The sequence below is a fragment of the Trifolium pratense genome, linkage group LG1 (genome assembly GCF_020283565.1).
Source record: "Trifolium pratense cultivar HEN17-A07 linkage group LG1, ARS_RC_1.1, whole genome shotgun sequence".
NCBI lineage: Eukaryota > Viridiplantae > Streptophyta > Magnoliopsida > Fabales > Fabaceae > Trifolium > Trifolium pratense.
The window spans coordinates 25,621,354-25,735,565 of NC_060059.1; the positions used below are offsets into that span (position 1 = coordinate 25,621,354).

Here is a 114,212-nt window from a genome sequence, read left to right on the forward strand (position 1 = left end):
AATTAGAAAAATTATAGAGCTCGGACAAAATTTTACAAGTGACATGATATATAATTAATCCAACAAAAAATCTCAGTTTTGCCTAAACAAACCCAAAAAAATTCAGTTTTGAACAAAAAATCTCTCTTTTACTCTAAACTAACCCCTAAAAATTAAATTCTTTTTGGCCAGAACCCAGACAACTGCCCAGACTTACTAGGCCTTGGCTCCGCCAGTGAACATGAGAGAGTAGATAGGAGAAGCGTACATTCTTTAATTTATTGGGAATTGTTAAACGATACCTCGAACACTAATAAACATAATAAGAAAGAACTTTCATCTTAAAGTTATACATTTAATATCTTAACAACTATGTTGAAAACATAGTTTATCATGACCTTACTTTGTTTCATATACTCATTCCGTCCATAATTATAAGCAAAACTATATATTTTATATTCATTAAATAATTGATGCATTTAATCTATAATACACACTAGATTGATTAATTTTAGGCTTAATTACTTAAATGGTCCCTTAAAGACATTTTAGGTTTCACAATGGTCCCTTAAAGAAAAAAAAGGTCTGTTTTGGTCCCTTAAAGATATCTCCGTTAGTCACAATAGTCCTCTCCGTTAATTTTTAACACCAAATGTATTATATGGATTAACATTACATGTGGTCCACCATAAGTCTCAATAAATCTTTAATTTAAACCGTTCGATCTTGTTGAAATAAAAATAACCATTGAATTTTGAATGTACACTATATCCAACCATACACCATTATCAACTAATTTTTTCTCTATTTCTTCATCTTCTTCTTCACTATGTTCTTCATCTTCATCATCATGTTCATAAAATTCATCAAATAAACCCAGAAAAATTAAGATTTGCAACTTCAATATTTTCATATTTACAACAAAATTAAAGTTTGAAACCAAATCAGATCTGGATTTTTTTTTCTTACTTTTTTTTTTTTTTGGAAACAGCAAAAATATAGATCTCATATGAGAGAAACTCAAGGTCACTAACAAAAAGCATCGCCCCACTACTAGTAACGATGATGAGTCCTAACCAATTTGAACTGCATAATTCAAATGACATGCTCACTCTGTGTTTTTCATTGCTGCCTGATTCATCTTTTACACACAAGTACCACTCCACCTAGAAGGAAAATAACTATCCCTCAACCAAAAAACCACTAAACCTTAGAAACACGACAGCAAACCAGAGACCAAACAAAATGAAGACATCACAGTCTTGAAAACTCCTAAAAACAGAATCGCAGTCAGGTCCCAAACTAAAAACGAGATCCAGCAATTGGCGACCTGTTTCTCTTAGTTGCGATTTAGGGATTTCAGTTTTTAATTTGGGGATTTAGTTTTTGGTTTGTTTGATGAATTTGGTGATGAAGATGAAGAACAAAAGAGGGAAGAAGATGAAGAACAAGAGAAATATTTATTTGATGATGGTTCACCATTACATTCAGTAGACATGCAAATCCCACCGTTGCATTTTTAACAAAATGATCAAACGGTTCATATAGAAAGAAATTAACGGAGAGGACTATTTTGACTAACGGAGATATCTTTAAGGGACCAAAACGGACCATTTTTTCTTTAAGGGACTATTGTGAAACCTAAAGGGTCTGTTTGGTAAAAATAAGCTATAAGCTAGCTGATAGCTGATAAGCTAGCTGATAGCTGAAAAGCTAGCTTATAGCTGATAGCTGAAAAGCTAGCTTATTGAAATTAAAGTGTTTGGTAAAATTAGCTTTTAAAGTGGTTATTAAATATAAAATTACATAATTGATAGTGGGTAGTTTATTTTTTAGAGTGGGTAGTTATTAAATTAAAGAGTAAAAATGGAATAAAGTGTAAAAAGCTATAAGCTATAAGCTCAAATGCTACTTGAAATAGCATCTGAAAAAAAGCTATAAGCTAGTACAAAAAGCTTGTTACCAAACACCTCTAATTTTTTGAAACAAGCTTATAAGCTCATATAATAAGTTATAAGCTAGCTTATTTGTGTTACCAAACAGAGCCAAAATGTCTTTAAGGAACCATTTAAGTAATTAAGCCTTAATTTTATAATGAATCTAAAAATATCATTTTAGTTATATTTATTTATGCTATGAGGCAGGAGAGTACTCCACCACCGTCCATAACTGAAAGGATATACACGTAGCATAAAAGTTAACATGAAAAAGTTACAAGTTGAGATTGAAATGAGGTTTATAACGCACCACGTTGCATACAAATCTAACTCTACTCCTCATCCACTACCTCACCTGAGACATGCTATTCATAATAGTATATGAAATTGCATTGATTTGATTTGATGTACATGTCTTCTATGGATCTTGTTTTCTTTTATTGTTTTTTATTATACGGTAATGGATCTTGTGTTTTCTTATAGCTCGCTTTTTCGGGAGTGGACTGTCTCTCGTGAGTGTTCCTCTAGTGAGATTATGATCCTTTAATAAAATAATTAAAAAATATAAAAAGAAGAGACAGAAAAATTGGACGACCTTGATTGAAACTGGAGAAAATTCAGTGAATAATACACTGGAGACAATCCACTTCCCGCTTTTCCTCTTAAAGGATGATTGTATTTCGCACATTTTTGGCGGAAAAGGATTTGATGCTGTAGTGTTTTCACGCAGTTCAATGCGGTTATTGATTTCGAACGCCGATTAAAAATTAATGGTCAAGATTAAATATTGAGTTCAACTATTGAATAAATATAAATCGTATAATGAAATTTTTACGGTCGAGATTAATAACCGCATGAAACTGTGTGAAAACAGTATAATATCAAATCCTATTCTCATTTTGGCTATGTTTGGAAATATGGAGTATAAATAAGCTAGCTTATTATTCATAACTTATAACTTAAACGTTATGTTTGATAACAGTTTTAAAAAAAAGAGTTTATAGTTTATTTTATTAGGTTCAAGATTATTTTTCGAACACTATAACTTTAACATTTTTTCTTTTAATTTTACGTCTTTTATCTTACTTGAAAAAAATTAAATATTAATTAAACATATTTTTTTTAAGTTATTTCATACTTATAAACTAGTTGAACCGCTAATTTTACCAAACACTACAAATTCAATTGGTTAACTTATTTGCTATAAGCTAAAAACTAACTTATAAGTTATCTGATATAAGTTCATCCACTATAACTAGCTTTTAAGCTAGCTTATAGTTTACCAGCTATCTGCTATTTTTTACCGAACAAATGTATTTATTTTAAAATTTATAAAAGTCATTTTTTTCCAAATAACCTAATGGCTAGACTCACACATTTAAATGTGAAAAAATCTGAAATTCGAAATTCTAACCACGACAACTCTAATAATATTCATGCTAACTAACATTTCAGCTTACATTTATGTAACAAATTAATTTTATTAGTAGTAAAGTAACTTCAACATTGACATAAAAAGATGCCATTTCAACTTTGTCAAAAATAGTAAATGCAATTGTGTGCAATAAGACCATTTTCTCTCTCTAAATCTAAATTAAATCCAATAGTTCCAGCTACTGGTGGACCGTGTAACAACGTTAAAATATCCAAATCTAGTCTAACTAAATATCTTTCAATGTATAGGGAAAATACTATTGAAGTTATCTAGTTGCATTGAATTATTATTATTAACAACGTTAAAATATCTAAATCTAATCTAAATACTGTATCTTGCAATGTAGGGAAAATAATGAAGTTATCTACTATTTGCATTGAATTATTATTAACAACGTTAAAATATTCAAATCTAATCTAAATATCTTACAATGGAAGGAAAATAATGAAGTTATCTATTTGCATTTAATTAGTATTAACAACGTTAAAATATCCAAATCTAATTTAAATATCTTGCAATGTAGGAAAAATAATGAAGTTATCTAGTTTCATTGAATTATTAGTTATTATTATCAGTAAAAGCAAATACTAATACCTCGTTTTTTTTTTAACATCAAATACCTCCTGAAAAATAGGGATGGCAACGAGCGTCCATGGGTGTGGGTTTGACATTTACCAAACCCACACCCGAAATCATCACCCAAACTCAAATCCAAACCCAAAGGCTGTTCGGGTGGCAAAACAACACCCACACCCACACCCATTGGGTTCAGGTTTTTTCCACTCAAACCCAAACCCGCAGCACATTTGAAAATAATTTGCAAATTTAAGAAATTAAATTCCAACATAGACTTTGAATTGAATTACAACTAAAATTAAGGTCTTCCAAGGAAATTCAAACATAGACTTTCAAGAAATTACAACATAGACTTTCAAGAAATTAAATTACAACTAAAATTTAAGGTCTTCCAAGGAAATTGAGGGAGACTATGAGGGTAATTAGATAATTATAAAATATTTCGGGTGGGTGTATGTGTTTCGGGTGTGGGTTTGACTGATACCAAACCCACACCCATATTATCGGGTGTCACTCGAACCCAAACTCAAACCCAGTCAAATCGGGTTTCGCCCGTTGACTTGGATTTGGGTTCGGGTGGGTCTCTCGGGTTTGAGTTTTTTTGCCATGTCATCCCTACTGAAAAAGGGCTAATTATAATATGGTTGTAGGGGCTTGACCAAAAAAAAAATGGTTATAGGGGTTAAGTGAGGATAATATATGAGCAAAAAACCGTAGGAATAGTGTTGAGGATATTACTTATATGTTGCAATCAGCAGTAGAAGGAGAAGGTGGTATAGTCCGTCTATAATTTATTTAGTTTTTATTCGATCCTTTCAAATTAGATTTTATTGAACAACGTTAACGTGTAACATTAGTGATTAAAAATAACAGTTTTTGAATTTATAAATATTGAATATAAAGAAAAAAAACTACATAGATTAGACTCTCTTTGGTAAAACTAACTAACGACCTATAAATTAGATGATAATTTATAGTTTATAGTTGATCGTTAATGGCTGATATCTTGGTGATTATAGCTGATAAGTTAATTAAAATATTTGGTAAAATTAGTGGTTAATTGAACTAGCTGATAAATATAGAATAATATAAAAATACATTTTTAATTAATAATCAAATTTATCTGTAAAAAAAAATTAATAATCAAATTTATATTTAGTTTCTAAGTCAATAAAATAAAGGCTTAATTGCATATTTAGTTTGTTATGTTTATTTTATGTTTTAATTTAGTCTCTTGCGTTTAAAATGTTTCAAATTGATGTCAACATAACTTCGTCCTTTTCGTTAAATTTTGAGCTAAGTAATTTCGTCTAACTTTCCTTTAAATTTTGAATTAATTTTGTCTAAAACTTTCACGTTGTATCCTCTTAAGTTGTCTGTGTATGCAAATCTGTTAGCCACGCGAACGATTTAAATATAAATTTAACAAAAGAACTAACTTAAAAACTTTTTTAATGTAATTAAGCCTAAAATAAACTATAAACTCATGATAAAAAAAGTTATTACCAAACATATCTTTTAACTTTACGCTATAAGAAACCCATTTGGGTTGGTCTGGTGGTATTGACTTGAAATCTGAGAGTGTGCTCCTCCTTAAGGTCTTAAGTTCAATTCTCTCTAATACCAATTTGGATGAATTAATTTACCTTCTTAAAACATAAACTATATATCAATTTTTTATCTCGTCAAAAACACCCAACATTATAGTTAGATGAATACTCACCACCATCATAGTTATATGAAACCATCACCACTTATCAAGATATGGTCAACCGAAACACTCACTTTAAAATCATATTTAAAAATATATTTTAAGGGAAATTTTATTTGGAAAACAACACAAGGTGTGAACTAACCGTCCATGAATTGTAGAACATGATGATCCAAGCCTGACAAGTTTCCACTAAAATAGTCAAAAAAAGAAGTAGTATAAACAAAGAACACAAGCTTGACCCTCCCACGGCCAGCAGTTCCTAGGAAACACCTGCGTTATACATGTTACTATGTTCAGTGTATGTTATCATATACTGTACTAGTATAGTCTTATTTCATACTCTTTTTAATCAATATTATAAGGAAAAATAATAATTTTCCTAACCCAATAGAAAACATATATATAATTAAATAAACATAAAAGATACGGAGATCGGGACATTAAACCTAACTCAATTACAATCCCAACGAAATCAGATAGAACAACCCTAATCAATTTAAATTTAGCTGATGAATCAACCGCCAACATGATATCAGATCAACGTGCCAACAACCCCCCTGAACAAAGCAAGAGGCATAAAAGCTCTTTCGAACAAAATAGTCTAAACACAGTCACAAGAACTAAGACGGATAAGAAGACAAAGTGGAGGTAACCCAAACGCCTTAAAACATGCGTACCGCAACATAGAATCAAAGTGTTTGATTACACCATGAATATATCATTTTTTCATAAATCTAAAAAGTTTTTTTTTCGCTTATAATAATAACTGTATATGAGTAATAATAAACTATAGTTTTCATTTTTTTAAAGGTGATATCATTTTCAGCTAGCTACAGAGGAACATGTTTTATCATTCAACAAAAACCGCCTGAGAAAATAAATTAAATACATATATTACGCGACCATGTCTTAATTAGATTACTGAGATAAAGAACAGAACAGATTCTCTGTTTCTGCTAGCCAAAACAGTACCCAACATTATCATGCGCATTTCACTGACGAGTTTATATTATTCTTCTTTGATGAGTCATCAGTTACAATATTATTACTGAGACATTTTAAATTAAAAATTGGATTGCATCTTTAGATAGAAAAATTTGGATGTTAAACTTGGGTCCTAATTAAATTATTTAATGGATTAGATACTCTTCTTGTTAAAAAAAAAGAAGAGCACATTCTATTCACAGAATGAATCATCTCATGTGATCACCGCATCCAATGCAATTCTGAACATCTGATATCCCCATTAAATTATACTATCCAATTGAAAATTGACGAATGAGATTAAAAATTGTGTACAGTATTAGTAAATACACTAATTATTACATCAAAATGTGAAAAACCCTACCAACTAGAACTTTTAATGAAAGTTTTCAAGTTGACGACCACGTTTTTATCGTGTATAGTACACGAACTCAAGACCTTAGATCGGATTATAATTCCACGTACTCTCCGACTAATACTTGATCTCATATAGCCTAAGGGTATGTTTGGTAAAAATAAACTATAAGCTAGCTGATAGCTGAAAAGCTAGCTTATAGCTGATAGCTGAAAAACTAGCTTATTAAAATTAAAGTGATTGGTAAAATTAGCTTTTAAAGTGGTTATTAAATATAAAATTACATAATTGACAGTGGGTAGTTTATTTTTTAGAGTGAGTAGTTATTAAATTAAAGGGTAAAAATGGAATAAAGTGTAAAAAGCTATAAGCTATAAGCTCAAATGCTACTTGAAATAGCATCTGAAAAAAAGCTATAAACTAGTACAAAAAACTTGTTACCAAACACCTCTAATTTTTTGAAACAAGCTTATAAGCTCATACAATAAGCTATAAGATAGTTTATTTGTGTTACCAAACACACCCTAAAAAATATTACAAGTTGAATATGGAAAAACACCATAAAGTACTTTGGTTACTAATAAGGGTTAAAGTTTAAGATCTCATATTCGACTCGCTCTGGTGTCAATTTGGATTGACTAATTTAACTTATTCATAAAAGGGTTAAAGTTTAAATTAAAATTTTTTATTTATTATTTTAAAAGATGAAATTCCGACCATCAAATTATTTAATCTTGAAAAATTACAAATAAGAAATTTGACTCATATATTTTAGTGGAATTTGTCATTCCAAGTGTAATTTTAGTTTACCCCGTAGATTTATAGCTTTTGTAAAATTATGGTGCTTAGCCTTAACTTTACAAATGTTTTTTTTTCCCAAGTGCTCTATTAGTTAGAAATTCCACCCTTAATACAGATACATTGAGTGTCTGAAGTTTGAACCTCAAATCCTATATATAATACAATGTCTAAATATATCAATTCAGCTAAATACATATGTACTTAACTTTACAAATGTTATGGAGGGTAACTGCTCCGATCCGAGCTCAAGTTCACATTTTCGAGAGATTGTCCGCTTTGGGGGTTAACCCGTCACAGTTTTGTCCTTTGTAGTAAATGCGACTCGGTGGTTTGAAAGGTGTGAGTGTTGTATATAAACTACTCTTATCCTCAATTACCAAGCGATGTGAGACTATTTTGGTGTATCCAGAACAGTAGCCCCCAGTCGAGGCTAAGGGGCTAAAAGTTGTCGATTTGCGAGCATGTGCAGTTTCATTCCCACAGACGGTGCCAATATTCCGATCCGACCTTAAGTCCATATTTCCGAGAGATTGTCCGCTTAGGGTTAACCCGTCACAATTTTATCCTTTATAGAAAAGGCGTCTCAATGGTTTAAAAGGTGAGTCTTGAATATAAATTACTCTTAGCCTCGATTATCAAGTATGTAAGACTATTTTGATGTATCTGAACGATAACTTTTACAAAATAAGCGACTTATTGTGGTCTATGTTGACCAAGTGATATTTTTTTTGGGTTTTTCACCACCAGTTTAATCTGGTTCGGGGGTCTGTTCTGACATCAAGTGGTTCCAGCCTCCTCCCGATCGCAGTTGTGAGGGATCGAACCGTGGTCCTTCCTACCAAGTTCAGTGTCAATCACCACTGAACCAAGTGATATTAAAGGTGCACTTAAAGTTGAAAGATTCTAAAAACTTCTACATAGTTCCATTCCAATAATGGCAATGTCGGTATCAAATAGTGGTTCTAACTTCTAACTGAAAATATTAAAAAAACTATAATAGAAAAAAACCACGCAGAGCTGTAAAGTACACAATCTTACACTGAACTAAGTCAAACATTAATTTTCAAAGTTTAAACAGTCAACTTATACTCGTAACTTACACTGAGATAGGTGCATCAAATTTGAAGGTGCAAATAGCAACTTATTTTCATTTAGAAAAAAAAGACCACACGGTTCTTTAAATAGGGTGGTAGTTGGTACACCAATTAAGAGCAGACAGCCATTACCAGTTGGTTCCAAAGTCTCTCAAATTTCATTCACTCACCTAAACCTAATAATATTCTAGCCACTTCCTACCTTAAAAACTTACTCCTTAAACAATTTGTAATAATTCAAATCAAATGTAACATAAGTACTATGTTGTAGTGACAGAAATCATTCCTTTGGTTACACAAGTTCTTCTCAGTTAGTTACTATATTACATTATAATATTGCATATTTGACTCACTTTAGTAAGTGTTTTGATAGTATTTGAATTCAGTGCAGTCATTGCATTCAGACCGTCCGATCAACATCATAAGGACATATTTTATAATTAAATTTAAATTGTTTATAAATAGAAAATTTGAGCTTAAATTCTGGATCATCCGATCTAAATCTAACAGTGGTTATTAGGTCGACTGCACTGCAGTCACTATTGTCCCGACTGCATAGAACCTCAATATGTTCTTGTACACCTAAAAATCTCAAATCATTTGATAACGGAGGTTTAGGGTTTTATATATAACATTCATAGTCACACTCCTTAATCTACCAACACACATTTTATAATAAATAAAATCGTGAAGACTCATACACAGCTCAAACACAAACAATATCTCAAAACATGGTGGAGTGAATTCAAACCAACAATAAGGGTGGACTAAAATTAATAAGCAAGTCTTTCAAGATGGTTGGATTTCAATTACACTTGACTAATTGAGATTTATTTCTTCAATCAATTCATACACACACGTAATTGACACAAATATTTCAATTCCTCTTTCAATTTCATTTCCTTTTCACCCATCTTCCCCTGTCTTGTCTACAAAAGTCCACGCCTTCTTAAATAAACATAAGAATATACTAGTATATATATATATATTATAAATTATTATTATTTTTTAATCACCATACCCCATCTTGGTCGTTCACATAATAAATAAATATATATATTTAAATAAAAAATATTAAAATTTATTCATTACCCTCTTTCAAACCAACAATAAGGGTGGACTAAAATTAATAAGCAAGTCTTTCAAGATGGTTGGATTTCAATTACACTTGACTAATTGAGATTTATTTCTTCAATCAATTCATACACACACGTAATTGACACAAATATTTCAATTCCTCTTTCAATTTCATTTCCTTTTCACCCATCTTCCCCTGTCTTGTCTACAAAAGTCCACGCCTTCTTAAATAAACATAAGAATATACTAGTATATATATATATATTATAAATTATTATTATTTTTTAATCACCATACCCCATCTTGGTCGTTCACATAATAAATAAATATATATATTTAAATAAAAAATATTAAAATTTATTCATTACCCTCTTTCCTTCTCCTTATATATAGATTATACACGATGCCACTTTCCTACAACTACAACCAAATAATCTATATTCTCTCTAGAACTACTCTTTCTACATTTTCATCATTCTTATATCTACTAGAATATATACTTATAAGTTATAGCAATAGCAATGGTAGCACCTTCTCCAACTTCAATGATGCCAAGAACCAAAAAAACTAAGGCAGTTGGAATTCCGACAATCGACCTTTCCATGGAAAGGTCAGAGTTGTCGGAATTAGTAGTGAAAGCATGTGAGGAATATGGTTTTTTTAAGGTTGTGAATCATAGTGTACCAAAAGAGGTTATTTCAAGGTTAGAAGAAGAAGGAACAGAGTTTTTCTCAAAAACCTCTTCAGAGAAACATCAAGCTGGTACTTCTACTCCTTTTGGTTATGGTTGCAAAAATATTGGTCCCAATGGTGATATGGGTGACCTTGAATATCTTCTCCTTCATACCAATCCTAATTCAATCTCTGAAAGATCCAAAACCATAGCAAAAGATCATCCTATCAAGTTCAGGTATTAATTCATTCATTCACATAATTATTATACACGTGGTGTCAACCTGGTTGAAATGTCTTAAGCTATATCAACTGAGCTTTCGCTTTCAACTTAAAAAAAAATATTGATTAATTATTAGATAGTAATATTTGTAAGAAAATGTTTATTTCTCAACAACTTCAATATGACCAATTTAATTCCAAATTGCTTTACAACTTTATGATAAAAAGTGAGGGAAAAATATATAAACATATGGTATAATACTAAATTCCTAATGAGTGGAACTTTAGAATAACGCAGATTGAGGGGACTTTAGGATTAATTAATGTATTGATAATGAAAAATAAGAATAGGGTAGGGAACAAGCTGTTATTATCAGTTTGTGTTTCTTAAGTGTCAAGCAGGCTGGTGGGGGCAATAGCCAGAGAGTTTGACAAAACATTGATATTCTATTTTAGGGTAGTTGGTTTCAATTCTTTATTTCCATATTGCAGTAACATTTCAAAAGGTTGTAATGAAAAGGGCTTATAACAAAAAGAACCGTTTAGGACATTGTCACATAAGTATTTAATATTATTGGTGCATGTGTATCCTTGGACAGGGACATCTTTCCTTTATATTTGAAATCATAACAAATTTTAAGATTTTTTTTAATTAAAATTATTTGGTATCTTCAGAGTTAGATTAGATATCGGTAAACTTCATTCAAAATTTGAATTTATTTAAATATAAATTGTTATGAAATATGACATGATATTGAATTTCACTAGTAGAATATGAGAACGTTCACATTTTTTAATACTATCGAATAGTTTAACGGGGGTTAGATATATCAACTAATTTGAGCGTAGAGTTAACAAAATTAAAATGTAAAAAAAAAACTAATATTAACAACTGATTTTAATTTTTTTTTGTTTGTAAGAAACTATTTTTTTTACTAATTTTTAAAAAACTATTATATAGTGTAACAAGTGTATTTTGCCTCACCTTACCATACATTTTCTATGTAGAGTTGTTTTCTCGTAGTCAATTGGGCTACGTGACTATGACTTCTTGAGACCATTCTGATGGTCACAGATTGGATCCATTTGGGCTTATCTATTCATGTCGATGAGCCCTGTCTAGTACTCTGTTTCTAACACTACATAACCATTACATTATCATGGCTTATTTTATGACTTTTTTATATCTAATAAAAATGGATACTATATGCTAACAAAAATTGATCTAGAAGTTGATTTATATCTCGTTAAAATGTGAGTTCAACTTTCAATATTATTGAGTGGATAATCCTCCAAGTACTTTGATCACTATCTGAGACTCATAATCAAACTCACCTATATTTTTGTATTTCTAAAAAGTTAAATACCCTCGTCAGCTGGCGGACGATATTTTTCTAAAAATTCTTATCTTTATAACGACTGACACTTACGTAGCGGAATGGCAAAACGGAAAATATGTAGGACGCGTAAGTAACCGATAGGGTGACAAAAGAAAATCAATTTATGAATAGTTGAATATATACCGTTTTTTTTTATAAGCAATGTTAGTTGTTAGTATTACAATGTTATGTTAGTTTTTTCTCCTTTGCCAGAACTTGACCCCGAACCTTCTGCTCATTAACCCTTAGCTCAATTAACTTAACCAATTGAGCTACTAATCCCACCCGGTTGCATATATATACAGTTGAAAAGACATACATCAAAACAAGTAACAATGTGTTGAAATAATTCAAATACCCTAAATTGATCACTAGGTTATCAAATCATTTTTCTTTGTTAATTAGAGGATTAAGACAGAATATTAATAATGATAAATTTTCAATCTAATCCGGAGGAGGTAACGGGGAGTGGCATTCGGTCATAAACTTAATTGAATATATGGAGCCTACTTATTGGTGGGCCAATCCAGCAAAACATAGTAATATAGTTCATAATGATGTTTAATCTTTGGTTTAACATCAGCCCCTAAAACTATCTTATGACAATATGCTCTTTGATGTAAGTGCTTGAAGCTTATCTTCATCAAGAATTAAAAATTATAATGCCTAACCATTACTAGGCATCACAGTTTTCAAATCCAATAGGCAAAATTATATTGTACTTGTCCAATAATAAGTGATCCCAAAAATATCAAAGGTATTAAAATTTTACAATTTAACGAATTAAAGTTTAAATCTCGTTTGATAAAAATATACATATTTAACTTACAAGTACAAATTAATCATGTAACAGTTGAAGATATTGATTTGCAGATGTCTGAATTTAAACTTAAAATTTTACAATTTTTCTATATATGAGTCTAATCATTAAACTATTTAACAAAAAGAAAAAGTATACGCGTTTATAATTTATCACGTTTCAAATAACATTATCTTCAAATAACATTATCTTCAAGAAAAATTGACACAACATTACATTATCTTCAATTGGAAACGAGAGAACTTGATTTTTTTTGGCATAATATTTGGCATAAGGATATTTCTTGTGGCAACATCTTCATTTAGCTTTGACCCCATAGAAATTAGACCATTCAAAAAACTTATTGCGTGTCACACTCGTGTTCGAATAAATTCAATAGTACTATTCTTCACACAATCAAATCAAATTATAAAGACAAATATATTTATATGATATGACCCGCCACGTCTCTTTGCCGGCTAATTTTTGGCAAAGTTGATGTAAGAAAAGACGCATTGGTTTCACATGACACAAATATAGTAACCCTATGAATATGTGTAACATTTGTGACCTTCCAAAATTGTATTTGCAGTTGCATCATCAATGATTATGTAGAAGCCGTTAAAGAATTAACATGTGAGATTCTTGAGCTAGCAGCAGAAGGATTGTGGGTCCCTGACAAGTCCTCATTCAGTAATATTATCAAAGATGTTCATAGTGACTCACTCCTTAGAATCAATCACTACCCTCCAGTTAAGAAAGGCAAAGATAATTGGGACCCATCAAAACTACAAAGTAATAATACTATTGGATTTGGAGAGCATTCTGACCCTCAGATCTTAACCATCTTACGGTCTAACAATGTTGGTGGCCTTCAGATTTCAACTCAGCACGGTCTTTGGCTCCCTGTCCCTCCTGACCCCAATGAATTCTATGTCATGGTTGGAGATGCCCTTCAGGTTACTTGCTTTCTAATCAACTCAGTCTATTATTACATTCACAGTGAATTTGACAGAATTATAGCGTGTCACTGTGTCAATGTGATATATTTTTTTATAAGCAAACATGTCAAGTTTTGATCAGATGACATTGTTAATGTAATTTTGTCAAAATCACTCTGATTCCAATTACGTTCTCAATATATAAGTATAGCAACTAAAGTCAATTTTTCAAAATCAACTTGTGTATATGTTTCACAATTTCTTTGCATAATAATGGGAATTTTTAAAAATAGTACTAACTATGTTGTGTTTTTTGATTATGAAGGTTTTGACAAATGGAAGGTTTGTGAGTGTGAGACATAGAGTTTTGACAAACACAACAAAGCCTAGAATGTCAATGATGTACTTTGCAGCACCACCATTGAATTGGTGGATCAGCCCATTATCAAAGATGGTTACAGCCCATAATCCAAGTCTATATAAGCCCTTTACATGGGCCCAATATAAACAAGCAGCATATGCTCTTAGATTGGGAGATACAAGACTAGATCAATTCACAAGGTTCCAAAAACAAGAAGCTAGTAAAAATGAAACTGATTCTCACTCTCCCTAAAACTTGAATCAAATTCATTGTTCATAGCCACTTATTTTGTTTTCATTATTGTCTCTTGTTGTATACTAGTAGTATATAGTTTTGATATTTATGTTGATTTGAAAAGTTAGTTTGAGTGATTTAGTGATCTATGTTAGTCCACCTAGCTAGTTGGTATTGTAAAATATAATATAGGCAATCTTCCAAGTCCTCCTATAAGGAAATTTTGATCACATGAATGATGTTCAATGTATTTAGCAGCACTATTATTTCTTTTTCCTTTCTATTTTTTGCTTTTGTGGTTCAACTTTCAAGCAATTAGCCCTAATTGAAAATATTATTAAAGACCTTTTTTACTTAACAAAATAAAAGTACACAGCAATGTAGTTATTGAATGACTGAAATTTGCTGCAGTTAAAAAAACACACAGTTTAACACAATAATTAATATCAGCCACTCATTTCACATCGAACGGTTTAGATCATATGTATACTAAAATGATCTCAACCATCCATTCAGATCGAACAATTCATACTGTAACTACGTCAACGCAGTTACAATAGCAAATATGTTTATGTTATTGGATTAAGGGCTAATAAGCCAAGTGTCCCCTTCGATGAAATGGATTCCAATAAAAGGTTGGGCCTCTTCGTCCGTTAGTAACCGTGCCCATGGAACTCTTCCAGTGAAATTGGATCCAGGCCCACTACACTTGTATTCTCCATAATATACATTCCTACATTAAACACAAATCAAACACACTCAATACAACTTTAATCGCGCTTGCATAATAAACAAGATATGTTCTTTTTCACCCTTCATGATTCTTAAAAACCGACATCGTATGGATAGATATATCCAGACGAAGAAAAAAAACATTGTTTTTTGTCTGTTTTGTGAATTAACTAATTTGAATGCGAGAAAAATAATATTTACCTCTTTTCATGGTCAGGATTGATTAATGTAAGTCTTTAAAATAATAATAATTTTTATAAAGACATAATCTAAGTGTATGATTTGTTTAAAATGTACTAACAAGTAGTGCTTTTGGTCTTCCCAATCCTTCCATCCTTTGGGTAGAACAATTTTGTCCATAAAAGTGTAAGAGAAAACGACTCTTGAATAATCTCCCCATGGTCTTCCAAGGTAAACTCGTCCACTACCTGTTACTGTGCTATTTTTAAAGGAGAATCCACTATCTAATGACGAACTCGAACGCTTTTGAGCTGTGATGGAGGTCATGTTCTTGGTTATGGAGTTTATAGTGCAACCCTGCATGCCAATTGAATAAAAACCTAAACAATGGTTGATTAAGCAACAAGCTATTAGTGGTGGCACAAGCATGAAAATTGTCTTTTTATTTATATGATCAAAATCTTTAAAAAAAGAAAAAATATCATTAAAATGATGAAATATGTCAATTATCATTTTAATTTTCTACTTGGTACCTCTACCTACACCATATACCCCTCCAAACCTAGTGAATTTACCAAATAGTTCTTTTACTATATTAAACCAAATTTCCTATTTATGGGGTATATAATTTAGGCGAGGGGTGCAAGTAGAAAATTCTCTTCATTAACCATTAACAACCCACTTGTCCAGGAAAAGCCCATTACATAAGTATTAATTGGGCTAAGAATGTTGCTATTACCGAAGGTTTCTCTTCCTCCCTCCATCATTTTCTTATTTGAAATTTCGTTTTTGCCTCGATAATAAAATTTGGCGTAGATTTTGAACTTTTTTTAATTTAAAAAAATGTGTCCATAACAACATGTTCAGTTAAAACACTAAAAAAAAGTTTGAAATCTACGTTTCAAACTTTTTTTCCAGAAACAAAAATCGAATTTTAGGAGGATAAGAGAATGATGGGTGGACGAAGAGAAACATTCTTGGATCATGGTAAAGTTCGTTATTCATTCAATATAAGTAGGAATGCTACACCAATATAATGTGGCATAAGTGGTAGATACTTGGGTCCCTTAACCATTTGGTCCTCGGTTCAATCCTCGGACGGTGCGTATGGAGAAACATTTGTTGGGAGAGATCAACCCCTTAAATGAATCTCAGTTACCTTGAGAGGATTAGTCTTCGCAGTTGCACGCGGAGGATACCTTTGGTTTACCAAAAAAAAAAAAAAAAAAGTAGGAGTGCTACTCTCCCTTGCTCTCGCTACTAAAGAGAACTTTCGAAATAATTGAAAGTGCATGTTTGAACAACACAAAATTTAATTGTCCATTAGTTCACTTCGTAATCAAATATGTACATTTGAACTCGTGAAGGCAGAAAAATGAATGGAAAGATTACCTCATAAAGAGACCTCCCATAACCAAAGATAAAATCAACAGACCCTTGAATGAAACAATTTTTGAAGTAGTGAAGGCCTTTGTGATCATATAGAGTGTCTTGAACCCCATAGAAGGAGCAATTGTAAAAAGCTGCTTTGGTTCCGCTGATGCGAAGCGCAACGGCTTGGTCTACTTCCGATCCAATAGGAACATAAGCAGTGTTCTGCTTAATCAAAAATTGAGTTTTATGAGTACCACAAAATTCCATTTTAGCCTTTTAGTTAGGAATTTAATTTGCCTTTTTATTTTAAGTACCTCAAATTTAATGTTGATGGCTACAAAATAGCTAGCATTCACAGCAACAGTCGCACTATTGAACGTCCTCAACAAAGCCCCATCATTTCCTGCAACAGAAGCTGTATCATTTCCAGTAATAGTTGGTCGATCCCTTGAATCTCCTAAGAATGTTATGAAAGGCAATGTTTTAGGGATCACAATTTTCTCCCTGCAAGCAATTCATCAACACAGAAAGTTAGAGAAGAACCGCCACAATATATATTTTTTCAATTCAATATATGATGATCATTTTGGTACCTATAAACACCGGGCGCGATCAACAAAATAACTCTTCTAGTGTTGTATGGTGGAATGCTATTAATAGCTTCTGTAATGCTCTTAAAATCAGCAGCACCATTTTGGCTAACTGTTAAACTAATTTTCTTACTCTCAGCTTGCCTCAGCTTCAAATCAAGACCCTGCCCAATGGCACTCACATTTCGATATTTCTTTTCCATTATGGACTTTTTCTGGTAACTCTTCATGTTCCATGATATCCAATTTTCAAAATCAGACTCCATATTTGATCTGCAACTGAGGTATAACAATGAAAGAAGAAATAAAAGGAGCTGAAAATAGGTTCTTGGAACCATGGTAATACTATAGTATATAATATTACGATACAAAGCACTTGATTATACTTTAACATATTCCAAATGGAGTGACCATACACATATATATAGTCACATACTCCTATGTATTATTATTAAGTTATTAGTAAATGATATTAGTGCTCATAGTCCACATTCTGTTATTCTGTTAGTAGTTGTGGGGACACTGATATGCAGTGGCTTCGGTTCGATTATGTGATTTTACATTTTTTCACATTTAAAATGTGAGACTTAAACAGGAGAGAAAGCTGAATTTTAACAAGGTGAAATCGTGTGTCGATTCTTTGATTGTTGTGAGGCACATCACCTCTAATGAGAGAAGTAGTCATATGGGACTCTCACTTGTAGAACATATGGGAAGACCTTATTGCTTTTGAGGGGGAAGTTGTTGTTCATCATTTGTACCGTGAAGCAAATTTTAGGGCGGATGAGTTGACAAATCATTGGTGTTTGATGGATCATGAGATAGTTTTCTTTGTGTCTTGTCCGACAAAGTTTAGTCAATTCTTTCTTAGTGATGTAATGAGGATCTCTACCCCTTCATTAGTTTCTGTATAACTTTTCTCTCTTTGGCTCAGTCCCTTTATGATATAAAAAAGAAAAATGTGTGTGAGTAACTACCAGACTACTAAATAAAAAAAATAAAAATGATAGTGCTCATAGGCATTTACAAAATTATCCCTCATTTACAAGTAAATGACAAGTACTACAGCAGAGTATATTGTTCTAACACAACATTAATTATGTGAAGGATTGGCTCATTTTAAAATTTTCATACCCCTTGAACAAAATTAGTAGACCTAACTAAATATAGAATGGGCACTAAAAAGATTGTAGAACTAAATCGGGAACTGGTAGCTGTAGTCTGGGACCCTAATTCCAAACTACTATGATCAAATAATGTGTAATCAAATAATAATATGCATATATTGGATTGAAGCTAATCTATCCGTTGGCATTGGGGATCATGGATTGTGGCACATGACATAAGGGAGAAACTTGATGAAGTTGATAGCTGTAATCCATTTTCAAAATGCTCAATTTGGTAGTGGTCTGCCAGGTCTGTGATATATATTTGGGATTTGGGAATTGAGATACACATTCTATGTATATCTAAAGCAACAAATATAGTTTGTGGGGTATGTATAACATTATTTTTTCTTTTCTTTTCTGGAGTTTAGGTTTTTAAATTTTTAATTTATTGCATCAGGCTTATCAAACACATTGGTCACACAAAATAGATTAATAAAGAAGTGAAAAATAAAGAAGTAAGAAGAAAGGAGGTACATGGAGCTAGAATCGTGGCTGGCACACCCAAAACTAGATTTTTGCGAAGAAGAATAGCAGGGATCAGAGATTCAGTGGCGCAACCATGGGTTAGCATGGGGTGGCCAAAGCAACCCAATTTTTTATTTTTTATGTATATAAGTAATGTATCTTTTTTTGACAAAATATAAGTAATGTATCTTATGTTAATACACATTTGCTCAAATCTTAATCGTTTTCATGTAGGTTTTTTTGTTTGTGAACTGTTGATGGTGCTCGAATTCACTACAAGAAATTCAAGTATTGCCGGTCAAAGTTACCGGCGGTTTTGAACCCACGAAAAATTTCCGGTGATCTTAGACATTTGCGGTAAAAAAAACGCCACTAGAAAAGTATTTGAAGTATTTAATTTTAAATAAAATAATTTCGGCGGTTTTTATATAGTTAACGGTGGTTTTTAGGTGGTTTTTTTTTTTTTAAATTCAAAAAAAATCGTCGGCAATTGAAATAAAACTGCCGGAAACAGTTACACATTTTTAGTGACATTTATAGACTGCCGAAAACGGGGTGAATTTAGGAAGCTTTAGCGACGGTTTAAAATTACCGATAATACCAACAATATATTTAACTTCAATTCTCATATTACTCATTTCTTCTGATTTCCCCCTTCTCTCTACAATTTCTCATTTTTGTTTGACGAAGTATCTTCTTCAACACTTGATATAATGTTCTATGTTATATTTTTTATTCTTAATTTTAATTTGTTTTTAATATTTTATCTAATTATTTATTTATTCTTTGAAAATATATTATTTTTAAAATGTTTTTTTTTTTGACATAGTTATTTTTAAAATGTTGATTATAATATTATTTGTGAAAATCAAATATTTGAAATTTAAAAAGAAAAAAAAATAACAAAACTTAAAAAAAATAGTGTTGTTGTTGTGATGGTTTCAAACGCCGCAAACGTTTTTTAAATCCGCAAGTTGTTCTGGCGATTCCAAGCTGTCACTAATTTGTGACGGGATTTTTGGCGGTTTTTAGCTTTCGCTAATCCACCTCAGCTCAAAAAATTGATTTTCTGGCGGATCAAAACAACTGCAACCGTTTTCAACCATCAATTATCCAGCGGATAAAAAACTGCAGTAATTGTCTTTTATGGCCGTTTTCTTGAGCTTTCCTGGAGCTTTTGGCCGCCACTAGTTCAAGAATTTCTTGTATCTAGAATTTTAAATTTGTTATTCATTTTTTCAAATTTTAGACTTTGAAGTGAGTGTTCTTGGAGAGCTTTTTTTTCACCCTATGAACTTCTCGCGTGTCCTTATTTTTATGGGATGTTTTTTTCTCAAATTTCTCATTTGTATAACGTGTAGCGGACGTGTAAAATTTTGAAAATTTATGTTATAAAAATGAGAAGAAAAAACACACCCCTAATATGAAATTTTCAAGATTTTACACGTCCGCTACACATTATAAAAATGAGAAATTTGAGAAGAAAAACCCCATAACATAAAAATTTTAAGATTTTACACGTCTGCTATTTACATACGGGACAATAGTATTTTAGTAATTTTACGGGGCGCATGAAAATATTGATAAGGTGTCAAAAGAAATTATCGTATTTTTACTATGATTTCTAAACATATGACATGGTATTGAGTTTCCATTAGGCCCATTTTTGTAAACCCGTGTAGCCTTATAATAGGTCCATTTTAGAAAATTTCATTTTCATTTCAAATTACTTTTTGTTGTTTTATATTTTATCCATTCTAAAATAATTGATTTAGTTGATGAACTTATACATATTAAGAAAAATGTTTTACTAAAATAGATGATAGCACTTTCCAACGTACATGATTTAGCTCGAAGAAAAGAATAACTCATTTTCAAGTGGAGAGTGATTCAAAGGTGGTAGTTGACATGGTCATGAAAAATTGCAAGGTTAACGGAAGGATTTCGACTTTGATCAGACGCATTCAAGATCTCAAGAATATGAGGGCAAGTTCAGATTAATTATATCTGGAGAGAATGAAATAGATCAGCTGATTGGTTAGCTAATTTCAGCCTAACCTTGAACTCTTTGGATTTACATATTTTTGAGACTCCTCCTGAAGAACTTCAAAATCTTATTTTTGATGATATTTCCGGTGCTTGCATGCCTCAAAACGTTCGTTGAATTTCCTTTTTTTTTTTCGTGGGACTTTGCCCCCTTTATGTACCAAAAAGAAAAGAGATAAATAGCACTATACTAAAGTACATTTTTCAATTTTTAAAAAAGTACATTTATCTTTGTTAACAAAAAAAGGTACATTTATCATGTATTACTGTGTTTACTATTACAATAAATGCAAAATAAAAAATTTAAATTAAAGTTTGCCGACTTGTGAGATTGAAGACCGATGATTTTACTATGAGACAGCGGTCCTTAAAGATGTGTCAAGTAAAATGGTCAAATATGAAAAAATGTCATCCAAAAATCAATAAGTTTTTATACCATTTGCATTTGATATTTTTGACTTCCTGACAATATATGTTGTGGATCTTTTGAAAAGAATCCAAAGAGTCAAACATAACAATGTTGTGTCTCGTATGTCTTTAGACGTAGTTTTTACGAGAATTGATTATTCCATCTAAAAAAGTTAGCGATGCAGCTTTTTGTTGATTTTTCTTTCGTTCATGTGTGATTATGATGAATGATAAAAAATTATTAAAAGAATATTTTTGAAGGTGATACAAGTAACATTAATTAGAGAAGGGAATGCTACTACTTATGAGAAGGGAATGCTACTACTTATGTGCTGCTTTTGCTGTGATGTCTCTTGGAAGATCAAGCCAATTCGAAACAGTTTTGATCCTCTCACTTTCGGTTTTTTTTTTTTTTTTTGTCTTAGATGAAATGATAATCCACTAAAAATAAATTCACATATAATTATGAGATCACGGGTTCGAACCTGAGTCACAACATCCGGCCTAACAATTTTAATATTTTTTGTCAGTTGAACTAGAACTGACAACATGCCATCACAATATATCAACTATGCGAGAAGGTGATATATATTTTTTCATTGTTCAGTAGTCTTAAAATGCTAATATTCTTCTAATGACAGATGTGATGATAACGATATTTTTTCATTGTTCAGAGGATGAATGCATTTAACGATTTTTTATTTTTTAATTGCTTTGGTGAGTATGTGACTCATACCTTGTATGGTATCTTGAGACTGTGCCAACGAACAGTTGAATATGTAGTTGTGTTGTTGGAGTTTGTCTGAAGTCCTGCATTGCTTAGGTTTACAGGACGTTGAATGTATAAATATATGAGGACAACATCACCATATGAGATAGCTTTTGAGAATGAGATCCAAACATATTTAACATGATATAGAGCCGAGTTAAGGACTAAAATGTGGACATTTGACCCAGTACCACACTAGGCGTGCACAAATACAATCATGTGGGATTTTAAGTGAATGAGCGGATTTAATCTGATGCGTCAATTAAATCTAATGGTTATTATTAATAGTTCTCGTTTCTCACAATAAAAAAATCATAAAAAACAGCATGCCACTATGTGCGCTTTTACACGGCAAATCCAATTTGGTGTTATTACTTATTTTATCGGTGTGAACACCATTTCATATCCTCCGGCCTAGGCTCTGTTGCGAGACTTTTAGTCCCCACAAAGTGAGATGAAACCTCCCTAAAGTCAAATGAAACCTAGTACCCAAAAAAAATTGGCACACAACAAAAGAAAGAGAAATAGAAAAAGAAAGAAACAAATAGAGAATGTTGTGTTGTGTTGTGTTGTGTTTAAACTGGGATATGAGGTAAGCTATGACCATATACATGTGACATAGACTCAAAGACATGTTGACTGCCCAATCACGTGTGTGAATGACTCAAGACTAAGAAACGTGTTTGTTTCAATTCTTGCGGCACTTAGTGCTCTACTCATGAGAAACCCATTGAATTTTTTTTTATTACTATTATCATATGTCAATTTTCCTTTCACATTTTCTAAAATTCTATGCTTCTAGAGGATTCATTATAACGTAAAACACAAGACCAAGGTTGAACAATTCATTCATAACACAAACAGTTCACAAGTCAACTCATAACACATACACACACAAGTCTTTCCATAGAACCAAATCAAATTTCTTTCTTTATTAATTTTTAATTAGAAAAATTAATGAACTACAATTACATGTCTTTTATAATTGTATCATGTAAGAGTAGGACAATTACAAACAATCAATAACATTATTAAATTTAATAATGTCACTTAAACTAAACTCGCATGTATTAAATTTAGAACAATTGTTAACTAATGCTTAATTAGTGTGTAAAAAAAACTAGATCATAAATCATCTGCAAGTTGCTGCTGCAAGAACCATATGTTTTCATCTGTCCATAATTCAGAACCACCAAAAAAACCATTGTTCTGTTCAAATCCTTGTATGTTTGAGTCTAAGCAATTCCACTCCTGCCACGTGGAACCGAATTCCGCACTATCCATTAAATTGTAATTAGATATGTTTGATTCTACTAAAACATCAACCTCTGAGGAGTACGATGAAACATCAGACGACAACATGAGAGGATTTGCATTTGCGCCACAGGTGTCACTATGAGCTTTAGTATTATTGCAATTGGTGGTTTGCGTCTGACTATAGGAATTAGTATCTGCAGTTGTACAAGTAGATTGGATCCTCTCGATGAGGCGTGGAATCCATTCGTAACGCAACATGTCTCTAAATTGTTTGCTGTTTACATCACATTTGAGTTGCCTAGCTTGCTTCACCACTCTTGTCCTCCAATAGTTCTTTATCTCATTGTCTGTTCTTCCTGGCAATTGTTCCGCTATTTTAGACCACCTTCATTAAATAACACAATTTTCATGTTAGTTTAATCAACTTAGTTATTTCACTATAAAACTAAACAAGTTTTGTTTAAAGGAACATTAAATAAAAGGTAAGTTCATATTACGACTGCAATTGCAGTTGCAGACTGCAATTTAAAATTATATTTTCTAACACGATCATAATGCGACCTTAATAAATTAATCAAATACATAGTTTACATGTATATATTATACATACCGGTTGCCCCAACGCGAATGGAGATCAAGAATCAAAATCTGTTCTTGTAAAGTGATATTCCCACGTCGAACATTCGGACGTAAGTAGTTCAACCATCTTAATCTACAACTTTTCCCAGTTCGCTTTAGTCCGGAACAGCGAGCGACAGAGTTCCAATGACCTTCGCCGTGAACAGCCACATAGTTCATCAGAACAGCATCTTCATCCTCTGTCCATGGACCTTTCTTTATCACCATAATATCTTCTTCACTTACATTTGCTTCTGATGAACCACAATCTGATAAACTCCTCATTACATGAACATTGGTTTTGTAATTGGTATCCATGTTATGTTACACTCAATCAACTAAAATATATGTATCAAGTTTTTTGTTTTGGCTTTGTAGTAAGAAATGGTTCTGAAAATGTATATTTTAGGATCTAAGATGATTCTGTTATATGGATATATGTAAGAGAATGTGATTATATATAGATAGAGTTTAGTGAAGTTGACATTAAATTTAGGAGGAATTGCACTTTAAGGATTGAGAATTTGTCAAAACTAAGAATAAAGTTAGGGGCTGCTTGTAGTATAGCTGAATTGTTAATTAATTATTTGACTAAAGGACAATATTTTAGTTATTGCTATTTGCTAGTTAAATATTGGTGTTTTTTTATTTTTATTTTGACCATGCTATTTCGTGTTGACCCTTTGACTTATTGCATGTATATTCAACTGAGTTTACTGAAATAATAGTAGTTAATGTCAAATAGTCAGAATTTAGAAGGCTTTAACAGTTTCCTGAACCAAAATGGTTTCTGTATCTAATTGTGTTCAGGTCAAACTTACTCCCTAGTTGACATTAATCAAATCAAATTGTTACAATTTAAGTCCATAGTATACAGGATCTATTTGAGACAAAATATAGATACTTGATAAATTGGTTTATGTATTTATAGCGGATAAGTTTAATGCCAATACCTGATAGCTTATAGTAATAAGTTAGTTGCTTTTATTTGCAGTATTTACAAAACAACATCTTTAGTTACTAATTAATTTTAAAAAATAAGATGATTGAGATAAAATTGAGAGAAAAAAATATTATGCTTTAAATAATAAGTTAAATGGATTAACTATCATGATAAGTTATAAGCTAGTAAAAGTAAGTTATAAGCTCATGAGAAAATAATATGTTATCTAACCCGTATATTAGTAGGTTTACATAAAAAATTGATGATTATATTTTACGGTGAAAAAAGTTACACTATTTTTCAAGAAAATAAAATGGTTGAGTTATATTTATGAAAAATTTTGATGAATCGTCATTTATATATTTAGTATTAAAAAAATAAAAATTTGGGTAATCCATTAACTCAAACCAATCAAATTCAGAAATTAGTGGATTTATTCAACTCATCCAATGTTATAACGGGTGGTTATTTTACTAGATTCAATCTAGAGTACCATGTGTGGATCGGATTTTAGTTTTGGCCAATCCAACCCAATCCGGCTCACGTACATTCCTAGTTTGTCATGCTTAATTCATTGGAAAATAGGGCTAAAAGTGGTTCGCCGGATCATTTAATTTATTTTTTTTGCTATATAGGCCCCGTTTGTTTCATATTTTCCAACAAAAAAATCGTTTTTTTCTTCAAAATGAAAAGCTTTTTCAACAGCTTTCTTCAAAATCTATTTTTTTGAAAACTATTTTCTAAAAAAATAAATTTTTATGATTGTAAACAAATAGAAAATAGCTTTAGATTTTTATCAAAATCTCTACAAAAAAATCTCTATTAATTTTTTAAAAAAAAATCACTTTTTTTTAAAGCTTAAACAAACAAGCCCGTAATTTGTAATTTATTTAACTGGTTGATTTGTTTTGTTTGTCGAAGTATTAAATCTAGATGTATCTCAACGAGAGTATTTTGAAAGTAGGCAAGGGGCGGCAGCCAGGGGAGCCGAGCTTAGTTCTATACATATATGGTTTCTAACATTGAAAACTCTAATTTATTTATTTATTTTGGTAGAGAAAACTCTAATTTTATTCGAGTAATAATACTGGAACTACAGCTACTCTGTAGTTGCAGACATAGTCACAAATGTGTAACCAAATGATTTTTTTTTACTCGTGCGTAATCAAATGATTGTATTCATTGTTTGGATGTTTCCTATTTCTCTTTAATATAAGAAGAAATTTACTTTTTAGATACATTGAAAAATTAATATATCTAAACAATATTATAGACTAGATACATTCATTTTTCAATATATTTAAAAAAGTCAATTTCTTATACTATTAAGGACTAGAGGGGTACGGTAAAAAAAAAAGACTAGAGGGAGTAACTATTTATTGTTCTAACATTAACTAAATTTGTATCTAAATAGACTAAATTTGTCCCAATTTAACAACTACAGATATTTCAAATCCGTAAATTTATGATTCAACGAAGTAGGGCAGCAGTCCCTTCCCTTATTCTTTCTGGTTTTTTTAGTCCAAAGCTCTCACAACCCCTTTCTCGCCATCTCGTTTTAGCCACTCTCCTTCATTTTCTTGTAAATGAATTAGACCTCACATTCATATTTAGGCATGACAATGGGGCGGGGACGGGTTTTGCCCTCTCCAAATCCAAACCCATAAAGTTCGGGTTTCTCCAAGCTCATCCCAAATTCGAGCGGGGATAAAAATGATAACTCCAAACCCATACCCAACGGGGATCGGGTATCCCCATCGGGTTTCGGGTATCCCCATTACGTCTTTTTTCACATGAATTTATATTATATTTTGGTATTTTTTTATTAAAGAAAAGTTAAATGTCCAAAATTATTTTCTCTCAACAATACTTTTTTAAATAAAGAAAAAAAAATTGAGAAAATGGTTTGTTTAATACTCAAATTAAAATAAAAAATAAATATATGAACGTAATTTAAGAGATTGTTTAAGCGTTTCTAATTTAAAAGCGATGAAATCTAATTTTTAGTATAAGCTGGACGGGTTCGGGGACGAGTTCGGGGTGGGTATCAATGTACTCATTACCCGCCCCAAACCCATCTTTTGAAATCGGGGAAAACTCAAACCCGAACTCAAACCCAATCAACTCGAATTTTCCCCGTCAAAGCAGGTATGGTTTGAGTAGGTACCCGCAGATATGAGTTTTATTGTCATGCCTATTCATATTCCTGCATTTAAAAGGGTTCATATGAATTTGAAATCGTTGTTTTATTTTGATGCAATGTTTTAATTATTTTGGAAATAGTAAAGTATTGCATAATTTGTGCAAGGCATTCTTGACAAGTTTTTTTAATCTATTTGACACTCTTATTAACTAACTCGTTAAATGAGATGCTCAGAAAGTTTATTCAAGCATAATATTTTTCATAATAAAAAATAATATTAGGAAACATATTATTTTTTTTTCATTTTCTTTGAAACTCCTTTTTTTTTTCCTTCTTTGCTTGAACACACTTTAGACACATCTGCAACTATAATCGGTATTAATGCGTCAACGGTATTAAGTGTGTAGTGTGCATGTTATACCGACAAACATGGATAAATTAACGAGCACCTTAAATTATAGTGAACTTATTTTACTCAATATAAAGAGAAACATTATTGTTTGAAAATAACAAGAGAGATTTCACAACATGATCCTCTTGGATCACACGTTATGATTTAATAGTTGAAACCATAATATTACGTTGGAGGTGATTATATTGGATCTGGACCGTCTGAAATACGTCTATCGATCTCGTAGTGGAAACCAAACTTCAGTGTTGGAGGCTTATTTGGTGTTGGAGGTGATTGTATTGGATCTGGACCCTTTGGAACAAGTCTGTCAATCTCGTAGTGGAAACCAAACATCTGTGTTGGAGGTGATTAGATCTGGACCCTTTGGAACAAGTTTGTCGACCTCGTAGTGGGAACCAAACTTTTGTGTTGGAGGCTTATCTGGTGTTGGGGGTGATTGTATTGGGTCTGGACCATCTGGAACACGTCTGTCGATCTCGTAGTGGAAACCAAACTTCTGTGTTGGAGGCTTATCTGGTGATGGGGGTGATTGTATTGGATCTGGACCATCTGGAACACGTCTGTCGATCTCGTAGTTGAAACCAAAATTTTGTCTTGGGGGCTTATCTGGTGTTGGAGGTGATTGTATTGGATCTGGACCCTTTGGAACAAGTCTGTCGACCTCGTTGTGGGAACCAAACTTTTGTGTTGGAGGCTTATCTAGTGTTGGGGGTGATTGTATTGGGTCTGGACCATCTGGAACACGTCTGTCGATCTCGTAGTGGAAACCAAACTTCTGTGTTGGAGGCTTATCTGGTGATGGGGGTGATTGTATTGGATCTGGACCATCTGGAACACGTCTGTCGATCTCGTAGTTGAAACCAAAATTTTGTCTTGGGGGCTTATCTGGTGTTGGAGGTGATTGTATTGGATCTGGACCCTTTGGAACAAGTCTGTCGACCTCGTTGTGGGAACCAAACTTTTGTGTTGGAGGCTTATCTGGTGTTGGGGGTGATTGTATTGGGTCTGGACCATCTGGAACACGCCTGTCGATCTTGTAGTGAAAACCAAACTTCTGTGTTTGAGGCTTATCTGGTGATGGGGGTGATTGTATTGGATCTGGACCGTCTGGAACACGTCTGTCGATCTCGTAGTTGAAACCAAAATTCTGTCTTGGGGGCTTATGTGGTATTTGGAGGTGATTGTATTGGATCAGGACCCTTTGGAACAAGTTTGTCGACCTCGTAGTGGGAGCCAAACTTTTGTGTTGGAGGCTTATCTGGTGTTGGGAGTGATTGTATTGGGTCTGGACCATCTGGAACACGTCTGTCGATCTCGTAGTGGAAACCAAACTTATGTGTTGGAGGCTTATCTGGTGTTGGGGGTGATTGTATTGGATCTGGACCGTCTGGAACACGTCTATCGATCACGTAGTGGAAATCAAACTTATGTGTTGGAGGCTTATTTGGTGTTGGAGGTGATTGTATTGGATCTGGACCCTTTGGAACACGTCTGTCGATCTGGTAGTGGAAACCAAACTTATGTGTTGAAGGCTTATTTGGTGTTGGGGGTGATTGTATTGGATCTGGACCGTCTGAAATATGTTTGTCGATCTCGTAGTTGAAACCAAAATTCTGTCTTGGGGGCTTGTTGGGTGTGTGGGGTGATTGTCTTGGGTTTGGACCCTTTGGAACAGGTCTTTTGATTTCATGATTGAAATCATAATCTTGTTTTTGAGGTATATTTAGTGTCGCGAGTGATTCTACTGAGTCTCGACCATTTGGAACATGTCCTTTCATGTCATATTTAATGAGACTATCACCAATGACAAAAGAAATAAATAAGAATGATATAACACCAACAAAATAAAGTTTTGAAACTTCCATCTCACTTAGCTTGGATTTTGGTGTGACAAAATTGTGTATAAATATCAAACTTCTTATGTGTTTATTTGTTAACAAATTATTTTTTTTTAACAAGATTTGTTAACAAATTATGATCTTTCTTTTATTATTTGACTAAGAGATTTTGACCATTCTTTTTTTCTTTTGAATAATCTTTTTTCTTTTTTGAATAAAATTTTGACCAATCTTTATTATTTTTTCGAATAAAATTTTGACCATTCTTAAATGAAATGAACAGTATAACTTTTTTATTTTTGTATATTTTTTATGATGCATTTTTAAAGAGAAAAAAGTCTGATTTTAAATTTATAACAACGATATAATTTTGTGATAATTGTTTTTTGAAGCATAATTTAGTGATAATGTTTAAGTGTAACTGTAAATGTGATACCTTAAAATTGTTGTGGTAATGATTTTATTTATTATTATTTTTGTTTTCGTTGTGAAATGACTTTGAAACCGAAAGAGTATACTCCCTCAGTCCCAAATTATAAGGGAAAAAACCCTATTTTTTTGTCCCAAATTATAAGGGAAAAACTATTTTCAAGAATGTTTTTTTCCTTAAGCTCATCAAATTAAATGTAAATTGCATTTAATTTTCTCTCTCTTCCCTTTTCTCAATAAACAACAACCAATAAAAATTGGTTTTATATCTTCTCATGCAACTTATTCCAAGAAAAACCCACAAAAACGTATTTTAAATTTTCATGTTTTATTTTTTGCTTAATAAATGTGATTTTTATTTTTTCCCTTATAATTTGGGATGGATGAAGTATTTTATAACCCAAAATAAAATAAAAAAAAAAGTTGATCTCTTGATAAGATCAAAATGATGGTCCAATAAAAAAAACTCTCACAACACATAAAGTGTAATTTTTTTAAAAAAAATATTATATTATCTCATTGATAAATTTCCCCTACATATAAGAAAGAGTATCAAGATTTATTTTCTAGTGGTTGCAAAAAGGCTAGTAGTTGCAATATGTAACAAACGGCTAGTAGTTTAAATATCACGTTATTCAGACATGTAGAAATTCAAATATAGCCAAAACAATAAAATGTGTTATCACCTACGAAAAATGTTGAAGCCGAATATTAAGTTACACATTGCATAATCTCATCTCATAAAGAAGTTAAAAATTAGCTATCGAAGTCCCATATATTTTAGTGTGGCGAATTGGGAGACTAAAGCTATATATTGGAGTATTGGACCTATGTTTTATATTGTTAGATGCATCAGTCAGTAACATTTAAGTTTATATCTGACTTAGTTTAAATATTTTCTTTGTGAAAGTGTGATTGTATTGGGGTATTAGGGTGAGAGTGAGAGAAGTCTGTAAAAAATTTGACATAGTAATAATTTTCTGGTTGTCTGTTTAGTCGTGGTTTTTTATCTTCTCTAGTTTTTGAGTTTCCACATTATATTATTGTGTTGTAATTGTGTTTATTTTTCCTTTTTAGCTCTGTTATTTACTAAGATGGTATCAAGAGCTTCGGCTCGATGAGATATCACAATTTTTAGTAAACTTTTTGGTTGCAACATTGTCTGGTCTTCCACATCAGAAAATAAGTGTGATATTGTGAATAGAGGTGTGAATAGGCCAAGCCGACCGACATGGCCTTAAGTTCTAGCCTGCATAGGCTCAGACCAAACCAACCTATTTATTTGAATAGAGCAGGCCAAGACTTTTTTATAAGTCAATTTAGTCAAATAGGTCAGATTTTTTTGTAAGCCTACTAGGCCGGCCTATTTAAGTTAATATAAATAATATTTTTATTACTACATTAGTTTTTCACATATATAAATGTATTATTATAAACTAGAATTGAAATATGATGACATATATAGTCAAAGTCTCTAAAATATCATGTTAAATATCAAAAGGACATTGGTTTATTAGTTCATAAGTATATTTTAAAATAAATATAATTAATTATTTAAATATGTTCATGCAAAATAGGTTTTTAAACAGGCTAACAGACCATATAGACTTTCAAAATGTCAGGCTTGGGCCTAAAAGATAAGCCTACGATAGGTCACAAGTCAGGCTCATGCCTTTGATTTTTTGATAGGGCAGGCTCAGACTTGGTAAAGCCTAGCTCAGCCTAGCCTATTCTCACCTCTAATTGTGAAGTTGCTGAAGAAGAGGATGTACTGTGAAAGTGATATTTAGGGACGTTCTGGTTAAGGATATTGTAACACCCAAACCCATTAATTCCTTTATTATGGCTTAAAAATTTCTTTTCTCAAAAACGACGCAGCAGATAAAATAAAGTTCTCAACTTAAATTAATTGATTGATAAAATGTTGGTTCGAGATATTACACTCCTCTTTACAAAAATAATACTAATTTAATTAATTAGTAAAACTCGCTTTATACAAAATAAATATTCTTTATAAAGATACATTTTCCAAAGTAAATACAAATAGTCATTAAAGACCCTATATACTAAATACAACCATTTTTCCCGTGTTACAATCAGAGCGGAGCTTCACCGACGACTCGACATCGATAACCACAAAGCCTGTGAATCTGGACCTCCAACGGTCCAACACATAACACATAAAAGAGAGTTAGATAACATACTCAAAAATATACAAGTGTAAGTAAACTATACTTAAACACTTCATCACAATTCATGCATATTCATAAATCATAAATATACATAATCATTCATACCAATCATAATATTCAAGAGATTGAAGCCAATTACATTTATAATCATCGGACAATCAACACATACAACAAGTTTAACACACATAGACAATTATCACAAATTCCAAACATATGTGTCACATATCAAATATCAAATAATGTACACATATCCTAATGCAATATAATGCCACAATCTTCATGCTATGTCCCCTAGACATATCTAATGAATGTGGTACCATCGTCTTTATTAGAGTATCTCACCTCAAATATTCGTCTTTATCGGATAAATATAATCTGATACCCGTCTTTATTGGAATATCCAATATACATCAACAATTCATGAATGCATGTATGTAATTCATGAATTCACACTCACACAATTAGCATTTTGCTCGTCATTTATAATGTGGAACACTATCCAACATTTCGTCTTTATTAAGATCTTTATTAAGATAACACTATACCTTAATATCCTTCTTTATTTTAAAATCAGTTTTCCAAGTCCTACTATCAATGATTTTAAAAAAGGCCATCATGCGTGATTTCCAATAATCATAATTGATACCATCTAGAAGAGATGGTCTGGTGACAAATCCTCCTTCCTTGTCCATATTGCGAGAAAGTATCTTCCCCGGAGCTCACCCAAAACAGAACAGAGTGTCTGTTCTAATGCCAATTGAAATCTGGCACGCAGTGGACAAATGCTATGCAAGATGCTACAACAACTGTCATAACAATATAAACGTTGAGAATAATAAAACGATAAACTGCAGTAAAGTAAATAGGACAGATCGTTTGTTAACCCAGTTCAGTGCAATGTCACCTACTCTAGGGGATACCAATCCAGGAATGAATCCACTATAATAGTTCTAGTTCAAAGCCTTCGACCAACACCACGGTTCACGACTTATCGCCTAGATACTACCCGTGCAAATCCTACCTAGGAACTCCTAGATATGAGACTCCGTCCTAATTCCTTCTAACAACACAACCAGTGTTGATGTCAACTTAATAACGATCAAAGATGAAGACACCCTCCTAAGAAACTAGACTTCACTCTTGCTTAAAAGCTCTCGAGTGAATAATACCAACTAACTCCGTACTTCAAAGCTTAGGAGTAGTTAACAATTACAAGCCAAGACACAGTCCTAAGCTTGTATCAAAGTGACACAAGAAAGACTCACAATTAACAAAAACTATAAACCCTAAAACTCACACTTTTAGTAAAACACGGTTTAGATTACATGAGTAAAATAGGTCTGAGTCTTCATGTATTTATAGCCCTGAATTGTCTTGATGCGCAAGCTAGGTTTTCAGACACACAGCTGGAAAAATTGCGGCCAACTCACAAGATTTACTTCAAAATAATTCTTCAATAAAGATTTACTCCAAAAAAAATATTTGATGCATTCCAAAAATATTGAGTCATATTTTTGGAGTAAATAAAATAAACAAACTGCCTTTAGAGACTTGTGGGACAAGGCACGTCTTGGCTTGTTAGATAAGCACGAAATTATATCTGAAACAAATCTTCCAAAGATATGATATAAAAATTAGCGCGCTTCAGGTTAGCATTAATGTTGTACTTACATGCTACAACATCCTTGTGTAGCATTTTGGCTAGAACTTGTTTTTGCAAAATGTAACCAACATACAAAAATCCAACACTACCAAGCCTTTAAACTAGGGCTGATAATGAACCGAACCAACTCGAACAAAGTTCGAGACTCGATTCAACAATTGATTCGTTGAACTTGATTTATGAACCAAATGAGCCGAACTTAAGCTAAAAGTTAAGTTCGTTAATTATATAAGTTGAACTTGTGCTATATATAGTTTGGTTCGTTTGGTTCACGATCTGACTCAATTATATATATAACACTTCAAAATATATTTTTAAATAACAATTCAAAAATAATTTTAAATTTATATATTTGATTTTATACATTTATATTTATATAATTGATTTTATACATTTAGATAATTGATAATATATATAATACTTTAAATAAACTAAGACAAATACTTAACAATAATAGAAAATAAATGAGTAAAATTAAAATGATAGACAACAGCATGCACAATGATGTATTTTCGGATTAGAAAAATAAACACTCTCACATTGGAGTGTATGTAAAAATTGAGAATAAAAAGAAAAAAATTCATGTCGAACTTTTAAGTTGAGTTTCGAGTTGAAAACTAACTGAACCTAACGATGCGAACCGAACTGCTCGAGAACTCTAAGCAAGCCGAACTCGAGCTGAAAAAAGAGTTCGTGTCAAACTCGAGCAAAACCAATTCTTATCTAGTCGGGCTCAGACAGGTTCAACTCGGCTCGACTCATTTCTGACCCTAATTTAAACAACATGGATTCAAGTAAATGACATGACATGACAAAATCATATTTACGTTAAAACTTAAAATAAAGAAAAAATATGTATTTTTTTTACGGAAAAGGAAAAATATATGTTAAGAAGCCTCAGACTCTCAGATATTTGGATACGTCATTTTGTATATGAACCATAAATCAGCCGATGTCAGCAATATCTCAACACATCATCACTGGCTTCAGTCACAATAGATTTTATAAATATTTAACTCCACATTGCATCATCACGATATAAACCTGGAGGACTGAAATAAGATTAAGCTATTTTATAAAAAAAAAATTTATCTTTTAAGAATTTATTAAAGTATTTATTGATCATAAATAAAAATATTAAAGGACTATTTATTTTTTGAAAATAAAGTAAGTTTTTGTTTTGACAGAAAAATAAATAAGTTTTAATAATATATTTATAGTTTGATAATAATATATTAACAATAATATAATTACAAATTTTCAATCATATTTTATCATCTTAACACAATGTAAACTATTTTGTCAAAAAAAAAAAACACAATGTAAATTTTAAAAAATATTATTGTATGCTCGCTAATCATACGATGAAATGGATGAAATGAAATATTAGAGATTTTGTGTAAGACATAGGTATATTAAAACATAGGTATGTTAGTGTCATAAGTCCTAGCTCAACCCACAAAAATGTCGAAATTGTTAGGTCGAACGTCGTGACCTGTATTCAAATCCGAGATCTCACAATTATATGTGAGTTTAATTTTAGTGGATTACCACTTCTTCTAATACAAAAAAAAAAATAGGTATATTAATTATCACTCTTATTATAATTAAAATTAATTGGTCCATAAATCATATACCTCAACCGACAAAAAATACCGATATTGCTAATGTCAGAAGCCATGATCGAGATTCGAACTTCGTCCCTCCACTTCATGTCTGTGAGTTTTCAATAACTTGTGGTTTCGTTTATCTACCAAAACAAAAAAATTGTATTCATCACAACGTTTATTTTTAAAAAATAAATAGTGTTATTTTTGTGTCAAGCCAACAAGTGTTCCTCGTTCATCTCAACTTTATTTGTATTTCAAAAGTACTACAAGCTACAATTAATGGTTAGTTCATATTCAATGATTCATATATCCATGTATTTTTATAATATTTGACAAATCAACATATTGTAATTGTAGATCCAATAATTATAAGCATACTTGTTTATTTATTTGATTTCCGCACTAAAATAAGATTATAGTTTTAATATTTGTTATTGAGCATTGTGATTAATTTTTGAATTAATTCCAACATTTAGAAGTGATTGGAACATAATATTATGACACAAAATGTGATTGCACACGGGAAGAAAGTCAAACGTGCAATTATTTAAATTGCTTACCAAAAAGAGAAAAATAGTTCTTTTTGATTAAAAGATACACAAAACTTGATATTTATTTTATATATACGAATGGATAATGGTAATGATTATGTAGTTTTTCATTATAAATATAAAAATCAGATTATGGAGAGATCATCCCATACAAGAGTTCAGGTATTGAGATGACAATTTAGGTCATCCCACACATTTTGGATATTCACATAAATTTGTGGGTAATTAGAATTTAACATAAAAAACGTGGATGCCTTACGTTTTTTAAAAAATAAACATTCAATAGTGGATGTCTTACTTTTTTATGTCGGATCTTATCTATCTTGCGGTCGAACTTTAAATTATCAAAGTCTCTTTTTCCTGAAAATCATAGAATTAAAAACAAAACAAAAAATTAATTAGTTGAGTGTTCAACTCACAAATATCAATTTATTCCCTCAAAAAAAAAAAATCAATTTATATTTTAAATATGTTTTCTTGAATCAATTTGTATTTTAAATATTGTTTGAGTATAGTGTGAAGCACATTTTAATTTGTTGTTCAAACATTTTATCAATAATAAATTAGTCTAAGTGTCTTTCTAAAAAAATAATAAATTAGTCTAAGTGTCTTTCTAAAAAAAAAATGAGTCTAAAAAAAATTAGTCATGTGACCAAAGAAATTATATTTAGTCATACTCATGATAATATATCATTTAATATTTTGAAAAGTAACTAGACCCTTACCCATGCGATGCACGGGTGTGATGCACAGGTGTGATGCGCTGTTTTATATTATAACATAGAAAAATTGAAACAATAAGTATCATCAAAATAATAAATAATAATAATAATAATAATAATAATAATAATAATAATAATAATAAAAGAAAAAGAGTCAATAATAAAAAAAGCAAAGGGAGGAAACAAAATTGGTTAAGTATTGGAACATTATTATAATAATGGAAAAAGAGTCAATAATAAAAAAAACTAAAAATGTTTACTATAATAATGGAAAAAGTAAGGTAAATATTTCTAAATTGATATAGTATATATACACTTGCCTCTATATGTGTCTTGAGGAATTGATTTGTGGAGATAAAAACCATCACAATATTTCACCGAAAAAATATGAATATCTATGCACCGTATATATAGCATATATGTATTGAGTGCACATGAATAATTTAAAAATTAAACTGATCAATTTAATAAAATATAAATGATTGTTAATGCATTAACTATGGAACATGCATGATGTAAATGGATGGATTTTTTTTGCAACCGATGGAATATATGGTGAGTAAGTAGTAAAGTGTGGCTCTTTAGTATAAGTTTCTCATGGTTTAATGTGGAGAATATGAAAAGTCATCTATATAAAAGTGGATAGAGTCTAGAGATGATAATGATGTAAAGAGAAGTGATATGACATTATAAGTGGCTGACGTGGCTAAATGAAAAAAATTCATTGGTTTAAGTGAATTAGGATTTACATAGATAGTAGGAGAGCTATCTAGGAATTATATATATAGATGTACCAAAAAAAAGTATTTTGAAAAGTAGATATTATTTAATTAAGTATTTATTTCACTTGTAACAAAAAAAAAATATTTATTTCACTTTTTATGAGTGTGATCAAATGTAATTTCTTTGTCACATTACCATTTAAGAATATATCCTTAAATAAATAGTCAAAAATTCGATTATTAACATTTATGTATAAAAGTTTCAATTGAAAGAAAAGAGTTCACTTTATATACCTTATATATTCCGCGACGGAGATTTACCACAATAAAAAAAACTTGATATCTATTTTTCTAGGACAATGAACATACTCTTTCCTTGTGGTCTACTTGACTACTAGCGATGTCTTTGAGAAATGAGAATAATAGGTCAAATTAAGGAAATAAATCAAAAAGCAAAATTTGTGGTAAGAGAAGCAGATGATGTATCACTCAACATCGTTGCTTCATTTATAAACCGCACACACTGAATTTATAACAAGTTATTTCAAGGTGTCATCCAATTAAGTTCCAAGCTGGACAACAACTACAAGTACACGTTGCTTGACAGACAAGCAAAGCAAGAAAGTGATTCAACGATGGCTGAGACTTTTCAACATATAAATCTTCCGGACCACGATATATAGATTATTTTAATCGATTTTTTTAACAGCTAAAATTATGTTAGGCTGCTTTTATTATGCACATGTACATCAAGTGGTGCACGGTGCACCACTTATCAATAACCCGATAACGAATACGAATTTTATAAAATTTATCGTTGGATAGAAAGTTTATATCATATAGATCATCCATATAAATTTTTAAAAAAATTGAAAATCATTTGATGTGTTATTGAGACCTATCAAAATTAACGGTATTTAATAAAATTCATAAACCGTTAATTTTGATGAGTCTCAATAACATATCAAATTATTTTCAATTTTTTTAAAAATTTATATGGATGATCTATACGATATAAATTTTCTATCCAATGGTGAATTTTATAAAATTCCTATTCGTTATAGAGTTATTGACAACTGGTGCACCGTGCACCACTTATGATACTCTTTCATTTTAGCCAAAGTCATTATGCTAATGAAGAAACAAATACAAATATGGTACTATATCAAAAAAATTGAAATTATGGACAAGAGATACTTGATCCATCACTAAAACAAAGATCAAATATCACTCTCGAAAATAAAACGAATATTTAAGGAATCAAATGTAATCAATTGGTTTGGTTTATATATTTGAAATGTGCGAACCTTCGATCTCTTTATCACTTTACTCATTAACTTTCGTATTTTAACACCAAGTCACCCTTATATCTCTCATTTATTTATATAATGTAACTAAAAATTTATGATGAGAGTGAACATTTTTAGGTGTGGTAGGGAATCTCCTAAACCAACTCCGAACGCTCTTTTGGTAGGTGATGGTACTAGAAACTCTGGTGGTTGTAAGGGTGTCAGAGGAAGGTCTTTTGAACATTTTTTTTATGTGCAATTAGGTTGTGCTCACTTGCACTCCTACTCCTTTTTAGGTCTCTCCCTCCGGTTCGGCCGATGGCGATTGAAGCACCTGGGGAGAGGTTGTCTGAACTTTCTACATGTTAGGTGGGGCATCTCAAAGAACCTTTGGATGTTTTTATCTTTTCAGCATAATATGGTGTTAGCAGGGATGAATTCAAGGGGTGGCAAGGGTGGGCTTTGGCCCCTCCCTCCCATTCCTAATGTTGTATATATTATATATTTAAAGTTGTTATTTTATACGTAATTATTATTAGGCTTAATTAATAAAATGGTCCCTTAAAGATATTTTTGGTTTCATATTGGTCCCTTAAAGAAAAAAAGGTCTAAATAGGTCCCTTAAAGAAAAAAAGGTCTGAATAGGTCCCTTAAAGACATATCCGTTAATCAGTTTGGTCCTATTTAGACCTCTTTTTAGGGATCAAACTGATTAACGGAGATGTCTTTAAGTGACCTATTCGGACTTTTTTTCTTTAAGGGACCTATTTGGACCTTTTTTTCTTTAAGGGACCAATCTGAAACCAAAAATATCTTTAAGGGACCATTTTATTAATTAAGCCTTATTATTAATAGATTATAATTTATATGTATAATCATAGTATAAATTAATTCTGATAAATAAATTAATGTAAAATAGTTTTATATCGGTATAATTTGATCCCTATTTATATAAAAAAAAATGGTCAATCTCCGTTTGGTTAGTTTCTGGATCCGTCCCTAGATGTTAGGAGGGTTTCGATGGTGGAACTTATTAAATATGGTGGAGCTATTCTCACTAGAATGTCAGAATGTCGAGCTACATTTAAAGATATTTGGTAGGTGTTAGAGTGCACCATTGCAAATTTGGGAGGCAAGAAGATTGGGAACTCCTTTGGAGAAGTGCAAATAGAAGATCTAACTATCAACGAGCCAAGGTTTGCTAGAGGAAGGGGAGTGTCTGGCTCATAGTGGTGTTTTTTTTTTTTTAGTTTTGGTCCCCCAATCTATTTTGGAGTCAATTTCGTTGACAACGCTGAGTAAAAATTTATTTTAGTTTAAATAATTTATTTTAAAAAATAATAAACATTTTGTACAAAAAAAATTAAAAAAATAAACATTTAATGTGTTGATCGATCTCATTATATTCATCATCTTTTGTCAATAAACCCAAATTTTAAAAAACACCATCATCAAAATCAATCAACTCAAACAAATCAAAATCATCATCAATAAACCTAAAACATCTTCATCATCTTAAAAAAACAAAACCTCAAATTTTCAATATACCATCGAACATACAATTGATCTTTGAAAAAAAAAAAAAATAGTAGTAAGCAACAGGATAGTAGATCACCCAAATTAAGGTACATACAATTGAATTTTTTTCACCGTCAGTATCCAGCTTACTAGACCATTTAATTTGGTTTTGGATCAGTTCTGACATCAAGTAGTTTCAATCCCCTCTCGATCGCAGTTGTGGGAATCGTACAGTGATCCTCCCTATCAAGTTTAGCGTCAATCACCACCGAATCAACTAATAATCGAGTACAATTGATTTTTTTTAGATACTCATTTTACAATTCCTTTAGATATACCCAAGTGTTTTGGGGGTTAATTAAAAAGTCACCGTGTAAAAAGCAGAGCAGTTACGTGCTTAAACAAACGTAGAAGCAAGCACAGTAGTAGCTAGCTACCCCTTGCATCACGTAAGAGAGCACTACATTAACTAATGTCAAAGTAATTAAAAGGTATTGAAATACCAATTAAAGTAATTAATAACAAGATTTTAGTGCGTGCTATTTTAATGTATTTGTAGCAACACGTCAAATTGTATCCCATTTTTTTCAATGTTTCATACTACTACTGTTAATTAAACTAATTAAAGTAATTAACTCTACAAAGTTAGCGTCACGCAAAGTAATTGTATTTTATTTCAAGATCATCAGAAAGTTGTTGCAAAAACCACATGTTCTCATCGTTCCACAAATTCTCCAATGAGTCACAATCACCACTATTCCCCTGTTCTGATACCTGGTTATTGAAATTTGACCATAGTTTCGAGCCATCATGATTCAACAGCTCCGAATTCGAAGGAACTTGAAATTCAACTGATGACGAGTTCGAGGAAATAGGACTAGCAATTGAAGAGTTGTTTGATTTTGGCCACTCTATTTCCGAAACTGAACTGTTCAATGTGTTTTGGTTAAGAATGAAATTTGGTCGGTTCAAGTTATTCGAGTCAGGGATTTGGGGTACAGGTTGAACCTGTTCGAGCAAACGAGGCATCCAAACATGACGCAAGACGTCTCTGAACTGTTTGCTGTTGACATCACATTTGAGTTGCTTTGCCTGCTTGACCACTCTTGTCCTCCAATAGTTTTTTATTTCATTGTCCGTTCTTCCTGGTAGATGTTGGGCAATTTTCGACCACCTTTGAAAAAACAAACATATATAAGTCTATGCATTATAATTTCGTGTTATTTGAATATTAAAATACTCTACCATACCAAAAAAAAAAAACTAAAATACTCAATCATATATTATGGATTATAGAGTAGGTTTATTGTACCTATTGCCCCAGCGAGAGTGGAGGTCAAGAATCAAAATCTGTTCTTGGAGTGTGATATTTCCTCGGCGTACATCAGGACGCAAGTAGTTTAACCACCGTAATCTACAACTTTTCCCACTTCTCCGAAGACCTGTATTAGTTTAATTAGATTTAGATTATTAAAATCAATACTAGCTAGTCGGTCAGACTAGAATAGATGATCTCCTGAAAAGTTCTTATGTTGCACCTCTTTAACAAATTCGCATAAGAAAACTAGTCAGCCAGACTATACTATATGTCCTAATTTAATTAAGCTAAATATATACTATATAACTAATAGTGTAAAAAAAAACTAATAGAGTTAGAAGAAAACATATAGACATACCTGCAGAACATGCAACAGTGTTCCAGTGACCTTCACCATGGGTTGAAATGTAATTAACCAAAATGGTGTCTTCTTCTAATGTCCATGGACCTTTTCTTAATTCGTTGAGCTTTGCAGACTCATCACTTTTCTTAATCTTAATATCCATATCTATCATATATGTAAGTGAAATTAAAAGTGGTTTAGTTTTTGTGAAGGAAGAAGCAACAGTTTGATATATATATATGAGGAAACGTGTTAGATTTGGCTTTGTGAATTGATGGTTTCACTTATTGGAGGCATGTGGAGTTATATATAATAGAGTAGGATAAGAATAAGCATACTAGTCCAAAATGTTTAAAATCCACAAAATAAAATAAAAATATAAGTGTACGGAAAAGTGACGACTTGGTACACACATAATGCACCAGTTTCATTCATTCTACTAGTGTTTTAGTAAATATAATTTAATACTACTAGGATTAAGATGGAACTAAGCTTGCAGTTTGGAGTTTGACTGGTTGACTCTTTGGTCATCCCTGAGTCACTCCCGCACATGAATGGAAAGATTAGTGCAGCTTCCTTGTGGAACATCTCCAATTGGGGTGTCATTTTGGAGATTCCCGGTACGGTCATTTGGGAAGTTCCTCCGAGGACGACTCCCATACAATTGTTGCGAGAGCTGGAGAAGCGTCTACGGGTAAAACATCATATCCATATAACAGTTTGCCACCTATGATCCGCCATCCATTCCAAGTTTACGATGTTGGAGCTGCAGAGCTTCCTTACGTTACCAATGAAGCCCGATCCTCTCAAGTGGGGGAGCTCAATGCTATATATAAAGACCTCAAATTCCTTGTTTCAACACACCAAACAGTAGCACCAGCTGGAAACACTTTAAACTTACATCTTACTTTTTGTTTTTCTCGTGAACTCTTTTGTTAGAGTGTTGTGAGATGTAATTAGATATTTGCTTTGGAGAGTGTGATTGTATTGGGGATGGTGGGATGATTGTAGTCTAGGTGTTTTCACGTGGTATTTATTCTCTGGTTGTCGGTTTTGACAATGACCGTAGTTTTTTTCTCCGGTTTTGAAATTTCCACGTTATATTCTTGTGTTTTTGATTGCACTCATGTTCTTTTATTTTTTCTATGCCGGACTCCCCAACATTGTTTACATTTTTAAGATATTGAATCCACAAATTTCAAGATAAATATTCCTTATCAATAAGCTTAACTAGTGTCCCAAAAAGATGGTATAGCATTTCCCTTATTTTTAAAACATCTCTACAAATACAAATACTTGCAAACAATTGTGAGATGTGACCATGATGTGTCCATTTTTTGCTACCAATCAAGAATGGTATTGACAGTGAAATGGGAAGCAAGCAACACTAACATAGCAGCCATCACCTTTTCGCACAAGTGCAAAAATTTATATTCATCCATATGATATGATTCAATATGTTCGTTTGGTGTTGCATTCTGAGAATTAAATTTTATGCACAATTTAAAAAACTGAGTGGAAGAGTGAGACTTTCATGAGTTCATGTGATTAACGAATTAAAGTGAGTGATCAACGCAGCACTAAAAGGAAGAAAAATTGGTTGTGATTATTTTTTTGGACGTTGGCAATAGTAAAATACCAAGAAGCAGCCATAAAATTGGAAATTAAATTAATTTAGCTGAAGTCTTTTGAATATTCTTTGAGAAATTTCCATTGCGTGATCACGGGGTTTGGTTAAAATAGAAAATTTGAAAGTGTCACGCGCAGGCGCACAAGGATAATTATAGTAAGGGTCTGGGCACATATTAAGATATACTAAAATAGAAATTCAACATTTAATGATACAAGAAATTTAATGCTTCAAAAGTCAAAATGCACAAATTAGCATTTAATAATTTCTATTTTTGCTTTCTTAACATGTGCCTTAAGGGAACATGTTAACATTCTCCTTATAGTAATATACTACTACATCAGAATTAATCAACTAATCACACACACAAAGCTGTTGATTTTGATTGGTTGGAGGTTTTCAATTTATTTTTTTTCAAATTGTCTAGTATCTAGAAATTTCATATTTAAGGTGGATAAGTAGAATGACAGAGGTTTGAACGCCGACTCCTACATATATAATACAATGTTCTATCAATTGAGTTAAGTTCACGAGACGAAACAAAAGCAATTCTAATGATATGATTATCTTGTTTGAATACCAAATTTTTTTGTACATGAATACCATTTGTTTAGTTTGTCCAAATATTAAAAATCTTAATGCTCAAAAAAAAATATTAAAAATCTTAGGACCGACTCTAATAAATAATACTTAAATATTTTATTAAGAATTTTTAAATTTTAAAAACAGAGTATTCAAACATTTTTTAATTGTTAAAGTATTTAAATATTTTTTTTTGAGAAAAAAGTTTTTAAATATTTATTTAAAATAGAGTTTTAGTGTATAAAAAATCATGTTTGCTCAATCTTTTGTTAATTTTTTATAAAAAAAAAAAATTGTTGGAGAGATTCATAAAATATTATAAACATAAATACAAGAACTAATTAAAAAGTATGAAGTTTACACATGAATTGATATAAAATATATTTCATAATATATTTTTAAAATATATTTATTAAAAATGTTAATAGTTCTACCTTTTGACAACCTTAATAAGATTATTTTTTTGAATAATATTTTTTTAGTATTCGATTTATATTTAATTATTTATAGCGATCATTCCAATTTTTTGGGCAACTCCGCCACTACACAAATGCACGCACGCATGCGTGAGTGCACGCACATTATCCACAATTAGTTATATAATTTCTTTTTTTGATAACTAATAATTCAATTAATACACATCATCTACTGTTGAAATGTAAAACAAAACAAAAATTACATATGCCAAATAGTTAAGTTCACGCCAAGCCATGATCGTAGGGAATGCCAGTGGCCAGCAACCAAATCCTAACTTTAATGAATTGTTCAGTCGTGAATATAGCGGCTGTTTTCTTGCTAATAAGGCCTTTTTGTCCATTTTACCCATGTTGTAGTATTGGCACCAGGTCCAATATTTCCAAACTCAACAAAATAAGAGTGTTCTGTGTTAGGTTGAGTCTTGTTCCATATCATATACCCATCTCGTTGACCAAAATCATCGATGTAGTTGTTTAGCTACTATTGAAAATGGCATCCATGGTCTTGCCAAATATGTCTTCACTGTTTGCAAATAAGGCTTCAACTCAACATCGGGTACGATAGAGCAATTTTGGAGGACAATTAATTCCAGTATTGAACATGCTGTATCAGAAATTGTCGTCTGCCACAACAACATTGTTTTGTCTGTGCATTGGGTTTCTCACCAAAATTGCAGAGTTTTGGATTAAGACCATCGATTGACCATAAATGAAATCAATAATGGTTCCAAAGATCTCACAGTTGCGGTAGAACTGATGTCCCTTGTCTACATACAATGTGTCTTGATAACCACAAAATTTGCGGTTAAAGAATGCTGAGTGATCACCTGCAACAGAGAGTGCTACTGCTTGTTTACCTTTTAGACCAGCAATATTCCCAAAAGTTATTAACCTTGCAATGAAATTTTGACACATGGTGGCTGCATGCACATTTTCATCAATATCAAAAATTTATTTAAACCAATATTAATTACCTAATTGATCTTAACTGTTGATCAGAACAGGTAGAAGGCCAGCTGGAAGTCCGTTGAGCAGGTGGTAGGCAGTAATCCGAGCAGATGATCCACGGAGGGGGGGGTTGTACCTGCAGGTGCTCCGATGCCTAAGTCAGTAAGGGTAGAGAGCAAAAGAGATACTAGAGAGAAGTTAGAGAGAGAGAGTAATTGCAATAATGAATCGTGTCTACCTTGCTCTCCCATGAGGGAGAGTATTTATAGCCCCCAGCTCTGGGCCAAAGGTCCTCTTAGTGGGCTGGATTAGCCAAGGCCCATTAAGAGGGACTGCCAAGATATTACCCTTAGATAGTGGGTAGAGTAGTAATTTTACCCTATCTTGGTTGAGAGGTTGTGCCATGCTGACATGGCGGTGATTGGGCAAGCCATGTGGACTTTGTGAGGGTCTAGGTGGACTAGCATTAGTCTAGTCCAGAACAGGAGCCCCCCAAGTCGTTGCTCCTAGGCATAGGGGTAATGACTTTAGATGTGTGCCCAAGTGTAAAAGGAAGTTTCCTTGCAACCTCTCTTGAACGAATGTGGACGAGGAACGTGCTCGTCAATGCCTTGCTCGTTGCAAGTATCTGCAATGTTTTGCACGAATCGATTTTTTGAGGGTGTTTAATATCCTGCTCGTAATTATGGTTACGAGGAAGTATGCGTTGCTCGTATCTCCTGCGAGGAGATATTGCACAAGATGGAACAGTTGCTCGTTGCTATAGCGAAGAGATAACAACGAGAAGTATTGTTGCGCGTAATGATGACGAGGAGATGATTTTTCAAGAAAGAATTGTTGCTCGTTGCTTATGACGAGGAAGTTAGCAACGAGGGGGTTTAATTGCTCGTCACTATGACGAGGAGGTTTTGTTACTGGGAATGCGAAAGGGCGCATTTACTGCTTTGATTTTTACGAGGGAGTGTAAGGACCATTGGATCAAAGCGTCTCTTCACTCCCCTGGCTTGATCTATATAATAGAGGAGAGTGAACTTCATTCTTACTTTTCACTCTCTCTCTTCAATTGTGAATTCTCTGAAGTTTCAACTTACTAGTCAAATCGTTCTCCAGATCTCATTCATATTCAAGGTAATTCTTTCAAATTTTGCTCTTTAGATTCATTTTTTGTTGTTTCTGCCCAGTTTTGGGCGTTTTTACATGAAGATTGCATGAATTTATGAACAATAGGATGAATGTGCCGGGCACCATATGAACTTGGTGCCAGGGAGGTTTCCTCCCTTCTGAAACTCTAAATTAGACGACTAGTGGCGGGGAGCCTATCTCCCCGTTTCAAACTTTGGATAGTTTATTAAGAGCCGGGGAGCCTATCTCCCCGTTTGAAACTTTGGATAGTTTGTTTCGGAGCCGGGGAGCCTATCTCCCCGTTTGAAACTTTGGATAGTTTGTTTAGGTGACGAGGAGCCTATCTCCCCGTTTTTTAACTTAGAAAATTTTGCATGAATTTTGTTGTCAAAATTTCATGCCGACGAGCGTATCTCCCCGTCTTTATTTGCCTTATCCTCCTCGGAAACGATCTTGATTGCCATTTGAAAAGGGCTTTGGTCGGGGACAGCGTCCTCGTCCTATCCTGCGCCCTTTCACTTGAATTGCGGTGAAAGGGTGGATTTGATCATCGAATTCACTTTGTTTTTGCTGCATTTCAGGTTGTAAAATGTCAGAGTCCGAGGAGGTTGTGGAAAGCCAAGGTGCGGAGAAGTATACATTGGTCGACTGCATAACCGATCCTGCGCTGGATTGGGTTGCTCCAGAACCCCGGGGAATAGCCTCGGCGCTTAGTTCCCAGGATCCAAGATTATATATGACCGTCGAGCAGCAGAGAGTAGACGGGCTTCAAAATTGGTCGACCCGTATACCCGGGGAGGGTGAACGGGTATGCTCGTCTTTTGACGGGCATGGTTTCGCTATGTACGAATTTGTTTTTAAGGAGATGGGGCTCAGGCTGCCGTTCAGCCCCTTTGCGGCCAGCGTGCTTAAAGCCTTGCAGGTGGCTCCGTCGCAGCTGCATCCGAACTCGTGGTCTTTTATTATGGGATTCGAGCACCTCTGTACGTATAAAGGCGTTCTTCCCACTCTTCCCCTTTTCTTTAGAATCTTCAAGATTCAGCGTAAGCCGACGAGGGAGGTTGGGCGAGCACCTCGTCAGAATTGGGTTTCATTAAAGCATCACGAGGATGTTAAATTATTCAAGATGTTCGTAGATTCCGTTAAGGATTTCAAGGAGAGGTACTTCGTCGTCCGGCCAGAGTCTTCATCTGCCCGGGAGAGTTTATTGGAGCTGGAGGAAGATCGGGACGAGCAAGGTGTTGCCCGTAAGGATGCCAGCGGGCAAGTTATAGTCCGGGCAGTCCCTAAGTTCCCGTTAAGCTGGTCGTACACCCATTTCTTGAAGGAGCCTAAGGAATATACGACCGGGGACGCAGACTTGTCTCCCGAGGACATGGCTGCCTTCGAAAGTTTGAAGGCTTTTGTGGACGGTTTTACTCCCGGGGTCTGGACGACTCGTAAGGGAGTTACCATAAGAGATGAACACGGGGAGCCTAAGGCTTCTCCCCGCTTTATTAATACTAGGACCCTCCTCAAGTGCAAAAATGCCGGGGAGGTTAAACTTTGTTTGGGTATTTCTTCCTTTCTTTTTAACTTAGAAAAATTTCTGCTATTATTTTGTGCATTCCTCGTCTTTTACTAACGTGCTCGTCTTTTATTTGCAGACGAAATGGAAACCATTGCCGAGCGCATGTTGAAGGCCAAGCAGGATGAGAAGGCGAGCAGGTCTGGCCGAGGAAAAAAGAAGGTTGTTGCCAGGGCTTCCCAGGAAGTGAGGCCGGGGACCCCTTCCGTGCAGGTTATTGGGACCTCGGGTGTTGGTTCGGGCACCCCTACCTCAGCTCCCCGACCTCCTCCAGCGAAGAGGACAAGAGAGGAAGATCCCCCGGTTGAAGATGCGGGCATGGGAGGATGCAGCAAGTTTCCAGTTCCTCGGTGCTTTACCGTGGACAAATTTTTTGAGAAGTATCCTCCGGAGGTCTTTGAAACTGAAAGGGCTGCTATTCTTGATCAGGAACCGGAGGTCCGTAGGCAGCAGCATGCTCGTGACATGGCTGCTATGGTGCGGATGGTCTCGAGCTCCCTTGTCCTTGGTGACGAGCGGGAGTCCTTAGTCGAGCAGCTGAACACTGCCCAGGCCAGGCACGAGCGGTCCAAAGGTCGGATCAACCGGCTCAAAATTGCTGTGGAAGATCTAAAGGAGAAGCAAAAGCATTGGGGTGACCAGCTGGACGAGCACCGTAAAAGGGGAGAAGATTTGGATGCTGCTCGGGCTGAGATTGAAAGGCTCACCGCTGCTATGGCACCGGGCGAGGACGAGCATAAGGCTGCTGAGGGGTTGACCACCCGGGCAGACTTGGTCAAGGTGATTGCCCAACTGTCCCATGATTTTGTAGAGGGCACTGAGTACGCCTTTGAAAATGCCGTGCAGCAAATCAAGTGCCTTAATCCTGACGTGGAGCTGGTGACCCGAGGAATACATGTGAACGGGCAGGTCAAAGATGGCCAGATTGTTATCCCGGCCGGCCTGGCTGACTCTGACGAGGAGGAAGAAGATGCTGAGGAGGAGGGTCGTGAGGGCGAACAGGGTGACGAGCAGGAAGATGGATGCGAGGAGTAGATGTCCCCATCCTTTCTATTGTAATTTATTTTTGTCTCTGGATTTTTGGGGCCTTTGAGCCATGATTTGTAATATTGGAACAAGTGGGCTTTTGTCCCCGTCTTTTTATTTTTATGACAATTCCGGGCAGGTGCCCGTTTATCTATTTATGCTTGTTTATAACTGCTCGTATGTACGTTTATATTTTTTGCTCGCGTGTATGTTTCCTCCTTTTTTAACTTAGAAAATTTTGGGGAAATTTCGTTGTTTAAAATTTCAACCGGGGAGCCTCCCCGTCTTTTTAACTTAGAAAATTATGGGGAAATTTCGTTGTTTAAAATTTCAACCGGGGAGCCTCCCCGTCTTAGAAAATTTTATGAAATTTAGTTATCAATCTTGAGCCGGGGAGGTTCTCCTCCCCGTTTCTAACTTGGATAAAATTTCGCCTGAGATATGAGCCGGGGAGTTTTATTCCCCATTTTTAACTTAGCGAAATTTTATGCTAATTTGTTTGCCAACGTTGGGCCGGGGAGGTTTTCTTCCCCGTTATTGGCCTGACTGAAATTTCGTTGTTCGAACTGGAACCGGGGAGTATCCCCTCCCTGTTTTGATCGTTCGAGCACGTCATGTGTTCGTTTGATGTGTTCGTACGAGCACGTCGGTGTGCTCGTCCGAGCAAGTTAGTGTGTTCGTCCGGGCACGTTAGTGTCCCCGTCCGAGCAAGTTGGTGTGCTAAGTTTTGCCTGTTTTGTATACTTATCATATTTTTGCATGTATGAATGCTGCGCTCGTTGTTATTTTGCCGGGGGGTTTCCCCTGCTTGATACTGAGCATGTTTTATTGAGGGTAGTCTCCTCTGTTTTGACTTAAACAGTTTGGGGAACTGTATAAGCACTTAGAGTTGTTTCTAAGTTACGCGAATACAAGCACGCTAGTGTACCCTTCTTCGCAACCTGAACCTCCCATCGCGAGCTGGGTGCTAGGTCGTGGCACGGGGACGATGGGCTCGTTTCGAGAGTTATCCTCGTCTAGCAGGAGTTCCATTTCCCTTATGGTGAATTAGTTCCCCTGCTATGGTTTTAGATGAGCACGTGTGCCATGGTGCCCTCCGTTGTTTAAGGTGCTCGATTCGTTGTGTTCTGAAGTGCAAGCAGCCTTTTAGTGTGGCAATAACTTAGCTGTAATATTGTTTCAATTTCTGGGCATTCCAAGGTCGAGGAAGTTTCTTTCCTCGAAGGTCCTCGAGATAGTATGCACCATTTTCTGTTTTGTCAATGACGCGGTATGGTCCTTCCCAATTGGGTGCAAGTTTGCCATCCTGGGAGTCTGCGTTGCGTCTTAGGACGAGGCTGCCCACCTCGAATTCCCTTTTGATGACTTTGGTGTCATGACGGGCAGCTATTTTCTGCTTCAGGGTGGCCTCCTTTAAAGAGGCTCCTGTTCGAATTTCTTCGACGAGGTCAAGCTCCTCTCGAAGTGCTTCGTCATTTTGCTCCTCGTCAAGAGGCTGCTCAGTCCGACGAGATGGTTCCCCAATCTCTACGGGGATAACTGCCTCCGTTCCATATACCATTCGGAAGGGGGTCTCTCCAGTTGTGGAGTGTGGGGTTGTTCGATAGGCCCAGAGTACATTGTCAAGCTCTTCGACCCATTTCTTTTTGTTTTGGTCGAGTCTTCTTCGTAACCCTCTCAGGATTACTTTATTGGCTGCTTCAGCTTGCCCGTTAGTTTGGGGGTGCTCGACCGATGTGAAGTGCTGCTTGGTGCCCAGGGCAACAAGGAATGCTTGAAAATCTTTGTCTGTAAACTGTGTTCCGTTGTCTGTGACTACCACCTGTGGTATTCCGAATCTAGCTAGCACATTTCTTTTGAAGAAGCGCAGGACTCTGAGTGATGTGATGTCGGAGAGGGGTTCGGCTTCCACCCACTTTGTGAAGTAGTCCACTGCTACTATTAGGTAGCGATTTTGATAAAGTCCTTTGGTAAAAGGACCAAGTAAGTCCATGCCCCACCAGGCGAAGGGCCAGGGGGAAGACAAAGATTTTAGTTCTCGAGGGGGAGCTAAGTGCATATCCCCATGCCTTTGGCATTTGTCACATTTTTTTACGTGGTCTTTGGCGTCCTGTTGCATAGTAGGCCAATAGTACCCTGCTCGTAGAGCTTTCCTGGCAAGTGATCTTCCTCCCAGGTGTTGGGCGTTAATGCCCTCATGGACTTCGCGCAGTATGTAATCTGCTGTGTCCTCGTCTACACATTTTAGGAGAGGAATGGAAAATCCTCTCCTGTATAATTTTCCATCAAGGATGACATAGGAGCAGGCTCTTCGTCTGACTATAGCTGCTTGTTTCTGGTCGTCAGGGAGAGTTCCGTGCTCGAGGAAGTTGTATACTGGAGTCATCCAGCAGTCTTTGTCGCCAATGACGTTTATGTCCACAACCTTGCTTGGTTTTTCTATGCTTGGACGAGGGAGTATCTCCTGGATGACAGATTTGTTTCCGCCCTTCCTTTTTGTGCTTGCCAGCTTAGACAGGATGTCTGCCCTTTTGTTATGCTCGCGGGGAACATGTAATATTTCAACAGAGTTGAACTTGGTGATCTTTTCCTTTACTAGCACTAGGTATTCAGAGAGGTTATCATTCTTGGTCTGATACTCTCCTAGCACCTGTGAGGCGACCAGTTGCGAATCTGTGTAGATTTTTATCTCCTTGGCTTGCAAGTCCTCGGCCAATCGTAGTCCAGCGAGGAATGCTTCATACTCTGCTTGGTTGTTCGAAGTTGGGAAGGATAGTGCTAGGGAGACCTCGATTAGTAAGCCATTCTCATTTTCAAGAATGATGCCTGCACCTGCTCCTGTAGCGCTTGATGCTCCGTCTACAAAGATTGTCCATTTATCTGCTCCGTCCACTGCAGGGGAGGAGCTTGTCATCTCTGCGACGAAGTCAGCTAGGACTTGGGCTTTTAGAGCTTTTCTGCTCTCGTAACGAATGTCGAATTCTGAGAGCTCGAGGGACCATTTGAGCATCCTGCCCGCCATATCTGGTCGGCCAAGCAAAGACTTGATTGGTTGGTCTGTTCGGACCACAATTGTATGGGCCAAGAAATAATGTCTTAGTCTCCTTGCAGCATAAACTAGTGCAAGGGCTATTTTTTCAATTTGCTGGTACCTTAGTTCAGGACCCTGCAAGGCTTTGCTTGTAAAGTATACTGGTTTCTGCCCTTCATTTGTCTCACGAATAAGAGCTGCACTTACAGCCTCTGAGGCGACGGAAAGGTACAGGTATAATACCTCCTCGTCACTTGGTCGTGAGAGGACAGGTGGCTCTGATAAGGCCTTTTTTAGATGTTGGAGAGCTTGCTCGCACTCATCTGTCCATTCGAAGACTGCTTCTTTCTTTAGTAGTTTGAAAAAGGGGAGTGCATGTTGTGCTGATTTGGATACAAATCTGGAAAGCGATGTTAGCATTCCATTAAGAGTTTGTATGGACTTCTTATCGCTCGGAGTGGGGAGCTCGGCAAAAGCTCTGCACTTGTCAGGGTTGGCTTCAATTCCTCGCTCGGTTAGGTAAAATCCCAGGAATTTACCTGCTCGGACCCCGAAGGTGCACTTCTCTGGGTTGAATCTCATGTTGTATCTCCTGGCCTGCTCGAACACCTTTCGAAGGTGCACGACATGGTCGAGTTCCTCGGGGGATTTTACGATCATGTCGTCCATGTATACCTCGAGCATGTCTCCTATTTGTCCTCGGAAGACTTTGTTCATCATTCGCTGGTATGTAGCTCCTGCATTTTTGAGACCGAAGGGCATTACGTTGTAGTAATAGTTGCCCGACTCGGTCATGAAAGCTGTTTTTTCTCTATCTGCTACTGCCATTGGAATTTGGTTATAACCTGAATAAGCATCCATAAAAGACAATAATTTAAAGCCAGAAGAATTATCAACAAGTCTATCAATGCAAGGTAAGGGATAAGAGTCTTTAGGGCAAGCCCTGTTAAGATCGGTATAGTCGCAACACATCCTCCACTTTCCATTAGATTTTTTGACGAGTACAACGTTGGACAGCCAGGTTGTATACCTGGCCTCCGAAATAAAATTTGCCTCTAGGAGGTCTTTTACACATTTTTCTGCAGCCTCCGATTTCTCAGGAGACTGCCTACGCCTACGTTGTACAATGGGAAGTGCAGTGGGATCAATAGTCAGCTGGTGACATGCTACGTTGGGGTCCAAGCCGGGCATCTCGGAAGCGTGCCAGGCGAACAGATCAGCATTTTCTTTCAAGCAGGCTTCAAGCTGCTTCCTAGCAAGTTCGGGGAGCCCGGTCCCAATCTTTACTGCCCTGCTCGGGTCTTCTCCGAAGGGCATCAGCTCGAACTCGCCGTCTGGAACTGGACGACGGTGCTCTTGGCTTGCCTCGTCGTCTTCCTTCTTCTCCTTGCGGAGCTTCTTCTCGTCTTTGTTTTCCTGTTTGGAAAAGCGGCTGTCGAGGTCAATGGAGCTGATTTCTGGCAAGGGCAGGGAAGTTGTTGCCTTGGACTTTTTTGACTCGGGGAGTTGCCCGATATACTCATTTCCTTTGGAGGATGCATTGAAGACTCTCCTTGCAGCTTCAATGTCTCCATGCAGTGTCGCAACTTGGCCTTTATGAGTATAGTACTTCATTTTGAGGTGGGCGGTTGAAGGGACAGCCATTAAGTCAGCAATAGCTGTTCGGCCCAGGATGCACTGGTAGAGAGAAGGGCAGTCTACTACCAGGAATTTCACTTTGATAGTTTTTGCAGTTTCTTCAGAGCCAACGGTGACTAGCAGGTCTACATAGCCCCATGGCTTAGTTGTTGCTCCATTAAATCCGGAGAGATCAGATCCAAAATAAGGAGTGAGGTAGGTTTCATCTAGTTGCAGAGTCTTGAAAAGTTGGGAATACATGATATCACAGGAGCTTCCTTGGTCGACCAGTACCCTGCGGACGTCCATGTTTGCCATGTCTACTCTGATGAGCAGGGGTATCTGGGAGTTTGCAGTTCCACCGGGCAGCTCTTCCATGTAGAAGGCTAAGGGCTTTGACTGCCCTTTCGGTTTATCTAGAGTTGCGCTCAGGTTGGAGGAGCCATCTATCAATTCTTCAAATTTTCTCTTGATGGACCCCACAGTCTGTTTGTCAAAACCTCCACCAGAGATAACCATAGCGTGAGCAAGTGCGTCCCATTTGCTCAGCGTGGGGGCAACATAGGTGTCGTCCAAGTAGTCAGGGACGAAGAAGTCTTCAGCTCTGGAGATGGCAAGGGCAACTGGTTTGTGCCCGGATCTTTCTGGTGCAGCTTCTTCAGTGTTGCTGGTCTCAGCAGCTTCTGCCCGGGGAGCATTGCCCCTCTTCACGTATTGTTTGATTTGCCCATTTCTAATCAGAATTTCAATGGCGTCTTTAAGTTGTATGCAATCGTCAGTCAGATGGCCGTAACCTTTGTGATACTTGCAGTACCTGCTCTTGTCTTGGCCAGGCTTTGTGGGTTGTTGTCTTGGAAATTTAATTCCTGCTTTAGTGAACTCAGCTGAGTTGCACTCTTTCCAAATTTCTTCCTGGGATTTGCTAAGGGGAGTATAGTTGCTGAACGTGCTAGGAGGTCCGCGGGGTTCCCTAGGCCTTTCGCCTCTTCGTCTTCCTCCTCCTCGGCTGGACTGTTCAGCATTCGAACGAGGAGCAGGTTGACTGTTTCCTGCTCGCCCATAACGGGCAGCGTCTGCAGCTTGTTGCTCTTCATATTGGATGTAGGGTTGAGATTTGAGAAGGAGGTCGCCAAAGGTGCGCGGTTTTTCGATGCCAACGGCTTTTGCAAAGTCAGAGTTTGGCCTAAGGCCCCTTTGGAGCAAGTATTTCTTCATATCATCAGTTGTTTCTACCTGGACGGCTTCTTTGTTGAACCTCTCTATGAAGCTGCGGAGAGATTCGTTATTAGCTTGGAAGATGGCGTCCAGGACTGCTTCGGTCTTTGGCTGCTTGCGGGAAGCAGTGAAGTGCCTGCGGAATTGGTCGGACAGATCCATCCATGAGGTTATGGAGCGAGGAGCTAGGCTGTGGTACCAAGCCATAGCTCCCTTTCTCAGAGTAGTTGGAAATATTCTGCATCTAATTGCTCCACTGACCCTCAAGAAGTTCAGGGTAGCATTAACTGATGCGATGTGTTCATCTGGGTCAGAAAGTCCATCGTAAGCTGGGAGAGGAGGTGGTCGCTCACATCCCTTTGGAACGGGTGCTTGAAGTATGTCATGAGATAAAGGGCAGCGGGGATCATCCTCGTCACTCTCATGTGAGTTTAGGGGAGGTGAGCCCTCACGATCAGGAGTTGGGCTCCTGGAGAATTGGTCGGTGTGATGGCTGCGGCTAGCTGGCTGCCCTTGTTTAGTCATCAAGCTGAGTCCCTGGGGAGAATGACGACGAGGAGGTGTTCGGTCCACAATTTTTCCTTTCTTCACATTCGGAGAAGATATACCCTCGCGGGGAGGGGAGACATGGTCTCTCTTTCTGCCAGGTTGCTCGATCCTCTCAAGGGCAGGTCGTCGTTGTCTGACAGTTTCCTGACGAGGAGGGGATGGAGAAGTAGGAGCTCTCCTCGGGGGAGAGTTATTCCTTGAGAATCGCTGGTTCCTTTCCAAGCGATCAAGTCTCATATTCTGCTCGTCCATTCGGCGATTCTGGCCCTGGAGAGCTTCGGTGGTTTGCTTTAGGGCAGCTATGAGTGCTGCTAGTTCAGCATTGGTAACTGAAGCAGTGGACAAGTCTGTTTCTGCTGATCTGCCCTGCTCGGACTGAGGGCGCTTCCCTGCCTGCTTCTCAGTCAAGACGACCAGGTCGCCGTCCTCAGAAGTCCAGGAAGTTTCCTGCCCGTCTCTAGGGTCAGACTCGGGGAGGGCCTGGAGGTCAGTGATGAGAACAGGAGGCAGACGGGGAGAAGAAGGAGGAGCAGCGTCCTCAACGTCATTGTTGAAATGAGATGCACTGGCCATGATGAAAAAGTGATTGATTGGTTTTGTTCTTTGGTTTACTTGCTCGAAACAAAGAAGGGGAGAACTCAGATCCCCACAGTCGGCGCCACTGATCTTAACTGTTGATCAGAACAGGTAGAAGGCCAGCTGGAAGTCCGTTGAGCAGGTGGTAGGCAGTAATCCGAGCAGATGATCCACGGAGGGGGGGGTTGTACCTGCAGGTGCTCCGATGCCTAAGTCAGTAAGGGTAGAGAGCAAAAGAGATACTAGAGAGAAGTTAGAGAGAGAGAGTAATTGCAATAATGAATCGTGTCTACCTTGCTCTCCCATGAGGGAGAGTATTTATAGCCCCCAGCTCTGGGCCAAAGGTCCTCTTAGTGGGCTGGATTAGCCAAGGCCCATTAAGAGGGACTGCCAAGATATTACCCTTAGATAGTGGGTAGAGTAGTAATTTTACCCTATCTTGGTTGAGAGGTTGTGCCATGCTGACATGGCGGTGATTGGGCAAGCCATGTGGACTTTGTGAGGGTCTAGGTGGACTAGCATTAGTCTAGTCCAGAACACTAATCATAATTCACACATATTTCTCTCTATGCGAAATAAAAGTTACTTATAAATATTGTATTAAATGTTAACATGCATTTTTTTTATAACAAATAATTATCTATAATTTTTTCCCCTCTTTTCTCAACTAATAAGTTTACTATTTCAATCGAGTACCCGAATTCCACACTTCTCCACATTTAAATATGTGAAAGTCTAGCCACTAGGCCAATGTTTTAAAAACCGGACCGGACCGGCCGGTCGTACCGGTCCGGCCGGGAACCGGAAGCTTCAACGGTTAGGTTTGTGTGCAGGACCGGTTCTGTTATAAACCCGGTGAAAACCGTTGCAACCCTGCTGGTTCGGTGGTTGAACCGCGAACCGAATAAAACCGCCCGCGAACCGAACCGGTTGGAGAATGTATCAATATTTCCAAAAAATACAAATTTTGTGGTAGATGGGAGTTGAACCTAGGTCAATTGGATATATTAGCAACACTACTACCACTTGGCCTAATGAATTTATGTGATATTGTACAAAACTAAAATATATTTAATATTAATTAAGTTCCATGTCATGTATAAATACATTGATAATTTATTTTCCTTGTTATTTTAAATTTCATTCATATTCATATGTTGTTCTAATTTCTAAGAAAATATTGCGTAAAAAAAATTACTAAGATAATATATATTATTATATAAAAAAATAAAATATATATTAAAAATTATAATATAATAGTTGGACAAAAAAAATTATAATATAATTTTTTTTTTCACTAAAACTATAATACTATATGGTAAACAACAATGAAATATTAAGTTTTTTGTATTTTTCTTTGAAATATATGAAATTTTATTGAAAAATGTTTGAAAGGAAATTTTTTTATTAAATTTTATTGTTATGAAAATTAAGTCATGAATACATTTAAATTTTTTATATAAGCCGGGTCAACAGTCATGCGGTCTGACCAGTGACCCACTGATCTGACCAGTGAACCAGTGACCTAATGTTTTGACCGGGTCGATCACCGGTCCGGGTTTTAAAACTATGCACTAGGCTACTTGACAAAATTTTTTTTTTACTATTTCATTGTAATAAACAAAATTTCTAGTAAACACGGTGTAACCTCTTTGTTTATTACTCACAAACAAAAAATTTAATAAAATAGTAAAATTAATAGTTATCTTACCTAATATGACGCGATTTGTGATATTTTGAGTCCTTGATTGCAACTTTTATTTCCGGTGATAATGGTTTTGGTAGGGCTATCACCATATAAGAGTGTCATTTTTCCTCTCATCTACAATTCACATTTTTATATATGCTAACCTTAACATATATAACGCATCTTCCTTGATAATTGATAAGATGTGAGTTTATGCCTTCGATCACCGTATTGTATTGGCCACTGCCATCCTTTGTGACTATTGCATTTGGCTTCACTATACCTCCATTTTGAAGCCGAGAAACTAGTGTATGATCGCCAATAAATAACCTATCAGGGCAACCATCGCACTAGCCACTAAGAGAGATGACAACGGTTGAAATAAAAACTTGTAAAAAGAAGCATGGTATGTTCAAGGAATCCATTCTACAAGATATTAATATAAAAATATACTTAACATATTTTGCTTTATGTTAAATTGGTTAGAATAGAATAAATTGTTTAGAATCAAATGGGACACTAATATTATAATTTATTTAATTGCTAAACAAAGTAGCAATTAAAAAAAAAAATTCTCAATTAAGAATGCATTAATAACCTCAATCAGTTCTAATATTGTGATGTTAATTTGGTAATCAACTATAATATAAAAGCATGACATAAGCAAATAATTACCAACTGAAATGACTAAAATTCAATGAAACAAATTGAAGTATGTTCATAGTACAATTCAAGAGGGTGTCTAGAGGATGTTCAGGAATAGTGGTTATATAGGGCACTGAAATTTTAGGGACAAAATTTTTTTGTTACTTAGTGTGTATGTGCGTGCACACGATGTGCGTGTGTGCGTATGTGTTTGTTAAAATAAATAAATTATATAATTATTATAATTAAATTTTAAAATCTGAACTCTTATGATGTTAATAGTGAAATCTATTTGAGAAATTAAAAATTAACAGAAATATTCTAACCAAAATATGCCAAAAAAATTTATAACTCAAAATTTCAAATGTTTTTAATAACCAAAAACTTATTTAACTAAATTCCAACAACAAAAGAAAACTTATTTAACCTCAAAATACAAAATCAATAGATAGATTAAAAAAAATTTATTGTAAAAATATGTTTTTGTCTAATATACCCAAAACAAAGTAAATGCCCAATTTAATCTTTTGTTTTTGCAAAATTGACAACTTAGTTCATCAAATTAATGAAACTCCATTATCCCACGACTTTCAAAACGTCAATCAAGTTAGTCTCTCTGTCATCCCCACTTAGTTAAAAGAGTTAATGTTGTTGATCTAACACGTTATCTCCCACGTGGCAAATCTTAAGGGCTGCGTTAATACTAAATGTAGTCATTGTATTTTACCGTTCAATCGGGCTATCAAAGTTTAAGTTCAGATATAAATTTGAGTATAATATTTTAGACCGTTCAATCTTAATCAGATGGTTCAAAGGTGTCCGAGTACAATACAGTGAGGGAGACTGCCTCAATCCATTAAATAGCTCCATTTGATCTTAATCGGCTTCTAATCGATCTTCCTAAACTCACCACTGTCACTAACAAAGCATCCTCAAAAATTTCAAATGTTCCTAAGACATTTCTCATCGGAATCACCATTCAGATCAATTCTTCCTTCAAATGTCATTCTCCGCCGTCTCTTCAGCTTCAATCCAAACGACGACGTACACAAAATTTACACTATACTCACCACCACTTCTTCACCCGAAAACCTCAAACAAACCCTAAAATCAACCGACATTTTACTCTCAAACGAATTAATCGATCAAGTTCTCAAAAGGGTTCGATTTGGCCACGCAAACCCTTCTCAAACCCTAGAATTTTTCCGTTACACTGGAAGAAGAAAAGGGTTTTACCACACTGCTTTTTCCCTTGACACTATGCTCTATATTCTTGGTAGAAGTCGCATGTTTGATAATGTTTGGGATCTTTTAATCGAAACGCGGCGAAAAGATCAATCTGTTATAACTCCTCGAACTGTTATGGTTGTATTGGCTAGAGTTGCTAAAGTTTGCTCTGTTAGACAAACTGTTGAATCGTTTCGAAAGTTTAAGAAGATTGTGCCGGATTTCGGTACCAATTGTTTTAATGCATTGTTGAGAACTCTTTGTCAAGAGAAAAGTATGACTGATGCTAGAAATGTTTATCATAGTTTGAAGCATAGTTTTCGCCCGAATTTGCAGACTTTTAATATTCTTCTATCTGGGTGGAAAACCTCTGAAGATGCTGAATTGTTCCTTAAGGAGATGAAGGAAATGGGGGTTACACCCGATGTTGTAACGTACAATAGTTTGGTGGATGTTTATTGTAAAGGGAGGGAAATTGAGAAGGCTTACAAGGTGTTCGATGAAATGCGTGAACAAGATTTGTCGCCCGATGTTATTACTTATACTTGTATTATTGGTGGATTGGGGTTGATTGGTCAGCCAGATAAAGCTAGAGATGTTTTGAAGGAAATGAAGGAGTATGGTGTTTACCCTGATGTTCCGGCTTACAATGCTGCCATTAGGAACTTTTGCATTGCAAAGAGGCTTGGTAATGCTTATGAATTGGTGGATGAGATGGTGGGTAAAGGTTTGAGTCCAAATGCAACTACTTACAATTTGTTCTTCAGGGTTTTTTACTGGTCCAATGATTTACAGAGTTCTTGGAACTTATACAAGAGGATGATGGTTGAGGGTTGCTTTCCGAATACACAGTCTTGTATGTTTTTGATAAAGTTGTTTAGAAGGCATGAAAAGGTGGAGATGGCGCTGGAATTATGGGGTGACATGGTGGACAAGGGTTTTGGGTCGTATACGTTGGTTTCTGATGTGCTGTTTGATATGCTTTGTGATATGGGGAAGTTGTCGGAAGCAGAGAAATGTTTCTTGGAGATGATTGAGAAGGGGCAAAAGCCAAGCAATGTTTCATTTAAGAGAATTAAGGTTCTTATGGAACTAGCAAATCGACATCAGGCTATTCAGAACTTGACGGAGAAAATGGCCGTTTTTGGGCGACCAACCCAAATTCCTGAAAGAGTTATGACTCCAGTAGCGGAAATGGGGGGATTGGACATCTAAACAAATATCTTAAATGAGCTAAACCGCGTCAGCCAAATTGGCAAAGGGAGAGTGAGGAGAGACACAAGAAATAGTCTCCTTAACAGAATGATAATTGATTTTTGTACACTAGTTGTCATACATTTTGCACAACAGAACTGAATTTTTGAAATTCATGCTTTAACTTATGACATGTTCATCATTCCTTGAAGATCAAGAAATAAAGAGGTGTTTCTACTTCAATTCTGTTATTTGCTATTGACCATATGGCATTTCTTTTCCATTGAAATCGTTTTAGATGGTCTTCAAAAGGTTTGATTTGATTCCCATCTAAAATTTTGACGAGGGAATCGCAGATTCTTAAGAAAAATTTGTATGAAATTGCGACAGGTAAAATGAGCTTGTGAGTTGTGATATGTGGTTAAGATTGTAATGAAACTGTCAATTCTAATTACTTGTGCGAATGCACTTTCATGAGGTAAACTGATGTATGAGCTCTATCATGATTTTGAAGGCAAGCCATTCTAGGGTGATTGAAACAAGTTTTTGAGACCAAGAGTGTCTTAGAGAGAAAGACCTCTCCTACTATCTGTTGCTGATGGATGGAACTCTTAAAAAAATTCAAATTGTTTCATGCTTTGAAGATTTAATGATCTTTTCGTGCGGAACAATGTAAAGAATGTTGCTATGCTATGGTCATACACAACCATCTTTTCTTGCTAGTAGGACGGGGACACACGGGTCGCGCATTTGAAACTGTGAAATAAAATATAATAATTTATCAATTTAATATGCAATTTATTAACCATCCTATTAACGAAATTGATAATGATTTTGAATCTTTGTTTTTGTTTACGATGTTATTTTCTTTTATTGAACGATTTTCGAACAACTTACTGATGTATATAATCAAATATTATATACTAGATACATTAATTATTCAATAAATTTCAATAAATTTAAAAAGTGGCCAAAATAATACTCCTAGTTAATAGATTGATTTGACTTTCCATTGTAATAAATGATTTATTTAAGGCAAGTTTTCACTAGAAAAATAAATAAAATTTTATTTTACCTTGAGTGGTGGTACTAATAAATATTATATAGTACTACCTCCATCCCTAATTATAAGACCCTGATTGACAAAAATGTACTATTCATTTACATTGTTTTGACCGTGTTTTTCTAATAATATATAAATGTAAATATTAGTATATAAGATCTTGTTCAATTTGTTTTGATGAGTATTTTCAAAATATTAAATTTTTATAATTTTTACTAATAGAGAATTAAAGATATTAGTGATTAAAATTGTGCATTGGCGTACATGCAGTGGTCAAACAGAGTCTTATAATTAAGGACAGAGTAGTATTATTAAAGAAATCAGTCAACAAAAATTATTGTATCTACTATCTGGTCTAAATTTTCAACCAGATACATTAACTTGTATTTTTCCTATAGCAATAATGTGGCTTAACTGGTAATACTGTGAGTTAAAGTTTGATAGTGAAAATCTGATAACTGCATATGGAGAAGGTAGAAGTCATTCATGCATGGTCTGCACCAAGGTCTCTGAGTACAAGTCTATTGTACTCCTTTTCACAGGTATATATCATCATCACTAAATATGTAATCACTATCTCTTATTCACTTCAATTCATGTGACTTACTGTGTGTTTGTTTTGTGAACAAAACTTAATTTAGAGAAATGATATTGAAGTGCTTGATGAGCCTCTCTATGTACATTTCCTTCGAGTTAGTGGTTTTGATAGACCCTATAGTCATAGAGACCAAATACTCTTCAATATGGTATTTATCTCTACCATATTTAGAATTTTTTGAACAATCCCATATTTAGAATTTAACAATTCAACATTACACTTGAAGTGTTATGTCGGTGGTAAGAGCTTTGTCTTGTGCTGAGTTCTATGAAACACGGACACCGGATACGACACAGACACGTCGACACCGATAATAATTTAGGAAAATGACAATTCAATGTAATCATAAGTGTCGGTGTCGTGTCAGTATCACACATCAATGTGTGTTTGACACTGAGACACGTCTAATCCGAGGAGTATTCGTGCTTCATAGGCTGAGTTTGAATCCCCGCCAGTGGTCATTAGTGTCACTTGAATTATAAAAAAACTATTTAACATTCATTTCTAAATATTTATTTCATTTGTAATAGGATTCTGATGGAAATAAGGTCGTTAATGACATCAAGTATCGATTCTGTAAGGTAAATTGCACCTTCTTCAAGATATGATGCAATCAATGAAGAAACAATCCAATCAAATGTCAATGCCTTTTTGGAAACTATTACTACTAATCATTATAAGTTTGTTGCATTCAGCATATATCAAAACAAAGGGTGCTTGGTTTGCCTGAGGATCTAATTAAGAAAGGAAAGCACTTCATTTTCATAAGGAATCCTCTTGACATATTGGTAACTCTTATTACATAAATTATATGCTACTTCAATCTTCTGCTCACCGGCTTACGAACTTTTTGTGTGTCTTCCAGCCATCGTTTGGCAAGGTTGTCCCCCCATCTTTCTTTGAGTTGGGTTTGTTGGAGCTTTGTTCAAATATACAATGAACTTTGTGACATTGGAAAACCACCACCTGTCATTGATGCTGAAGAACTTCAAAAAGATCCCGAGGTATTTGAGTTTTTTCGACATGCTTGATTCCTATTACTTAATGAAGTATGAAAACAAGTTCATTGGAATGAGATGAAAATGAATCCGAATAGGAACCGGAATAAGCCAAAATATGTATCTTGCTTTGATTTGTGATCTTGTTAATTTGCAGGCTACTTTACGGGGTCTCTGTAACGATTTGGAGATTCCTTTTCAACCCTCAATGCTCAGGTATGCAGAGTGTTCATTATGCAACTCCTGGCCTTGTGCTGCAACCTTTTCTGGTTTTTCTTTTTTCAATGTTTTCTTGTTGAAACATGAAACCTCCTTAGATTTGATATATTTGAAGAGATTTAGTCATTGGAAATTTGGTCGAAGCATTCTTACAACTCTTGTTTTTTACTTGCCAGTTGGGAAGCAGGTCCAAAACCAATATATGGCTTGTGGGCACCTTCGTGGTATAACAATGCACACAAATATACTGGTTTTAAGGAACAAAGGAAGTATCCTGAGGTATGCAGTTGCTTCTTGTATGCCTTTAGTTTTGTTCCCGTTGCAAGGAGTCTATGCCATTATATCATTAGTAGTAACAACCAATAACTTTTTCATTATTTTCCAATTGCGATACAAGGTTTTAGGAACATATAAAAACATATCATCTTTACTACTTCATAACTAATAATACCATAGCACAAGAATAAATCAATTGAAGCAAAATAATGCATATATGCATCTCGAGCATTGGAAATATATAAGGCAAACCTTATAGAAGATGTATATTCAACAACAAATTCAGTTATTCACACACGTCAAAAAAGTCCTTGAATTAAAATAGGTACCTTACAAGTTTTTCATCCATGGACTAGTATAGCATGTTTTATCTTAGAACAAAACAACCATCCGCATAGAACATGGAGTAGCAGATAACAAGCCTAATTTCAAGTAACATTTGGCTATCGGCTCGATGCATATGTATTCATATAAAGGGCTTATTATATTTTATTGAATAACTAGTAATAGACCCGTGCTATCGCACGGGTTATAAGGAAAAGGTCCTTGTAAATCCTGGTTGATTTTATGCCATGTTGTTAAACCTTTTCAGCCATTTCCCTTTTCTCTCTATGATTTGTTGGAGCAAAGTCTACCACTTTACAACATGCTTCATCGCCATGTAAAGAACAAGACATCTCTTCTGAGTTCTCCTTTGCCTCCTCCTGACCTTCCAGTTCCTGCAAATGAGAAATTACTTGCTTGGGTGGGTGACCAGATTGTGACACGTGACAATGTTAAGGTACAAATTTTACAACATGTTAAGGTTTCCTGTAAATAGAATAAGACGTGTAATTTATGTGATTGAGCACGCGTTGTCATGATTTTAAATTTTTATCCTGTGATATATCAGGTGGCGACTCAGTTTGGGAGGGCCTTCGTGTATAAAAAAGAAAGATATTTAAACTTGAGGAACATCTAGACAGGTAGTGTTACAAACTAGATAAATTGAAAGTTGATGTATGGTGCTGTTGTTTTATCAATAATGTAAATTAACTGTTAAATTCAGAAATCGAAAGTTGATGTTCGGTGATAAATTGAGTTCTATTCAGTTATATATATATATATATATATATATATATATATATATATATATATATATATATTGGTTTCATTTCCAATCAAATTCTAAATTCAGTTGTCTTGTGCTCTTCATAATCTAGTGATGGATTTGGTTGTAACATATATTGCAGATTAAGGAAGCTATTTTCAAAACCCTAATTACGAACGGGATATTTTACAATGCTCAAATCCGACTTTCACTAACTCGAGGAAAGAAGGTTTTATTCTCTCAGTCTTTGTTTCAAATTATGTCAACTTTGCTAATAATTTTTATATCAGTTTTGTCAATGAAACCATGTAAACATACAATATGCTGAATGGCTGGCAGCCTATTGTTTCACTAGTGGTGGCGACTATATTTCGTACTATTTGCAACCGAAGTTATAACACCGTCAATCATATTTAACTCAGTTGCGAAACCTGACTAATTACCAATTCTATGTTGTCTTCTTTTCTAGGTTACTTCTGGTATGAGCCCGGCTTTAAATCTGTATGGATGCACATTATAATTGGTAACAACCTATCCTTTCACAAATAACAAAGATACTGGTACCGAAATATTTATGATCTTTCGGTAATATCTGTATATGTCAAAAGGTCTTCATAGGAAGGAAGAAATAGCATGAAGTACTTAAATGTTGGGAAACTTTTAAATTACTTATGTTTTGGTTCCAAAACATCATGCAAGGCAATATGGGTTATATGATATATCGTGTTCATGTTTATGTAATTTTTTATGATGGTTAATTGAGTCATTTAATAGACTAGACATGCTAATAAGAACACAACAAATTAAGCTTTTAAGTTGTAAACCTTAATTATTTCATGTCTCAGCAATACGCTTTTCAACTGGATATGCAACATTATACTGAAATTTGTCCTTAATGAATTATGCAGTGCTTGCTGAATGGAAGCCCCCTGTTTATGATAATGAGCAGGGTATAGTTCTCGTAACTGCCACAACACACCGTAACTCACCAAATGTAAGTTTGTTGTTTGTATGATTGTTAATTTGAAGGAGGAAGTTGTTATTTTATTAAACTATGCTTGAAGTGTAATCATGATTTTCATGCTTGGGGTATACTCCCTCCAATCTCAAATATAATTACTTATTTTTCACTATTACTTATTACTTATAGAACATTAAATGAGAATCACTAGTTTTCGTAATGAGTGTGAAAGTAGTTATTTTTGCTAATAAATGAAGCCATACATAGTACCTTTTAATCAGTAAGATTAATTCAGAACCAACAATGTTCCTGTTTGATTGACATACTCATTTTTTGTATGTTTTACCAGAGTTTGGATTAAAAAATACATCACAACAATCTCCTCAATAACATTCTTGCGAAGGTAATTTTCTATTCACCTCATAATTTTATTTTTTTTACATATGTTAATGCAAAACTGAATAAATTATGAGTAGTACTATTGCTAGTAGATAAGAACAAGGTGGTTGTTTTGAGCTAATCATGAATTTGGAGAGGTTAATCCTTAGATCAATATCCATATATATTGTGGGCAATAGTTCATATGAAAATATGTAATTTGTTTACCTAACCACAAGATTTGCTGTCGTTATGGGGGAGATATATGATTTATGATATGTACAGAATTGTAGTACATGAAAATGAAAATTTAACGAGTGCAACTACGGAGAAACATTTCATACAAATTCGTTATTTGGTATGGCACCGGTGGAAGGCAATAATGCAAAAGCAGACGATGCTATCATGCTCGACAAGGATGGTTTTGTATCTGAAACCAATGCAACAAACATAGTATGTCTTGAACTTTGACTCAACTGTTATAAATGTAATGCATAGCTTATGCAAAATCATCTTCTTGCACAATGTTCATTTTCCCACTAAGCTTGCTACCTAATGTGGTAATAAAAACTTGTTAAATCTCACTATTTGACAATTGAGAAGGATTAAAAGACTTGAAAGGTATGCGATATTTTCTTGTGCTTTTTATACTTTCTGAAACTAAATATTTGGACTTAATTTCCACAATCCGAATGTATATTGTCTTCAACTATGCAGTCCGGACTTGGAAGCAAGTGAAAATGGTTCTGGTGTGCCGCTGCTACCATTCTTAACCTAGCTCTTCGTTTTTTCAATTGAGAATAAAAATGCATTACTTCATCTATTACTCTACCTTTCGGTCTCATAAAATTATTAGTTTATATATGATAAATAGTATGTGTAAAAAGTCAAAACATAAATAACAAGTAGTAAAAAGGAATGCAGGGAGTACTTAAGTTAAATCCAACAACTTGATTATAAATTTGATAAAATAATCTCTACAAGTTGAATCAACCTTCTTTTAATAGAATTTTTTAATCCATGATGGTTGCATCATGTCGTTTAATACACATATATCGGCATGCATATTTGTTTTAATAAAAAGGTTGGACCTGGTAAATTAATCACAAGCCACTATGTTAATTTCTTGTAAGAATGTTTTTGCGATGAAGTGTGAGTGTAGCAGCCAATAGTCACAGCTTATTTTTTTCACAATTACTATTCAATATTATATGATAAATTCTCCATATTTAATTAAGCAGAGCCTCCAAAACCAGAAGAAGGGTTCAAAGTAGATTACTTCAACTTCTGTCTAAAATTGAAGGTTACAGCCAGCCAACACACGTTTTTGTTTACAAAGTAAGACCTACTCTCTCCTTCACAATAACATATAAATACACATATCATGAGGCATATATTCTTCACCTTAACCTTAATTACTATCCAACAACATATATACTTCCCTATCATTCTCTTCCTTGCACACTAATACTGAAAACTAAGATACATACATACTAGTATACTACATCAATTCAGACATAAAGCATATCCTACAAATTAACAATGGTTAGAATGCATGCAACACTTTGTACCTTGGTTCTAATTATACTCTCAGTTTCAACATTGACATCATCAACATCTTTGGAGTTTGGTTTCTACAAGACAACATGTCCATCCGCTGAGGCAATTGTGAGAAGAGCGGTAAACAAAGCCGTTTCACTCAATCCAGGCATCGCTGCTGGTTTGATTAGATTGCATTTTCATGATTGTTTTGTCAGGGGATGCGATGGTTCTGTATTATTAGAAACCACACCAGGTCATCCATCAGAGAAAGATCATCCTGCAAATAATCCAAGTTTACGTGGTTTCGAGGTCATCAACGAAGCTAAGTCACAAATAGAAGCTGCATGTCCCAAAACAGTGTCGTGTGCGGATATTCTTGCATTCGCGGCACGGGACAGTACTCGTAAAGTTAGTGGTGGCATATACTACTCAGTACCATCAGGACGCAGAGATGGTCGAATCTCTATCTTCGACGAAGTAACAGCAAATCTACTACCACCATCTACCGAAGCGGAGAAACTTATCAAGCATTTTGGTTCCAAAGGCTTGTCAGCAGATGAAATGGTTACACTTTCTGGCGCTCATTCTATCGGTGTCTCACATTGTTCATCTTTCTCAAACCGATTATACTCTTTCAATGCCACATATTCTCAAGATCCATCTATGGACCCTAAGTTTGCTATGTTCTTGAAATCCAAGTGTCCACCACCACAACCTCAGTCACAGGTACAAAGCATAGACCCAACAGTGGTGTTCGATGGTTCCACGCCTAATGATTTGGACAACAAATACTATATGAGGTTGAAGAATCACCGCGGTTTATTAACTTCGGATCAAACGTTGTTTGATAGTGAGTTAACTAGGCAAATGGTGTTAAGAAATGCCAGACATGCTGCAATCTGGAGAGTGAAGTTTGCTAAGGCTATGGTGCAAATGGGTTCCATAGATGTGTTGACAGGTTCTCAAGGTGAGATTAGGGAGCGCTGCAGTGTTGTTAATTCTTATTAACTGGACCAGATTAATTCTTTGATTTTCAAAAAATTGTCCATAGATGCAAAGATATTTTTTTGTTCATAAATTTGTTTATTGGGATTAAAAGATTATTGGGTTTTTCATTCTTTGATGTTATTATATTTTGTTTGGAATCATTCTTTATAGTTTGTAATCTTTATCAATTCAAGTGTATATGTGCAATCCAATGTAATAAAATATGAAAAAGTAGTGAACTACTCTCTTTGAATTATATATGTTGTTTCCTTTTAATGTTTTCTGTAACAACTAACAAGATTTGGTGATTGTTTGATGATTTATTATTCAGTTGACATCTTCAATGAAATGAAACTTTCATTATTAAAGTACAAAAAAGCGTCTATCCAAAATTATTTAAATTATATTTTTCAATTCAATAAAACATATGCGCTTAATATATATGATAGTCAATATGCAAGTTGTTGAGCAGGTTTTGTTGTGTCCATTGTATCTTCAACGAAAATCTTGTTGAAAAGGCAAATTATTAAAATTGAGTACTAGTATTTTGCTCAAAAAACAGCCTCTCCTATTGATTGTCAAATTAAAGTTAGTTGATCTGAAATTTCCTGAAGTTAAAACATTCAAAATTTGCAGTAGTACTGGTCCAATTGTAAGAACACTTTTGAGGAAAAACATGTGTTAACTACAAACCTAAATATTTGTTTTTTAAGAGATGTGAATAAGATATTTATAGTTCTCTATTGCCTAAATTTTTTTTTTGATAGTTTTCTACTATTTTAGATGCTGATAGTGATTTTAAATTGCAGTGGTCTGCAACTGCAATCATAACTAGATGCCTCTGCAAAGGCATCACACCCGAAATTGCAAACACATATGTAATTAAAAAATTTCCCTCCCCTCCCCTCCCCTCCCCTCTATAAAAATACCTCACCTCCCCTCCCCCTATTTTGAACCAAACAGACCCTTAACTATCAATATAAAAGTTTGCAGCTGCATTAGTGGAAATAATAAGTCTTTAGTATCTATAGTGACAACCTAGTATGACCTCACAATAGATGCATTAGTGAAAATAATATTAAGTCTTTAGTATCTAGAAAACAAGTTGGAGAAGACATGATAATTGTAGTGTTCTAGTATTTTACCATAGGGAAAACCATGGGGTATTAAGATTCATTCTTCCTCACTCTGTTTTGTTCTTCTTTTCCTAAGCTTCTATTTTGGATAATTTCTCAACTGGAATCTCACTGCACAATATAGTCATAAAGCTCCATATACACTGAAACCATTCTGTTTTGGCAACGAACCAAAACAATATCTTATGCCACCAGAGCCACCTCTGGGTTATTCCCCCACTTCAAAATCTAGCACTGTCCCACACCCACCTCTAAAACCACCAAGACAGGTTTTATGTTTGTTTCTTTCTCTTATGTCAAAGCTCAAGTGGTAGTATTGTTATTGTTGTTTGTGTAGCCTCTCTAGTTTTTGTTTTATGTTAAAACAATGCACCCCATGGGGTTGTTTGAAAATTATACTTAAGTGCATAGAAATTAATCTGTTTTTAGAAAAGGGAAAAAAAAAAACAGGCAATCTCCCTCCTCTTTGCAGAGGCTCTGCCAAATGGTGTCTCATAAGTCCTAAGAATAAGAATCTAATAGACATAGACAAACACATAAACATGTGGCTTTAAATAATTCAATTGACTTCACAATCAAAAGGGTAAACATTAAACAATGCTATTTGGTTATACATGGGGGAAAAAAATCAAATTATTCTTCAGTAATAGACTGCAGTTCTTTTAAAGACAAATAATACATGCTCGAGCAATGAAAATCTAAGCAGGGCAAGAAAACCAGACTCCGGAAATCATAATCGCTATAGTAAGCTCAACTTCTTGCACCCTTTAACTAATAAATCTCTATGCCTGCAAATCACCCCCAAGAAAGAGAGACATCAGTAAGATTGACATGTAAATTGAATTGCCCGGTATCAAAATAGCTATATTCAATATTTACCTTGTTTGCAATGTTGTTTGAGAGCCAGTCAAGTCCTTCATAAAGTCCTTCACCAGATGTGGCACATGTGCTCTGGATGTACCTGCATGTACAGATCCATGACGGTGAGAATGAGTAATGGAATCCGGAAGAGTAAGATAAAAACAATGTTGAAAGCAATATTTAGTTTACAGTGACAAGGAAACAAAGAAAGAAATAAAAAAACAATGTTGAGAGCAATATTTAGTTTACCAGTGACGCTGACGGAGAGAATGAAGACCAAGTTTATCAGTTATCTCAGCAGCATTCATAGCATTTGGAAGATCTTGCTTGTTTGCGAAAACTAGAAGCACGGCATCTCTCAATTCATCCTGCCAAAGTATTATAGATGGGAAATCAAATAACCATAAATAATCAACCTTCCATTTTCAATCATTCAGGATATATTTAATTACCTCATTCAACATCCTATGCAGCTCATCTCTAGCTTCAACAACACGATCCCTATCATTGCTATCAACCACAAAGATAAGCCCTTGTGTATTTTGGAAGTAATGTCTCCACAGAGGACGGATCTACAGGGAAAACCATGTCAATTGTCACTGCTGTGTTGAATAAACAACTAGTAATTAATATACCTCAGAGACTATACTTTATACCAATAGGTCAAAGGTAAGACAACCTGAGCCAAAGGGGCCCCAACTTATGATACACAAACTCCAAAAAGTTAGATTAGGTAATTGAGAAATTTATCATAGGTTGACTACATCAATAGTCTTGAATTCAAAAAAAAAAAAAAAAGAGAGAAGATTCCATTTTCATGTGGTGTATGATATTGATAACCAGCCAGGCATCACCATACAATTTGCATAAGCATCATTCCACAATTAACTACATGCAAATCCAAACAATATATGTATTTTGAATCACATCTGCATCTTAATCCAATAAAATGATTACATCTATGTGATTGAATCAAATTGGCATTCATTGATTCATCACAAAAATTTATTAATTATAACTGAATTTGGAAAAGAGATCATATGACATTGACAAACATAGTCGATCAAGGAGAGTCTCGGCCAATTACCATGTTATAACATCAACAAACAGTGTGATAAAACTATCAATAAGTATTCTAGTGTGTCTATCTAGTACACCATAATGTAGGGAAAAAATTACCTTGTCCTGACCTCCAACATCCCACACAGTGAAACTAATGTTCTTGTATTCCACAGTTTCCACATTGAACCCTAATTTTTCCAAATGATGATACATTAATTCAAATTGCACAATGCATTTAACATCACAGGCATAAAATAAGCCATTATCATGCTCAAATAAATCGATCCAACATAACTTGAATCAATTGAATCGTACAAACTTAGTAACATACCGATTGTAGGAATGGTGGTGACGATCTCTCCAAGCTTGAGCTTATAAAGAATTGTGGTCTTACCAGCCGCATCGAGACCTACCATAAGTATACGCATCTCTTTCTTGGCAAATAGCCGACTGAACAGTTTCGTGAAAGACAATCCCATTTTCAAGTTTTCTGAATCACACAAACACAATCACACACATCAATTTCAATCGCAACAAATCAAATTCAAATAAAAAAATAACGATAACAATAATAATAACGGAATATGCAGATTGAGGAGTATCGTAACATGATCTACTACTGTAATTGCATAAAATTGAAAGGAATCGTTTGAATTGAATCGAAATTAATCTGATCTAACAGATGGTTGTGATTGAAAATCGTGTGATCTGGCGATATGCGATGTGGATCCAGCGATTACATACATAATTGACGCGAAATGATAGATAGATAGAACAGATCTGAAAGAGAAGAATGAGAAAGAGAGAAGAAGAGATAGCTTGCCTTGGAGAAGAAGAAGAAGATGAAGGCGGATGTAATTGTAACAAAGAGAAAAGAAAAGAAGTGGAGCTTCTCTCACCGTCAGACCTTTGCGGATTTATAGAACGCTAAACAAAGATCAAAATTGAGTAACGTGTTTATTTATTCCGTGTCTTTGTAATAATAATATTGTAATATATTCTTAATTATTTTATTATTAATTATTAATATTAATTAATTAATATAATATAATTTATTACTATTAAATTTACTAATTTGCCCTTATTTGTTTTAATAATATTTCAAATTATATATCATTCATTGTAATTTTACTCCGTTAATAAGATATGCATAAAAATGAAAAAAAAATAAAATATTAATAATATACGTATAAAAATATAAACGAATTGCGTAAAAATATATATATATATATATATATATATATATATATATATATAGGGGTTTTCTAACTTAGACCCTAGTTAGGTCTAAGTTAGCAAGGTGCACCTTTTGAGTTGGACAAAAATACCCCAATAACTATTAATTAATTAGAAGGGTATAGAAGGGTAGTGATGTCATTGTAACTGTTTTTTTAGCGCGCCCCCCATAGCTCTTCTTTTCGCGCCCCCCATTTCTACAGAACACAATTAGTGTAGAATCTCAAATCAACGCGCCACACGCGCCCCCAAATCGCAACCCAACTCTTCACCATCGTCGTCATCATCATCTTCATCATCGTGCAATCACCATCACCATCGCCGAACAAGCTACGCCAATGTTCATCGTCGTGCAATCACCATCACCATCCCAAATATTCGTCTGTTTTCATCTTCAACATCATCATTCACATAGATAGTTCATGAACGCATACCATCACAATTTCATCTTCAACACTTCATTACTGCGTTTCGTTTGCTATATTGATTAGTTAAATTTATGCGTTTCGTTTCCATCTATGTGATTTCTGCAACAATCATACATGCTCCTGTTTATTTTTTCATGAACAATCATCTATGTGATTTCTGCAACAATCATACATGCGTTTCGTTTGCTATATGTGCATGATTTATGCTCCTGTTTATTTTTTCATGAACTATGAAATTGTGCGTTTATTTTGATTTATGAAATTATGTGATGGTAGAATGGTTTCAGATTGTTGTACACTGAAACCATTTTGATGGTATAATGGTTTCAGATAATTGATGCATTTTATTTGATCTGTTTTATGGTTTTTTTTTTGTGATGATTTTGAGTTCATATGATTTTTGAGTTCTGAATTGATATGTTATTACTTTGATATGTTCAGATTTAAACTATAAGATTAGACATGTCGACTGAAGTACGGGATGAAGTTGATATTGATGAAATTGAACTTCTTACAAATGTTGATTTCCCTCAAGCCATTAACATTGATGATTGCATTCCTTGTCAAGGTCAAATTTTTGATAGTGATGATGATGCTTATAATTTTTACTGTTCGTTTGCACAAAGAAGTGGTTTCTCAATTAGACGTCATCACGTTTATAGAAACACTACTGAGGAGGGAAATCCACAAACAGTTTACAAAAGAGAGTTCGTTTGCCATCGATCCGGGGTTACTAAATCAGTCAAAGTTAATGAACTGGAAAGTCAAAGGAAACGGAAAGCTTCAAGGTGTAGTTGTAGTGCTAGATTGGTGGTTGCTAAAGAGACAATTGGATCGGAAGAAAAATGGGTGGTAATATATTTCAACAATGTCCACAACCATGATTTGTTAGATGAGAAAGAGGTTCAATTTCTCCCTGCTTATCGTAACATCCCGGTTGTTGACCAAAACCGTATACTAATGATGTATAAAGCTGGTTGTTCCATTAATGTCACAATGAGATTGCTTGAATTAGAGAAAGGAATAGATGTGGGTAGTCTACCATTTATGGATAAAGATATTAGGAATTTCCTTCAAAACCAAAGTGGTATTGACAAACAAAATGATGCTTTAGATGTCTTGAAATTGTGTAAAGGGTTGAAAGAGTTAGATGATGCCTTCCAATATGATTACACAATAGATGAGAATAAGAAGTTGGAACACATTATTTGGGCATTTGGTGATTCAATCCGTGCATATGAATCTTTCGGGGATGTCGTTGTCTTTGATACTACTTATCGAATAAATCGTTATGATATGCCACTTGGAATATGGCTTGGAGTTGACAATCATGGGAATTCAGTTTTTTTTGGTTGGGTTCTATTACGAAATGAGAAGATTTCTTCCTTCACATGGGCTTTAAAGGTAAATATCTATTTAAATTAGATTTGTTATTCAATTCTGGCTTTCATTAAACCACATGGGGATGTGGTTTCATTAAATTGACTTTTCTTAATTAAACTAATAATTTTTTAAGTAGGTTTCATAGAATGACCGAGATTTAGAGCCTGTTCTTTCAACTAGTGGAAGTTTGCCTGAACCTTTTATCACAATTGTACACTGAAACCATTCAACAAGACAAATGGTTTCAGTGTATAACTTACTGAAACCATTTTACAAGAGTAATGGTTTCAGTGTACAAGAGTAATTAGATTTGTGATTCAATTCTGAACTTTGACTGTTAATATCTTATTTCAATATTTTCAGAATTTCCTAGCTTTTGTCAAAGGAAAGAATCCACAAACAATTCTTACAGATCAAGATCCCTCGCTTAAAGAAGCCATTGCAAATGAATTTCCGAACACAAAACATGCCTTTTGCATATGACACATTTTGGCAAAGTTGCCAAGTTGGTTTTCGTTTGTATTAGGTGCAAGATATAATGACTTTAAATCTGAGTTTTTCAAGGTGTACCATTTAGATTGTGAAGATGGTTTTGAACAATATTGGAAATCCATGGTTGCACAATTTGGTCTAAGTAACGATATACATATTAAATTGTTGTATTCTCTTCGCCAACGTTGGGCTCTAGCTTATTTGAAGGACTTTTTTTTTGCTGGGATGACAACAACTGGACGTTCGGAATCGATAAATTCATATATAAAACACTTCTTGGATGCCAAAACAAGTTTGACTGATTTTATTACTAGGGTATGAACTTAACTTTTTTTTTTTATGCAAGTTATGATCTTACTCAAGTACTCTGTTTCAGTATTTGACTATATCATTGGATAAAAGTACTGAATTGGTGTTAAAGTTATGATCCTACTAAGTTATGATCTTACTCAACTATTGTTGTATTTTTGGTAGGTTGGTGTTGCTGTCCAGATTAGGAATCGAGTTGGAGAGGAAGCAAGAATGCGTCAAAAGTATCATAATCATCTACTTAAAACAAGTTTTCCAATGGAGGAACATGTTGCATCTATACTCACACCTTATGCTTTTGGGTTGATTCAAATTGAGATTGAGTTATCTACAAAATACGCTGCAACTGAAACAAACAGTGGCTCTTTTATTGTGAAGCATCACACCAAAGATGATGGAGGTCGTCTTGTAACTTGGATAGAAGGTCAAGAATCAATTCGTTGCTCTTGTAAGGTGATCTAACCTGATGATCAGAAAGGTTGAGGCCGGTCCGTTGAGCAAGCTTCCACACCGAAGGGGGGGTTTGTACCTGCAGGTGCTCCGATGCCTAAGTCAGCAAGAGAACAAGAGATACAAAAGAAGAGAGAGAAAGTATAGTGAGAATGAATCAGAATACCTGGCTCTCCTGTCTAGGAGAGCTTATATAGTGCCCCCAGCGTTGGGCCAAAGGTTGGTCTATTGGGCCGGGATAACCGGCCCAATAGACTCAACTGCCAAGATAGTCCCTGTATCGTAGGGGAAGGCCGTTATTTGCCTCTATCTTGGTTGGAGCCGTTCCGCTATTCGCGGGTAAAGGATAGGCTCCGTGACGGATGTGGTTGGATAAAGGAGCACGTGCTAAACGTGCTGCTTAGCTGTTAAGCTACGGTGGAATGGATCAACATGCATGGATATATGAGCACGTGTTTAACGTGCCGCCTACCCATTATGTCGAGCAGGGCACGTCATTGGCTGACGTGTCGGGGAGGTGTCCCCTTAGTTGGCTGTGCCCCAAATGTCGGGCAGAAGGGATTGGGCCAGCCCTTGGCCCAGTCCAGAACAGGAGCCCCCCAAGTCGTTGCTCCTAGTCATAGGAGTAATGACTTAAGGTCTATGCCCGTATGTCGAGGAGCCCATAATTCATTGATTATGATTATTGCTCGTTTATGCGAGGAGTGCATTTGTATGTTGCTCGTAAATTCCTCCTTGGCACGACGAGGAGAATTTATCCAAGGAGGAAGCTTCCTTTTGCTCGTGACGCGTACCAGGATGTTCGTGGAGGAAATTACGGGGAAGGGATTTCGCCTTTCTAGGTCGTTTGCTTTTACGTTCCTCGACGGGTTGTCGAGGAAGTGTTGTGTTAAGTGCATCTTGTCGATGCTACCTATTTTTGCGGGCATGAAGATTGCTTCAATTGCCCGTGATTTTCGCCTGATCGCGGTGTCGAGGAGATAATTACGTTGGTGATAACGATGAGCCCCTCGAGAGATGCGTGGTCTGTTCGATGGGATGTGAAAAGACAGACGTTTCGTCTGATCTTGACACGTGTGTGTTGATGAAAAGGCGCGATAATTGCCTTGGGAGCATGCGCTAATTACCTCGTTTTACGAGGAGGATTCTTGGCCGTTGGATCAACGTGTCGTTTGGTTTTTTATGAGATTCAATCAGAGCCGTTTGATGGCTTTTGATCGTGACCGTTAGATTTTGATCAACGGTTGTGGCGCAATGAGGCGTGTTGCTTCGTGATGCAGGTGCAGGGTCTTGGCAAGTCTATAAATAGAGAAGGGAGGATTCATTTAGAACTTTTCTCTTCTCCTTTCCCTTTGCCGTTGCTGCTACTGCATTTCTTATTTGATAGTTTAGGCAATTTCAAGTTATCGGGTCAAGTTTTGCGCTCCTTTCCTTCATTCGAAGCTTCCATCTTTGCTTGATTTCAGGTAACTTCTTCAACTATCTTTGGTTTGGCTTGTTTCAATATGTTTGTGTTTGCATTTTGGGTTTTCTTTAGTACCCCTTTTGATTGTGCTTGGGTTAGAGTAGATTTTGGTGCTTACTTTCTATACCCATTTTGATTTTGTGTTGAATTCCATCTGTTAGTAGTTTAGATCTCTGTTTTTTAGTGAGATTTTGGTGTTTGGTAGTGGTATTTTCACTGTTGAATGTCGTTTGTAGTATTATTGTTATTTTGGGTTCTACCCATATTTTTCCCGTTTTCTGGAAAAAGCAAAGAACTTGATGAACTTTGATGAACTTCTGGGAAATAGCGACGAGCATATGATGGAGATGATGAATCTCCTGGGTTCTCTGAAGAACATTCATAGAATTCTGGAAATCTATGCGTTTTGTGTCGGGGAGGAGAATGTTGTTTCCTCTCCCCGTTTATTGTAGCAAAAGCTAGGTTAGTTGAACCTTGTGTCGGGGAGCTTCTCCCCGTTTTCGCCTTCGCGAATATTTTAAGTGTCTTTGTGAATTGTATGAATGTCGGGGACATTCTCCCCGCATCTTCTTTGAGAAAAAGAGTTTGAAGAAAACTCTTTGTCGGGGAGCGTCTCCCCGTTTTTAGGGGACCTTCTCCCCGTTATTTCGCTGGGAAATTTGGTAGATACATGAGTTTGTAGAAACTCTGTGTCGGGGAGCTTCTCCCCGTTTTTATCTTGAGGTTTTTATGCAAAACTAAGTTTGCTTCTAAGCGTCGAGCAATGTTGATAGCTTGTGTCGGGGACCTTCTCCCCGTTTTAGGGGTTTGTGAAATGGTTCTCCTCGTCTCCTCTGTTTTTGTCTTTGTTTTGCCATTTTGATAAGGGCTTTTGGTCGGGGACAGCGTCCTCGCCCTATCCTACGCCCTTTCACTTGATTTGTGGTGAAAGGGTGGATTTGATAATTGTCGAATTCACTTTATTTTCGCTGCTTTTCAGGTGTTCGAAATGTCAGACACAGAGGAGATTAAGGGGAGCCAAGCGGCTTCCAAGCATAAGTTGGTCGATACCATAACGGATCCCGCGCTAGATTGGGTCGCGCCCGAACCTAGGGGCATTGCCTCGACGCTCACTGCCGATGATCCTCGACTTTACACCATTGTCGAGGACATTAGGAATGGGCCCGTCAATTGGGAAACTCACTTGCCTGAGGAAGGTAAGCGGATATGCTCGACATTCTCCGAGGATGGATTTGCAATGTACGAGCTGGCCTTTAAGGAATTGGGCTTTAAGTTGCCCTTTAGCAATTTTGAGTGCGAAGTTTTTGGCCGGTTGAAGGTGGCTCCCTCGCAACTCCACCCCAATTCGATGGCGTTTATTCGGGCATATCCAATTCTCTGCCGGTACCTGAACGTCGAGGCCACAGTTCCCCTCTTCTTCCATATCTTTAAGATTCAGAAGCAGATTGTCGGGGAGAGGCAGGGCTGGGTGTCTTTGAAACACGCTTCTGCAAAGATTTTCAAGATGTTCGTGGAGTCTGCCCGGGGGTTCAAGGAGAGGTATTATGTCGTCAAACCAGTGACGCAAGCTGCCCGGGATTCTCTTTATATGGATAAAGAGTTGCTTTAGGAGGATGGGTCTCCTCGATTCGACGAACAAGGGGTGCCCATGACTGAACGGGTACCCCGGTTTCCATTAGCTTGGTCGTCCGAACATTTTGAAATGAGGACGGAGGAATATTTGACTGCTGCTGTGGATCTGTCTCCGGAGGAACAGACAGGGTTCTTGAAGCTCAAGACTTACGTCAAGGGCTTCAAACCTTGTACTTTTACCGTCGCGTCGGGTGCTGCTGCCCTTGACAGGAAGGGCAGGCCTAGGGTCGAGCCCCGGTTTGTCAATACTAAGGCCTTGCTCGCGTGCAAGAGTGTCGAGGAGGAAAAAGTTTTGCTTGGTATTTACTTTCATTTTTCCTGCTCGTATTATACTTGTCTTTATTTTTGATAATGTTTTGTTATTTTGCTCCCCCTCGTGGTACTGACCATTTAATGTTTTGTTGCAGATAACATGGCCGACCTTGCATCAGAGCTCTTTAAGCTGGCTGCCGAGCACAAGGGTGATAAGCTGAAGAAGAAGGCTAAGAGGGCCAAGGTTGGGTCGAGCAGCACAATGATTCCGGAGGAAACTTTGTCTGGAAGTCCGAGCCAGTCTTCCCCGGTCGTGAGCTCTAAGGTGGCCCCGGGTAGCCGAACAAAGAGGCAGAGGGACGAGGCCCTGGCTACAATTGTTGACTTGTCTGAAGGGGATGGCGGGTTTGTTCTCCCCGCCTGTCTGACCAATCGGAGCTTCTTCGAGCAAAATCCTCCCCAAGTGCCTGTTTCAGAGAGGGATTACCTGCTGGGCACCTCTGCAGCTGCTCGTCAACAACAACTAAACCGGGACGTCGCTGCGGTTATTAGGTTGGCGGAGACGGCGCTTGTTTTGAATGAAGGTGGCCCGACTCATGAAGCAGAGAAGTTGGCCGCCAAAAACAGGAAGTTGGAGGCTGAGATAGATTTGCTGGAAAATGACCTGCTCGACCTCAGGACCAAGCAGGAAAATTATTTTAAGAATATGGAGGAGGCCCGGCATACTGCTGAGCAGCTGGAAAAGACCAATAAGGTGCTCGAGGACCTGAAAGTCAGCAGTGCCGAGCAGAGAAGTAAGCTGTTGGAAGAAATGGCCGTCTTGCAGGCCAAGTTGGCTCCCCTTGAGGATGAAAACGAGGAGACTCTCAAGTTTGCAACTCGAGGAGATCTTGTGAAGGAGGTTCGTAGGCTTGGGGGCCTGATGTTGGCGAGCATGGTGCATGGATGGAAAAACGCGATCGCCCAACTCAAGATTGTGAATGCCGATCGCGGCTTAATTACTGATGGTATTCACAAGCTCAAGAAGGTTGAAAATGGGCAGATTGTTATTCCGGCGAAGTACAGGGAGATGGCCCTTGAGGAGGAGAAGCAGGATGATGATGATGAGGGGGATGATGGGGATGGCGAGGAGGAGGAAGTCGAGGAGGAGAAGGGTCCCGATGAGGGTAAAGAAGGTCATGACGAGAGCAGCTGAACCTCCTCGACGAGCTATTTAGGCCTGCGCGCCATTTACTTGTAATTTTTATTTGTCATTTTATAACAAATTTTGGGGGCCTGTGTGCCCGGTTTTTGTAATATCCGAACAAGTGGGTTTTCATGCCCGGTATTTTATAACAGTGATGCCCGTTTTGTTAATCCTGCTCGTTTATTTCATTCTCATCGTGTGTATGTTTAAGTTATTGCTCTTTGTTTTTGCTAAGTTATGCCTGTTCGTGATATATGCATGTCTTTATGCTTGCTCGTTTTTAACTTAACAAATTTTTGGTTTTGGTTTTGTGTATTTGCTCGACATTGTTGTATGCCTGCTCGACAAAACCTTTTTCTTTATTTGCAAGGATTTTCTACGAGCGCGTGTCGTCGAGGAGATCGTCCTCGGATTTAACTTAGACAGTTTAGGGAACTGTCTAAGCGCCTAGAGTTGTTTTCTGAGGCTAATACGGACGCCGACACGTTGTTGTGCCCGCCCCCGCGGCTTGAACTTCCCATCGCGAGCTGGGCGTTAAGCCTTGGCACGAAGACGAGGAGCTTGTCTCAAAGGTCATCCTCGTCGGGGAGACGCTCTGCCCTTCCTGAGCCAGAGTATCTCTTTTTCAATTATTGGATCGAGCACGTGTGCCCGCGTGCTTTCCGTTGTCGAGGTGTCGGGCTCGTTGCTAGAGGATCCGAGCAGCCTTTTAGAATTGTTTTTTAGTTTGGCAATAACTTAGCTATAATACTGTTTTAATTTTTGGGCGTTCCAAGGTCGAGGAAGTTTCTTTCCTCGAAGATCCTCGAGATAGTATGCGCCATTTTCTGTTTTGTCAATGACGCGATATGGTCCTTCCCAGTTGGCCGCCAGTTTACCATCCTGGGAGTCCTTAGCATTTCGTCTTAAGACGAGGCTGCCGACTTCAAATTCTCTTTTGATGACTTTGACGTCATGTCGGGCAGCTATTTTTTGTTTAAGGGTGGCTTCCCGTAGGGACGCCCCCGTACGAATTTCTTCGACGAGATCTAGCTCTTCACGGAGAGCTTCGTCGTTCATTTCTTCTTCGAGCGGTTGCTCGGTTCGGCGAGATGGCTCGCCCACCTCCACGGGGATGACTGCTTCTGTTCCATATACCATTCTAAATGGGGTCTCCCCGGTTGTGGAGTGTGGTGTTGTGCGATAGGCCCAAAGGATGCTTTCGAGCTCCTCGACCCATTTCTTTTTGTTTTGGTCCAACCTTCGTCGTAGGCCGCGCAGGATTACTCTGTTGGCGGCCTCGGCTTGCCCGTTAGTTTGGGGATGTTCCACAGATGTGAAATGTTGCTTGGTTCCCAGGGCAGCGAGGAAGTCTTGGAACCCTTTGTCCGTGAATTGTGTCCCGTTGTCCGTGACGACGGCTTGAGGTATCCCAAATCGGCAGAGTACGTCGCGTTTGAAGAAACGGAGTATCCTGAACGACGTTATGTCGGAGAGGGGTTCTGCCTCTACCCACTTGGTGAAGTAGTCCACGGCGACTATCAAAAATTTATTTTGGTGGAGTCCCTTTGTGAAGGGGCCAAGTATGTCCATGCCCCACCAAGCGAAGGGCCATGGTGACGACAAAGATTTGAGTTCGTGGGGAGGAGCCAGGTGCATGTCCCCGTGTCGTTGACATTTGTCGCATTTTTTCACATGGTCCTCTGCGTCTTGCTGCATGGTGGGCCAGTAGTATCCTGCTCGAAGAGCTTTCCTGGCCAGCGATCTTCCTCCCAGATGCTGGGCGTTGATCCCCTCGTGTACCTCGCGTAGGATGTAGTCGACTGTTTCTTCGTCGACACATTTTAAGAGTGGGATTGAGAACCCTCGTCTGTATAACTTTCCGTCGAGGATGACGTACGCGCACGCTCGACGTCTTATTATTGCAGCTTCTTTCTGATTGTCGGGGAGGGTTCCGTTTGCGAGGAAGTTGTAGACGGGGGTCATCCAGCAATTTTTGTCGCCAATGACATTTATGTCGAGGACGTTGGTCGTCTTCTCGATGCTTGGTCGAGGGAGTATTTCTTGAATGACGGATTTGTTTCCGCCTTTCTTTTTTGTGCTCGCCAGTTTGGACAGGATGTCTGCCCGTTTGTTATGCTCGCGTGGAACGTGTTGCACTTCCACGGACTCGAACTTAGTGATTTTTTCCTTCACTAATGCTAAGTACTCGGAGAGGTTATCATTTTTGGCTTGATATTCCCCTAATACCTGTGAGGCAACAAGTTGTGAATCTGTGAAGATTTTAACCTCTTTTGCCTCCATGTCCTCGGCCAGTCGTAGTCCTGCTAGGAAGGCTTCGTATTCTGCCTGGTTGTTCGATGTCGGGAAGGATAGCGCTAGGGATACCTCGATGATGATCCCGTTCTCGTTTTCCAGGATAATTCCTGCTCCTGCTCCCGTGGCACTTGATGCTCCGTCGACGAATATTGTCCATTTGTCTGCCTCGCTTGTCGTGGAGGATGGACTCGTCATTTCGGCCACGAAGTCTGCTAAGACTTGTGATTTTAGTGCTTTTCTGCTTTCGTAACGAATGTCGAATTCGGAAAGCTCGAGGGACCATTTAAGCATCCTGCCCGCCATATCTGGCCGACCAAGCAATGACTTGATTGGTTGGTCGGTTCGGACTACGATTGTGTGTGCTAGGAAGTAGTGACGTAGTCTTCTTGCTGCGTTGATCAAGGCAAGGGCCACCTTCTCGATTTGTGTATATCTGAGTTCGGGCCCCTGGAGAGCCTTGCTTGTAAAGTACACTGGTTTTTGTCCTTCCGTTGTTTCACGGACAAGGGCTGCGCTGACGGCCTCAGATGTGACGGAGAGATAGATGTATAACACTTCCTCGACATCCGGGCGCGAGAGGACTGGGGGTTCGGACAGGGCCTTCTTAAGATGTTGGAGGGCCTGCTCGCACTCGTTCGTCCATTCGAACACAGCTTCTTTCCTTAGTAATTTGAAAAGCGGTAATGCGTGTTGAGCAGATTTTGCTACAAAGCGGGACAATGAGGTTAGCATTCCGTTCAGGGTTTGTATAGATTTCTTGTTGTTCGGAGTTGGGAGCTCTGTAAAGGCACGACATTTGTCGGGGTTGGCTTCGATTCCTCGTTCTGTTAGGTAGAATCCGAGGAACTTTCCTGCTCGTACCCCGAAGGTGCACTTTTCTGGGTTGAATCGCATGTTGTGTTTTCTGGCCTGCTCGAAGACCTTACGTAAGTGGGTGGTATGGTCGATTTCCTCATGGGATTTTACGATCATGTCGTCCATGTAGACTTCGAGCATGTCGCCTATTTCTCCCCGGAATACTTTGTTCATCATCCGCTGGTATGTAGCACCAGCGTTTTTTAGACCGAAGGGCATTACGTTGTAGTAATAGTTGCCCGACTCGGTCATGAAAGCTGTTTTTCCCCTGTCGGCCACAGCCATTGGGATTTGATTGTATCCTGAATATGCATCCATAAAAGACAATAATTTAAAGCCAGAAGAATTATCGACTAGTTTATCAATGCAAGGTAAAGGATAAGAATCTTTAGGGCAAGCCCTATTGAGATCGGTATAGTCCACACACATTCGCCATTTTCCATTAGATTTTTTCACAAGTACAACGTTAGACAACCAGGTAGTGTATCTGGCTTCAGAAATAAAATTTGCCTCTAGGAGGTCTTTTACAGCTTTTTCAGCAGCCTCCGCTTTTTCAGGAGACTGCCTACGCCTACGTTGCACTACGGCACTAGCAAGTGGGTCGACAGTAAGTTGATGACAAGCGATGTTTGGATCCAGCCCGGGCATGTCGGCGGCGTGCCATGCGAACAAATCAGCATTTTCTCTAAGGCAGGCTTTCAGCTGCTTCCTCGCCAACTCGGGGAGCCCTGTCCCAATCTTGACTCCCTTTTCTGGATCCTCGCCAAACTGGACTATCTCGAAGTCTCCATCTGGAATGGGACGGTGATGCTCTTTGCTCGCCTCGTCGTCCTCCTTCTCCTCCTTCCTCAGCTTTTTCTCCTCCTTATGTTCTTTCTTGGAGGTGCGGCTGTCAAGATCAACAGAGCTCACACTTGGACCGGGCAGACTTGGTGGTGCCTCCGGGGACGGCTTTGGTGGTGTTTCCGAGGAGGGCTTTGGCTTCTTTGGCTCAGGAGCCTTGCCAATGAAGTTGTTGCCTTTGGATGCTGCGTCAAAGCACCTCCTCGCGGCTTCAATGTCCCCGTGTAACGTAGCAACCTGCCCCTTATGAGTGTAATACTTCATCTTCAGGTGGGCGGTGGAGGGGACAGCGACCAGGTCTGCTATGGCTGTCCTGCCGATGATGCACTGGTAGAGGCAGGGGCAGTCTACGACCAGAAATTTGACCCTGATCGACTTGGCAGTTTCCTCGGAGCCGAAAGTGACTATGAGGTCGACATAGCCCCAAGGCCTAGTGGTTGCCCCGTTGAATCCTGTGAGATCTGAGCCCAAGTACGGGGTGAGGTGTGTCTCATCCAGCTGTAAGGTCCTGAACAAACTGGCGTACATAATGTCGCAGGAGCTCCCCGGATCGATGAGGACCCGACGAACGTCCATGTTGGCCATGTCTGCTCGGACGAGGAGGGGAATTTGGAAATTGGCTGTCCGACCGGGCAGCTCTTCTCGATAGAAGGCTAAAGGCATTGATCGCCCCTTCGCCTTGTCCAGCGTTGCGTTCATATTCGAGGACGTGTTGATGAGATCCTCGAATTTTCTTTTTATTGATCCGACGGTGTGCTTGTCCATGTGACCGCCGGATATGACGAATGAGTCTGTGAAATAGTCCCACGTGCTAAGCGTAGGACCAGTATAGGAGTCTCCAAAACCGCTGGGGATAGCAAAATCTTCTGGCCGGGATACGCTCATAGCTATTTGTTTGGCGTTGTTCTGCCCGGCTGGTTGTGGAGGTACTTCCTCGACCGCGCGTGTCTCCGCGGCCTCTGGTCGAGGGTCATTGTTTCTCTGGACAAATTCTCTCAGGTGTCCGCTCCTTATCATTATTTCAATAGCATCCTTCAGCTGGATGCAGTCGTCAGTCCTGTGGCCATAACTCTTGTGGTATCTGCAATACCTATTCTTGTCCTGGCCAGGCTTCAGAGGGGTTGGTTTTGGTTGTTTCACACCTGCTCTGTTGAACTCGGAGATGTGAACTGCAGCAAATATTTCTCCCCGAGATTTGATGAGGGGGGTGTAAGTGCTGAATGCGCTTGGAGGGCCACGAGACTCTCGTCTTTCGCCCCTCCTTCTGTCTCTGCCCCTCTCGCCACCCCTCTCGCCGCCTCTGTCGTTTCCCCTGTCGCCGCCCCTATCATCGTTCCTATGGGAGGACTCGCGGGCAGGGTGGCTGCTTCCAGGTCGGGCAAGGCGGGCGACATCAGCTGCCTGGACTTCCTCATACTCAATGTATTTTTGAGCTTTTAGGAGGAGGTCGTCCCAGGTGGGTGGTTTTTCTATGCCAACTGCTTTGGCAAAATCGCTGCCCGGGCGAAGGCCCCTCTGCAGCAAATATTTCTTCATATCGTCGGTTGTTTCGACTTGCACAGCCTCCTTATTGAACCTCTCGACGAAATTGCGGAGAGTTTCTTCCTCGGCCTGGTAGATGGCCTCCAAGGCGTGCACGGTTTTTGGGTGCTTGCGGGAAGCAGTGAAGTGTCTACAGAACTGGTCTGTAAGGTCCTTCCATGAGTAGATAGATTGAGGGGGCAGGCTTTGGTACCATGCCATCGCTCCCTTCCTCAGCGTGGTCGGAAAAAGGTTAGCGTTGACATTAGCTATGTGATCGTCGGGGTCGGTCAAACCATCGTACGCGGGGAGCGTAGTGTTGGAACAAAATTGATTTAAAAATGTTAGCCCCTAAATCTATAAAGGTTTTGATGATAACAAAGTATTAATAAACAATTGGAAGGACTAAAAATTTATTTTAGTTTCAACTAACTTAGTCTCCGCTTTGAAATACGTAAAGCAACTTAAAAGTAACAACTTTTAACATAACGGATAAAAGCGAGATAAAAGTGTGGTTTCAGTTTTTAGAACTTATCACTTATCAATTAATGCGTAACTCGTAGGAGGTCTCTTGAAGCCCTTTGGAACACGCTTCCTCAGAATGTCTGCGGACAGGGGGCATCGGGGATCACCCTCGTCACTTCCGTTAGGAGAATGGTCCTCGGAAGACCTGGGAGAATAATCGCTGGGCATGGGCGTTGGACTGCGAGATTTGCGAGGACGGTAGCTGCCCGACGCGCCATGCTTGGCCATGTTCGCCAACCCTTGAGGTGAATGGCGGCGTGGAGCTTCGTGTTTCCCTTTCTTGCCCGGGGAGAGTCTGCCCTCGCGATGTGGAGGAGTACGATCTTTCTTCCGAGGAGTAACTTCGACCCTCTCTAGGTCGGGGCGTCGATGTTTGACAGCCGCCGGACGGGGAGGGGAAGGATCAGCCTGGTGTCTCCGCGGGGGAGAGTTGGTCTTTCTGCGGCGCCGGTCTCTTTCCAGCGCGGCGATTCTTTCGCTTTGTTCGTCTAGTCGACGGCCTTGAGCCTGCATGGCCTCCGTCGTTTGCTTCAGAGCAGCGATCAAGGCCGTGATCTCGGAATTGGCCAAGACGGCGGGCTGTCCAGCGTTGTTTGCCGGAGTTTCTTGTTTGAATTGCGGACGTTTGCCCATCCGACGATCGGTTAGGTTCTCGACGTCTTCTTCATCGGAAGAGAGTGAGGTTTCCCGTCCGTCGCGGGAGTCGGTTTCTGGACCGCGTGTTACGGTGGTATCGTCCCGCACCGGTGATAGGACGGTGTTATGCTGCGGCGGCGAAGAGGGTGGAACGTTGAGCGCGTTCTCGTCGCCGGTATCGGTGTTGAGTTGCTGTGATGAACTAGCCATGGTGAAAGTTGTTGAGAGAATCGGTTTTGATCTTTGTTTCTTTATGAAAGATTAAAGAAGGGGAGGAACTCAGTTCCCACAGACGGCGCCACTGATCTAACCTGATGATCAGAAAGGTTGAGGCCGGTCCGTTGAGCAAGCTTCCACACCGAAGGGGGGGTTTGTACCTGCAGGTGCTCTGATGCCTAAGTCAGCAAGAGAACAAGAGATACAAAAGAAGAGAGAGAAAGTATAGTGAGAATGAATCAGAATACCTGGCTCTCCTGTCTATGAGAGCTTATATAGTGCCCCCAGCGCTGGGCCAAAGGTTGGTCTATTGGGCCGGGATAACCGGCCCAATAGACTCAACTTCCAAGATAGTCCCTGTATCGTAGGGGAAGGCCGTTATTTGCCTCTATCTTGGTTGGAGTCGTTCCGCTATTCGCGGGTAAAGGATAGGCTCCGTGACGGATGTGGTTGGATAAAGGAGCACGTGCTAAACGTGCTGCTTAGCTGTTAAGCTACGGTGGAATGGATCAACATGCATGGATATATGAGCACGTGTTTAACGTGCCGCCTACCCATTATGTCGAGCAGGGCACGTCATTGGCTGACGTGTCGGGGAGGTGTCCCCTTAGTGGGCTGTGCCCCAAATGTCGGGCAGAAGGGATTGGGCCAGCCCTTGGCCCAGTCCAGAACATAAGGAATTTGAGTTTTCTGGAATATTGTGCAGGCATGCTATTCGAGTGCTTCTAATGAAAAATTATTTTCACATACCTTCAAAGTATCTTCCTTTTCGATGGAGACGTGAAAGTTCATTGATCCCAAAATCTAGTCACATAGTAAACAACAATGATGTCTCCTCTGCTGAGTTTCATTCTCTGATTCAATGTCTTGAATATGAATCTTTAAAAACAAAAGAACGGAAACAAATTGCTACTAAAGGGTTGGAGGATCTTATCCGAGAGATAAAAGGAATGTCCGAAAGTCATGAAGATCAAATTGGTTTGGAAGTTGTTCCAAATAATGATGAATGTGATGTTGGAATTCCAGTTAGAACTAGAAGCAAAGGTCGACCAAAAGGTTCAAAGGCAAAAGTAGTAGTTGAAGTTGTTTCAGATGATGATGAATGTGATGTTGGAAATCCAGTTAGAACCAAAAGCAAAGGTCGACCAAAACGATCAAGGCCAAAAGGAGGAGTTGAAGCTGCAACCAAGATTCGCCATTGTCTTTTTCCGAATTGTGGTGCAACCGGCCAAGACACACGGAATTGTCCAAACAAAAGGAAACATAATGACATATTGCCTAATGAATCACCTAATGAGTAAGTTTTACTTGAATGAAAATAATGAATTGTTGTTTCTTTTCAATGCTAATATTGACTGTTTGTTTTTCTTATGATTAGGTTCAAAAAGGGTTGGAGAAATTCATCTAATTAATAGTCAAAAAAGGCTTCGAGGATGTAATGGATAAAAGTGATGATAGTAATTCAACAGAGATGTGTTTCATGTTTTCTGGTGTGGTTTTAGTAGTGGGAGTAGTAGCTATAATACAATGATATAATGTTGACTATATCATTGGATAAAAGTACTAAGTTGCTTTTCATTAACTAGTCTTATAGTTCTCTTTAATTGATGTAATGAGATGTTAAAGTTTGTTTTATTGGTATCATAATATGTTCTAGTGTTATTTTTTTAATTGGCCGAATATGAATATGATGTTAATGGTTTCAGTGTATAACGCTATGAAACCATTTAACTAGAAAAATGGTTTCATTAAAGTAATACGTTTTTCTTGAAACAGATATACCCATGACTAGCATGACTAGCTTTTAAACATTAAACTAGCTATGAAACCATTTAACTGTAATAATGGTTGTAGCTAAAATAAATACTAAAATTATGTATAATGCTATGAAACCATTTAACTGTAATAATGGTTTCAGTGTATAACGCTATGAAACCATTTAACTAGAAAAATGGTTTCATTAACTTCATAGTTAAAAAGAAAGAGTTATATATTTTAATGACAGAAAAGAGAGAAGATATAAGAGGTTCAGAATATATCAAAAAGAGCGAAAATACTAATTATAAGTGGCAAAAAATAATAGTAAATTCTGTTAAGCAAGCAACTATCAAGAGTTGTAACAAAGTGCACTTAGTTATACATAATCCAGAAATTCAAATTGCAGCCTCCAACAACCTTTAAACAACTACATTAGTTATACATAATCCAGAAATTCAAATTCAGAAATTCAGACATCATCCTAGCTTTTGAGTCAGTTCTTCACAGTAAGAAGTTGCATTCTTTTCCACTTTTTGTCTTATTGAATTGCTGGAGTCGGTTAAAATTGTGGACAATATCCCAATTCTTAAGTCCATCACCCTTGCAATTTTGTCTCGCTTTCCGAGTTGGCTCCAATTTTTTAAAGACTCCATTTGGGTGTAATGGTCACCTTGCCATTCTTCAAGGAACTTCATGCAGAAGACTCCACAATTGTCCTTATCAATTTGAGTTGGCATTCTTGGAGATTCCCAACTAAATTTGCTAAAGTGGAAAGGCAATGGCATTTTTTTATGAGAATACAATCCTATAAGAAATGCATTCACCTCGTTCAACCATACATCAAACATCTTTTTGTATATATTTGGTGGGTCCAAATCCAACTTATCTCCATACATGCTGTTTAGTAATTGGAATCTGTGGCTTTTCAAATTGACAACAAAGCACACATAATGACTCCCTGGATTGCCAATCAATACGGGCGTCATGATCTGTTTAAAAGCACACAAAATATATTAGGATGCTTAAAAAAATGGAACAAAATTGAGCATATAACTCAAACTGGAAGTTTGCCTGAACCTTTTAAACACTGAAAGAATCACAAAACTGGAAGTTTCTAGTATGATATATTTTAGTAACTTAAAAAAAAGTAACAAAATGGAAGTTTGAACCTAATGGTTTAATATATTAGGTTGGGTCTTGCACCCTAAAAGTGGCGTAGTTTGAGTTAACAAAGTACAAATAACATGTAAAATCTAAGACATGTAAACTAAAATATATCATACTAGAAACAAGAATAAACATCTTTGTTTTCCCTGAATCAGAAGACTCACAGCTAGCCCCTAAATCTAAGGTTTATTAGCAATGATTTATGTACTTACTTATTGCCACATCTAAACTTTAATTTTAATTAGAAGGTACTACAATTGCAAGTGTTTAACATAACCAGAACTGATTACTTAAATGTATTAATTAGAACTTGGTAAAGATTACCTTTAATTAACCATAAGACTAAACCGTAAGATATTGAAACCATTTAATAAGACTAATGGTTTCAATGTATAACTTATTGAAACCATTTAACAAGATTAATGGTTTTATTGTATAACATATCCAATGAAACCACTAGTATATCCAACGAAACCACTAGTGTTGTTAAATGACTTCAATAATTAACCTATTAGTTTGGTTAATTATACACAATTGACATTTAATAGACTTTTTCATAATTAAAGCAACTAATAGTCGGGGAAGGACTTACGTATTCCAGACTTGTAGGGTCAATTTTCTTCCAATCCATGTACTTGAACCATTTCAGTCTTGCAATGAAGTTATTGAACGCAGCTGGTTGCTCTATTTCCAGTGCATCCGGTCTTTCCATGTATTGCTGTTTATATGAAATGAGTAAAATCAATTCCAAAAAAACTTAAAAGTAAGTAAACTATTAATATTCATGGAATATAATCCGTACATAATTGATATATCGTGTAACAAGCCTTGTCATTTGTCCTTTTCGTTGCCTCCAATTCAAGTAATTTACCCAACTATTTACAACAAAGCAACTGATCCATTCATCTTTGTTTAGAGTCCATAACTCTTTCCGTTGTAGAGAGAAGTCATGTGATTTGGAGTAGTAGAGAATTTCCTCCCTATATAATTATTAAGCAGTTAGGATTTGTAGTCACCTATTCTAATCACAATATTTTAAAATGATTTTGACTTACTCATCAATTGAACTGCTCCATGCATAGGTGCATATATCCTTCTGCAATTTAGTTGCAGTTGACTCGTAGACAACAGTATCATATGGGCTTGTAAGGTACTTTGATTTCTTCACAGCTCGTCTACGTTCAGGATATGTGCGATCCTCCTTTTCATTCTTCCTCTTCACTCTAGTTAGCTTAACGGTGTCCGCTTGACTCAAGTCAATGATTTCATCAACCAACACCGTCCTTAACGGAGTTGCCCTGCCAAATAAATGCCATAGCTGTTATTTTGCAGAATTGTGGAGAATTTAATTAATGAAACCATTTTTCTAGTTAAATGGTTTCATAGCGTTATACACCGAAACCATTATCATAGTTAAATGGTTTCAGAGCTATTTTAATGTTTAAAAGCTGGTCCTGTGTATATCTGTTTCAAAAAAATCTATTAGTATAATGAAATCATTTCAAAAAAATCTTACTCTACAACTTCTTTACAGTATTCTGATGATGCATCAAAATATTGTGGATACTGCAGTATTGTTTCTTGTGTAACAGAGAGTGGTGGTTGTGGTCCTTGCCCATCATCTGCTTCCTCATCATCTGCAGTATTGTTTCTTCTTTTAACTGATGCTTTATACCTTAGACTTTTTTTACCAACATTTCCCTCATCAGCTCCACATCCGACATCCTTCTTCTCATGTTTCTTTTCATCAGTTTTCTCAGCCTTCTTGTCATCCTTCTCATCCTTCTTGTCATCCTTCTCATCCTTCTTGTCATCATTTTTCTCACCCTTCTTCTCATCCTTCTTCTCATGTTTCTTTTCATCAGTTTTCTCATCCTTCTTGTCATCCTTCTCATCCTTCTTTTCATCATTTTTCTCACCCTTCTTCTCCATCCTGAAACAAGTGTTAAAGATATGGTATAAGATGTTAGAATATTATCTAAGGATATTCTACAAAATATAAATTTTATAATATTCCTTAATATTCTACCATTTATCAAGAAAAATGGTTTCAGTATATAACTTACTGAAACTATTTATATTTAAAAAACAAACTGAAACAAAATACTAGTCATTACTTACCCTGCATCAAAATATTGTGGATACTGCAGTATTGTTTCTTGTGTACCAGAGAGTGGTGGTTGTTGTCCTTGTCCATCATCTGCTTCCTCATCTTCTACATTGGGAATTACTTTTCTTCTTTTAGCTGATGATTTATATCTTAGACCTTGTTTCCTAACATTTCCCTCATCAATATTTGCCTGCTCATTTCCAACTTTTTGTTCAGCTGCCCCATCTTTACCCTCAGCTAACCTTCTTTCCAATATTTCAGCAGCTCTATTGTAGATCATTATACAGGACCTACAGTGATTAAGATGCATCGGTGCCTGTATACAAATAATTATTAACATAACCGGGTTCACAATACTAATAATTATACAAAATCATAAGAACTCAACCATTATACCATCACAAAAATCATCAGAAAAAAAAGCATAAAACAGAACAAATAAAATGTATCAACTATTTGAAACCATTTTGCTGGTATAATGGTTTCAGAGTATAGCTTATTGAAACCATTTCGCAAGATTAATGGTTTCCACATAATATTCCTTAATTGTTTAATTTCTATCTTTATTTTTCACTCACCGCAGACAATGGACAAGTATCTGCATCAAAGCATAGCACGAGTGGCACTTCATCAGTGTTGTTCAATGTGGTTACACCGGCTGTCAATCCATACTCGAGTCCCATAACGTCGTGGACCTTTTGAATATCTTGGGTTGCCGTCTTTACGTCCCAATCACGAAGTGAGGGTCGTTTGTATCTCCCGGTCAGAAATGGGCTTTTCTTCCCCATCTTTTCCATATAATTAATCTGCACAATAAATTAGCATGATAAAAACATCAACAATAAAAAGAGACTGATTTGGGAATACACAATAAATCGCATACATAATTTAAAAAATTAGCCTTATATCTTTCTTTTTATGTTTGTTTATAGGATGATTTTAAAGAGATATTAGGAATCCTACATCCTAGCTTTTAACTATTAATTTAATGAAACCATCTTTCTAGTTAAATGGTTTCATAGCGTTATACACCGAAACCATTATCATAGTTAAATGGTTTCAGAGCTATTTTAATGTTTAAAAGATAGAGACATTAACAGTCGTCGAAAATAAGCAAAACAAGAATGTATGTATCACTAGATTTTCTCTATCTAGTGAATAAAAAATAAGTAAACTTATAAAAAAATTACTATGAACTGAGGGAATAAGGTTTCGTGCCATAACCGTCTGATTTCAAATCAACTGTGTCGAGATCTTTTACAGCGTCAAAATGTGTAAAAACATCACAACAGTCACAACAACAAATCTATTTTTTAATGAAACCATTTTTCTTGTTAAATGGTTTCATAGCGTTGTACACTGAAACCATTATCACAGTTAAATGGTTTCATAGTCAGTGTCATGCAATTTTAAACAAAGGAATTCATCATAAACTTGGTAAAAATGCATTTGAATCATACTATTTAGAAGCTCATGAGTTTGTTACAAAATCAACAAAGTTTATGAATGAGTATAATATCTGAGTAATGTTTTGTTGAATTCAAAACCATTTTTCCTATTTGTGTTTACATTACTAGACTAGGACTACCATTATCACTATCATATCAATTTACACTTGTTGAATTCAAAACCATCTTCCTAATCACAGTATTGAGTGTAAAACTAACTATAGTGGTCCAAAAATGTTCAAGTTGTTAATTGTTATCCAAAAAAAATATAAGTAGTAAGGTATAGAAATATTACCATGAGGAAATGGAAGTCGGCTAATGGATTTGCAACAATCGGATTTTGCAAACCTTCTTTCATATATTGAAGAACATATGAACACCAATTGTACGATGACACGCCGGCTGGATCCTCCAATATTTGTGCATATTGTAGTGATACACCACTATGATTAGTGGGGCACAAAATATTGTGAATGATATAACAGATTGCTCCTTTAACCCATGCTTTTGGATGCTCGATCGTCTTCAATTTGCTTTCCAAATCACTCACCTTCACATGTGGAGAACTATCCCCACCCAATCCTAATTCTCTTCTTAGTCTCCTTATAGCTCCATCAGAACAAAGATCCAAGTTAATTTCCTTCCCCGCCATTGGTAGATCATACACTCGATGTACATCATCATCTCTCAAAGGGAGTACCTTTGTCTTTGTCAGTCTAATCCACATGTGCTCTTTTTCAAAGCTTTTTACTATCCAATCCACAAAGAAGGTAGGAATCTTTGTCCAATTACATATATACCTCATTCCTCCAAAGCCACATTCGGTAAGTTCCTTAACTATCTGATCTTTCCTTCTTTTTCCTTCTATCAATTGCATAATGTCGTACACCTTAGGTATGCTAAGCTTGTGCCTCAATCTTGGATCGGCATCGTTATCTTTCCTCACTTTATCACTTACTTTCTTCTCATCTTTTTTTCCCTTTCCTTTATGCTTTACATTTGCCTCAGCATCGTTATCTTTCCTCACTTTATCACTTACTTTCTTCTCATCTTTTTTTCCCTTTCCTTTATGCTTTACATTTGCCTCAGCACCAGATGATGAAGCATTCCCTTTCTCCTCATCCGAAGCTGTCAACCCGAGACTGAAGGTTGGTGGATCTACCATCTCTAGGTACTTAAATGTTTTCACCCTAAAACATAACAAATTCATAAGAACTCAACCATTATACCATCACAAAAATCATCACAAAAAAAGCATAAAAAAGAACAAATAAAATGTATCAACTATCTGAAACCATTTTGCTGGTATAATGGTTTCAGAGTACAACTCTCTGAAACCATTCTACATTCACAATGGTTTCATCCAAATATCAGTATAAAATATTCACAACTTAGTCAAAAAGCCATTAGAACTCCAAATATCAGTGATTATTTATTAGTGAAACCATTCTACATTCACAATGGTTTCATCCAAATATCAGTGACTAGTATTTATTCATCCCTGACTTTTGTTAATTCTTCAAAACCGTAATCCAAACCATAGGTAGACCCAATTGAATGAAACCATTATATTAGCAAAATGGTTTCATAGTTTTTCACAAACACAATTTCATAAATAAAAACAAAAACGCACAATTAAAGTTCAGATTCAGAACAAAAATGAAATAGAATTACAGATACAAGAGATGGAAGGGATACCGTATGTTGTCTGGAGGAGATTGAATGAATCGTGATGGTCGTTTCTGGTGTTTGCGATGATGATGTTGATGGTGTTTTCGTTGAATCGTTGAATTGTGATGTTGATGGTGGTTGCGATGATGATGATGATGATGATGATGATGGTTTCGTTGAATCGTTGATTCTCTGAAATTAAAGAGAACGATGGTGGTTGCGATGATGATGATGATGGTTTCGTTGAATCGTGACGGTGGACGGTGGTTGCGATGATGATGATGATGGTGGTTTTCGTTGGATCTGCGATGAGTGAAGAATTGGGGGCGCGTTGATTAGATTCTTTTGGGGCGCGTGAAACTGAGTTGGTGAAATGGTATGGGGGGCGCGCGAGATATGGGGGGCGCGTGTTTTTATCATGTAAATTACATATATGTCCCTGTTGCTATACTTTGTCAAAAATAAAAAGAATGGGTATTTTGGTCCAACTGAAAAGGTGCACCTTGCTAACTTAGACCCAACTGGGTCTAAGTTAGCAGCCCCCATATATATATATATATATATATATATATATATATATATATATATATATATATATATATATATATATATATATATATATATATATATATATATATATATATATATATATATATATATATATAAACGAAATAAAAATATGAATATATTCATAAAATAACAACAAAACAAAAACAACAAAATGATTTTAAAAAGTTTAATAAAAAAAAGAATTATAAAAAACAACAAAAACAGTACAAAAATTAAAGAAAGTTTAGTCAATAAAAATATATTATAGAAAAAATAAGATAAAAGATAAAATTTAAGTGCAGTACTACATGTGATGTTGGTGTTGTTCTCCAACTAGAACATCGACCCGTGCAGTGCACAGGTCTAATTAGCTGTAAAATATGTAATTATAAATTACGATATGATAATTGCAATAATATCAGGTATATGAAAAATTTTGAGTAACATTAAATTATAGTTCAACAATAATTTTGGATAAATATTCATACAAAGGAATGTATATTACGGAAGATTTCCTGATAGACCACATTCGAAGTCTTAGTCGTATCTTCACCGTCATCGTCGATGATCAATATTTTTAATTCTTCTCTAGAAGTAACTCTTGAAATCGCAACATACAGCTGACCATGTGAAAACACCAGCGAGGAAGATATATCCCAACATGCTTTAAAGATTGTCTCTGTCTCTTATTAATAGTCATCGCAAAAGAAATCATTAAAGAAAATTGTCTCCGCTGAAATTTAAAATGAATTCTTACGTCAGATGGTGTCAGAAAAAATCTAGGTATGAAAACCTGATCATCAATATTACTTTATGAAATAATTTTTCCTTCAAGAGCACGTTTTCCCAATCTTGTAATAATAAGTCTTGTTTCATTGCATAATCCTAATTTTTTATTCAAATTCCTTAATAGCATAACAGGATTCCAACTTTAAGTCTCAACTTGTGATTTGTGAGTCCGGCGTAGAAATCGTGTTCAAAAATTCGGGAGTATGAACATCATCCACTGTTTGACCATCTACATTCTGTGCGAGTGAAGTAACTCAAATATGTTTTTCTTCACCAGGAATTAAATCCAACATATAATCATTTATTGTGTCGACTATTGAATTTTTATGAGCTAATATAGCTCTATTTTGGAAACACGTTATATAGTTCATGTTTTGTAAAAGTTGGGGATATGTGCTTTCAACGATAAAAGCAATAGGATCAACTGAATTTGGAATCAATAAATCTGATGGAATGTCAAGTTTTAAATTGTCATCGTTGTCATCTTCAATTTCTCCATCGCCAACACCCAAAACTCATTCAGAAAACAATCTTCTTTGATTCAGAAAGGTTATGATACATTGTTAGCAAAAGAAACAAATGTGAATCAATGATTTTTTTTCGTAATTAATAATATAGTCACATTGATATATACATGGAGTCAACTACTATTTGCATAAATATCACCTTGATATATATTTGCAGTAATACGATCAACCATACTCCTCAACATGAACAAACTTTTAAGTTCAGAAAGACATAAAAAAGTATATTTTTCTTAGCATGTTTAGTTAAAAAAAGTAACTTTTAAGTCCAATGATTTTTTTCTTTCCGTAAAAAAAAAACTAAGAAAATGGTTAATATGTTTAGTTAATTAGTAAAAAATATTGAATTATGATAAAAAATGTAAAATTTTTCAAAAAATAAAACACTAAGAAAATGTATGATTTGACGATTTGCTAGATTTCTAATTATCGGTTTTTAATTGTTTAAACTGTGCAATGTAATTTGATGGTGTTTAATTGTTGTATATATGATATCTTTCCTATGAAAATCGATGGTGCTTATCAATTATTGCACATAATTTTAATCATAATTGGTATATTTGTCATAGTGGTTGAAAATATTGTCTTGCATTGAAGGGTCATGGGTTCGAATCCTAGTCAAAACAAAGTTGTATGATCTATGATGATCTTTATCTTATAAGCAATCCTTATCTCCCCAAACCTCTGAGTTTTCAATCCCCACAAAACCCTTTCTCTTCCATTTCCACCATTTTGGTCTTCGATCTTCCTTCAACAAGGTACGATAAGGATCATGATAATGATAATTTGTTCACTTGCATGCCTTTTCTTTTTATCATATCATTAAGGAACCAATAAATTTCAACTTTAACGGTTCCGTTCAGTTCTCGCCGACACACCTTGTGCTTGAGGGATTGTCTTTTGATTTAATATAATTCTCTTAGTTTATTAAAAAAAATGGTTCTTTTTACTAGAATTGAAGAAACATGTGAATTTCAATTTTCTACAAAGTAAAAAAAAAAATGGAAAAACCTTCTCTAAAATAAGAGATAAATTACTTTCAAATTTTAATATCGACAGTTGTCTATAGTTGTATCATTCCTAAATTTTTTAATTTATATCTAGTTAGGATCAAAGATGTAATGTATTTTTGTAATAACAAACTCAAGTGATGAAACTCTAACCAATAATTTTGTAAAATAATTATTTTAAAAAATTCATGTGTTGAATTAAATTTTTTTAATTATGTGATCCATACCTTTTTTAAATGTTAAATGGTTGATTGATATATTTAGATAAGAAAATTATAGGTAGAGATTGCAAAGAAACTTATTACTCTCTACTTTACTTTTTATTCATCATTTTTGAGTAATTTGCACATTTGAAGAAAATTAATAAAAAAAATTATGAAATTAGTTATTTTTTTCTAAAATATATTTAATCATTTATCATTTTATTTCACTTATTCCTCCTTCTTTGCAATAAATATTGGAGAATATTATTGATAAAAGAATAATTAATATTGCATTGAACTTGTTTTTGAACAACATATTGCATTGAACTTTAAAAAATGATAAGTCAATAAGAATAAATAAATTCTAAAAAAGTGACAAAGTAAAAAGGAACCAAGGGAGTATATATCTCTTTGTAAAATCAAAATTTTGTCTACATGCAGGGTCTGAATTTTTAAAACCAAATAACATTTATTTAGATTTTCTACAAAAATTAAATAAATTGTTAGCTTAGCTTTAATTCACATGTTCAAGTGTGTTCAAACAGATTATTCAAAACAATAAATAAAGTGTGTTCAAATAGTTATAAAATTTAGGGTAAAATATGTTTTTCATCGTCATAAAATTAGTGAATTTTGTTTTTCGTCCCTATAAAAAAAATTAGTTGTTTTCATCCCTACAAAAAAAAATTCTTTTGTTTTTAGTCCCTAATAGACAAAATTTTGACATTTTTTGGCATTTTTTTAACGTAATATGGACTAATAAAAGTTTAACATAATATATAGACACATTTTAAACATAAAAAATTTATAATATTGACGTTAAAATGAAGAAAAAAAATCAGCCACTAGCTAGGGACTAAAAACAAAAGAATTGTTTTTTGTATGGATGAAAACGAGTGTTTTTTTTATAGGGAAGAAAACCAAAATTGCTAATTTTGTAGGGACGAAAAACATATTTTACCCTAAAATTTAAATAGTGAAAAACATTAACAGTAAAAAATAAAATAAAAGTGTATTTTAAAAAAGAAATTGTACTCACTGAAGGAAAATAAAAAATGGGCTCAAAAATTGAATTGGGTCGTTTCGTGTATAGGTCCAACAGGCCCAAAGTTCAATTCTTAATTTCTTGAAATGGAAAATGAAAATTTCTCTTCCGACCCCACGTTTCTTTTATACCCCTCTAAAATCTCACTTTGCCCTTGTCAATTCAAAAAAATTGGAACACAAAATTTTCGTTTCTACAAACCGATTGTTTCAAACTTCGGTTTTAAAAACCAAAATATTTAAACGATGGAAAAAACGTCAGTTAGACCCCCCATGTTTCTTTTATACCCCCTAAAATCTCATTTTGCCCTTATAAATTCAAAAAATTTGGTACATAAAATTTCGATTTTTAAAAACTGAAATATTTAAACGATGGAAAAAAATTGGTAACATAAGGTCCAATCATAAGGACCAGGGGTGTTTTGACAACTAGAATGTTATGCAACAGACAAGTACATAAGCAAATGAGTCGAAAGGAGGAAATGTACTAATGTAGAGGTGCCTAGGAGCATGGTGCAAGATAGGTTGCTCACAATTCAACAAGAGGCCGGCTAGCCTTACAAGGCTAGCATGAGGCAATGAAGCTGCTATCATGGAACTATCATGGACTGGGAAGCTATTTAAATACACTTTTGAGTATGCTATATTTTTTTTTTTTTCACTACCAGTTTAATCTGGTTCGGGGGACAATTCTGGCATCTAATGGTTCCAATCCCTTCCGATCGCAGTTGCGGGGATCGAACCGTGGTCATCCCTACCAAATTCAGCGTCAATCACCACTGAATCAACTAACAATTGGTGAGTATGCTATTTTTATTAATTCATGATTTCACCTCCCATTTCTACACACCTTAAAGAATGAAAATAAGTTGATTACGAAAAGGAATTTTAATATGTACCACTTCTACAAATCGCCCTTTAAAAATATTTAAAATTTTATGAAAACGTAATGTATAACCCCAATCTTAATTGAGTGATTAGACTTGCATTCCTTGGTGGAGCTGGATTGCAGGTAAAACTTAATTTAGAAATACCATTATTGCAAAATACTAACTTTTCTCATATTGGAAGGACCAAATGTCCCTTTTAGTTAGGCTTAGGCATAAGCCTTTCTCGTTAACTTTTGAACGATAGTTTTTGGCTAAAGTTATGATTACATTAGCTTGCAGCAGGCCGCTTTCTCGTTAACTTTTGAACGATAATTTTTGGCTTTTGCAAGTTTGCTGATAAGTGATAGATTTCAAAATACTTCTACTCAACTTTCAATACACAATACTGCCTCCGTTCCACGATATAAACAAAAATGAGTCAAATTTTTTTGATGTATTTGGTTAAAAAATTGGACCAAATATATTTATTTTTGTTGACCAACTTTTACTTATACTTTAGGAAGGAGAGAGTACAAGATAGTACTATCGTACTATTTTACAACTTTAATTATTATTACTTTCACAACTCTTAAATAATTCATTAATGTTTTTAATTTTTATATCAAATAACTTAGTGTTTAGAAAATCCATCTTAAAGTGAATAAGTAGAGTGTCCGGATTTCGAACTCCGACTCCTACACACTTAGTGTGATAGAGGAAGTCTTACTTGGGCACAAACCCAAATAAAAAATGTTTAGGCACACTCATATCAATTGAAAAATAATCTAATCACATCATGTCATTTCTTTTTTATTTTATTTTTTATATTATTGTGTGCGCGTCTAAACACTATAGATTTGTAATTGTGTCTATCTAAGTATTTCTCGGTGTGATATCTCTACCAAATGAATTAAGCTCACAGAAACAAGTCATCAATACTTTGTTTTTTGGTCAAGTAGTCTTGTGGCTAAAAAATTCACCTTAAAGGTGAATAAGTAGAGTGTCTGGTGTTCGAATCCCGACTCCTACACATATAGTGTGATGTCCCAATCAATTAAGCTAAACTTACGGGGATAAGTCATCAATACTTGAGGTAAATTGAATAAAAATCACATTACTTCTCTTAAATAGTGAAAGTAGAATGAATCTCTCAATATTTTTCCTCTCAATTTTTACATCCCAATCAATCCTTAACTAAACTTTATTCCTTTCTTTCAAATCCCCGAATCTCTGGTCAAATATGTCAGTAAAAATTGGTTTATATAGCAGAGGGCCCTACAGACAGTTTGGCCGATTTTCCAAGCAACAGACAACTCATTTTACCCTTGTTTGATTCTAAATCCTTCTGTTCTACTCCTCTGCTTGCTTCAATTTCACGGTTTTCTTATTTTATCTGTTTTTAAGATTTTGTTTGTAATTTCACGGTCAAACCATGCTTGACTATAAAAAACTTACAAAGAAATTAGATAGATGATCGAAGATACACATGAATTATGAAGTAAATTTCTTCACTGTTATAGAAATAACACACACAAGAATCAGCTGATTTTTGAATGCACGATTAAGAAAAATAAATAATAGCACATTGTTATACGCTGAGACGCACTAACTATTCACTAACTATAGAGCGAGTTTGAGGTCAACAAGGGCATGTTCCTTGAGTTGTTCCTTCTTCTCACCATTGTTGTTGTTTTTTACTGTGTTATTTGGAACTGGAATAGGATCAGAAAAATCCAAAGGAAATTCTCTGAAGTGAAAATCTGCAGTGAAATCCTGCAATTGAAAACAAGGCTCTATTTTCATCTTTTTCTTCTTGTTGTTGGTCTCGTCTTTTGCCAGCTGATTTTGGAATTCCCTTTGGCGTAATCGATTACGTGATTCACGGAAACTCCTTAACAGAGAGTAAAATTTATCCACCTTCATATCTTCCTCTTCTTCTGCTTCGTCGTTATAAACACAATAATTTCTAAACTCTTTCTTGTTTTCGTTTTCCATATATGGAATTTTGTTTGATAGATGAATATGATGGAAGTGTTTTGGGTTTGGTATAGATGTGGGTGTGGAGTATAATGGAAGTGTGATGTGTGGAAGAATCTTCTTATACTCTTCACGAAAAGACGAGCGAGCGCGTATGTATTATGTACAGCAAGCAAGGCATTATAGATGACGATATACTAGTGATGTCACTACGTTGAGCTTCACATGTATGGTTCAGATGGGTTATATCAGTCGTCATCATTTTGACTCATTCATTCTACACATGTGATAATAGGCGTGGCGTAACTCAGTTTGCATCTCTATTTTTCCTCTCGATTTTCTATACTGGCCAAGAGTTTCATAATATTTACTCCGATCCTTAATATAAGAGGAGCTTTATTTTTTAAATTCATTGATAATTTAATATATCTGACTTGTAATATAGACTAATTACATTAAATTTTCAATGAATCTAAAAGCATACTTTATCTTATATTAATTAAGAATCGGATGGAGTACTTCATCCATCCTAGTTTATCTTATAAGATTTACTTTGACTAAATATGTTATTCATTTATTTTGACCGTATTTTTCAATAACATATAGATGTAAACATTAATATATGACACCTTATTTGATTTGTTTTAATGAGTATATTCAAAATATTAAATTTTTATAAATAAACAATTAAATATATTAATAATCAAAATTATATATTGACGTACGTGGACTGATCAACTATCTTTTATATTTTAGGAGTGACGGAATATAAATATATACTTCCCCCTCATCTCATAATGAGTGGGTAGTTGAAATAATGCCTCGATTTTTTTTCCTTTGGGTTATATAATAGGACAATTAAATTTTAAGGATTACTAGTACTTTATTTCAATTAGAAAAGTTAAAGGTGACAAATTTTCTTAGATACAGGCTCAATCTTTGACCTTAGCAATGTTTAATTATTTATTTATTTATTTAATCCACTTTGGTTGGTGTATTGGTATTGACTTGAGACCTAAGAGCAGGGGCGGATCTCTTTGTGGGCTGGGGAGGGCTGCGGCCCGTCCCAAAATTTTCATTTTTAATAGGTATATTATATATATACATATTTTTATTTTCTATTATGATATATATATATATATATATATGTGTGAAGCGTAACATTTTATCAAATGATATTGTCTGGCCGAGTGGGGAAGAAGGGCGCCCAGTTCCACAGGATCCTGAGTTCGAATCCCTTGGGCTGTCATTTTGAGTTTTAATTGATTTTTTTTCCAAAAGAAATTGCTTTGTTAGCAGCACCACACACAAACAATAATAATAATTGTAGTCAAATTATTTTTTTTATTAAAGGATTGGTTAATATATCTATATTAGAGAAGTCAAATTATATTAGTGACATTTTAATAAACATAAACAAATTTTTGCTTAGGGTGTGTTTGATTTGCTAAAAACAGGGGACTGGACTGGACAACTTTTGGTGTACCTTGTTTGATTTAGAAACTGGTTATGGGACTGAACAAAGTATGCAGCATGGGACAGGACAAAAACATGAATTTTTGTCTCACTAAACCACAGGACAACTTTTTGTCCACAATACAACTATATAAAATATGAAAATATCCATTTTATTTTCGAATATAAAAATATTATCGCTCTATCTCTCCACGATACAACTTTGTCCTGTCCTGTATTACCTTGTTCTGGCCTGTAATGTTCTGTTTAGTATTTGCTATTTTGCGAATCAAGTGATTGCTATCTTGCCACCACAAATAAGTATAAATAAATTTTTGCTTGAAAAAGTGACATTTTAACCCCCTAATAGAAAAAAAATTCATGCTCTATTGCGGCCCGCCCTAACAATTTAGGCTAGCTCCGCCACTGCCTGAGAGTAGAGGTGGGAACAGGCCAGGCCGGCCTACATGGCCTTAAGGCCTAGCCTACATAGGCTCAGGCCAGGCCAGCTTATTTCTTTAAATAGAGCAGGCCAATGCTTTTTTATAAGCCTATTTAGCTAAAAAGGTCAGGCCGCAGGCCATTAAAAAAGCCTTTGAGGCCTACTAGGCCGGCCTATTTAAGTTAACATGAATAATATTTTTATTACGATTATTATTTATATATTAAAATTTATACTTTGATTAAATTATAAATCTATTAACTTTTTAAGTAATTTAAGTTTATTAATCTACATTAGTTTTTAACATATATAAATGTATTATTATAAACTAGAATTGAAATATGATGACATATATAGTCAAATTCTCTAAAATATCAAATGGAACAAGTATATTTCAAAATAAATATAATTATTTATTTAAATATGTTCATATGAAATAGGCTTTTAAACAGGCTAACAGGCCACATCAGACTTTCAAAAGGCCAGGCTCAGGCCTAGAATTTAAGCCTATGATAGGCCACATGCCAGGCTCAGACCTTCGATTTTTTGACAGGCCAGGCTCAGGCTTGGCAAAGCCTAGCTCGGCCTAGCCTATTCCCACCTCTACCTGAGAGTGTGCTTTTCAAAAAGAGATTTTTTATTTATTTTTCATAGTTATATGTAATTTTTTGGCAAAATTACATTGCAGGTCCTTTATTTTATTTTTTTTCTGTAATACTTTGGTCCTTTATCTTTTTTATGTAACACTTTGGTCTTTATATTTTTTTTTGTAACACTATGGTCCTTTATTATTTTTTATTTGTAACATTTCGGTCCTTTATTTTTTATAAATAAATAAGATAAGGACTAAAGTGTTACAAAAAAAAAGGACTAAAGTGCTACAAATAAAAAAGATAAAGGACCAAAATGTTACAAAAAAAAGATAAAGGACCAAAGTGTTACAAAAAAATAAGATAAAGGACCTGCAATGTAATTTTACCTAATTTTTTTATAAGGCCTCACAGTAAAACTTGTTTTAGGCTTCTAACTATGTTGGGTCGGCCATGGATGCGATGCCTCTACCAACTGAAATAAAATTTAATAAAGACTTTTATAAAATTAATAAAGATCGTTATATTCAATTACGACAATCAAGATGTTTTTCCCCATGACAGTGAAATATGTTGGTATTCAATTAAAAAAAATTATGACTTATAAAATATCTCTTAATAATCAAAAGTCTACCAATTTTATCGAATTCTTTCTTGAAATAGATTTTTAAGACTTTTAATTAAAAATACACATGCATACGTTCACAAGTTCTAGTTTAACCGGTAAAAAAAATATCGAAATTATTAAGTTAGATAACATGACCAGGATTCAAATTTGATTCCCTCACTTATATGTACGAGTTTATGATGATTTTACCATTTAATCATAATAGAGTATTAGATCTCTATGACTTTGTAAATGTATTAGTCAACAAGTCAGTCGTAAATAATAGTGATGTGGCACTAGTCAGTTAGACTATGGTGATGTGCCTTTGCCACCTAGGATAGTAAAAGCAATTCTATTTAAATGAAACTGCAACTCATTGTATTCAAGGTTGAATTCATTCATTCAATGAAAACTCACTTAAATGAAAGATTAACAATTCCAATACATCAATACTAAAAAAACACACATACTTAGACTTTTTCAACTGTCTTACTTGAAAATCTTAACACTTTCTCAAACTCTTTTAAGATTTTTTTTTCTTTTTCTTTCACTGCTTTCATGGTTCACACTTTGATTAGATTATTTTCTTTCTATTAGGCTTGTCAATTACAGTACACAGTTTTGTTTTGATCCCTTTTCCACAAATCACTCACAGTAGATTAACAAATATCATGGGAAAATTGCTTTTTAAGCCCCATGGATTGCTCTCAAACCCCCCTAAAATCCCAAAATACCCTCGCAATTGGAACCAGTATCGTTTGGTAAATACAACCCGAAATAATTTGAGTTCGGTAAATATGTGCCGAAAACCCTTGAGTTCGGTAAAGACGTACCGAACACGCTGTGGTTCGGTAAATACGTGCCGAAGTGATGTGAGATACAGTTTTAAACACAAAACATGTCATTAGTTACGAAAAACACAAGTGTTGAGGGTGGAAGGGCGATTCTCTAGGGTTTAGGGTCGCAAATTCGAAGGCCTAAAAGAAGAACAAGGTGAAATTCGTTCACAACAAATCATTCATCACCGACGGACTACAAATCATTGATCAGATTCGGCCCACATACATGTGCAGTATATGTACTGATCTTAAATATATTATAGCAAATTGCAAAAATCAAATTGTCAAGCCCATAATGTCTTTTACCGAGTGGTATTAATAAATTAGTGGTAAAAAAAATATGGAAATTATGATAAGTGCCTGCTTAGGATCTTGACCTGTCGGTATAACCAAAATTATCGAAGGAATAAGAAACTTGACCCTAACTGCGGCCTGCCAGTAGAACCAACACTATAAAGTTCTTATCTCAAGCAGAGCTGTCAAAATGGGTGGCCTGAACAATTTCGGGCCGGCCCGGTCAAGCTCCGGGCTTTGTCAGGTCGGGCTAAAAAGCCCGGATAAAAAACGGGCTACCAAAATTAGTGCCTGAGCCCGGCCCGATACGGGTAGTCGGGCTTTCGGGCCGGCCCGGTTTATTTTTTATTTTTTTTTACTTTTAGTGCTCAAACTCAACCATGTAAATAGCATTAATAATTCTCGCGCGTCCTATTTTTTACTCATCCGCTATATATATATAATAATTCTCGCGCGCCGTATTTTTACTCATCCCCTATCTATGAGTTTCTCGCGCGCCATATTTTTACTCATCCACTACCTACGAGTTTCTCGCGCGTCATATTTTTACTCATCCGCTACCTACGATTTTCTCGCGCGCCCTATTTTTACTCTTCCGCTACGTACGAGTTTCTCGCGCGCCCTATTTTTATTCATCCACTACGTACAAGTTTCTCGCGCGCCCTATTTTTACTCATCCACTACCTACGAGTTTCTCGCGCCCTATTTTTACGCATCTGCTACTTACGAGTTTCTCGTGCGTCAAATTTTTACTCATCCGCTACCTACGACTTTCTCGCGCGCCCTATTTTTACTCATCTGCTACGTACGAGTTTCTCGCGCGCCCTATTTTTTTCATCCACTACGTACGAGTTTCTCGCGCGTCCTATTTTTACTCATCCGCTACCTACGAGTTTCTTGGGTGCCCTATTTTTACTCGTCTGCTACTTAAGTAACGGACGGTGTTTTATAATTTATATTACAAACTAATTTCCAATCATCCAAAACAAATTATTTATATTTATAACCCACTTGGGTTGGTGCATTGATATTGGCTTGGAACCTGGGAGTGTGCTCCTCTTGAGGTCTGAGGTTCGATTCTCTCTGGCGCCAATTTGGGTGGGCTAATTTAGCTTCTTCAAAAAAAAATATTTATATTTTTATTTTATTTTTTTAATTTTAATTTTTTTGGGCTTGCGGGCCGCCCGCGGCCCATTCGGGCTAGCCTATATTTTAATCGGGCTTTGTCGGGCCGGGCTAAAAAGCCCGGAAATAATTCGGGCTAGGATTTTCAATGCCCGAGCCCGGGAAAAAATCGGGCTTGACGGGCCGGCCCATTCGGGCTAGCCCATTTTGACAGCTCTAATCTCAAGTACACAGGAAAAGTTCTCACAATAAAAAACTCTCAAATTGATAATATCCAAGTTATTTTTTAGAAGTACATGAGAACCTTATTTATAGTATATCCTTACATAGTAGGATTTATTGCCCACTACCATAAATTCATCATAGGCCTTAGAAAATGAGCACTGACATGCTTATAAATCTCCACTAGCCACTATAATCACTTTAGTGCACCACTATGAAGCATTTAGAGAGCCTAGGAAGCAACTAAAGGTCATCTAAAATTCCACCCAATAACAAAAATGAAAATTGCAATAAAAATAAAGAAAATTGGACTTAATTGTTTTTCTATTTAGTTCAATATTATTAGACCACAAATCAGTCCATGGATGTTTCTTATCACATGAATTGGGTTTCATCCAATCCATGTCTTCAAGTTGAATAATTCTCTTGACCAATAAGAATAAGAACACTAAAATACCAAAATATTTTAGTGCATTTTTTTTATAAGTTTCTTAGGGAACTCATCATCTCATCAATTTATATTTCACCTCTTGAATTGGAAAGAATATTTATTGAACTTAGAGCACTCTAGTCTAAGGTAAAATTATAAAGTGATTTACAATTAAATCTCTCCAAAAAAGTCCCTGTGAGCTTAACTCAGTTGGTAGGGACATCATACTATATGTGTAGTAGCCCGAGTTCGAACCCAGAACACTCCACTTATTCACTTTAAGGGGGATTTTCTAGCCACCAGACTACTTGACAAAATAAAAATATTAAAAATCTCTCCAAAAACACTAGTAGGACTGGAATCAAAATCATGTGTTTTCACTAAACTCTTTAATTAGAGAATGCAATACTTAGTTACTAATACTAGCATATTACATCTATAAACCATGATTAAACTAGAAATCTACAGGTTGTCCATATAATTGGCAGCAACCATACATAGTTAGGCAATTAAAGACATCACATGAAAGGAATCCATCACAACTTACAAATTTACAACAAGAAGTCAAGAACATAAGATCTATAACTATAACTACGAGGATGTGCAGCAACAGTTTCAAAGTGAGAGCTTCAAGTCAATACCTTTTTCTCCATCATCTTCCTTATTATTAGCACAATTAATATCATTGCTCGTCGAAGCACCATCAAGCGTAAGATTCCGGTTTTGCTTCCGGTTTCGGCACTGATCAGCATCCTGATCTTCCATAAAATCTTCAAGTTGAAACATAGGCTTCCAAACAGAAACAACTCTATTTTCTTCCTTAACATTTTCACTGCTCATTTTGTTCTTCCAACGATCACGTGTCTCACGCATGCTTCTCACTAGAGCAAAAAAAGTCTCAATTTTGGCTTCCTCTTCTTCTTGTTTCTCTTCATCTTCTTCTATGCATGATAATTTTCTCTTCTTGCTACCACTGATTTCCATGTTGACAAGATTCCAAGAAAAAGGAGACAACACGCAGTTTCTCGGTTGCTTCTTGGCTGTTGCAAACTTTGTGATCAAAATATCAAATAATATAAGGACATTGTCTCGTGGCGCTTCATCATGTCCAATTTTGGCCATCATCATTAATTAAATTACCGATACAGCTAGCATTTGTCCTAAGAGCATATATTCCCTTTGATCTTATTATAAGAGAAGTTTTACTTTTTAGATTTATTGTAAAACTAATATATCTGGACAATATTATAGTCTAGATACATTAGTTTTACAATGAACCTAAGATACATTAGTTTTACAATAAATTTAAAAAATAAAACTTCTCTTATACTAAGGACCGGAGAGAATATTATGAAACATAAAAGTAGAAATTTTGTATTGAAAAAAATATTATTTTGACTTTTAAAATGTTGAATGCACAATTTTAATACTATTATTTCTTTATTAAGTTTCTTAACATGTGTTATAAGGCACATGTTAGTTTTCTCACAAATTATACTCTATTTATTTTGTAAGTGTATAGCTCAATTGTTAGCTATTATTAATATTATTATTAGAGCGGCCGAAGTTCTAAAATCAAAATTTTTTACTTTTCTACATTTATAATGTGAGTTAAAACACTAAACTATTTGTCCCCACAAGCTTAACTCAATTAGTAAGAGACATCACATTTTATATCCGACAAAAAAATACTAAACTATTTAATTAGAAAATAAACAAATTATACTCTATCTGTTGCACATAATTGTCTTAAAAAATAGTGATTTTACCAAATTATATTATACCCTGTAATTATCATATATATCCTGCAAAGTAAATGAGTCATTAGTCTATTTCAATTGTCAAAAAATATAAATTGAAATTAGAAGTACAATTGGAAAAAAAGAACATTAAAAACTTAAAATGACAAAGTTTTTGTTACCGATAATTATTAATATTAATATACCGAATCATTTTTTAACTGTATTAAAGGAATCTATGTAATGACCAATATGCCACACAAATACGTCTGTTGGATCGGACAACAAGTCAATATGTAAGTCTCCCTAAATTATTATTATTCTTACAAAGGTACATTTTTTTATGCCTAGCTTCTTTGAAATTTCTATAAAGAGGCACATATTTTACAAAATAAAAGTACGGAATACATACTAATAGGAGTATTAACTATGTATTATTTTATTGAATAGTCTAAACCTCTAATTATTGCCGACACTATTATACACAAAGAGAAACGTGATCATTTGATATTAATTAGAGAAAAAATTGATATTAGAGAAAAAATTAGATCAAACTACTACTATAACAAAGTCACACACTTATACGCACTAGCAGATCTGAGTCATCCATATTAAATATTCATATATCTTAATAAAATAAGTACAAAAATATCTTAACGTTTAATGTTGAATCAGATAGTCCTTATGAAAAACTGTATTATAACTTACGGGATTTTCTACAGCATGAAATTTTCTATTATGTGCATAGCCTAGTTTAAAACTCATGTTTATTTTGCACATACATATAGCGATTAGCGAATATTATAATAAAATAATTTTACTTGTGAAAAGTCTAAAACTCATATTTTTACTTAATTCTAATAAAATATTACATCATTTTTTTTTTAAAAAAAAAATTACATCTATTCTCCAAATTTGTATTATTATTATTTATTTTTTAGTATATCCATTGTTGAACTAATTTTTAGAAGTCTACGTTATACAAATTCTATTTAATATTATAACATCTACTTTAATTTAAAAATTGTTTATTTTTATTCTATGATATCTATGTTATCTAAACCCTATGTTTTATAATATTTAATTTGTATGTTTTCAAATTTATGTTTTTTTTTATATAGTTTTCAAATTTATGTTGTTAACAACAAATTCGTCACCAAAAAATGTTCAATAAAAATAGATAATTAGTTTTCGATTTTTCTACCAAACAATTTATGGTGGATAAAATAATATTAAAAATTTGTGGAAATTTTCTTATTTGGAAAGTTAATCACAAAATTAAATATACTTTCATTTTTTTAATGATAAATTTTAGTTGTTAGTATAGAGGTACATCACACCCGAATATTTTTTCAAATTGAAGTTACTCTTGTGAAGTGAGTCACACTCATAGTTATTAAAAAAAGACTACATGGAGTAATAAATTCGATTGGAGTTCTAAAACCATAATAAAGTAGTGGACGAAAGGAAACAACAAAAAACAATGAGGTGATTAGGTGAATGGAATAATTTTTTCTATAGAAAAAAAGGTTAATATATGGAATAATGTTTCGTCATTGCACCCATGGGCTGACGTCGCATCATTACGCAAGAACTATATCACGCTGCTTTTCATTCTTCAAATATTAGTATTGTCAAAAAAAAAAAAAAACTATTACCACTAGTAAAGTACTCCTTCGGTCCTCCTATACAGGGGTTCGAATCCCGATCAATCCAATTTGTGTGTGTGAGTTTTTAATAGCTTTGTCATTTCGTTTATCAATAAAAAAAATACTCATTCAATCCTTCCTTTCCTTAGGGCTCATTTGGCTCAGTTTTTTTTAGAGCTTATGCAATATAAATTAAGTTTTATGCTATTTTATAAGTTCACACTAGTGAAAATTGTAATTTTATAAGCTATTTTATCATAAACTAGCTTGACAAACTTATAAAACTTATAATAATATATAAAAATTGCATAAGCTGTTTGCATAAACTCTAAAAAAAGCTGGGTTAAACAAACCCTTAATATAAGAAGTTCACCTTTTACATGCATCGAAAGATTGATATATTCAGATTATAATATACTCCCTCCAATCCTTGAATGGAGTCCTCGAAAGTAGACAGTGAGATTGATCCCATGGAACTAGTTAGTCCTAGAGCCGGATACCGAGTTTTCAAAAAAAAAAAATATAAGAAAAAAATCCACTTTTTAGATACATTGAAATATTGATGTATCTAGACTATATTATATACCAGATATATCAATGTTTTAAAGTAACTAAAAAATGAATGTTTTCTTATATTAAGGACTATTTTTTTGTCATGTAGATGCATCAATCGATTTTTTTTATCATGTAGTCTAGTGACGAAAAATTTCACCTTAAAGATAAATGAATGGAGAATCTGAAGACCGAACTCCGCTTCTGCACATATAATGCAATATCCATATCAATTGAAATAAACTCACAGAACATATACATCAATTTTTTAAGGTATTTAAAAAATAAATTTCTTTTTATAATAAAGACGAAAGGAGTATAATACGGTATAAAAAAGCTTGACTTGGAGGTAATAACTTTTACTCAAGTCAATAGAAAAATGGTATGGCCAGTACCATTTTTTAATCTTATTGTAACACAAAAAACATTACATAACTATACAGAGAATTTCGTTAACAATAAAAATTGTCAAGCAACGATAAAAATGTATATATTTTTAGATTAAGCCCCTAATAAAAAAATGACTAGCTTTACTATGTTGATATTGTGTTAAATTTTTGTGTTAAAAAAAAGATCAGTCCTCAAAATTCAGTGGTATCAATTTTTTTTTGTTGACATGTTTGTGTATGTCTAAATGCTTGTGTGTTTGTACTTTTAAAGACAAATGGTAATTTTTTAATTTTTTTTTCTATATAATAAAAGTGATGTTTATTGATGATGAAGAAATATGTAATACTACATCTGAATTTTAATAGGAAAAAAATTGCGTCAATAATGAATGTATTTAATTTAAATTTTAGATTAAATATATTACTCCCCCAGTCCTATATATAAGAAAAAATTGACTTTTAAGATACATCTGCTAGTTCTCGAACCACATCATAGTGAGAGAGGTCTACTATGATACTCCCTCCGGTCCTTATTATAAGGAACACTTTGGGAAAAAAATTTGGTCCTTTTTATAAGAAACTTTGACCAATTTTCAAATGTTCTAAATGTTCAATTTCACTTATGCCCTTATTTATTATGAAAGAGAATTTAAAAATAAGTAAGTTGATTGAATAAATAGTAATTAAATAAGGGTAAACATGGAATAAATTTAAATTTATAAGAGTATTAAATAAAAATAACTATGTTAAATGTGTTTCCTTGGTCTGTGTGATTTTTTCAAAGTGTTCCTTATAAAAAGGACCGGAGGGAGTACCATTCTTAAACCAATTAGGCTTAACTACACATTTGGTCCCTTACGTTTATTTTAGGTTTCAATTTGGTCCCTTACGTTTAAAAAGTATCAATTT

General features: G+C 35.5%; 11 protein-coding genes and 2 pseudogenes across 12 annotated transcripts; 5 read left to right on the forward strand and 8 right to left on the reverse strand.

Annotated features, from left to right (window-relative positions):
• The first annotated feature begins 10,368 nt into the window (after positions 1-10,368).
• On the forward strand, positions 10,369-14,808 carry LOC123902135 (gibberellin 2-beta-dioxygenase 2). The gene is made up of 3 exons (XM_045951798.1): positions 10,369-10,862; positions 13,617-13,983; positions 14,291-14,808. The coding sequence occupies exons 1-3, from the start codon at positions 10,474-10,476 to the stop codon at positions 14,576-14,578; spliced, it is 1,044 nt and encodes a 347-aa protein (XP_045807754.1). The 5' UTR covers positions 10,369-10,473; the 3' UTR covers positions 14,579-14,808.
• A 94-nt stretch (positions 14,809-14,902) lies between these two features.
• Positions 14,903-17,844, reverse strand: LOC123902134 (probable pectinesterase 53). 2 transcript variants are annotated; one of them, XM_045951795.1, is made up of 5 exons: positions 17,440-17,844; positions 17,161-17,350; positions 16,865-17,071; positions 15,594-15,829; positions 14,903-15,293 (listed from the first exon to the last, which is right to left on the reverse strand). In XM_045951795.1, the coding sequence occupies exons 1-5, from the start codon at positions 17,772-17,774 to the stop codon at positions 15,143-15,145; spliced, it is 1,119 nt and encodes a 372-aa protein (XP_045807751.1). In that variant the 5' UTR covers positions 17,775-17,844; the 3' UTR covers positions 14,903-15,142. The 2 variants fall into 2 exon arrangements, with proteins under 2 accessions (XP_045807751.1, XP_045807752.1); XM_045951796.1 differs by having other exon boundaries at positions 14,912-15,293; positions 16,865-17,068.
• A 5,281-nt stretch (positions 17,845-23,125) lies between these two features.
• LOC123902137 (transcription factor MYB108-like) lies at positions 23,126-24,667 on the reverse strand. Its single transcript, XM_045951799.1, has 2 exons — positions 24,161-24,667; positions 23,126-23,935 (listed from the first exon to the last, which is right to left on the reverse strand). Exons 1-2 carry the CDS (start codon positions 24,484-24,486, stop codon positions 23,419-23,421), a joined length of 843 nt encoding a protein of 280 aa, XP_045807755.1. The 5' UTR covers positions 24,487-24,667; the 3' UTR covers positions 23,126-23,418.
• A 3,306-nt stretch (positions 24,668-27,973) lies between these two features.
• Positions 27,974-29,531, reverse strand: LOC123891117 (proline-rich extensin-like protein EPR1). The gene is made up of 2 exons (XM_045940939.1): positions 28,865-29,531; positions 27,974-28,773 (listed from the first exon to the last, which is right to left on the reverse strand). Exons 1-2 carry the CDS (start codon positions 29,529-29,531, stop codon positions 27,974-27,976), a joined length of 1,467 nt encoding a protein of 488 aa, XP_045796895.1.
• Positions 29,532-40,717: 11,186 nt separating this feature from the next.
• LOC123902138 (transcription factor MYB78-like) lies at positions 40,718-42,147 on the reverse strand. Its single transcript, XM_045951800.1, has 3 exons — positions 41,877-42,147; positions 41,513-41,642; positions 40,718-41,374 (listed from the first exon to the last, which is right to left on the reverse strand). The coding sequence occupies exons 1-3, from the start codon at positions 42,031-42,033 to the stop codon at positions 40,852-40,854; spliced, it is 810 nt and encodes a 269-aa protein (XP_045807756.1). The 5' UTR covers positions 42,034-42,147; the 3' UTR covers positions 40,718-40,851.
• Positions 42,148-59,351: 17,204 nt separating this feature from the next.
• On the forward strand, positions 59,352-61,367 carry LOC123902139 (putative pentatricopeptide repeat-containing protein At1g02420). Its single transcript, XM_045951801.1, has one exon. It carries the CDS (start codon positions 59,478-59,480, stop codon positions 60,972-60,974), a length of 1,497 nt encoding a protein of 498 aa, XP_045807757.1. The 5' UTR covers positions 59,352-59,477; the 3' UTR covers positions 60,975-61,367.
• A 1,078-nt stretch (positions 61,368-62,445) lies between these two features.
• On the forward strand, positions 62,446-67,108 carry LOC123902140 (annotated as a pseudogene).
• A 340-nt stretch (positions 67,109-67,448) lies between these two features.
• LOC123902141 (peroxidase 5-like) lies at positions 67,449-69,315 on the forward strand. Its single transcript, XM_045951802.1, has one exon. The coding sequence runs from the start codon at positions 68,079-68,081 to the stop codon at positions 69,084-69,086; it is 1,008 nt and encodes a 335-aa protein (XP_045807758.1). The 5' UTR covers positions 67,449-68,078; the 3' UTR covers positions 69,087-69,315.
• A 1,431-nt stretch (positions 69,316-70,746) lies between these two features.
• Positions 70,747-73,080, reverse strand: LOC123902142 (ADP-ribosylation factor-like). The gene is made up of 7 exons (XM_045951803.1): positions 72,948-73,080; positions 72,456-72,614; positions 72,242-72,312; positions 71,515-71,634; positions 71,312-71,430; positions 71,081-71,162; positions 70,747-70,989 (listed from the first exon to the last, which is right to left on the reverse strand). The coding sequence occupies exons 2-7, from the start codon at positions 72,601-72,603 to the stop codon at positions 70,984-70,986; spliced, it is 546 nt and encodes a 181-aa protein (XP_045807759.1). The 5' UTR covers positions 72,604-72,614; positions 72,948-73,080; the 3' UTR covers positions 70,747-70,983.
• A 1,170-nt stretch (positions 73,081-74,250) lies between these two features.
• Positions 74,251-89,080, forward strand: LOC123891140 (annotated as a pseudogene).
• Positions 89,081-92,893: 3,813 nt separating this feature from the next.
• On the reverse strand, positions 92,894-95,510 carry LOC123891146. Its single transcript, XM_045940980.1, has 3 exons — positions 94,630-95,510; positions 93,465-93,692; positions 92,894-93,202 (listed from the first exon to the last, which is right to left on the reverse strand). Exons 1-3 carry the CDS (start codon positions 95,497-95,499, stop codon positions 92,894-92,896), a joined length of 1,407 nt encoding a protein of 468 aa, XP_045796936.1. The 5' UTR covers positions 95,500-95,510.
• A 6,900-nt stretch (positions 95,511-102,410) lies between these two features.
• LOC123902144 lies at positions 102,411-103,096 on the reverse strand. Its single transcript, XM_045951804.1, has one exon. The coding sequence runs from the start codon at positions 102,986-102,988 to the stop codon at positions 102,614-102,616; it is 375 nt and encodes a 124-aa protein (XP_045807760.1). The 5' UTR covers positions 102,989-103,096; the 3' UTR covers positions 102,411-102,613.
• Positions 103,097-109,348: 6,252 nt separating this feature from the next.
• Positions 109,349-110,100, reverse strand: LOC123902145. Its single transcript, XM_045951805.1, has one exon. It carries the CDS (start codon positions 110,097-110,099, stop codon positions 109,590-109,592), a length of 510 nt encoding a protein of 169 aa, XP_045807761.1. The 5' UTR covers position 110,100; the 3' UTR covers positions 109,349-109,589.
• Between the last annotated feature and the right edge of the window lie 4,112 nt (positions 110,101-114,212).

Coding starts and splice junctions, on each gene's coding strand:
- LOC123891117 (XM_045940939.1), bottom strand. CDS start 29,531: ATGGAAGTTTCAAAACTTTATTTTGTTGGTGTTATATCATTCTTATTT. Junction 28,774..28,864: donor CGACAAACTTGTTCCAAAGG/GTCCTGATCCAA, acceptor GACGTGTTCCAG/ACGGTCCAGATCCAATACAA.
- LOC123902134 (XM_045951795.1), bottom strand. CDS start 17,774: ATGGTTCCAAGAACCTATTTTCAGCTCCTTTTATTTCTTCTTTCATTG. Junction 17,072..17,160: donor CCATCAACATTAAATTTGAG/GTACTTAAAATA, acceptor TTTTTGATTAAG/CAGAACACTGCTTATGTTCC. Junction 15,294..15,593: donor GAAGACCAAAAGCACTACTT/GTTAGTACATTT, acceptor TGTTTAATGTAG/GAATGTATATTATGGAGAAT.
- LOC123902135 (XM_045951798.1), top strand. CDS start 10,474: ATGGTAGCACCTTCTCCAACTTCAATGATGCCAAGAACCAAAAAAACT. Junction 10,863..13,616: donor GATCATCCTATCAAGTTCAG/GTATTAATTCAT, acceptor TTGTATTTGCAG/TTGCATCATCAATGATTATG. Junction 13,984..14,290: donor TGGTTGGAGATGCCCTTCAG/GTTACTTGCTTT, acceptor TTGATTATGAAG/GTTTTGACAAATGGAAGGTT.
- LOC123902139 (XM_045951801.1), top strand. CDS start 59,478: ATGTTCCTAAGACATTTCTCATCGGAATCACCATTCAGATCAATTCTT.
- LOC123902138 (XM_045951800.1), bottom strand. CDS start 42,033: ATGATAGATATGGATATTAAGATTAAGAAAAGTGATGAGTCTGCAAAG. Junction 41,643..41,876: donor CACTGTTGCATGTTCTGCAG/GTATGTCTATAT, acceptor AAACTAATACAG/GTCTTCGGAGAAGTGGGAAA. Junction 41,375..41,512: donor CACTCTCGCTGGGGCAATAG/GTACAATAAACC, acceptor GTTTTTTCAAAG/GTGGTCGAAAATTGCCCAAC.
- LOC123902142 (XM_045951803.1), bottom strand. CDS start 72,603: ATGGGATTGTCTTTCACGAAACTGTTCAGTCGGCTATTTGCCAAGAAA. Junction 71,635..72,241: donor ATGTTGGAGGTCAGGACAAG/GTAATTTTTTCC, acceptor TTTTCCCTGTAG/ATCCGTCCTCTGTGGAGACA. Junction 71,163..71,311: donor TCTCTCCGTCAGCGTCACTG/GTAAACTAAATA, acceptor CTGTACATGCAG/GTACATCCAGAGCACATGTG.
- LOC123891146 (XM_045940980.1), bottom strand. CDS start 95,499: ATGGTAGATCCACCAACCTTCAGTCTCGGGTTGACAGCTTCGGATGAG. Junction 93,693..94,629: donor CCGACTTCCATTTCCTCATG/GTAATATTTCTA, acceptor TTTATTGTGCAG/ATTAATTATATGGAAAAGAT. Junction 93,203..93,464: donor ATACTTGTCCATTGTCTGCG/GTGAGTGAAAAA, acceptor ATTTGTATACAG/GCACCGATGCATCTTAATCA.
- LOC123902137 (XM_045951799.1), bottom strand. CDS start 24,486: ATGGATACCAATTACAAAACCAATGTTCATGTAATGAGGAGTTTATCA. Junction 23,936..24,160: donor CATTCGCGTTGGGGCAACCG/GTATGTATAATA, acceptor TATTTAATGAAG/GTGGTCTAAAATAGCGGAAC.
- LOC123902144 (XM_045951804.1), bottom strand. CDS start 102,988: ATGGAAAACGAAAACAAGAAAGAGTTTAGAAATTATTGTGTTTATAAC.
- LOC123902145 (XM_045951805.1), bottom strand. CDS start 110,099: ATGATGGCCAAAATTGGACATGATGAAGCGCCACGAGACAATGTCCTT.
- LOC123902141 (XM_045951802.1), top strand. CDS start 68,079: ATGGTTAGAATGCATGCAACACTTTGTACCTTGGTTCTAATTATACTC.